The 144179-nt window shown below is 34.6% G+C and overlaps 1 protein-coding gene across 2 annotated transcripts; it reads left to right on the plus strand.

The window, feature by feature from the left end:
- The first annotated feature begins 15515 nt into the window (after positions 1-15515).
- GABRG1 (gamma-aminobutyric acid type A receptor gamma1 subunit) lies at positions 15516-119124 on the plus strand. Of its 2 annotated transcripts, XM_030919036.1 has the most exons (10): positions 15688-15791; positions 50515-50663; positions 61952-62019; positions 85091-85311; positions 86154-86236; positions 99152-99289; positions 99408-99560; positions 103949-104163; positions 118098-118180; positions 118240-118285. In XM_030919036.1, the coding sequence occupies exons 1-10, from the start codon at positions 15688-15690 to the stop codon at positions 118283-118285; spliced, it is 1260 nt and encodes a 419-aa protein (XP_030774896.1). The 2 variants fall into 2 exon arrangements, with proteins under 2 accessions (XP_030774895.1, XP_030774896.1); XM_030919035.1 differs by having other exon boundaries at positions 15516-15791; positions 118098-119124.
- The last annotated feature ends 25055 nt before the right edge of the window (positions 119125-144179 follow it).

The raw sequence follows: 144179 nt of genomic DNA on the forward strand, positions 1-144179 counted from the left end.
GCACATAAATGGCTATATAAATACCTATGGCATTAGTTTTTAACCTTTAAAGGAACCTTTTATATGTAGTCCAATATTTTCTGCATCAATAATGAGATGGAATCTAATCTCAGAAAAAAAGAATGCATAATATTTCTATAAAGAGGAGTTCAGAGACTATGAATCTCATCCATCACTTCATTAAAAGGTCATCAGCTCTAAGAGGTCGTAGCTCACCCATGTATGAAGGATAAATACGTAAATTCTAGGAAATATTTTAACATTCTTAGAAAATGATAAATTTTAAAAAAACATATAATTCATTTATATATTCACTGAAAAAATATATAGTGACTTCATCTTGCCACTGTGTTTGGTATCAGCAGTTTCAAATGCAGGTTTATATTTACATAATAATCTCTTGAGAAGCTTCTTTACCATACATATTTCAGGATTTCACCTATTGAAACTCTACATCAGATTGTACCAAGTGGAGGAATTTTATTTTTACAGGCTCCACTAGGTCCTTCTGTTAAACAGCCAAGTTTGGAGCAGCCAAGTTTTGGTTAAAGAGTAAATAATTATTGTGTCTACTTTTCATTGTTTATAAAGGTAATACATTATCTAACATGTTCTTTAATTTAACCTTATTTTTAATAAAATTCGTGATTATAAATTTATTCTTGAAGACTATGACAGATATTTTCATGTCTTTATAATCATTTCAACCATTTATATTGGGCAGTATAATTCATAGGCACTTTTAGTGGTAATTAAAGGGCTATTACTAAATGAACTACTGACTTCAAATAACTAATAGCATATTGCTAAAATAAAATTCAATTTTCAGAGAATAACAGAGCTGATCATTATGTGTATGATGTGTATGTGTATGATCACTGTGTATGATCACTGAAACGGACTCTAAAAATCTGTAGTATTAATCAAGTACTTGATTTTGGAGAAATATTTAAAATATTATGCATATATGTCATATAAATCTGTACAGGCTTACTCCTCTCCAGCTACTCTACTTGCAAAACATTTTAGTGTGAATTTTCCCCCATTTGTTTCTGTATTCCTTGTTTATGTGCCTCATAATATTTCAGAGATTAATTGGCATACTCTTGTTCTTTGTCACTACCCTAGATACCCAGACAAATGTATTCCTCTCTTTTACCCATGAGATATGACACAATTTCCCTGATTAACTTTCAAGTCTGGTTTTGTCCAACAATACTGCAAGATATCATAATTATGAACAACTCATTTGTAGTAAACCCTTGAAATATCTCAATTGCTAATGAGTGATTTCTTCTCATATTAACCCTTACATATTTCACCATTTGCACCCAAATCAATTGACACGTCTTTAATTTTTACTATGTTTTCATGACTTAAATTTTGTTATTTTGCAGATGATAGTCAAGTAGATAGTATATCAGACCATTCTTGTGTTGCTGTAAATAAATAATTGACTCTGGGTAATTAATAAAGAGAATAGTTTTAATTGGCTCATGGTCCTGCAGGCTGTACAGGAAGCATGGTGCCAGCATCTATTGAGGCCTTGGGCTTCTTACAATCACGATGAAGGCAAAGGGGGAAACAGTGTATCACATGACAGCAGGAGCAAGAGAGGGTTGGGAGAGGTGCTACACACTTTTAGACAACCAGATCCCATGACAACTCACTCACTATCATGAGGACATCACCAACCCATGAGGGATTTGCCCCCTGTACCCAAACACCTCCCACCAGGCCCCACTTCTAGCATTGGGGATTATAGTTCAATGTGAGATTTATAGGAAACATCAAAGCTGTATCAGACGGGTAAATAGAGATAAATAGATAATTGACAACAAATTTTCATTCTCTTTTTCTTTCAACTCCTTTTTTTCTTTTTCTTTTTCTTTTTTTTTTTTTTTTTTTTTTTTTTGATACAGAGTCTCACTCTGTCTCCCAGGCTGGACTGCAGTGGCCGGATCTCAGCTCACTGCAAGCTCTGCCTCCCGGGTTAATGCCATTCTCCTGCCTCAGCCTCCCGAGTAGCTGGGACTACAGGCGCCCGCCACCTCGCCTGGCTAGTTTTTTGTATTTTTTAGTAGAGACGGGGTTTCACCGTGTTAGCCAGGATGGTCTCAATCTCCTGACCTTGTGACCCACCGTGTTAGCCAGGATGGTCTCGATCTCCCGACCTTGTGACCCGCCCGTCTCAGCCTCCCAAAGTGCTGGGATTACAGGCTTGAGCCACCCCGCCTGGCCTCAACTCTTTTTCATACACAAGAATGTGCCTGTTGTTGCTAGGTACTAGGGACACAAAATTAAAAGAGCGAGTTCCTGGCTGGGCGCGGTGGCTCACGCCTGTAATCCCAGCACTTTGGGAGGCCGAGGCGGGTGGATCATGAGGTCAGGAAATCGAGACCATCCTGGCCAACATGATGAAACCCCATCTCTCCTACAAATATAAAAATTAGCTGGGTATGGTGGCGCTAACCTGTAGTCCCAGCTACTCGGGAGGCTGAGGCAGGAGAATCGCTTGAACACAGGAGGCAGGGCTTGCAGTAATCCGAGATTGGGCCACTGGACTCCAGCCTGGTGACAGAGTGAGACTCCATCTTAAATAAATAAATAAATAAATAAATAAATAAATAATTTAAAAAGAGAGAGAGAAGTGAGTTCCTGACACAGTCTTCTATTTAGTAAAATAAAATAAAATAAAATAAAATAAAAATAAAAATATCACCATAATAAAAATACAAATAGCTATAAATAGATCACATATACAGTGTAGTAGAAGTACAGAAAAACAGATGTTGATTTTTCAGTTCTAACCCTCCTCCCACCCTCCCACCTTAAGTAGGCCTTGGTGTGTATTGTTTCCTTCTTTGTGTTCATGTGTACTAAATGTTTAGCTCCCACTTATAAGTGAGAACATGTGGTATTTGGTCTTCTGTTCCTGTGTTAATCTGTTGAAGTTAATGACCTCCAGCTCTATCCATGTTGCTTCAGAGGACATGATTTTGTTCTTTTTTACGGCTACACAGAATTTTATGGTGTGTATGTACCAGATTTTCATTATCTAGTCCACCTTTGAGGAACATCTAGGTTGTTTGAATATATTTGCTATTTGAACAGTGGTACAGTGAACATACATATACTTGTGTCTTTATGGTAGAACAATTTACAGTCCTTTGGGTATATACCCAGTAATGAGATTTCTGGGTCATATAGTAGTTCTAAGTTCTTTGAAAATTCTCCAAACTTCTTTCTTCAGTGGCTAAAACTAATTTACATTCTCACCAACAGTGTATAAGTGTTCCCTTTTCTCTACAACCTCACCAACATCTGTTATTTTTAAACGTTTTAATGACAGCCATTCTGACTGGTATGAGATGGTATCTCATATAGGTTTTGATTTGCAATTCTCTGATGATGAGTGATGTGGAACATTTTTTTTCATATGCTTGTTGGCCACATGTATGTCTTTTTTTGAGACGCATCTGTTCATGTATTTTACCAAGTTTTAAGTTGGGTTGTTCATTTTCTGCTTGTTAATTTGTTTCAGTTCCTTATAGATCTTTGTCATATGCATAGTTTGCAAATATTTTCTCTCATTCTGCAGGTTGTCTGTTTACTCTGTTGATAGTTTCTTTTGCTGTGTAGAAGCTCTTTAGTTTAATTACATCCCACTTGTCAATTTTTGTTTTTGTTGCAATTGCTTTTGGTGTCTTCATCATGAAATCTTTGCAAGGGCCTCCGTCCTGAACTGTATTTCCAGGTATTCTTTTAGGGGTTTCATAGTTTTAGGTTTTATACTTAAGTATTTAATCCAGCTTCAATTGATTTTGCATATGGTGAAAAGATGGAGTCCAGTTTCAGTCTTCTACATATGGCTAGCTGGATTTATTGAATTTTTTGAATTTATTGAATAGGGAGTCTTTTCTCCATTGCTACCAAGTGACTGACTGATAGTCTTAGAGGATGTAACCATTACTGGGCTAAATATGAAGTTCTGCTATAGATAGACTGGACAGTCATCAAGTCAGACAATACCTGGTGAGTAAAATTCCATGTTGTTGAATCTATGTATAACCTTCATTCCTGCTGCCTTGTTTACTTTAAAAGCACATTCCATATGGACAGGGGTGGCTGGTGAATGGGAGTGACTGATATCCACACAACAGATGAGCTTGTCCACCTGGTTGTGAGTATCTTCCTCTGCTGAGCTAATCTAGTGAGAATTCACAGATGGAACAAAAAAAAAAAAAATCTTGACTTCCTGCCCATTTATAGAGATCTGTCCAAATTCTTCTCCCTTAGTCCTACTTTTTATCAACTTTAAACTGTGTCGCTTCCAAGTATCTGACCCTTGGCTATAGTCTAGGATTGATGTAGATCCTATCTCTGACTAGCTTTCATTTCAGGAAGAAAAAACCGCAAACAGGTATACTCTTTGAACTTACTGAAGATTTTTTTCCTTACCATTTTATTCAGAGGTACCCTGAAGTAGAATTGTACAGCTATGGTTTTCTTTTAGGGTGGTTCAAGTCAATCCTACAGAATCATTTGTAGACAAAGACTGATTTTTTTCTTTCCTCAGTTAAGCAGTGTTAGAAAACTCCTAGTTAGGTTTAAGGGTTAAGGTTAATATATGGTGAAATGAACCTAGAGTAAGGTCCATGGACATCTGGCTAACTTGCTCATGGGGCTTTTCTACATCTTCAGGCAACACTCAAGCCTTATATATGTATCATGTGCACTTTAGGATTGACTTCTGTCAATTTTTATTTTATTATTTGTTGATCAGACAATATTAGTTCATTATGAGAAACTCATGTTTTATGGCAACTCGGTGACATATAGTAAGTGTTCAATCTCTACTAGATACCAGTAGCAAGCCAGAAATTATTTCTTTAAAAGGGGATAATAATCTTAGGTTTAGCTTATAGTTTTGTTCTAAAAGTTTAAAAGTATATTTTGTGATTTATCAATAGGAATCTTCCCCAAAGGGGCATGCAGTAACCCTATCTGCTACAATCATGCCAAACATAATTGAATCTTCCATATCCTGTGGCCCAAGTGAGAGAGAAGCTTGTGCAGTAGTCTGAACTTATTGCAAGCTTTCTTTTTTCTGAGTCCTAATAAAAAGAATAAAAGTCTAATGAAAAACAGAGTTTAAGCATACTTGGAAATGGGTTGGAGTAATAAACCTAGATAAATTATATGCTGCCTCCAAAATTGAAAGAGATAAGCTTCTTCCTTAATGATAGAAAGAGCTTGATGCAGCAAATCGCCCTTCAACTTCACAGGTATATCTAGACATGTGCAGACCATTGAAACCCTAGAAATATCATGAGGTACCAGGCCCCTGATGTTTTTATGAGATTCTTTTTCTACCCTGTATGTATGTGTCTTATGAAAGTTCTAGAGTATATCATTCTTCATGTTCACCAGATCCAATCAGCATGGTGTCATCCCTGTAATGGAACAGCATGATGTTTTATAAAACAGAAAGCCAATGAACGTACCTTTAGTCTAGATTATGTCATGGGGCTGGATGTCTGATTTAGCACTGAGGCATGTCAGTTGACAGTGTATTGTTAGCTCTCTCAGCTGAAAGTAGACTTCTTCTAATGGGTGTTGTCACTAAATGGTTGCTACATACCAGGTGTCAGGGAATTGTTAATTAACTGCAGCAATAAAACCACATCTGGGTTAGCAGCTACAAGTGAAATCATTACCTAATTACATTTTTTATTAATCCACCATCATTTTCTTGTATCCATCTGCCTTCCATACAAAACAAATAAGAAAACTGAATGTACATTTGATGAGAAATACCACTCCTTCACCTTTCAAGTCCTAGATGAGGCAAACATGTGGTCTTATGTTTTCTTATTATGTTGGTAGGTGACAGTAGTTATTATGGTTTTCACTTGGTTTTGTCTCCACAGGTCAAAAAACCTTTTGTGTTCTGCCAGTTTCTATGTTTCTTACCACTGCACATTTTTAATTAGGATAAAGCCACAGGATAGGTGCAGAGAGACATAGGCCTCCTGTGGACCTAACCATAATCATAGTTATCACCTGATATTCATAGGCCCTTACTATGACAACTAGATCACAGTGGCATTTTGAGTACCCAGACATTTCTGTTAGCTTGTGCCAGGGCATTACAGTCCCTAAAAGACTGGTTATTCCCTTTCTAAAATATTTAGTCACTCTAATAAATAGTGGCAGAATTTCTTGGAGGAAGACTAGGAAGTGGATTTTCCGTACAATTCTTTGATTGTATAGACACATCATTACTTAAAGGAACCCACACCCTCCTTTATTAAGATACTCTGGGTCCATAAATTGATCCACGACTAAAATTGAATAGGAGGTTTGGACATCACGGTGGTACTTGATCTATTGCCTTTCTGCCTATACACATCAATAAGACTTTGTAGAACAATCACCTACTTCAGTTCTGAGGACAACATAATAAATTAGCTAACTCTCTTAGTTACATACTGCTATGATAGAATAACATACACTGAGCAGCTTAAACAAAAGTTTATTTCTCACAGTTCTGGAGCCTGGGAAGTCCAAGAATAAAGGGGCCAACATATCTGGTGTCTGGTGAGGGTACTCTTCCTGGTTTGCAGATGGTGATCTTCTAGTTGTATTCTCACGTCACCAAGAGAAAAATCACTTTCATGTTTCTTCTTGTAAGAACACTAATTCTATTCACAGGGGATCTATTTTTATGATATATTACCTACCAAATCCCCCACCTTCTTTTAACATCACATTGGGAGTTAGGATTTGCACACTAGGAATTTTGGAGGGATACAAACATTTGATCTATAACACTAACGCCAAGGATATTTTCACGTCAAACTTCACTGTCTACTGCTAGGGTTCTTCTGTCCAATACTGTAATATTAAATTTAGTGCTAACATTAACTCTTAAGATGATGCTCATTTTATTTCTTATTATTGTTGCCAATTGGCCCCTGACATTCTGGAATCTTATGCCCATTGAATACAGGGAATTCCCGAGATCCCACTGTTCCCATTGAATTTCAGGAATCCAGTTTGATCATACTATTTCCTACTATCATCCCTGGCCTTTATGTAATAGCCACCATAGAGTTCTTTAAATCTGCTGGAGTTTGCCTCATAAATGCATTAGTGGGGCCGACTAACAGGTCTTACATGACGAACCCACTCTAACCACCATTTTTTCCTAAAACTTTGGATAACTGCTTTGCAGATCTAAGGACATTTCAACTTCATTATTATAGATGACCTTTGAGTAAAGATTTAGTCAGCTAGTGAAGCAAAGTGTCAGAAACACTCTTTAGCTTCTTGATTTAATATATTGAATTCAGAATCTTTGCTTAGTGTACCAATAACTTTAACACATTTATAGTCTTTTCAATCTGATCCAACTGACTTAGAACTCATTCCCATATGGGCTCCACAGATTTCTATCAATAAACACTGGCAATTCTCTTGGTGTGCATGGTACCTCCTCATGGGGCTCTAAATAATTTGGCGGTTTTTATATGTAGTTGCTGAGTATTTTGGTGGACCGGAAGCTACAGTGAGACAAATGAGGGGGAAAATGTGCAAGTATAAGAAGATTCTCTTTTTCTCTGTACACTTACGACCATAGGAAATTATATTATTCTTTAGCTGCTAGCCAAAGCCACATAAATAGACACATCACAGGGTATAAATTGGATGATTAGGGAGTTAGGTAGTGGATGGGACCCATTCAAAGATGCCCTGGGGGCTATTACTTCAATGCCAGTTCTGCAAGCAAGGCATTTTTAAAATAAAATATATTAGGCTACATATGAGGTAAGTGAGTAATTGATATAATAAAGCTCCATCAAAACCTTTAGAGTTTTCATTAAATGTCAGGCTACAATAAATCTCCCAGTGCTGGACTTCTTTCCTGTAAGTGTCTCGTATCTTAAACAGGATTATATTCTCTTGAAACATGACTGCATGAGGACCATTCTTTAAAAACTCTTCACACTTTTGACATTTTTATGGCATGGCCCTTTAAAGTGAAATATGAAAGGTTTTCACAACAATGATACCCTGGTATGTAGTCACTGAAATAGCCAAGTTGGTTTATCTGAGGGGGAACAGGTGGCCTTGGCAGAAATATGAACAATTTATTTTAAAGCAGATATCATGGCTCATCTGCTGTTCAGTACACTTTCACGTAGTAGTTCGAAACCTGGGCTCTGAAACCTGACTCTCTAGGTCCAAATTTCAGCTTAATTATATAGTTGCTTTGTGACCTGGGAAGCTTACTAAACCTCTTCTCTTCAGTTTCCTTATTTACAACATAAAGGAAAACTACTGGTGACTGCCTGATAGGATTGTTGTAGGATTTAAGTAAGCAAAGTTATCCAAATCAATTAAGATATATGATATGTAGCAAACTACAAGGACTATGTAATTGTTAACTCTTGATATTTTTTGTTTCTTTATTATGCCTTCTCTGATTCCTGTCATTTTGTACTGATCATCAAAAAGTGATAGCAATAATATTAACAACTATATTTCTGCATCACAATAGTTTACAAGGAGTTGCATTAAAGTTATTTTATTTTATCTTCATACTCATCTGGAATGATAAAAATAATCATTAACTTCATTTTGTAATTGAGAAATTTAAAGGTCAGAGAGATAGGATTTGCCAAAGATCACAAAAATAATTAGTGTAAGCAGGATATAAATTTATGTTACTTGACTCTGCATTTATTATTTTTGCAAAGATAGCATAACCACATGATTCATGATGCTCCCAGGGGTTTACCCTCCTGACTCCACCTCCCTACCATTTATTGGGGACAGTTATTTGGTAGACAATTTTTTTAATTATATAATAATATTACCTCAATTTGGCACATTTCGTATTAATATCCTAGCTTTTTATAGGAAAGAAGCTTGAGTATACAGAAATGGAATATAATACCCAAATTATAGAGATAGTAATGTAGAAATGTTTCAGTTCATCCCTTTCTTCATTTATTCATTCAATAAATGGCTGTGATGGAGACTATTCTAGACTAGGGATAGTGTAAATAAAGAAAGAAACAATAATCACTGGCCGTCAATGAGTTATAGTTTAGAAAAGAGACAAAAATTAGACTGGTTGTAAAAATATTTTTAAGAATAAAACTAAAATTTATATCACAGAAATTTCAACAGAATGCAATAGAATTCTCTTTATGAGAGCATAAAAATCTGTCTGCTTTTTGCATTTATGGCATCCTTAGTACATAGAAGAGTGCTTGAAACCCAGGTGCTCAATGACTATCTCTTGAATTAAATGAATCAGTTAATTTTAAAATACATCAAATATCAGGAAGGAAAAGTGCTGAGTGCTATTAGATGTTATAATGGTGGAGTTAATTTAAATTGGAGAACTGAGATTTCTTTAAGGATGGGCTAGTTAAGCTGAGAATGGAAATAGGACAAAGAAATAGCTGAGGAAGGGTGAAAGGTGAGGTGAAGTAATTATGATATAGAAAAATCATCTACAAAACCATTGAGTGAAAATGAGGCATGGCAATTGAGAGTCTGAAGGGAAGTCATTCTGGCTGGAACACATTGAGAAGAGGAGAGAACTGTAAAGATGGAGTAGGAGAGAGTCGTAGGGGCCAGAAGCTTCAGCATCTCACAGGCCATGATAATAGTACTGCATTTTGTTCTAACTAGAATAGCAAGTAATTGAATGGTTTAAAATGGACAGAATTGTAGGTTTTCATCTTTTTTAAGGGCAATCTAGTAGTTATATAAATAATAAGTAAAAGGTAGACAAGATCAGAAATGGAAGGTGACTGCAGTGGTTTGATGGCCACTTAGATTAATTGGCAGTAGAGCTAGAAGGAAGTTGAATATTGATAATAGCAGTAGTAATACTTGCTAAGATTAACTGAACACTTACTATGTGCTAGGCCTTCTTTTACATGTTTTATATAAACTAACTAATGTAATTTTTACAGTAACCACATGAGAACTAAGGCATTGAAAAAATAAGCAAATAGAAGATCTTGGTTTTGAACCAACGCCACTTTACGTATGAACCTATGGTTACACAATCTATTTACACTGGATAGTTTGAAGATAAGATTTGGAAATGTTAAAAAAAAAACTTGTGATAATTAGATGACATATATGTCAAGGGAAAAGAAAAAACTGTAAGGTCTCTAGTTGGACTAGCTAGTTGGTGTTATTTAGTTTTATGTGTCTGAAGCCCAATAAAACTTCTTTGACTTGGAATATGATTTAAGGAGATATTTTTAAATTCTTTCAATAATATATAAATATTCGATAATAGATGAGATTGCCAATGATGATAGTGTGATGCAAAAAGAAAAGAGGTCAAACTAATATTTGAGGAACTCCAAAGTGTTGAGGCAAGGCAGAAAAAGCATGTTAAGAAGCCTAGAAAGAATTAGCAAAAGATGAATGGGAAAAAATAATATAATAACATCCAGGAATATTTTGAGAAAGAGGGAATGATTAAATGCAGATGAGAGATCACACAGGTGAGCATTGGAAACTTCTACTGGATTAACAACATGCAGGCATTAGTGTCACAGGGGCAAAAGCTAGATCAGAGAGTTTAGTGAGTGAGTGGTTGGTGAAAAGAGAAGGATGGCTTTAAAAAGGCATGGATGGCTGAGAAGGGAAAAGGAAAACATGGTGTATATGTGTACTTTAATATTAGACATGAGAGCACAGTTACATGTTTGTGGGAAAATCAAGTAAAAGGAAAACACAGAAGATATAAGAAAGAGTTGAGATAATCAGTAATGAAAGTTCAGATTCAGAAATTATAGTACAGAAACAAAAAAGCTAAAACAACATTGGTCTTTAAATTAGAAGCCAGAGATCCATTCCTATCTGACATCAAGGACTAACTTCTGAACTATATCTTGGCAGCACTCTGGAGGCCAGGTACAGGATTAAGGAGATTGAACAGGTTGGCAAAGAAAGACTGCAAGTTTTCAGTCTTTTAAAATATCTTTGTGCTGGTCATCACCTCTGTTTCATTATAAAAAGTAGTCTGATTATATAAACTGAAGTGGCAGGGTTTGTTGATACTGGTCTTGACAAGCAGTGGATCAGAAAAATAATTGCTCCTCATGGTCTTATGGGAAGGAATAAGTCAAGTATCAAAATCTGGAATTTGTCTACTTGGATCTGAACACTAGACACCACTACACAGGAACAGAGATCCCTTCATAGCTCATATATATATATATATATATATATATATATATATATATATGACATATATATATGACATATATATGACATATATGTTAAAGTTATTCATTTGCTTGTTTACTACATTATGCATTGAATCTATATTCATTCTACAAATATTTATTGACTGCCTGTTACCCTCTAGCCACTGCTTCGTATGAAAGGAATACACAGGTGATGAAAACAAATTAAGGCCCTACCTTCATAGAGCTACATTCTGTGGAGAGAGAGGTACTAATCAAATATGCACATATGCTGTTAAGCACATGACATAATACCAGATCTGATAAGCAGTATCAATCCTTACTATATAAAATTTTAAAACAGAACTGGAAGTTTAGGTAGAAATACAGACAGTTCCCAAAAATGTAATATATTCCATGATGCAGAAATAAAGCATTTACTTTAGGAGGACAGATAACAGTGTGCACCCATAACCTAGAACTGGTGAACATGCCTGAGAACACATAGCTAATGCTCAAAATTATTAAACATTATTATATATAGGACATCTCTGTAACGCAGACTAGTGAGCAATGAACAATCAGTAAAGGGTTATTTGAAAAAAAAGGCTCATAAAATTAATCAGAAAGAATGAAAAGGGTTTAAACAGATGATGAAGAGGGAAAGGTCTCCTAAGGAATAGCTTGTGACAAGACAAAAATGGATGATTTTGAGGGATAAGTTTAGGAACCTGAAACTGATGCATTGGTTGAAGTATAGAGTTTTGGTCATCTGAAGAAAAGTGTATCAGGAGAGGTAGAATACAACTCAAAATTTCTCCTTGTTCTGGAGAAAGCAAATATCAAGATAATGTTGAAGGTAGGGTGAGCACAACAGTGTCTCCTAATTATCTCATTTCTTTCTAATAGACTGTACATTTTACAAATTAACTCTTCTGTACCAGGTGCTGTACTAGAGACTGGAGTGAACAATTAGGTTTGAAACCGACCATCAGTGAGATAACAGTACTAAAATTTTGAGTAATTTTAATTATCCAGGCACTGTTTCAAGTGATATCTGTGTATTAATTCATTTAATCCTTTAAAAAACTTTATAAACTAAGCAGAATTATTATCCTCTTTTTTTTATAGACAAAGAAACCAAGGCAGTAAGACTTGTTCACCATTGTGTTTCTAATTCCGGGCCTAGTTCTTGACATAACAGTTTCTTAATAAATAGTTTTGAATTAATTAATTAACAATGGACAGAGGAATCATGCTGAACCCCTGCTTTACTAAGATCATGGTTGAACATATATGATCAGGTCTCTGTCTCACTGGTTATTTTGTGAGATGATGGTAGAACCTTTGTTCTCAAACGTGGACGCATAAAAAATCTCCAGAATTTCTTGCTAAAAACTATATTTAATGAAGAAGCCCATGAATCTGCATTTTAAAGAGGGACCCCAAACATTTTATTTTAAGATGATCTCTGAACAAATTTTGGGGAAAAATTGTTGTGCACTGTGTTGATAGTCATTATAACTAGATATAAGCCTAGTGGATAATGACTGTGATTCAAAGAAGGGGTAGGGAAATGGTGACTTCGATGACAACATAAGGAAATCTTCAGTTTCAGTAGACTCTGTTTACTATTCTGTTCACTCATAAGTCAGGGCTTCTCAGCCTTGGTGCTATTGTCTGTTTGAGCTCTGCAATTCTTTGGTGTGGGAGGGTCTTCTTTTGCATTTTAGTACATATAGCAGCAACACTAGCCTCTACCCACTCAATACTAGTAGCTACCTTTACCCCCAGATTGTGTTAACTGAAAATATCTCTAGACATTTACAAAAGTCCCATGGGGTCAAGTTGTTACCACTTGAAAACCACTATCATAATGGAAGAGAGAGAGCTTTCTTCACTTCCTTACTTATAGCAACTTCTAGTATTCTAACTTAGAATTCTGTAAGACACCTGATCTTATTTCTCCATGAGTTAATGAGTGTGCCCCTCTGAGACACTAGTTTGTTTGATGAGTATGATGGACCTTATTTGCTTTATTCAGAATTGACAGTATGTATCTTTCCCCACGTTCCTCCCCACCATACGTACAGCTGGTTTATCAAATCAAATGAGACAGACTGTCAGAGTCAACACATGGGTGGTATCTAACACTATCGTTCCTTTTTGCCAGGTTCTGCAGGATTCAAACTCCCTTTACATATAATAGTCCATACGAAATTATAATTAACTACAGCAGAATAGGATCCGTTTCCCATAACACATATTATAAAAATAGAAAATATATATCAAAGGAGGAAACATAGAAATAATTAAATAAAAGTACTTGAAATAAATGAATGAATCAAGTTGCAAGTTTCAGCATAAAACTTGCAGAAACCTGGATTTTGGAGAATACAGGAAATTCTCTCCAGTTTTTAAAAATCTTTTACAAAAATAAACAGGGAAATTCTTACTAGCCAAGGAGATATCCTTCACCATTCCTCATTAATTTCTTTTAACTGTTCTCAGTGTCTTTCAGTTGTATATGTAAAATTAAAGAGCAAAATCTTGTTAAAAATTATTGATGGAAGGATTACAGCTACTGCTGCATGCAATATTATAAAGTATCATATTCCCATCAATGTTTACAAACCTTACCCAATGTTAGCAAAATGCAAAGAGTAATCAGACAAGTATTTGTTATTCACGGCATACTTCTAATGAATTAATTCCTAGTTCTCTATCCAATCAGATCAGTGAATTAGTGTGTACATTCAATGAAACAGTTAAATAGCTATCCAAAGCACATTCTTAATTGAACCAGTAAAAGAAAAAAAACCCTCAAATTTATATTGCCATCACATTTTACGTAAATTTATTCACCCTAAAATCTATTATAATTAAACTTTGCTGTTTTATAAACTATTTGATGTGGGCTACCTTGACTAACATGCTTTGTGGAAGAGAAAAATACTGCCTAATTAATGTGTCGTGTGAGAAAAAAAACAAGGATGGTCAATGTGCATTTCCAGAGGAGACTAAACAGGTGGAGAATCAATCAAAGATGGGGAGAAATGCCTAGCAGTGCACCGTTTGTTATTTCGGGCGAGAACAAGAATCAGTAACCTCATTACCCCTATCCAGTTTCTTTAAGTGATTTCAGTAGATAGTGCAGCAACAGTTACCTTACGGCCGTGCACAAACCCTGTTGCTTCTGGCTTGAACCGTTTGAGGCAGACAAATATGCTCAGATAACTGGGTGGTAATTTGCAGTTCAAACCAGAATCTGGCTAATTCCAGGTAGTTGTGGGGTGGATTAACAGCTAAAGACTCCAACCCCAGGAGGCTTCCGTGGGAAGCAGGTTCTTGGGAAGGCATTTTAAGACAGAAGATGGCTGGGCAGAGAAAGCGCCTGCTTCCACCACCTCCGGCGTCTTCGCCTGTACAGTTGTTCCAGCTGCCAGAGGCTTTCTGGTTACCACGGCAACTGTCGGGCTCTGCTAGAAACTCAAAGCAGAGCCTCTGAAGTTAGGTACCAAACACTGGGGCTTAACAGATGCAAAAAGAGGATTGCCCATCTAATAGGTCTACAGCTCCTATGGCCAAGACAACCTTTATAAAATCAGACTTTTGTTTTTGTATTTGTGAGATGAGATAGTTCTTGCCTGGCATCATTCATCAGTGTCATCTTTCGGTGCCCGGCGGGAGAAGACTGCAAATCCTCTCTCACTACTAAGGCGGTGGAAGGGGGATGGAGCGAGCAAACGTGGTAACCAGGAATGCACGGAGCCTGCTCATTCATTCGTTCATTCATTCAATTATATATTCAACATCTCCTGAGTGCTCATTTGTGCCGGGCATCCTGCCAGGTGCTGGATCTGCAAAGAGAAAGGAGACACCGCCCCACCCACAAAATTAACAAGATGATTGACACAAATTAACAGAATCCTCACGAACCTGGGGTAAACCAATTAGGCACTGCCTGCTTCCCACGGGTCTCTCTTGGAAGACAGATTTAGAATTCGAACGCGGGAGAGGAAAGAGGCAGTGGCCCCGTAATAGTCAGACAAGAGGAAGAGCAGAAGGGAAGGAGAAAGCAGCCTCTTCCTAGGGAGGGATTCTGTCAAGGCCACTCAAACGTTTCTCCGCGGCTGCAAGGGAGAAAAGGTTTGTTTTTCTTTTAGAAAAACGGAGCCCTTTTCCCTACTGGGCTCAATTTCTAGTAGGAGAACCCCGCCTCCTTGGGCTACCGATTGGCTCAACTCTTTTTAAGATAATTTATGCCAGCATCTTCTCGGCCTGATTGGCTCGCTGGCTCAAATCTGATGGGAGTCGCATCCTACCTGGTCGGGAGGTGCACTGCCTTTCCACACTCTCCCTTCTTGTACTCAGCCAGCTGCTGTTGAGGTGGGAGGAAAAGTCCTGGCTGGGAGAATTGAGCTAGTGCAGCACACCCACAGAAAAGGCGATTCCGATGGGTCCTCTGAAAGCTTTTCTCTTCCCTCCTTTTCTTCTGCGGAGTCAAAGTAGAGGGGTGAGGTTGGTCTTCTTGTTACTGACCCTGCATTTGGGAAACTGGTGAGTAAATTCAGGGGCTTAAAACTATTTTTTGCTATCTACTCCTTTCCCCTTATTCCTCTTTCTTTTAAAAATTATTCTACGTTAAGTAATTTGCATTTCCTAACACATATTTGGTATTTACCATCGTTTTATTTTCTGATTAGATCTATTCATTCTCAGACAGAAGGAAAGTAACAGATTTTTGAAGCATGAGGTTGGTTCAGTTGTTTTTGACTTCAAGCAGAGTATAAACTAGTGAACTAGTGAAGGTTGACTTACTGGGAGGGAGTGAGGGGGAGTAGAAATGACTTTGCCAGTACATTTGCTGAATGAATGCCACCGATGAACTTTCTGGATGATTCTGCATTTTAAAAACAAAGTTATTTGAGAAACTTGTTGTTAAACAGCATGATATGTGTGATGCTTTTCTACCTACTGCTATTGCTTTACCCCTTTCCTGGTTTTTGGTAACTTTCTGGAACAAACCAGTGTTTTACATCAAGAAAGATTGTAAATCTGGCTAAAAACAAATCTATCAGCATTAAAAAATGTATAGTATCCAAGTAAAAAATAACCGTGTATATTTAATTTGAACCAGGTTTGAGTGTTTTCTTTTAATTGGTTGTCCATCAGTAATTAAAACTGTATGGCCACATGAATGCCTTGGCTGTGTGTGTGTGTGTGTGTGTGTGTGTGAGAGAGAGAGAGAGAGAGAGAGAGAGAGAGAGAGAGAGAGAGAGGAGAGAGAGAGAGGAGAGAGAGAGAAAGAGGAGAGTATCTCCAATAACAAATCTCAAATTTAACAGGAACAAAACTGGGTTGTAATACCTTTCAGTAAAATTTTTAAATCATTCTGGTAGAAAAATCAAATGCTCAGGTATCATTCATGGATTAAATGTAGGAGTAGTGGATGATTTGAGCTAAAATATGTTGATTAAGATATAGACACTTATAAAGGTCTGGGACATGGTACTCATACCATGCAGCTTGTTTCAAATAAATGTACTTTTAACATTACATTATTATAAATGTAATTCTGTATAGAATTCAAAAGTAAAATACAATCACTATGAAGATAGAAACATGCCTTTATAACTACTTGTATCACTGCTGAAATGAATTATTATTATAAACATATGTGTAAAGCTAGAGTGAATTATTTTTTGCCACACCAGCATATAGAACATGTATATTTTCTCCCAGAAAATAGAGATTGGATTAAAGTATGCTAAGTAACATTAATCTTATTAGAATTTTTTGACACTTAGTACTTTTTTAGGATTAAAGTTTTTTTTTCTCTCTCTCTCCCCCCCTTTTTTTTTTGTTTTTACCCTGTTCCCTTAGATTCTTAAATGTTTGACACAAACATAAACATACTACTGGATGAATTATTTCTTATATATGTTGTGTCACAATTGCTTATTCTTTGAATATATTATAGCCTTTTATAGAAGATATTTAAGTAGACAAGTACATCATAATATTACAGAAGTAAAAACAGATTTACCAGTAGTTTCCTGAAATAATCTTTTATCATTGTATACAAGTTTTCCTTTCAACTAAATAGGCAAGCTGCTTAGTAAAGAGCATGTTATCTATCCCAAGAGATGTTTTATTTTAAATAAACATGTTTTGTTTTGGAGAATATTTGCGATTATTGTAATTGGCTCCAGAACTCTCATCAAGCTCTCAGAGTTGAAGAGATGTGTGCTGTAGGGGAAGAGGGCAGGCTTAGAAGCCTGGAGACATGATCTCATGTGGCAAGGGGTCTTTAACCTCTCTGAACACAGTTTCATCTATGAAATGAAGGATAGTAGTAGACCACATGTGATTTATTTAGATTTTCACATTCAACACATCTAAGATTTCAACTGAAAAGTGAAATAAGTCAATGGTTGCTTCACTGTTTTATCTAAGTAGTTTTCAAGAGGGAAATTCTAAGTGTGAATGCTATGGACATTGTAACCATATGTATAAGTGAGAAAGGTATTGTACAGTTAACACATAATTTCTATTATCATAGTAATATAGATAACTGGGATTATTTTGTCCAGTGAACAAATATACATTAAAAGATAAATTTGTAAGCCGTTGTTCTAATTAGCCCATAAGGCCTCAGTTATGAGAGTTCATGATATACTTTTAAAAATACCCCCTAAATTCATAATTTTAAAAAATGAGATAGAAAGCTAGCAATAAAAGGCAAATGTGAGCGTGCTTTCCTTAAGATGCATCGTAAACTGTTTTCTTCAGTGAATGGAAAAAGTTTGACAAAGAAACACTTTTGTAGGCAAACCAGGAAAATGTTATTAGAGCAAGTTTCTTTCTCCATTGGATTCTATGAGACCAAGTTGGGAAATAGGACAATTAAAAGGAAATACAAGCATGCTTTTGCTAAAAAAACAATTTAAAAAATAATGCTGCAATGAACATTCTTTTAAAATAAGTAAAATAAAGTAGCTACTGTTCGGTGAACTTTTCATCCTTTTAATATTTAGTTGGCGATAACAGATGCTAACATGTATAAATCATATACTGTCATATTTTCCTCTCCTTTTCCCTTTCTTTTGGTTAGTTTTCCTTTCCAAAACTATCTATAAATAGTTCAGTTTGTAAGCATTTTAGTGTTTTATATGATTTCCAAAATGTATCTCGAAAGTCATCTATTTTGGGGACTCCCCAAATTGGAAGCATTTTTTTTTTATTTAATCAGTTGCAGTGCTTAGTTTCCTAATTAATTTCCATCAAGAATATGGAGGAGAGACACTATTTTATCCTTTATCGATGAACTATGAAAACCTATCCTATCATCATAACTAAAACTGTAGTCATGGTTCCTGCGTATCATTCTCTAGGAGATTCTTTGGCATCTTGACAAGTTCTGTAGAATCTCTTCAGCTTGATTTAACTTCTTTGTAATGTTGAAAAAAAAATCTAGTTATAATCGGTTTTTTAAAAAAGAGTTTATAAAGAGATTTTAGCTGTTACCAAAAGTAACCTACAATAAGCCTTGACTAAGAGTTATATATTGAAAGAGCTCAAGGAAAAAAATCACAGTTTTCTTTTTTCAAAACAATTTCCATGAGTCAATAATCATACTATGTGGCATTCAGTTGCCCAGTTGAAAATATTCAAATAAACTTGCTTTTTAAAATGTATTATTTTCAAGTAATTTCAGTAGTATCTTCTGTGTGGGTAGCAATGAAGGAATAATTTTTTAAGTGTCTAGATTTTTGGCTTAATTTTGTAATAAAATGCTGATGATAACCATCCAAACTTGAGAACCAAATGACTAAGTAAAGATATTCCATGGTAGTTAAATATGCAAAGGACTGAGAGGAAAAAGATTTTTGAAGCTAAAATGCAAACGTCATAATTGATAAACCCCTGTGTACAGAGTCTTTTACTTTATCCAAATGATCAGTATCTTTCTTCTATTCTATACTATGAATGACCCTTATGACTAAGGAATATGACAAAATGTTTGATATTTCTTCAAATATTAAATAGATCAATTGAATGTAAGAATATAATGATGAAGGTGGAGGCCCAAAGGAGGAGTGAAAAGAAAGAGTAAAAGAAACTGAAAAATGACTCTGGAGATACTGAGAAAGTGATTACTAAAATATCATAAATGATTGCCATGAAAGAAAAGGAAGAATGAGCTTCAAGAGAGTAATTCACATATGGGCAGGGTTTCAAGTGAGAATCCTGGCCTTTCCCAACAGATCTAAATTCCAGTTTCAGCTCCATCATTTCTCACTGGAGTGATTTCAGACAACTCTTTGAGGCAGAAAATCTCCATTAGTGTGGAGTTGTCATATGCATTTCCAGAAATGAAATTTCCAAGAAAGAAAATCTGTGCAAAGAAACCAGCACTTAAAATTTTATATGAAAAGAAAGTCATAAGAGATATTCTGTGGAAGTATAGTTATTCTAGCAAGATATAGCCTGGTTAAAGTGGTTTTAAGTGCAGTAGAGTGAAATATGTGGATCTTTGTGTGTTCTTAAATGTCTTCTAAATCTTAAATGTCTTTTAAATGGGGCTTATACTTATTCATTGTTAAAACCTAGATTTATGACACTAATTAAAGAAAAACATATATTTTAATCAAAATAAAAAATACACCTCTAGAACTCTAAAGATAAATGGAGAAGTCTAAATTTTTGAAGTTAGAAGTTGCTGAAAGAATGGATCATAATCAAGGGAAAAGAATTGAAGAGGCAAGAGATTTCTCATCAGCAATACCAGAAGACTATGGGGAAAATGTCTTCAAATCTGAAGTCAAGTACTCTGCCTAGAAGATTATACTTAGCCAAATTACCTAACGAGAAGAAGAAGAAGAATATAGCCTAGATATTGTTATTCTCTCAATTTTACGGATGGAAAAACAGGGGAACAGACATTTTTGTGAACTTATTAAAGGTCATCTTGTTGATAGGTGCTGAATCTAAGACTTAAATCCTTGTGTTCTATACCCCTCCTGCATTTTTAACTACCACATCTCTCAGATGATGAATGCAATATAAGTCAAAACAATGAACATTACTGTTGATAATTTTTTTTAAAAAAAGGAAATGGAGAAAAAAAGAGAAGAGAGATACTACAGTGAATTGTGAGTTCATTGATAAAATCACATTCAGTAGAAAAATCTACTTTGTACCTATCACATACATTCCTGAGTATTATGGGTAGTGCGAGATTATTTTAAAGAAAATTTTGATACATGAAGTACTTGATGTAGACAAGAAAAACTATAAGTTAAAAAGTTAAAAGCAAAAAATTTTAATTTACATAAGCTTTACTGAGGAACTGAATGGCTATCTTATTTTAAAGGATGCTATATATAATCATGTTTGAATTTATTATGTATAGATGTACTAGATAAACCATAACCAAGTAGTGAAAATTGCATGAAGGCAGATTTGCTCCCAATACAAAAGTTCTCTAACATGGTAATGGATACCTTATCACTAGATATGTTCAAGCAGAAGCTTGTTAGTGAGTTCTCATACTCTGTAGGAGGCAGATGAAATTTATAGTTTTTTTTTTTTTTTTGCATTTTCAAACATTTCATTATCTAAGTCTATCAGTACTAAAATAGTTTAGCCAACTGAAGTCCCATGTTTCAAGAAATAGCCCTAGCTATTAATTTATTCAGTAAATATTCATTGAGGATCACCGTTCATTCCACGAATATTTACTCAGTGCCCAATGTGTGTTAAACAGGGTTCTGGAAACTAGATAAAATGGTAATAATGGTAAACAAGACAAAGCCACTGCCGTATAGTGTTTAAGTAGCATAAATAGGACGTATATTATATGCTAGATGAACAGGATACAGAAATCAGAATTCCTGCTCAATGAACACAAACTCTGGTAGTTTACGTCGAGATAGCATATTAACATAAACAAGTAAACACAATAAAATGCTGTAATTGCTGCTCAGAATTCTAGAGGAGGTATAGTGGGGGCAATAAAGAAGTTGCCATTAGTTGCAACTCTGGGAAAATACTGTATGTTCTCAGCTGTCATAGGCATAAGTTCAGGTCCGTATGAGTGAAAGATACATATAGATAGATAGATAGATAGATAGATAGATAGATAGATAGATAGATAGATAGAGATAGATAGATAGATAGATAGATAGATAGATAGATAGATAGACAGATAGACAGATAGATAGATATCCTTACATATGAGGAAGGGGTAGGCTATATGTTCTGTTGGGGGGGTGAGGATAAGGGTAAGCCATATTATACTGTAGCTAGCTAGCTAGATGGATAGATAGATAGATAGATAGATAGATAGATAGATAGATAGACAGACAGACAGAGACAGAGAGAGAGAGAATAAGAGAGAGAGAGAGAGAGAGAGAGAGAGAGAGAGAGAGATGACATTATCATCTTGTGCCAAAGGTACATTCTCACAGTTTGGTAGAGTTTTTTGTATATAGATTTCCTATATCTTTTAGGTGAGCCTTTACTCTGGTTGTGTAAGATGTGGCATTGAAATAGAAACATCCTATTGAAGGCTATATAATTTAGTTTAATTTTGAAATCCTGAAATGTAGAAATTGTTTCCTCCCAGAAACAATGTATTCGGAGATTTGACATTTCTCCTTATTTGTTAGACAAACATTACATGACTAAGAAGTAATAGAGATTGTGCTATGCAATAGACATATAGAAGTAAACTTAATATAGACCCTGCTCTCCAACCTATAGCTACAATAGGCAGATCAGAAAGAATATTTTAATATTCATGTCAAGGTGTGATTTGTTTCCCTAGATAACTTTAAGACTGCTAAAATCAAGAGTTCTAGCCACTAGGCTAACCTTTGGGTAGATTTCTAGAACAATCACTAATGATTGTACAGTAGGTAATGGTAATGGTAATGGTAATAATGGTAAACAAGACAGTAGGTACAGTAGGCTTAAGTACAGGGATATCATTCACCTCTTGGTCATCCTAGATGGGTATAACTATAAAAATAATTTTCCAGCACGTGTAATAGAGTGTGTTGAGTAAAGAATACTTGTTACAGAAAAGAGCCATATTTACCAGCACTGAGTAGCCCTCTTGGCTGGATTGAACTGAAGTATTAATTCAGATGCCTGTATTTTATAAATTAATTTGTTACCCTGTGCAGGTGGCTTATGAATGTATATTTGTCTCTGGAATTTCTTAGTAACAATTCATTTTGAAAATCATCAGATTGTCATAACTAGAATAGACTGGACTGTTTTGCTTTTTCTATTCACTTACTTGTATTCTTTTAGTTTTTGAAGTGAATAGTCTAAGACAATCTTTTGTCAATTAAAATATTTGACACTCGTTTAAGATCACAAGGCTTAGAAAATATATATATGTTTCTGTCTTCAGAGGTATGAATTCCCATTTCTTTCTTCCACTTTTAAGGTCTTTTAGTATGTTTTATAATTTAATAAGCTCAATATAATGCCTCCATGTTTAAAAATGCTTAGCAGTCTTGAAGAATGTATCTGAAGCATAGATACCCCAGAGTCTTAGAAAGTGTGAATGTCACCAAGATTTGCATTTTTTTCCAAGTCTAACTTATGTTCTGTCAGGCACTATGAAAATGAACTTAACAATAGATAGAGAAATCACTTATAATTTCAATATATTGTCTCTTCGGTGTTCACTTTTTAAATAGACTATAATAAAAATTACATATTCTTTCTCTTACTCCAAAAAGCACTCACATAGAAATGGCCACAAAATAACATCTACAATTTTTGGGCATTCACCAGCCTTGTGAAGACTTAACTGGCTGGGTGGTTTGTAGTTTTCTAAACTCTGTTTTAAGGAACAAAGTTGGCCTGCTAAACAAAGCAAATAATCAACAAATACAAAAATCTAAAAGTTGGCAAGCTATACTGTTTTATTTGTAGTATTTATTCTTTTATTAAAAATCAATCAAAAAAATTCAAAAATTTCAAATTTATAACCAAAGACATTACAAAAAAAATCTGTTTTATAATTATCTGTTTTTATCCTATTTCTAAAACCATGCCACTATACCAATTAATTTTTTAAATGGATTCTGACATTACTTTTTTTAAAAAAATTAGCTATCTTATGTCTAATCTTATGTTGAATCTAAATAAATAAACTATGCTCTGATATGGTTGGGAATTTTCCAGACTCCTTTTTGAAAGTAACAGGGAAACCCTCTGTGCTAAAAGCAATTTAAATTGCTATTTGTTTCCTATTTTAGATGTAGTTTTGAAGAGTTCTATATCTTTAACCTTACCAAGGAAACCATATAAAATCGACCATAAATGAAGCCTCATTTTACTTCTTTCTCCTAAATCAATTTTCCACATCTCAAATTATAAAATCATTGATGTGTACTTTTTTTCATGCTCTGGTCTGCAGACAGAAAATTAATTTTATTTCACAGTTTGAGTTTTTTATTCAACCTTATTTTTCTTTACTTGCTTTTCAAAAATCATTTTCAAGTTGTTGCTGTTGTTGAAACGTGAAAAAAAATGGTTTTCCCTAATGTCATAATATTTTTGCTTGCATACTGTAAATGTTAAATTATCTTATTCCATTTCAGTCCTCAAAAAAAAACTTAGCCAAAAAAAAAAGTTATTTAGGCTATACATAAAATTAATAGTAATGTTTACCTCTAGATGGAGTACAAGAAAGTGTTCTTTTTTTTTTTTTTTTTCCTGAGACGGAGTCTCGCCCTGTTGCCCAGGTTGGAGTGCAGTGGCTTGATCTCAGCTCACTGCAAGCTCCGCCTCCTGGGTTCACGCCATTATCCTGCCTCAGCCTCCCAAGAAAGTTTTTGATTTCATGGATCAATGGATCAAAGGTAGGAAGGCAATGGGGACATTAGGTATTTAACTTCACATGTTTTTTACCTTGCTTTTACAAGAAAATATGATTAAATTTTATAATTTTAACAAGGACAAAGCTAAAATTAGAGAAAGTTTAATAATACAGTTTGGTACTGTCTACCAGAAAGATATTGGTAGGCTTTCTGCAGCTAGGAAGAACAAAAGAACAATGGTGAAAAGACAGAAGGAAATAACCCATCTTTTGCTTTGATAGTTCTCTTTTTTGTTTCTTTCCTCAGAAGGACCTAGAATAACATGTTTTCTTCCTGGCGTTGGTGAGTTGGTGTGGTCGTGAGGCAAGGGGAGAGTGTATTTGGTGGCACTACTCATTGATTTGGGAGAAAAAATAGAACCTGATTTATTGATTTAAAATAACTACTTAGGAACTTATAGCCTTTAATTCCAGATTTTTCCATAATTTAGGCAGATATATATGTATGCATGTATGTGTGTGTGTGTGGTGTGCATCCATACATGTATATTCTTAAAAACACAAATAAAATCTAACTAGTTTGTTATGTAACTAATATCAAAGATACCTTTCTAGGTCAGTATACTTATTCTACCTCTTTTTTGAATGACTATGTCATATTTTATATGATAGATAAATTTTAACATGAAATTATTCCTTAATATATTTTGTTATATTTTGTCATTAACATTATTTTTATGTACATATATCCATATATATGTGCCTTTAATTTCGATATTTTGATCAATATTGCCAAATTATTTACTGTAAAGCAAATTCCATTTTCTACTAATTGTTATAAAAATGCCATTTATTCATATTATCCTCAGTACTGGATATAACAGATCATTTAATATTTTGTCAATGTGATGATTAAAGATTGTTGTCACATTTTAAACTTATTTTCCCTTACTACCAAAAAATGTTAACATACATTCTTATATTTATTGGCCTTTTTCTTTCTTAAATTCTTGTATATCAATATTTTATACATATTTTTCTCTCAATTAATGTTTTGTCTCTAGACTTATGCAAAGTGTCCTATTCCAACCATAAGTTCTCTTTAAAGTTTTGTTTGTCAGTTAGTTATTCTTTTGCTGGTTTGGTTACGTATTGTCTAGGAACGCATTCTTATCCCAAGTGTCAAAAACATTTTAAATATATTTTAAATTTAATATATTTAAATAATATAATTTAATAATATTATTCTTTATTCAGTTTCTTTTTATGTTTAATACATAGCAATTTACTGTATAAGCTGGGAATCTAATTTTATTTTCTTCAAAAAGAGCTAATTAGTATTTCAACACAATTTACTGAATAATTCTTTTGTTTCTAAACTGATAATTCACTTTTATCATATATTATATTTCTATATATTTGGGATCTTATTTTGAAAGTTTAATTTTGTTTTCACTATTTATTGCTACAATAAGGGTTTGATTATGGAAACTTTATTTTGTTTTCTTTTTCTTCTTGCCAGAAAATTTCCATCTAAGAATTCCCTTTTTAAATAATATCTTATAAACTCTCATGTTGATTATTCTACTTAATTTTAGTGGCTTTAACCTGTTACACACAAAAGATGAGATTCTGATTAAACCTATATTAAATGCATCACAAATTTAGGAATCATATGTTAACAATATTTTTATAGGCAAAATATTTACTTTGTCTTTATTTTTTCTGTCCTTATGTTCCTTAATAAAGTCTTTAGTTTTCTTCACATAAGACATATACCTTCCCTGTTATAGTTCTGCTTAATCATTTCATATGTTGTGTTGTCACTGTCAAATGAGTAAGTTTTTTCTTCTGTTTTTATTTTTGATGATTTGGTATTGGAATCTGAAAGTTACTATGTTTTTTAGATTAGTTTTATGTTAGGTTATCTACCTAATTTTTAAATTAAGGACCATAGTTATAGTTTTAGTTATGTTCTTGATTCATGATAATTTTATCTGAAAATAACATGAAAAGCTCTAAATTTTTTTTCTGTTCATTTGCTTATTCATTGATTTTTATTAAATCGAGCGCAAACTATGTTTCAGATTTGGGAGTAGGTTCTGGGGGTATCACATTAAATACTTTAGGCTCTAATGTATTTAAATACCTAAATACATTCAAATTGCTTAAAGCTTAGAGAGGGTCATAAATAAATAAGTAATTAATTAAGATACAATGTGATTAACTGCATGGTAGAGTTAATCACAAGACAGATTGGAAGCATACAGGGACACACTTACCTAGTATTCTAGGCTTGATTCTCTTCTGCCATTTCAAGTTTTCAAAGCATCTCTCTATGTATGTTAAGTGATAGGTTCCATTGTATTTTTCTTTGTGCTCATAAAATAATCATAGAATTGAGTGGATTATCATTTCACCTCTTTAAAACACTGGAAGTTTAGTGCTTGCTTCAGCGGCACATATAATAAAATTCTGCAAGTTTAAATCTATAATGCTGTTATTTATCACTCTTTTACCTTTTTTGCTTTCCTACAGCTTTGTGTACAGTAAAAATTATTCAGAGCTACAACCCTAGAAAGGAACTTTTCTACAAAAGAATTTAGTAGCTCAAACATGAAGGCAAAAAAGAAAATTTATTTACTTTTTGATTTTAAGTCTAAAATCAGTGATTTTTCCCACCCTTTAAAAAGCTAGTTCTTATAGTTCTTGACATGAGAGTATCTTGTATCTTCTACTCAGAAAGATTAGAACCATACGTTTCTTTTCTGGACTTTTCCCTGAAATACTGTGTTTAGGAAAATGTGTTTGATGGTTGTAAATAAATACTACGTAACTTATCATGAACAACAGATCACAGATAGGGCCTGTGGAGACGACATATATTTATTTACTAACAAATATTTATTGAAACCCTGTGTGTGACAGATGCTGTTCTAGAAACTTTTGATATGTCCGTGAACTAGAGATAAAACACCTTCTACCACTTTGGATTTGGCATTCAGGAGGGAGAAATACACAGTAAACAATAAGCATAAATATATAAATTGGAACTTATAAAATTATCTTTTTGTCCAAATGGGCAAATATAATTTAATGGGTTAAAACTATTTCATCCTTTATCATTTATGTATAGGATTTTATAATTAAATTAGAGCTATGGTGATATGGTTAGGCTTCATATCCCCACCCAAATCTCATCTTGAATTGTAATCCCCATAATCCCCACTTGTCAAGAGAGAGACCAGGTGAATGTAATTGAATCATGGGGGCAATTACTCCTATGCTGTTCTCATGATAGTGAGTTCTCATGAGATCTGATGATTTTATGAGTGGCTCTTCCGCCTCCTTTCAGCAGTTTTCCTTCTTCTTGCCTTGTGAAGAAGGTACCTTGCTTCCCCTTTGGCTTCACCATGATTGTAAGTTTTCTGAAGCCTTCCCAGCTATACTAAACTGTGAGTTAGTTAAACCTATTTTCTTTATAAATTACCCAGTCTTGGGCAGTTCCTTGTAGCAGCATAAAAACGGACTAACACATACGGAAACAAATAAGCTGGGCAAGGAAGTGTGGAATTTGGATAGAAGAGTAAATAGTGATCAGACAGGCTTCAATGATTAAATAATATTTGAACAAACACTAGAAGTGAGTGAAGCTTTCAGTCATGCCAAGTGGGGGTTGGGGAGATAAGCATTTGAAGTGGGAGACCAAATGTGGGGGCCTTGTAATTGCTTGTAGTCCTTGTAGTTATTATTTTACATTCTCAACTTTTATTTTAAATTCAAGGGATGCATGTGCAGGTTTGTTACCTGCATATATTGCATGATGCTGAGCTTTGAAGTAGGAATAATCTCATCAGTCACATACGAATCATAGTACCCAATAGTTAGTATTTCCACCCTTATCCCATACCTCTTTGCCTTCACTAATAGTCCCCATTGTCTTTTGCTGTCATCTTTATATTCATGAGTACCCAATGTTAGGCTCACACTTACAAATGAGAACATGGGGCATTTACTTTTCTCTTCTGCAAAAAACACAATTTTGTTGTTTTTTTAATGACTTTTTTATGGCTGCGTAGTGTATATGTACCACATTTTCTTTATCCAATCCACCACTAATGTACACCTATCAGTTGATTCTATCACTTTGCTATTGTGAACAGTGCTACATGGAACATGTGAGTGCGTGTGTCTTTTTCGTAGAATAATTTGTTTTCTTTGGGATATATACCCAGTAATGGGATTGCTGGGTTGAATGATAGTTCTATTTTAAGTTTTTTGAGAAATCTCAAAACTTCTTTCCACATTGGCAGAACTAATTTGCATTGCCATCAACAGTATATAAGCATTTCCTTTTCTCCACAGCCTAATCTATGTCTGTTTATTTATTTTTCTTTTTAGTAATAGCCATTCTGATTGGCATGAGATATCTTGTTGTGGTTTTGATTTGCATTTCTCTGACAATGAGAGGTGTGGAAAATTTTTTGCTATGTTTGTTGGCCACCTCTATATCTTCTGAAAAATGTCTGCTCGTGTCTTTTGCCTATTTTTAATGGGGCTATTTATTTGTTGGATTTTCAATTGTTTAAGTTCCTTATGGATTCCAGATATTTGATCTTTGTCAGATGCATAGTTTGCAAGTATTTTCTCTCATTATGTAAGTTGTCTGTTTTGGCTGTGCAGAAGTTCTTTAGTTTAATAAGATCTCACATGTCCATTTTTGTTTTTGTTGAAATTTCTTTTAAGGACTTAGCTATAATTGCTTTCCTAAGGCTGATATCCAGAACAGTGTTTCCTAGGTTTTCTTCTAGGATTATTACAGTGTGAGGTTTTATATTTAAACTTTTAATCTATCTTGAGTCAATTTTTGTATGTGGTGCAAGGTAAGGGTCCAGTTTCAGTCTTCTTCGTATGACTAGCCAACTATTCCAGCACCATTTCTTGAATAGAGAGTCCTTTTCTCATTACTTATTTTTGTCAACTTTGTTGAAGATCATATGTCTTAGGTGTGCAGCTCTATTTCTGTGTTCTCTTCTGTTTCATTTGCTTGTGTGTCTGTTTTCATACCAGTACCATGCTGTTTTGGTTACTGTAGCCTTATCATAGAGTTTAAAATAAGATAATGTGATGATTCTGGCTTTGCTTTTTTTTCTTAGAGTTGCTTTGGCTATTTGGGCTCTTTTTTGTTCCATATGAGTTTTAGAATCGTTTTTCCTAGTTCTGTGTAAAACTATTTTGTTACCTTAATAGAAATAGCATTGAATGTGTAAATTGCTTTGCCCAATATGGCCATTTTAATAATATTGTTTATTCCAATCCATGAATGTGAAATGTTTTTGCATTTCTTTGAGTCACTTGTGAATTATTTTAGCAGTGTTTTGTAGTTCTGCTTGTAGAGATCTTTCACCTCCTTGGTTGCATGTTTTCCTAGGTATTATTTTTGTGGCTATTGTAAATGGGATTGCATTCTTGATTTGACTTGTAGCTTGAACATTATTTTTGTATAGAAATTCTACTGAATTTTATACATTTTTTTATCCTGAATTACACTGAAGTGTTTTATCAGTTCCAGGAGACTTTCAGTGGAGTACTTCAGGATTTTCTTTGTATAGAATCATAAACTCTCTAAAAAGAGATAGTTTAATTTCTTCTTTTTCTGTTTGATGCCTTTTATTTCTTCATCTTGCCTTATTGCTCTGGCTAGCACTTCTAGTCTTATGTTGAATAGGAGTGGTAGGAGTGGCCATCCTTGTCCTGTTTCGGTTATCAAGGGTGATGCTTCCACCTTTTGACCATTTAGTTTGATGTTGGCTGTAATTTGTCATAGATGGCTCTTATTATTTTGAGGTATATTCCTTCAAGTCCTAGTTTCTTGAGGGTTTTTATCATGAAAGGATGTGGGATTATATCTAAAGGTTTTTCCATGTCTATTGAGATGATTATGTGTTTTGTAAATTATGCTCATATGATGAATCACATTTATTGATTTGTGTATGGTGACCAACCTTATATCCCAGGAAAGAACTTATTTGATTGTGATGAATTAACTTTTTGATGTACTGTTGAGTTCAGTTTGCCAGTATTTATTTTGAGGGTTTTTTACATCTATGTTCATCAAATATATTTTCCTGTAGTTTTCTTTTTTCATTGTCTTTGGTAGGTTTTGGTATCAGGGTGGTGCTGGCTTTTTAGAATTAGTTAGAGATGAATTAAAAGGCACAGAGTGGCAGGTTGGATAAATTAACAAGACCCATCCATCTGCTCTCTTCAAGACACCTGTCTCAGAGGTAATAAGGTAATAATGTCTATGGGCTCAAAATAAAGTTTAGATAAAGTTTTACTGGACAAACAGAGAGCAAAAAGAGCAGGGTTCACTATGTTACGTCAGATAAAACAACGTTAAACCATCAACAGTAAAAATGGACAAAGGAGGTCATTGCATAATTATAAAGGGTGCAACTCAACAAGAAGACTCAGCTATCTTACATTTATATGCACCCAACATTGGAGCACCTACATTTACAGAAGTACATCTAGAACTACAAAAAAATTTAGACAGTCACCCAATCATAGTTGAGGATTTCAACACCCCACTGAAAGCATTAGCTAGATTAAAGTAGAATACTAACGAAGAAATTCTGTAATTAAATTTGATATTTGACCAACTGGAACTAGTAGACATCTGTAGAACACTCTACTCACCAACCACAGGATATACATTTTTCTCATCTGCACATGGAACCTACTCCAAGATCAACCACATACTCAGCCATAAAGACCATCTCAACAAATTCAAAAAGAACAAAATCATACCAACTACAGTATTGAACCACAGTGGAATAAAATTAGATATCAATACCAAGAAGATCTCTCAAAATAACACAGTTATGTGGAAATTAAACAACTTGCTCTGAATGCCTTTTGGGTAAACAATAAAATTAAAGGATAAATAAAAAATTCTTTCTTTGAAATAAATGAAGACAGAGATATATTAAAGTTTCTGTTATGCTGAAAAAGGAGTGTTTAGAGGAAAGTTTATATGCTAACCGTGTACCTGAAAAGATTAGAATAATCTCAATTTAATTATCTAACATTGTGCCTGGAGAAAATAGAAAAATAAGAACAAACCAACCACAAAACTAGCAGAAGAAAAGAAGTAACTAATATCAGAACAGAACTGAATGTAATTGAGACCCAAAAATCTATACAAAGAATCAATGAAACCTTCTCTAAAATGATAACAAGACTGATAGACTGAAAGCTAGATTAACGAAGAAAGAGAGACGATCCAAATAAGCACAATCAGAAATGGCTATGGTGACATTACAAGGAATCCCACAGAGATATAAAAGATCCTCAGAGACTATTATGGATACCTTTAGGCACACAAACTAGAAAATCTGGATGAAATGCATAAATTTCTGGAAACACACAATCTTCCAAGATTGAATTAGGAAGAAATTAAAACCCTGAACAGACAAACATTGAGTTTCAAAATTGAATCAGTATTAAAAAAAAAAAAAGAAAAAAAAAAAACAAGCTAAACAAACAAACTGCTGAAAAAAAAGAAAAAAAAAAAAAAAAAAAAAAAAAAGCCCTGGGCCAGATGATTCACAGCCAAATTCTACTAGTCATACAAAGAAAACCTGGTACAAATTCTACTGAAAATATTCTAAAAACTAGAGGAGACACTGTTTATCTTAAGAGATATGGAAAACCCTCCAACTAAGACCCAGGGTTTTGAGCATAGATACTATATGACATGATCTGTATATTAAAAACATCACTATGGGTCTTGTTTTGATAATAGACTATGTTATCAATGCAAGGGCAGAATTAGAGAGACCCAAAGGAGACTTTTTAAAATAATTTGAGTCTTCCTGAAGAATTTTACCTGTGATAAATTTTTCCTTTGCCACTTACTAATAGTAAGAACTTTGACAAGTTATTTAAAATTCTTAGAAACTGAGTGATCTTCACTTATAAAATTAGGGTAAAATGCTTACCTTATAAAATCTACGTTCATGTGACTGGTTCAAGTGACTGTGCAAAACACCACTTCTCACAGGGAGATTTAGTGACATATAAACTGTCTTGTTTCCTAGCTTAAGAAATGTGCATGAAAAAACTATTCATTCATGTACCCTTTTAGCCAAAAATTGCCCAATACTATATGTTTCTTAGAATTTTTTCATTCTGTACTTATTACCATCATTTATACAGAATATTTCCCAAGTATTTCCAATTTACTAACATAAGAATTTTTCTATACTTCTTTTTTTTTTTAATTATCTTTAAGTTCTAAGGTACATGTGCACAATGTGCAGGTTTGTTACATATGTATACATGTGCCATGTTGGTGTGCTGCACCCGTTAACTCATCATTTACATTAGGTATATCTCCCAGTGCTATCCCTCCCCCCTCCCCCCTCACCACAGTAGGACCTGGTGTGTGATGTTCCCCTTCCTGTGTCCAAGTGATCTCATTGTTCAATTCCCAGAACATGCGGCATTTGGTTTTCTGTTCTTGCGATAGTTTGCTGAGAATGATGGTTTCCAGCTGCATCCATGTCCCTACAAAGGACACAAATTCATCTTTTTTTATGGCTGCATAGTATTCCATGGTGTATATGTGCCACATTTTCTTAATCCCTTAATGTTCCTTCTGATAAATATTTAAAATGTGCAGAATGTGCTAGGAAACCTATTGATTTTCCTTCCCATTTTTTTGTCATACCTCCTCTAGAATAGATTTCTGTCTATCACATATACATAAACATTTTACCAAATACATAAGTAAATACTTATTCTATTATTGATTCCTCTTATTATAATCAAGTTACATCACCACTTGTAGAACAGTATACTGATAATCATCTAATTTTAAAAATAATTATAGGTATAAAGTATTTTAAATGTCCAAGCTTTCAGTAGAAGTATTGTTCGGTTGGAAAGTTTATAGAACATGAGACTTTTGTAGAGTAACAACAAGTTAACAGAATATTTGAAGAAAAGTAAATTAAAATAAGGTAGGATTTCTGATATCTCCAAAGACAATGTCAAGAGAATCATCATTTCTATTTAATGATTCAAAATTATATAATTTGGTATCACCATCATAATTCACATATGAGAAAAAAGAGAGGGAGATAGGAAGCAATAAGAAAAAGCAGGAGGTTGGGAAAGAAGGTGGGCGGAATGGTGAGAGGGAGGAAGAACAAGAGAAGGAAAGGAAACAAGAAAGGAAGGAACTGAACGACAATGAGAATGGTGTACATGTACATTTGTGTGTGTAGAATTTAGAATGATTGCATTAAAATATTAAATAGTAAGATTTATAATCATGTTCAAATTAAAATATTGTGTACATTATTATAAGGTGTTATCTTGGGAACATTTATATTAATCAATTTATACGATTTCATAAAGCTTTTGCTGATAAATGGCAAACTATAAGTTTCTAGTTAATGACAAGTGAAAAGAAAATAATATTCAACAGTAAAGATCAATAGACAATTGTAAAACCACATAATGGGTACAAAAATAAAATGAATTAATAAAACCTACTACTTGATAGCACAATAGGGTGACTGTAGTCAATATAACTTAATTGTATATTTTAAAATAACTTGAAGACTGTAATTGGATTATGTGTAATTCAAAGGATAAATGCTTGAGGGGATGAATACATCATTCTCCATGCTGTGCTTATTTCACATTGTATGCCTGTATCTAAACATCTCACATTCCCCTTAAATGTATACACCTACTTTGTACCCACAAGTTTTTTTAATTAAAAAAATGATGTAAATGTAGTTGCGTTTGGAGCTGGAAGGATGAATTAGGTGAGCGTGCATGCCAGATTCTTCCTCACTCATGTTTTTTTTTTTTTTTTTTTTTTTTATTATACTTTAAGTTCTACGGTACATGTGCATAACGTGCAGGTTTGTTACATATGTATACTTATGCCATGTTGGTGTACTGCACCCATCAACTCGTCAGCACCCATCAATTCATCATTTATATCATGTATAACTCCCATATGCAATCCCTCCCTCCTCCCCCCTCCCCCTCCCCATGATAGGCCCCAGTGTGTGATGTTCCCCTTCCCGAGTCCAAGTGATCTCATTGTTCAGTTCCCACCTATGAGTGAGAACATGCGGTGTTTGGTTTTCTGTTCTTGTGATAGTTTGCTAAGAATGATGGTTTCCAGCTGCATCCATGTCCCTACAAAGGACGCAAACTCATCCTTTTTATGGCTGCATAGTATTCCACGGTGTATATGTGCCACATTTTCTTAATCCAGTCTGTCACTGATGGACATTTGGGTTGATTCCAAGTCTTTGCTATTGTGAATAGTGCCGCAATAAACATACGTGTACATGTGTCTTTGTAGTAGACTAATTTATAATCCTTTGGGTATATACCCAGTAGTGGGATGGCTGGGTCATATGGTACATCTAGTTCTAGATCCTTGAGGAATTGCCATACTGTTTTCCATAATGGTTGAACTAGTTTACAATCCCACCAACAGTGTAAAGGTGTTCCTATTTCTCCACATCCTCTCCAACACCTGTTGTTTCCTGACTTCTTAATGATTGCCATTCTAACTGGTGTGAGATGGTATCTCATTGTGGTTTTGATTTGCATTTCCAGCTTAATGACCCAGCTGAAAAAATTTTTATAGTAAGCTCCACATGTTTTATTTCATTTACCAAAAAAAAAAAAAAAAAAAAGACTGAAAATGAACTGTTTCTAAGGTCAGCATAGGTCACAAGGAAAGGTGTTAGGTGAAAGGTGTTAGGTGAGAGAAGAGAAGTTCGTATACCTAATTATTGAACTTAACATATTTTCCATCCTGAGCTTAATTCAGTTGAGCACACTAGAACCAAGCATTTGTTGTGTTTAAGCTATGAGCGTTTATGTACATTTGAGTTATTAACAGTGCTCTTATATTATCAGGAAGTAAATCTCACTTTCTTCCAATGCAAAATAAAACAATGGGAAGAAGTTTTGCTTTTCTAACTCTTTGTCAAAGTCTTTTGTAGTATAAGATTCATTTCATTTTAAATTACAAAACTGCACTTAGACAAACCAAACAAACCAATGTAAATACATAAATGACTAATTATGGAGTATCACCTGGGACCCAGTGAAGGACTGATCAACCAAACATTAGGAAAGCTGGGGATGGGGCATTCTTGGTGGCAGAAAATCCTTCTTTCTCTAGTTATGCCTTTAAACGGGCTGCACTACAAATTAGCTATTGCTGCATTTGTTGGTTAAAATTCTCCACTGTCAGGAATGAAAAGCTGGCTAAATTCTGGGGGCTCAGGTGTCTACCCTGTTCTGAGAAAGGAACTGGGGGTATAAACAGACCTGCTTAAGGAGCCAGGCTGATTGTTTTAATACTATGTCAAAGTATAGTTCAATAGGTGGTCATACTCAAATGTGCCTATGAAACTAGTCATTTCAGAAAGAAGATTAAAGACCTACTGTAACCTGGAGAAGAAAACAATTCTAGCCATCTAATTAGTTGGAAAAGGACTTCCTCACTGGTTTTGCTTTTTGATGATAAAAAAAATCAATACAAAGGAAAGAGCATACAGAGATTAACTTGTAGAGAATATCTATCATCTATCTGTCTCTATCTATCTATCTATCTGGCTATCTATCTATCTATCTGGCTATCATCTGTCTATATAACTCTTACCTAGTTATCTAAACAGGTAAGGAATTTTAGAAAATTGGAAGATTATGTGTCTGGATAGTGTGATGTTGATCAAACCCATATTGGGCATTCAAATTAATTATGGCTGTATAAATATAGTTACAGTTTAATCATGTTTTATAGTATAATAATTTTTCTGAACTTAAAAATGTTCCCTCAAGTCAATAATTGTCTTTTTAAAACATCCCTTTTGTTTTGCATATATAGTAACTCAAAATAATTTCCACATTTTCTCCAAATCACCTAAATGTAAGGCAGCTAAGATAGGCAGTTATAGGGCTATTCAAAGTGCTTGGACTGTCTTCTACCACATTATGAAAAAACAGCAGTGTGTATATTTGACTGTATCATTCTTCCTTCAGCCTCAGCAAATTGACTTTTGCTTCATTTTCTTTTGTAAGGCAGTTTGGTTTCATTTTCTTTTTTTATTTTTCATTTTCATTTTCTTTTGCAAGCCAGTTTTAGAGATGACCTATATCTGCCAATGGCACATCTGTTTGTTGATCTTGTATCAACAATTTACCCTGGCCCTAATTAGAAATGATCATTCTGCCAGCTTCCTCAGATATCTATGGTCCTTCTCTTTGTTTGTGCTTTGGATTTCTGAAGTCTCCTTGTTTATAAAAAATGGAGTTTGGGAATTTGGTTTTCTATCTCCATACTACTTTTGGTTGATTTCTGAAAAAGGAAGGATAGCGTGCCCACTTTACCACTTTCAGGAGGAAGTTCTGAATTATCTTTTATAAATACAGTAATGTTTAATATATATATATTCATTACCTAAGGATTTATAGAAATATAAACCTTAAAAGTTTGATGAGGAAACTGTGCCTCAAAGATTTGTAATGATTTGTTCAAATCCCGCACTACCATTAAAAGATTAATACTAATACTTAAGCCTTCTATTTTCCGTGAGCTTTCCTCTGGGGGCTGCTTTTAGTCATCTTTGCACCCCCAGCATCCAGAAATGCTGGATGCTCAGCTCACAATAAGCACCTAATAGATATCTGTCAAATGAAGTTTAATAAAATACTTGTTATATTTGTTTAAAAAGTATTAAAATCCCAACTAGAATGTAGTTTACATAAGGCAAAATGCCCAATACATATAAATAGGTGTTCTATTTTATAATAACGACAGGAATGTAATGCAATGAAAATTAGATACTATTTCATATCCAACAGATTGGAAAAAAGGATTATGTGACTACACATAATAATATATTATGGCTATATGTAACTTTGTGTCATTCAGGGTTACATAGTTATATGGTAAAATGTAATAACTAACTAACATTCGTTAATGTAACATATTAGTTATTACATTTACTACAACAGGGCAATAAATTCATCATAACGTTCATAATCTCTGAGGATGGAGAAGAATGTAGAGCGTTTTGCTTCTTAAACTGTGCATTGGTTTCACAGACAGTTGATGATTACATCATTATCTACTTTTTAAGAGTTTCTAAAATACTTCGTAAATTCCTTTTACTACAACCTCTATGTATATTTTGAGTAGGAGTCATTTCTCTAAGTAACCGATATATAATGTGGTAAGTATGATCATTGATACATTTGAATCATTATAATCATTTTACATGTGAATATAATAGTTATATGAAATTTTTGGCACTAAGTAGCTGGGAGGCCTTAGTGAAGTCATTTATATGTTTAGAACTCCAGTTTCTTTATTTTTTAATGTAAGGAGTAGGACATGAGGATACCTAAACATGCTCTTACTTCAAACATTATATGCTGCTAGAAATGCTTGGTGTGGGTGCTGACAATTTAACATATATAGAACTTTGGTAGAGATTACATGTAACTAATCATAACTTCAATTTGGTTCCTGATTGCTATATAAATAAACATAAAATATCAGTTTTGAGAATGTACCTATACTTTTTGTTTCATTCTAACCACTTATGCTTTTTCTCAGCTATCTAAATGGGCACGAAAAGGGATAGCAAGACCACGCAGTCAATTGTGTTTATTAATATTAAAATAATAAGGCAAGATGGCCGAATAGGAACAGCTCCAGTCTCCAACTCCCAGCGCGAGAGACACAGAAGACCAGTGATTTCTGCATTTTCAACTGAGGTACTGGGGTCATCTCACTAGGGAGTGCCGGACAATCGGTGCTGGTCAGCTGCTGCAGCCTGACCAGCGAGAGCTGAAGCAGGGCGAGGCATCGCCTCACCTGGAAGCGCAAGGGGGAAGGGGATCCGTTTTCCTAGCCAGGGGAACTGAGACACACAACACCTGGAAAATCGGGTAACTCCCACCCCAATACTGCGCTGTAAGCATACAGGCACACCAGGAGAACATATCCCACTCCTGGCCGGGAGGGTCCCACGCCCACGAAGCCTCCCTCACTGCTAACACAGCAGTCTGCCGCGATCTATCCGCAAGGCAGCAGCGAGGCTGGGGGAGGGGCGCCCGCCATTGCTGAGGCTTAAGTAGGTAAACAAAGCCGCTGGGAAGCTCGAACTGGGTGGAGCTCACAGCAGCTCAAGGAAGCCTGCCTGTCTCTGTAGTCTCCACCTCTGGGGACAGCGCACAGCTGAAGACCAACAGGGGAAGTAGCGGGAGCCGGTGCAGACGCGAACGACTCTGTCTGACAGCTTTGGGGAGAGCCGTGGATCTCCCAACGCGGAGGTTGAGATCTGAGAACAGACAGACTGCCTGCTCAGGTGGGTCCCTGACCCCTGAGTAGCCTAGCTGGGAGAAATCCCCCACTAGGGGCAGTCTGACACCCCACACCTCACAGGGTGGAGTACATCCCTGAGAGGAAACTTCCAAAGGAAGAATCAGATAGGTACACTCGCTGTTCAGCAATATTCTATCTTCGGCAACCTCTGCTGCTGATACCCAGGCAAACAGGGTCTGGAGTGGACCTCAAGCAATCTCCAACAGACCAACAGACAGTCCTTCTGACTGTCAGAAGGAAAACTATGAAACAGGAAGGACACCTATACCAAAACCCCATCAGTACGTCACCACCATCAAAGACCAGAGACAGATAAAACCACAAAGATGGGGAAGAAGCAGGGCAGAAAAGCTGGAAATTCAAAAAATAAGAGCGCATCTCCCCCTGCAAAGGAGCGCAGCCCATCGCCAGCAACGGATCAAAGCTGGTCAGAGAATGACTTGGACGAGAGGAGAGAAGAAGGCTTCAGTCCATCAAACTTATCAGAGCTAAAGGAGGAATTACGTACCCAGCGCAAAGAAACTAAAAATCTTGAAAAAAGAGTGGAAGAATTGACAGCTAGACTAATTAATGCAGAGAAGATCATAAACGAAATGACAGAGATGAAAACCATGACACGAGAAATACATGACAAATGCACAAGCTTCAGTAACCGACTCGATCAACTGGAAGAAAGAGTATCAGCGATTGAAGATCAAATGAATGAAATGAAGCGAGAAGAGAAACCAAAAGAAAAAAGAAGAAAAAGAAATGAGCAAAGCCTGCAAGAATATGGGATTATGTAAAAAGACCAAATCTACGTCTGATTGGGGTGCCTGAAAGTGAGGGGGAAAATGGAATCAAGTTGGAAAACACTCTTCAGGATATCATCCAGGAGAACTTCCCCAACCTAGTAGGGCAGGCCAACATTCAAATTCAGGAAATACAGAGAACGCCACAAAGATACTCCTCCAGAAGAGCAACTCCAAGACACATAATTGCCAGATTCACCAAAGTTGAAATGAAGGAAAAAATCTGAAGGGCAGCCAGAGAGAAAGGTCGGGTTACCCACAAAGGGAAGCCCATCAGACTAACAGCAGATCTCTCGGCAGAAACTCTACAAGCCAGAAGAGAGTGGGGGCCAATATTCAACGTTCTTCAAGAAAAGAATTTTAAACCCAGAATTTCATATCCAGCCAAACTAAGTTTCATAAGTGAAGGAGAAATAAAATCCTTTACAGATAAGCAAATGCTTAGAGATTTTGTCACCACCAGGCCTGCCTTACAAGAGACCCTGAAGGAAGCCCTAAACATGGAAAGGAACAACCGGTACCAGCCATCGCAAAAACATGCCAAAATGTAAAGACCATCGAGGCTAGGAAGAAACTGCATCAACTAACGAGCAAAATCACCAGTTAATATCATAATGGCAGGATCAAGTTCACACATAACAATATTAACCTTAAATGTTAATGGACTAAATGCTCCAATTAAAAGACACAGACTGGCAAACTGGATAAAGAGTCAAGACCCATCAGTCTGCTGTATTCAGGAGACCCATCTCACATGCAGAGACATACATAGGCTCAAAATAAAGGGATGGAGGAAGATCTACCAAGCAAACGGAGAAGAAAAAAAAGCAGGGGTTGCAATCCTTGTCTCTGATAAAACAGACTTTAAACCATCAAAGATCAAAAGAGACAAAGAAGGCCATTACATAATGGTAAAGGGATCAATTCAACAGGAAGAGCTAACTCTCCTAAATATATATGCACCCAATACAGGAGCACCCAGATTCATAAAGCAAGTCCTTAGAGACTTACAAAGAGACTTAGACTCTCATACAATAATAATGGGAGACTTCAACACTCCGCTGTCAACATTAGACAGATCAACGAGACAGAAAGTTAACAAGGATATCCAGGAATTGAACTCATCTCTGTACCAAGCAGACCTAATAGACATCTATAGAACTCTCCACCCCAAATCAACAGAATATATATTCTTCTCAGCACCACATCGCACTTATTCCAAAATTGACCACATAATTGGAAGTAAAGTACTCCTCAGCAAATGTAAAAGAACAGAAATTATAACAAACTGTCTCTCAGACCACAGTGCAATCAAACTAGAACTCAGTACTAAGAAACTCAATCAAAACCGCTCAACTACATGGAAACTGAACAACCTGCTCCTGAATGACTACTGGGTACATAAGGAAATGAAAGTGGAAATAAAGATGTTCTTTGAAACCAATGAGAACAAAGATACAACATACCAGAATCTCTGGGACACATTTAAAGCAGTGTGTAGAGGGAAATTTATAGCACTAAATGCCCACAAGAGAAAGCAGGAAAGATCTAAAATTGACACTCTAACATCACAATTAAAAGAACTAGAGAGGCAAGAGCAAACACATTCAAAAGCTAGCAGAAGGCAAGAAATAACTAAGATCAGAGCCGAACTGAAGGAGATAGAGACACAAAAAACCCTCCAAAAAATCAATGAATCCAGGAGTTGGTTTTTTGAAAAGATCAACAAAATTGACAGACCGCTAGCAAGGCTAATAAAGAAGAAAAGAGAGAGGAATCAAATAGATGCAATAAAAAATGATAAAGGGGATATCACCACTGACCCCACAGAAATACAAACTACCATCAGAGAATACTATAAACGCCTCTACGCAAATCAACTAGAAAATCTAGAAGAAATGGATAATTTCCTGGACACTTACACTCTCCCAAGGCTAAACCAGGAAGAAGTTGAATCCCTGAATAGACCAATAGCAGGCTCTGAAATTGAGGCAACAATTAATAGCCTACCCACCAAAAAAAGTCCAGGACCAGATGGATTCACAGCTGAATTCTACCAGAGGTACAAGGAGGAGCTGGTACCATTCCTTCTGAAACTATTCCAATCAATAGAAAAAGAGGGAATCCTCCCGAACTCATTTTATGAGGCCAACATCATCCTGATACCAAAGCCTGGCAGAGACACAACAAAAAAAGAGAATTTTAGACCAATATCCCTGATGAACATTGATGCAAAAATTCTCAATAAAATACTGGCAAACCGGATTCAGCAGCACATCAAAAAGCTTATCCACCATGATCAAGTGGGCTTCATCCCTGGGATGCAAGGCTGGTTCAACATTCGCAAATCAATAAACGTAATCCAGCATATAAACAGAACCAAAGACAAGAACCACATGATTGTCTCAATAGATGCAGAAAAGGCTTTTGACAAAATTCAACAGCCCTTCATGCTAAAAACGCTCAATAAATTCGGTATTGATGGAACGTACCTCAAAATAATAAGAGCTATTTATGACAAACCCACAGCTAATATCCTACTGAATGGGCAAAAACTGGAAAAATTTCCTTTGAAAACTGGCACAAGACAGGGATGCCCTCTCTCACCACTCCTATTCAACATAGTGTTGGAAGTTCTGGCTAGGGCAATCAGGCAAAAGAAAGAAATCAAGGGTATCCAGTTAGGAAAAGAAGAAGTCAAATTGTCCCTGTTTGCAGATGACATGATTGTATATTTAGAAAACCCCATCGTCTCAGCCCAAAATCTCCTTAAGCTGATAAGCAACTTCAGCAAAGTCTCAGGATACAAAATTAATGTGCAAAAATCACAAGCATTCTTATACACCAGTAACAGACAAGCAGAGAGCCAAATCAGGAATGAACTTCCATTCACAATTGCTTCAAAGAGAATAAAATACCTAGGAATCCAGCTTACAAGGGATGTAAAGGACCTCTTCAAGGAGAACTACAAACCACTGCTCAGTGAAATCAAAGAGGACACAAACAAATGGAAGAACATACCATGCTCATGGATAGGAAGAATCAATATTGTGAAAATGGCCATACTCCCCAAGGTTATTTATAGATTCAATGCCATCCCCATCAAGCTACCAATGAGTTTCTTCACAGAATTGGAAAAAACTGCTTTAAAGTTCATATGGAACCAAAAAAGAGCCCGCATTGCCAAGACAATCCTAAGTCAAAAGGACAAAGCTGGAGGCGTCACGCTACCTGACTTCAAACTATACTACAAGGCTACAGTAACCAAAACAGCATGGTACTGGTACCAAAACAGAGATATAGACCAATGGAACAGAACAGAGTCCTCAGAAATAATACGGCACATCTACAGCCATCTGATCTTTGACAAACCTGAGAGAAACAAGAAATGGGGAAAGGATTCCCTATTTAATAAATGGTGCTGGGAAAATTGGCTAGCCATAAGTAGAAAGCTGAAACTGGATCCTTTCCTTACCCCTTATACGAAGATTAATTCAAGATGGATTAGAGACTTAAATGTTAGACCTAATACCATAAAAACCCTAGAAGAAAATCTAGGTAGTACCATTCAGGACATAGGCATGGGCAAGGACTTCATGTCTAAAACACCAAAAGCAACGGCAGCAAAAGCAAAAATTGACAAATGGGATCTAATTAAACTAAAGAGCTTTTGCACAGCAAAAGAAACTACCATCAGAGTGAACAGGCAACCTACAGAATGGGAGAAAATTTTTGCAACCTACTCATCTGACAAAGGGCTAATATCCAGAATCTACAAAGAACTCAAACAAATATACGAGAAAAAAACAAACAACCCCATCAAAAAGTGGGGAAAGGATATGAACAGACATTTCTCAAAAGAAGATATTCATACAGCCAACAGACACATGAAAAAATGCTCATCATCACTGGCCATCAGAGAAATGCAAATCAAAACCACAATGAGATACCATCTCACACCAGTTAGAATGGCAATCATTAAGAAGTCAGGAAACAACAGGTGTTGGAGAGGATGTGGAGAAATAGGAACACTTTTACACTGTTGGTGGGATTGTAAACTAGTTCAACCATTATGGAAAAGAGTATGGCAATTCCTCAAGGATCTAGAACTAGATGTACCATATGACCCAGCCATCCCACTACTGGGTATATACCCAAAGGATTATAAATTATTCTACTACAAAGACACATGTACACGTATGTTTATTGCGGCACTATTCACAATAGCAAAGACTTGGAATCAACCCAAATGTCCATCTGTGACAGACTGGATTAAGAAAATGTGGCACATATACACCATGGAATACTATGCAGCCATAAAAAAGGATGAGTTTGCGTCCTTTGTAGGGACATGGATGCAGCTGGAAACCATCATTCTTAGCAAACTATCACAAGAACAGAAAACCAAACACCGCATGTTCTCACTCATAGGTGGGAACTGAACAATGAGATCACTTGGACTCGGGAAGGGGAACATCACGCACTGGGGCCTATCATGGGGAGGGGGGAGGGGGGAGGAGGGAGGGATTGCATTGGGGAGTTATACATGATATAAATGATGAATTGATGGGTGCTGACGAGTTGATGGGTGCAGCACACCAACATGGCATAAGTATACATATGTAACAAACCTGCACTTTATGCACATGTACCCTAGAACTTAAAGTATAATAATAAAAAAAAATAATAAAAAAATAAATAAAATAATAAGAGTAGCAAAATGACCCTCAAAATTAAGTCTAGTCAATCACATTCAAATGATAAGAATAATAGTGGTAGTCATGATTTCTGAACATATTTATTTATTTTCTAACTATAAAAGGCAAAAATTTGGATTTCTTCATTGAACATATCTACCTATTATCTGGGTTTTATATTGATTCACTGATTAATTTGCTATTAAAATATTGTTAGCCCCACTTACTTTTAAAAAAGAGGGATATGATAACCTCAGATGGTAACAATATGAATAACTAAATTTTATAAGTATTTTAATAAACATGATGGAATTTTTCCCTGTGAGGAAACAATGACCAATTAACTAACCCAGAAGTGTTTACGAGGAAGTACCAGTGACAAAATATTTATTATATTTACTATCCAGTGTATTTTCCATTCATATACTCAGTACAAGTAGCAACTGTCATTTTTTTTCCAATGAAATATGTAAATGACCTCATCAATCAATTTCACTTGCAATTATAACTTTTTTTCACACTGTGGAGGAAAATAGTCTTATCACTATTCCTTCAGGGTTTACTCACATTCCTCAGGCACATTAGTAAGCTACTTTGAGTTTCATGTGTGGTTTCTTAACAGCTTAATAGAAGAAGCGCCCTCATGTATCAGAATCAGGACATTTGTAGTAACCTTTATATGAACGAAATATAGGGTGACTGTATAACCATCCAAAGTAGGCCATTTTGTGATGAGAAGCTGCTATTAAAAATAATTTCAGTACAACAAGTGTAAACCAAGATTTTCCTGGGCAAACCTCAATGAATGTTTACTTTAGGCATGAAAAATAGTTTATACTATTTGACTGACTTTCTGTAGGCATATTTTTTTTTCTCTAGCAATAAAGATGGATTTTCTTCATAATTTTATGGCAAAGCATGCCTTGTCGTTACTTAAATTAACTCTTTGTTATTAATTTGAAACTCTTGTTTGTTATATAGAAGAGTAATATAGTTATTAAAGGTTTTGTTTCACATACAGTAATTTCCTATGTCATCAAAGAAATCTGTATGATACATTAAAATAACTGAGTTTAGTAAGACAAAAGGAAATAATAATCATATACTAAGTGACTCAAAGATTTTCTTTAGTAAATAAGTATAGGTTGCAACTGAATGTGAGAAGAAGTCTTTGAGAAACAGATGTCAAGATGGCCTTAGACATGTAAAAGAGAAATGCTTGGGAAAGATAAATGAGAGGAGGAGGGAGTAGCAAGAGAGGCTTCAGGTAAAAAATGATGTTTGAAACATATGAAAGTAGGGCGGGGGGAGAAGTAGTTTGGATCAAAAGAATCTGAGTGCAGTACCCTCTAAGAAAGTTTTGTCCAGGCAAGTAGGAATACTCCAACACAAATTGTCCTTCAGAGGGGCTCCTAGTCTGGCAGGAATGGATCTGAATTAATATTCCTACTGTGTTCAGTTATTGACAGAAAGCAGCCTGAGACAGCTTGGGTCTGGCGTAGACTCGGGCCTCGTCCTGAGTATTGGCAGGCAGCTAATGTTCTCACAGCAGGAGAACCAAGTGGCAAATTTTCAGGACTGCCACAATAATTTTCTTAAGAGAGTATGATATTCTACCTCTCTCTCTAAAATACTTGATTTAGTCATTCATTTTATAATTAGAACTTTATTTCAGAGCACTATCTGGTATATAAGAAGAAATTCATTCTTAGGCATTCACGTCCAATTAACTCTTTTTCACATATTTATATTATACAATGTGTACATGAAGATTTCCAGATACTATCAACATACAAAAAGTTCTATGGTCTCACTAGTATAGAATATTGAGTGTATATATTATTCTATTTTTCCATCAAATCTTTTAAGCCACTTTATACATAGATGACAATTAAAACAAATTGTTTTCTGTTATTTTTCAAATAATATTAAATTATGAAAATAATTTGATATTTTTACAGACTCTCAACAAACAATAGATGTGCATTTTTTGTTAAAACATCATGATTTAAACATGCTCTTATTGTTTAAAAATTGTACAATCATAGATAATACCACGATAAGCATCTTAATGTCTGATGCTTTTCTGTGTCATTGTATGAAAATGTTTTCTCCTTTATTAGAAAATGAGACCACCTAGATCAAGATTATAATTTCATTTGTCTTTGTAATCCTAGCACTTGGCACATTTTTAGTACCTGGTATTATCTCTACAGATGGATAAAAACACTGGGTCAGAGATTGATATCACAGTGTTTTTTTTATCATACAGTGTGCAACTCCTTGAGTTTATTATTCTACCTTCTCAGGAGTCAAGAGCTGACACTAACTTAGCCACATACAATCCAAATGTGTCTGCTGATTATGTACTATAGGTTTTGTTGTGGTCTTGTGAATTAGGAAATTCAAAACTGAACCACCCTAGATTATTCAATAAAAGTATACATTGTGCCAGGAAAACTTTAAGGAAGCAGAAAATATGTCTTCAAATTAAATCAACATTATTTTAAATTATGAGTCTATTGTTTAATAGTTGTGTGTCCTGGAAATTCTATAATCTTATATTTTCTCATTTTAAGGTAGGTATATTAATTTTTAAGAAATTCTCAGAATTTTATGTTTTAAAAAATCATACCTGTTTCTTCCAAATAAATAGTTATCCAAAACGTGTAACTGCTGCAAAAATCTCCCAGCTTCCAAAAAAAATCAGGACATCAAACACACTGTAAGTACTATGTTTTTAAAATTATGATGTACTTTTCAATCACCAAAATAACACCAATGTAATATTGAAAGTAATTCATGAATATTCTGAACATAACTTAGATAGCTTAGAGAAAAGATGTAGATAAATTATCTATAATGAAATTTTTTTTATGTTATTGTCAAAACTGAGGAAAGATAACTTTGTAGTATTATTGAGGCCAATTTTCATATTACCTCTCTACTATCTGAGAAAAGGGCAATATAAATTACTATCAGCATGTGGATTTTAGATTACCAAAATATTGCTAGTATTAAAAAAATAACAGAAAAAGCTCTTGTTTTTTTTCTAAAATCTTTCACTTGATTCAATCATTATTCAAGGAAAGATCAACTGCTTATATGTGCAGTGGTCTGTCATACCTACCAGATATTTCATTCGATAAAACTGAAATTTGGAGGTGAATGAAAACCTAAAATTTACGTTGTCACCAATATCTCAATAAGTCTAATTAGGAAATCAAACATTCCAGAAGCTCACACCCACAGGGATTCTTAATACGTCAGTAGTTTTTTACTTTTATTTTAGGTTCAGGGGTACATGTAAAGGTTTGTTAGATAAACTTGTGTCATGGTGGCTTGTTTTACAGATTATTTCATCACCCAGGTATTAAGCCCAGGCCCCATGAGTTATTTTTCCTGATCTTCTCCCTCCTTCCACCCTCCCCACTCTGATATGCCACAGTGTGTGTTGTTCCTCTCCATTTGTCCGTGTGTTCTCATCATTTAGCTCCAACTTATAAGTGAGAATATGTGACAACTCAGTATTTTTAATTCCTCAGCTTATATGTACTTATTTACTTAGAGAAAATAATAGGAAATTATTTGAAGGAAATAATATAACAACATTTTTATACTGTACACAAATTTAGTACAGCAAAATAATTACTGTAATGATGTACCTAAGTAAAAATATGTTAACTGATCTGTTCTCCAGGAATCTATATAGGGTTATAAGTGAAACTTTATAATTACTTTATAATAATGCATCCTTAGAAGTACAAGCTCAAAGTATTTTTACTCATATATAAGTGTATCTCAAATTGAAAACAATATTATAGTGTTCCTATTGTGTAGTGTAGGTATCAGAGCCCCAGTTCCACCAGAGTAGCCCCAGTTCTACCAGGTATCAGAGCCCCAGTTCTGAATAGATACTGTAGAAAGCATTAGGTATGTACTGCTAGAGGGAAACATATCTTTGAATTATATGTGAATTACTGGAAAATTACAGAGTTTACTTGATTTTACCAAGTTAATCCACTTCTCACAGAGTTTTTCTTCATTTGCAAAGTAATGCAATATGATAATAGCAGAAGGACCATAGGTTTGGGGGTCTGAGAGCTGGTCTCTGACTACTAGAAAGCTCTCTTGAGGTTGCGTAAATAGCACATTCTATGTGCTTTAGTGATATATTTACTTGAGGGGGCCAGAATTGTTTTGGCAGAGATTTTGCTAAGATTGTTTAACTAAAGTGTTGGTGGTGGGAGAAACTGGTGAGATTTGGAATAGCAGAACTGAGGCATATGTTACTTAACATCTCTCAATTTGTATTCTCACAGCATTACAAATAAAATTGACCATCCGGAGGCTATCTGCCAAGACACATTAGGTTGTGCTGTGGTAACAAACTACTTCCAAATCCCAGTGGCTTCCAACCCTAAATGTTTATGTCTCACTCAGATTACATGTCCATTTTAGTTCAGCTGTGGCTCTGTCCATGTCACCTTCACTCTGAGTGTGAAGTAATGGAGTAGCCTCTGAGTATGACTGAGTATCACCTGGCAGAAGGACAAGAGATATGTAATTAACTTCACTGCTATTAAACCCACTGCTTAGTAGTGATGCATGTCAGTTATATACCATTAGGCCAAATCAATCACAGGGTCAGACCTGAGTTCAACAGGACAGGAATGTATAATCCTCCTACAGGAAGGATTATTACAGATTACAGGAAAGTTAAAAGTTAGTGGGGTGACAAGCATAATTATTTCACAAGAAGAGGAGAAATGTTGTTAATAGTATAGTTATTAATCTATGGAAGATAACTATTAATATAATTATTATAAAGATGAAATAATATAGTAAATTCTTTGAAAGTAAAATTTTAATTTATGCTGTTAAAATCTCATAAAAAGTTTTTATGTCGATATAAAGATTTTAACTTCACAAGCATCTGCATAAGCATCTTAACAAAAACATCTTCACAAAAACAAATAGAGGGCAATGTGAATCTGATGATACAATGAAGTCCCCCAACGCCCCAACCATCGCACAGATAGCTAACAAAGCAGAGGTGACACCCAGGTTGTTACAGCTGATATCTGGGAAATGGAACTGAGAATTCAGAATTTGTTTGGCCACTCCACTTTCTTTCACAAAATGAGAAGGCAAGCACTACAAAAATACCAAAGAGGTGGCAATCAAAAATAATAACACTTCTCTGAAGGCCAGGGTAGTCCAACATAAACATCTTGGACTGGCCTGTTCTCTTGTATTCTCATGCTTGATGTATTTCTTAGCAATTCAAATCGGCTTGATAGGTTAAGGATAAAATGAGTGGGGGCTACATTTGCTAAGATGTTTAGATTCAAAGCAAAAGAGTTCTGAATAGGTACTGCAGAAAGCATTAGGTATTTACTGCTAGAGGGAAACACATCTTTGAAATATATGTGAATAACCTGGAAAATTACAGATTTACTTGATTTTACCAATGTTAGTGTTTAGTTTTTTGGACCCCTTTTCACTGGAGAATGAGAGATTTCCTAAAACAGGTGTGTTGTTAAGTCTAGAATGACCTTACTCAAATGAAGATGGGGTTACCTATGGGCAATGAAGAGAAAAGTAATTTATTACTTTTGGTGAATTTCTTTATTACTGGATGTTTCTATCACAATTCAGAAGTCAGCTGAATCTTTTCACTTTTAAGCACACAGGTGTATAAGAAAGCAATCGTTGGAGAGGTAATGCTTGAGTCTCAGTTTTGCTGATAAACAGATTTGTGTTTTTGCTATTTTTCTGTGGTCTTTGGTTTCTCATTTATAAAAATAAGGAAGAGAGTTATTTGATCTCTCCAATATCACTTCTAGTAAAATGTGATAGTTATGCTTCCTCCAAAATATATGTGCAAGATGAGTCACCTATTGATAATTTGATGATCATAAAATCTTTGACAAAGTTCTTGGAAAAAGATGGCTGGGTTCTTCTGACTTAAAAGAAATGAGCAACAGTATGTACAACGATGCTTTCCTTTTTATTCAAACCTTTCTTTACTCAATTTTTCTTAATTCTTCTTTTCTACCCATCCATTTTCTATACATTTTACCAGACTAATTATTACATCTTTTCCTGTAACTCTTTACCTTTTAATTTTTATTTTGGTTGTGATGGTTTAAGGTCACCACATATGGGTGTACAGATCATACGCTATGCAAATTTAGGGGACACCAGTCATATTTTGGGGGAATAATTTTTATGAATGTTAATGACAGTTGTGGGAGTGCTCAAAATGTATTTTATTATTTTAATATTGTGTATTTCTTGCACAGAATTCTCATTTTTTGAGTATTATGTCAGGGCACTTTGTATGACAAATGTGTTGGTCTTACTAAATATAATGTTACTGTGTAATACCTTTTAATCTGCCACTATGACTTTCTTACTCATTTCTAATATCCTTAAACTATACTTTCATACATGATTTGATTGAACTTTCTACCATCCATTTTTTCTTTGAATTATTTAGTGTTGATAAGGCAGATGATGAAGATGATGAGGATTTAACAGTGAACAAAACCTGGGTCTTGGCTCCAAAAATTCATGAAGGAGATATCACACAAATTCTGAATTCATTGCTTCAAGGCTATGACAATAAACTTCGTCCAGATATAGGAGGTAAGTTTGAGTTACCATTCTAGGAATTTGGTTACTATTAAACATATCATTACTGGTACTATTTTAATCATTTATTTCTTATTCATTGAGTGTGTGATGTATGTCAGAAAATCTGCTGAATTTGAGGATTATTGGTTGGAATGGTCACTAATGTTTTGAGGAGTTCACAGTCTGAAATAAGAAAAAAGAAAAAAAAGTAATTATTTTCCAACTGCTACAACAGTATCTGACAGAGTTTTGATAAAACTGCCTCAGACTGAGAAATACTTCATAAAAGAGGTAATATTTGAAAGATAAGATACAGAATAATGACCATTTTTACAAATAATGAATATTTTACATTCTCATTTCCAAAATTATAATTTTTCATGCCATATTGCACTGGGTAAGACTAGAGTATAATGTTAAATAATCTCAAATTGTTCCTGATACCTGGTAAAGCAATCCCTATTTCACTGGTAGGTGTGATGTTTGCTTAAACGTCTTTTTTAAGGGCAGGTTTTTTTTTTTTTTTTTTTTTTTTTTTGGTTACATTCTCTTCTTATTTTGCTAGGGTTCTTTCTTTCCCTACACATGTACAAGTATGTGTGATGTGAAAACACAGTCTTCAAAACAGGTTTTTTTTCTGGGTATATAAAAATGTCAGAAAGCTAAAGAGAAATGTGTTTAAGAAACTGAACGGTGACAGGGAAAAGAAACAGAAGGGAGAATTTTGTGCTCAACCCTGGCGTCATATATTAGTAGTATTTGCTATGTACCTATATGAGCAGTGAATTTCTTGCATTTAATTAATGTTTGTTTTATTTTAGTATTTTGGAAGTTTCATGTTTTTGTTCTAGTTTTACCTTTAGTACTTTTAATAGCCTTAGTCTTTCATTTATTAGCTCTTTACTCAGGATTCTCAGTTGTTATTGATATTATTTAACTCCCACATACTGTCCATACAACAATTAATGATCTTGTTCTATTTTCTTCTTTTCCTTCTCCTTTGCTTTATTATTTTTAATTACATATTTTCTGCTTTGTCACAATATGTACTATTTGTAAATTTGTTTAACAGCATTTTCCCAATCTTTGTTTTAGTCTTTAGGCTCTATCAATGTATGCTAGAGGCTATAATCTTTAGGAAGATAACACAAGAACACAAAACCAAATACCACCCATTCTCACTTATAAGTGGGAGCTAAATGATGGGAATTCATGAACACTAAAAAGGGAATAGCAGACACTGGGTGGAGGGTGGGAAGGAGGGGAGGAGCAGAAAAGATAACTATTGGGTAATGGATTTCATACCTGCGTGATAAAATAATCTTTACAACAAACCACTGTGACATGAATTCATCTGCGTAACACACCTTCATGTGTAATCCCAAACCTAAAATCAAAGTTAAATAATAATAATAAAAAAGTTCTTATCATTGGTCTATTTTGCTAAAGTTATTTTAGTCATCTCTTTATTTAGTAGATTTTTCAGAAAGTTGTTATATGTAAAAATTATTTTTCTATTGATTTGAAACTTGAAGGACTTAGTGGCTAGATAGAAAATCCTCAATTGATGTTTTCTTCCACTGACTTTTCACTTTCATAGCCTAATCACACTGGTAACTTGCTTTGTGTGTTATTTTTGAAAAGTCTAATGCCAGTCTGTTACTCAGTCCTTGTAATTTACTTAATCTTTTTTTTTGCTCCCTCAAGCCTTTAGGATTTTTTAAGAAAGCTTTCAAATGAAGTATTTTCTTAGTATATATTTCAGAGTTGTTCAATTTGGGTAACCGTTTTTCTAGACACTGTTACATTTTTTCAAAATGTAATTTCAGGTTTTTTTTCAACCTTGGGAAAAGGCATTTACTTATGTATCTATGTATTTATTTAGGAATATAAAGTTGAATACTTGTTCTGTTACATTGTTTTGGTTTTATTCTTCATGAATTCCCACTGTAGGTGTGTTAGTCACACTTTGCCTGCCTTGTATCTGCATAATATTCTCTGTGACTTTCTGACTTCTCTTTATGTCATTTGTATTCTCTTCGTTTTTTTCCTGCCTATTATTAAGCTGTTTTAGTTGATTCATTGGTGACCATCATAATTTTGTCTTTTTCTTCTATTTTTTGAAGTTCAACCAATTCTTCATTTATTTTTTCCTTTTTGTGTATGTATGTGTGGGTGAGAAATGTATTTATCTTGCTTAGTTTCTGAATTATTTTATTCAAGGTGATTTTTTCTTAATCCTAAATTTTGGTTTGAATATACTTAACTGTGAGGAGTATTTTCTTACAGTTTCTTCTGCTTATTATTTTGTGTGGGAAATATGTATATTGCTTCTGTTTCCTGGTTATCAATTCTGACAATTACTTTCTTTTAAATAGAGTGGAAAATGTAGATATGTTTAAGCTAAAAATTGAATATTTTGTGTTAAATCTACAACCTTTCTATTGTTTTCTGTTTTGTTTATCTACTTAATTCGTTCTGTACTGCTTATATTTTTCTCTATTCTTCCCTTTTTTGAATTGATTAAATATTTGTAGTTTTATTTTATCCTTCTATCGTTGCATTGTATGCATATTCATTTATAAATTTTAGTCAGTAAAATATGCACTTTATTACATTTAATCAGAAATCAGTAATTATCATAATTCAAAGAAATTTCAAACCTTTTTCCATAAACTACAGAGTAATTTTGCTATTATGTCCATATATTTTATTCTATATTTGTCTGAAATACCAAAATAAATGACTATTATTGCTTTTAGGTGTTTAAAAGTAATTAACTTATACCAATAAATTATCCTTTCTGGTGTTAATTCCTTTCTTAAATACCCTATTTCCACTTATAAATATATTCTCTGCAGTATTTCTTTTGGTGCGAGTCTCTCGAAAGGGAATATTTCAGTTTTATATGAAAATTATTTTGTATTGCCTTCATTTTGAATATTTCCGATGGATATGGAAACCCTGTTATTTCCTTTCCAAACTTCATAAATATCACTCAATTTTCTCCTGACTTTTACTATTTCTATTGGGGAGTCACATTTCAACATTAATCTTGATATTTCGAAGATAAAATGTATTTTATCTCTGGATAACTTCAATATTTTCTTAGTCTTTGATTTTCTAACGTTTTATTTTAGTGTCGTTAGATTTGTTTTGTTTCATATTTATATTGAGGAGTTTACAGGGCCTCTTTATTCTGTGGGTTGAAACATGGCTGCTTTTGAAATTCTCAGCCTGTATTTCGTCAGACATTTTTCTTCTGTCTCAACTTCTCTGCAACTCCACTGTGGGTATGTTTGACCTCTGCCATGTCATTACATCTCATACGCTCTTCTATAGTTTTCTCTCTACTCTATTCGTGTTTCAATCTGCTCTTTATTACAGACCTCATTTCCCATTCAGTGTTTCTCATTTGTAGTATTTACACCCAATTTTTAAATCATTTTCAGGTATTCTATAATATTTGCAATCTTTTCATTTATTTTCTTATATATATATTAACTGAAGTTATTTTAAAATCTTTGATCATTACAATGTCTTGATAACTTGAGTAACTTTATAAAATTTTACTTTCCATTTTATCTCTCTGTTTAAGGTTATGTGGTTGTATTTCATGGAATGTGTCTTAATTTCATGTTGAATGCGAGTAGGGTATGTGAAAAATAATGGAGATTCTACATGATATTATTTTCTTCCAGAGAGGACTTAATGTTGTTTCAATAGTGAGATTGAGTAAAGAAAATCACTGTCATTTGGTCAGAACTAGCATAATTTCCTTGGTAAAACTTTTATTTTGCCTAAGACCCAACCATCTGAGATACATGGACTGACAGCCTGAGGTTTGTTCCAGGATCCTCTCTTCTTGGTTGGCTAGACATCCCTAAAATAGCTCAACTCTCATCATGTTGTTTTAGATGCTTAGGAGCTGCTTATATTTGGTTTGTCAACATCACATATATACAATTTAGGAAACAAAAAATGCCTTGAGGGGAAATCACATGTAGAATGTCCGATTAAATTCTGTGTGTGTGTGTGTGTGTGTGTGTGTGTGTGTGTGTGTGTATTCCAGGGAAGTCCTAGCTGTCTTGACAGTCCTTAATTTCAAGTTTTGTCTCTCCAGCCAAATAAAAGAGCTAAAAGTTCTAAGCTGCTCTGTTCTGTTCAGTCACTATTGCTGTGCTGTCAAACAGCAAATATATCAAGGGGAAAAAGTGGCCAAATAATAATGTAGAACTCACCTCATTTTCATTATTTTCGGGAAACTGTTACATCAAATTCTAGCTATCTGGTTTGCTCTGCTTTCTTCACTATCTGTGTGTTTTTATTAAAAAAATACATTTTATAGTTGTCTTTATGATGGTGGATATTTTGATATCAATTAAACAACAAAGGAAGCATCAGAAGTCTGTATTTCTGTTTTACTCCTTATACTCTACTATTATTATTTTGTATCTGTTTTCTCTAATGTAAGTTCCCTAAAACTGTAAATCACTGTATTCTTAATTGCTAAATCAATGCTTAAAATACAAACCAGGTTCTCTTAATATTTACCAAGTATTTGTAGAATAGAATCTATTGTATATAGTCTTTTTTAGTCCATGTGAGGTATTTTGATAGTTGCCCTGCTCCATGAGTTTTGCAGTTTAAGTACATTTATTTCAGATCAAGCTATAAATGTTCAAATTTTATATACACTTGGGATAGCATCACTGTGTTTAATACATTAGGTTAAATATGTCCTGGATACCTTGATAACTGTATCATGCATAGTGGCATTTTTTTCTGTGCATCTGACTGTATATACATCACAGGTGACTTAATGTTGAAATAATTTTTGTATGTATAGCTTTCTGTCCAAAATATGTTTTAGTACCCTTTGTCTTTGGTGTTGCTATGAAAACTTATATAACCCACTTATTGAGGTTTTCTGAACTTAATGGAGAATTAACATTAAAAGGTTTTATTCATCCAATTAAGCTTCTATTGCTTTATGATGAATATCATAAATGATGATGAATATCATATGATGAATATCATACAGTGGCGTGATCACAGCTGACTGCAGCTTCAACCACCTGGGGCTTAGCTTAGCTGATCCCCCCACCTCAGCCTGCAGAGTAACTGGGACTAGAAACATGCCACAGCCTGCACAGCTAATTTTTGTATTTTTTGTAGAGACGGGGTTTCACCATGTTGCCCAGACTGATATCAAACTCCTGAGCTCAAGCGATCTGTCTGCCCCAGCCTCCCAAAGTGCTGTGATTACTGGCGTAAGCCACCATGCCCAGCCTATTTTCCTACTTCTTAACAACTTTTCAGGTAGATTCTATGACTTTCCAAACAGTTTCAGTTATTTAAATAGTTCAACTTAATATAAAAATTTAATATCCAGATTAAAAGACATCCTCTCCTGAGACACAGGGAATATAAGCCCCGCTAGGGTGACACTGTGGGAATCAGAGGATGGTAAGAAAGGGAGTAGTGTGGCCTGTTGTTTTATTCCATCTCTTTATCTCTTCTGTGTTTCTAGTGATGGGGACATGGGGGAGATATAAAGAAGACTAGTCTATGTGTTTTAACTGGGCATAGTTGCAACCTTAGTCTTGTTACTTGTTACTTCTTTTTGGGATAACACCAATTGGCCTTAGGTGTAAGTTAAGGGCTAGATGTATAAATAATGACTTTTATGGTTAGGAAGTATAAATAATTTTTGTTGTTTTTCATAGGTATTTTATATGGCTCAATTCCCTGGCTTAGGAAATCTGGATGCTTATCTGTATCTTCCACCTGCCTTAACTCCTTTCAGCAGCAATCTAGTCGGAAGATATGTGCTGCTGATGCACAACTCTCTTGAGGTCAAAAAACCTGTGAGATGCTGCTAACCAAGTTATTTTCTTTTGGCGTGCTTTATACCCACAAGAAAACAAAATATCCTAAAAGTGCTGAAGAGTAGGTGTGCAGCTCTTCCTCTGCTTATTCTTCTTTAAGTCCTATCACTTCTAGTTTTCCTTTTCCCGGATCAGGTATGGGAGCAAGAGCAGGTTGCCAAGTCTGCTGCCTAAACATATATTTAAGTAGAGAATGAGAAACCAGTCTTCAATTTTCCTGAGAAGACATTCTAGGGAGTACACACACACACACACACACACACACACACACATATATATATACCATTTAAATATAGATATATGGGGTTTGTTTGTGTGTATTTTGTAGTGGGATATACACTGTATGACATCTGTATTGTAGGTGCAAAAAGTAATTTATAATGAAATATTTGACATTCTATATGAAAATGCTCAGGTTTAACTACACTGAAGGAAATTATGAAGCTGCCAGATGCTTGCATTTATACAAAGAATGACTGTATATTGGAAAGCCCACATAAATCAAGAGATATAAGTGTGTCTTATCAGTGACTCCAGTACTATGAGCAACGTTGTAGTTGGTGATATGGCTAGGTAAAATGGTGTACAACATTTTGTAAAATTCAGAACAAAATAAATACCATCTTCCTGTGTTTTATTTTTCAGGAATTCCTGGCAAACACAAAAATACTTTGTGGTTACATGTAAAAAAACTTATCTTCTAGGTTCGGACTATAAGGCATACTGTTTTATACTGTTTTACCTACAAGAATGCTAGACAGGATATTCAAAATCTTGTTAAATGTGGGACAATTTTTCATCGCATATGACTGTTTTATGAAGTTCTAGAACTTCATTCACTAAACACTATTACTAACAATCCGAATTTTTGTGACGAACACAAACAGCTGCCCAGAAATTTTCAAAATAATTTACAGGAGACATGGTGTTCTCATCGAGAACCACTGGTGAACATTGTTCAGTAAAACTTACTGAAATGATAGAAATGTTGTTCTGCATTGCCCATTTTTGTAATCTCTGACCACAAGTGGCTGTTCTGTACTTGAAATGTGATTAGTGTGCTTATGAAATATTTTTATTTCATTTAAATGCAATTAATTTCTATTTAAATTTAAACAGCCATATGTTTCTACTAGCTATAGTATTAGACAGCTCAGCCTTAAGAATCTACTTATCCCTATGCACCTTTTCATCCATATATATCTACATGTAACCTGGGAAGGTTGTCAAGTGGTGTTTGACATTTCCTTGTTAATTAAGGCCTCAGAAGTATCTAAACTCAAGCTTGGCATCTATCTTTGGGTCAAGGACCTCTGCTGTATAGTCTAGGGAAACTGGAATGTGTTAATCATACTTATTTCAAAGTCTATATGTGATATGGGCCTGGAGTTTTCCTTCTTGGGACATGTTTATAAGCTCTACCATTTAATAACTATAGCCTTTCTGTTAACTAGATCAAGATTTTATTTTTCTCAATTTTATAACCTGTAACATTATTTTCATTTTTATTTACTTTTGAAAAATTGATTTCCTACTGACTTTTTCCTGATTCATGGATTATTTTGTAATGTTACTTAGTATCTAAATATTTGGGGATTTTTAAAGATATATTTTTTGTTAATAACTTCTATTTTAACTTCGTTGTGGTCAGAGAATATACTTATATTATTTCAACCTTATATAAGCATGATACAATAATCAAAACCAGGAAGATAATACTGATATGTTACTACCAGTAAATACTTGGCCCCACTTCCCAATTATCTTAATAACATATTCACAGAAGGGTGATTCAGAAATAATATTACATTTTTGTTGCTTCACTAGTGAATTTCAAAAAATACAGAAGAAAGAACTACTATAAGTCTTACACAAATTCTTTCAAAGAAATAGAGAAAGGATACTCAACTCATTTTATTAAACCAGCAAAATCCTGATAACTAAACCAGACAGGGATATTACTAGAAGAAAAATTATACACTCATATATCTCATGAATGTATCAGTTGAAGGAAACAGTTGGTACATTTATGAGAAGCGATTATTTGCAGATAAAAACAGTTGACTCCCTGAATAAACTTTCAGAAAATCTTCATAGAGGCTGCTCTGCCTATGGAGTAGTCATTCTTTTTTCCTTTGTTTTCTTAAAAAAAAAAAAAAAAAAAAAAAAAAAAAAAACAAGAAAAAAAAAACACTAGCTTTCACAATAAAAGAAAATATTCATAGAAATTTGAGTAGTTGGATAAAAAGAAAACTGTATATGTGCAAGGACCAGAAGACAGTTCAAAAACAATCAGTTGTGTAAGAGTGGTGGTTGCTTTCTTTCTTGGAATTGTACCTATGTCATTTAAGAACAATAATATACTCGGTTGAATGAAATACTTAAATTTGAAGTAAAATTTATATGACATAAAATAAAGAAAAAAATTATGTATGATAGCTACAATATCTGAATAAGTGGGACTATTTCTCTTTTTTAAGGCCTATTCTGTGACAATAAGAAAGCCTAGGACATGGATGCAGCTGGAAACCATCATTCTTAGCAAACTATCACAAGAACAGAAAACCAAACACCGCATGTTCTCACTCATAGGTGGGAATTGAACAATGAGATCTCTTGGACTCGGCAAGGGGAATATCACACACTGGGGCCTATCATGGGGAGCGGGGAAGGCGGAGGGATTGAATTAGGAGATACACCTAATGTAAATGACAAGTTAACGGGTGCAGCACACCAACATGGCACAAGTATACATATGTAACAAACCTGCACGTTATGCACATGTACCCTAGAACTTAAAGTATAATAATAATAATAATAATAATAATAATAATAATAATAATAAAAAGAAAGCCTATAAAACTCTACAGGAATAGAGTTTTTAACTGACCTAAATTAGTTTTAATATACAAAAGTGACCGAAAATCTACATAATCTGCTAAAAGTATCTTAGTTAAATTAGAATAGTGTGTCCAAGAAAGCATGGTTAAAATCAATTATAAAGAAAATATTTTTAAAATCTATTGTGGTTTATCTTTTCTCGCTGATATACCAATTACCCACCTCTACATTTGGCTCTCCTAATTATTGCCTTTGCTACTTGGAATTTGAATGCAGAAACTTCATTGATCACACTGCGTTTTTCTTTTTAAAATTTTAAATTTTTCTACCTGTTTCTATTTTCTGGATGTTCTTTAAATTGCCCTGAACCTCTATTCTTTCTATATACTGACTCCCACTGGGAGAATATCTACTTATATCCTGTGGAGCAACTTAAAGCAAAATACTTAGAATAACAGCACAGAAAGAAATCTTGCAAATATAATCCAGTGCCATCTCTACCTGCCTTCACATACATATATATGTGTGTATGTGTGTTTGTGTGTGTGTGTGTGATTTGCCATGGCAGTACATGGTTTTCCCATGCATTGTTATGCTATTGCAAAAAAGAGATCTTTAATCTCCATGTGTATTGATGAATTAAACATAGTCTGTGCTTACTTTCAAGATGTTATTTAGAGTCTGGAATGACAATTCTCTGTTAGTTTTATTTTTCTAGTTTTAAATTAAAATATAATATTTTAGTTTTTGAACATCAATCATATCTTGCAATTGAATAAACTTTGGATTGAGAAAATGATAGTACTAAGAAAGATTACTTAGTCAATTTCCAAGAAGTGAATATTTTAAGTAATATTACTCATAAGTATTGTTCATAGTATGAATCAAAGCAACAATGAGTCATTATTAAGAAGCAATTACAGATTTCTGGGTTTTTTTTCTTAATTATATTTTAAAGCATGTCACCAGTCGTGATTTCAAAATTAATACGAAATATTTTAGTCTACTTTCCGGTTTATTCCTCTTTGTGGGTTGGTGCTGCAGATTCAAGGATCAGATCAAATAGCATGTCAGGTTTACAAAATGTTAAACAGAATAACTCAAAAAGATTAGTCACAGCTTTCAAATACATATTTAACAATTATTAACTAAGTATCATCTATATTAGTAGCAGTATTGAACTTACTGATGTGATCCTTCTTTTGTCTCATTCTGGGTGCATTTGCTCTATGCGCATCATAATACACTTCAGTGTCTCTCGTTCTGTGTAACTCATGCCAAAATGCCAAAGTTAATGTTTTTCTAACGTATATATTTATCTTATAATTGGCTAAGAAACGTTGATATCAGGAAACCAAGATGGTTAACTTATATCTATAACCTTCGACATCATAAATGTAGAAAACATTTATACTCTAAAGAAAATTGTCCCAGGAACAATTTTTCTTTCAATGTAGACAATGTTCAGCTTTGAGTATGTAAAATAAAAGTAGGCACTCGACATTTGCTGATTTATCAGTTTAACTGAAAAAAAAATCTTATTATATAAGAATGGTGTATTGTTTATATCAGTTATAATCACTTATAAGTGGTAATCAACAGACTTACAAATGGAACTAATGAATCTATTGTCTTGTTTTTAATTGACTTTCATAAAAATCATTCTGTTAATCTAACTATAATTAGCTTAATTTTATATTTATTGGCTATAATTCATAGCTAGTTAGAAACAAATTAGAAACAGTTAAAGCAACTCATCTCAGAAGTCATCAGTCTACGTTACATTGTAAAACCTTCTATAAACCATATGATCTACTTTTATTTAAGATATCTAAATGATGGCTAGCAAAGGAATTGCATTTTCAAGTATTGTGTAGATCTAGAAACATAGTTTTGTATACTAAAATTAAATCTGTGTTATTAAATATGTATGCCATATAATAAAATTTTTGCTTGAGGAAAAACAAACTATGTAAGTGTCGTGTGTTTTATTAAGTGTATTTTTAATTGCAAGGGGGTAAAAATATTATTCTAAAATTTGATAGACATTGTTTTGCAAAATGCTTCACGTTTTTCACTGAAGTTTGGTAGCTTGAGGGCTCTGTCAGATTGAAAAATGCCAAGGTCTGGAGACTGAGACTGAGTAGATATTCAGTCTGGCAGACTTGTGTATGTATTAAAAGAATAAGTACATCTTGCCTGGTCAATCACAGCGTTGCGATTATGAGTGAGAAGTACTCCGTGATATAGGAAACATGGATGAAGTTTGAAAAAGATAACTGAGCATGTATGACTAAAAACATGCCACAATAACAGAAACTTTCAGTCTACAAGGTCATTTTTCTGCATTATCTAATGTGCTTTATCTCTAGATAATTATCTGTGACTGATTTGCAAAACGTAAAGATTGTTTTTATAACGACTACATTTTCACATTTCATAATAAAATATGTTGTATGATTGAAATGGTAAGATGTAAGTAATTATTAAGATTTCTTTAAAACTAAGATTTATTTAAAACAATGTCTAATCATATCTTTGACCATTATTTTTGTTGATATTTTGCAGTGAGGCCCACAGTAATTGAAACTGATGTTTATGTAAACAGCATTGGACCAGTTGATCCAATTAATATGGTGAGTAAGAAATATTAAAAATAATTATCTGTCATTGAGATCTCTCAAGTGTATACCTCCAAAATAGAATTTGCATGTGAGTAATTTTTTATACTTAATTCTGAATGAATTCAGATCAACATGTACAATTACTTTGTGCCAGGTATTGGCAACTGGAGCTAAACTACACCTGTATCTAAGAATCTGTATCTTGTTATTCCAATGTGCTGTGTTTGGTAGAACTATGCAAGGGCATAACAGATTTTCATCTGATCCACCAAGAAGAGGTCCCTGAAGAAATCTGGAAAGAAAAAAATCAGAAAGCCTGAGGGGAAAGTAGTCAATCAGAGAGAGAAAACAAATGACTTACTGGCAGAGAAAGCAGTATGCACAAAGTCACAGAGGAATGAAACAGCCTGATAAGATCAGGGGAACTTCCAGCAATTTGATGTTACTGGAATACAAAGTGCAAAGTAAGGAACTGAGGCAACAGGGATATTGAAGGATCTTATTAAGGACAGTCTTGTAAGCCATCGTAATAGGAAGCTTGTAAATTGTATTATGTACAAATTATATCCCTTGTGATAAGAGAAATGACAGGAAACATTTTACCAGGGGAGTGTCAAAGGCAGATTTACATTGTTTAATACATTTCTCTTATATAAATATAGAAGATGGAGATAAGAGTCCAAGTTAGGGTTACAGAGACATATTACAGGTTATTGTATTAGTCTGGACAAGAGATCTTCAAGGGCTTACCTACTGGAGTTGCAATCAAACTGGAGATGACAATAATACATTAAAAAAATAGATAATTTTTTGAAAATTTGGTGACTTATTATGTGTAACCTGACTCCAAGGTGTAGAAATGAAGATACTTTGAAGATGGTAGAGTTATTATCAGACGTAGGAATACAGTGTAGGCCTATGTGCCCCAAATCCTCATGGTGCATTCAGGAGGAACTGTCCAGCAGCATTTTGCCTTATAGATCTGCTATCAGGGAAGATGTTAGCACAAAATATAGATGTAGATGAGAAAGAGAAAGAAGACAAGAAGAATATAATAAAGCTTAAGACATCAAGAATGTGTGAGATGATCTAAGAGAAGATTCAGATTAAGAAGATCACAGTTCTGAGGACCAGATGGTGTAATGAGATGAATGTATACGAAATATAGTTGCCAGAAAGAGAAGCACAGAAAGGGGACATATTCAGAAAAGTCAGAAGGGTAGGAGCAAAAATGAGAGAAGATGGTATTACAAAATCTGAGAGAGTAAAGACGTTAAAGAAAGAGGGAATCATAATGAATTACAAATGCACATGAGAATACAATAAAATGGATTAGATTGTGATAACTGGCATTGGCAAGTAGGTGGTGTTAATTATCTTTGTTAGGAGAAATTCAGTTGGAATGGTGAAGGCAGGAAAGGGATAACAGCTGGATTGTACATCCCTCCTTCATCTTCAAAAGTGGCCTCATGTCCAAACTTTTTGCCATGGAGCCCTGAGAATATATATGGTTCTTGCAGGGATAGTCATATAGTCATGTGCTGGTTTCTGAGAGCTAGGAAGTGAGTGGGAATGTAGATTTAATTTTATAAACTACTATTTTGAGAAACATGGCTTAGAAGATGAGATAAGAGTATGGGGGTAGAGAAGGTAGAGGAGAGAAGAAGAGAAATAAGGAAGGGAGAGAGAATATGAGAAAATATCAAGACAGAACAATTTAGAATAAAAAATGAGAATGTGTGATATTTATTCTTTACTTTATATACATAGAATAAATGGTGTTTTATTACTAATGAAGAGCAAAATTAACAATGCCAATATAAGCAGCAGGCATTATTTTAAAAAAGACTTTACAATATTCAGTTCCAAACGCTAATGATCCCATTTCTGTGAGTCAGACTACTGAGTCCCGTTGAATGTATTCAATAACGTCTTCTACTCCTCTCCTTCGCTTTTGCCTTTGGTATTAGTTCGCTAGGGTTGCCACAAAAAAATAGCACAGACTGGTGGCTTAAACAACAGCAATCTATTTCTTGCAGATATTGAGGCCAGAGGTCCAAGATCAAAGCCTTGGCTGGTTTGGTTTCTTTTTAGGTCTATCTCATTGGCTTGCAGACAGCTGCTTTCTCACCATGTCCTCACATGGTCTTTTATCTGTGCCTGTGCATCCCTGGTGTCTCTTTGTGTATCTAACTTTTCTCTTCTTATCACAAGTCATATTGTATTAGGGCCCACCCTAAAAGCTGCATGTTGACTTTAAAGGCCCTGCCTTTAAATGTAGTCACATTCTGAAGTTCTTGGGATTAAGTCTTCAGCATATGAATTTAGGGGGTTAAGGCCGTTCAGCCCGTAAGACGTCTAAAGATAGTTCTCAAATATTTTGCTGATTTTCTTTAGTTATTCAATATTACAACAGTCAAGTCTTCTCTTTATTACAGGTTTTACTGCTTTACAGCTGGGGAACCTTTCTGGTATGCCTAACGGCTGCCTATGTCTGCTCACTCCTCTGGTGTGACAGTCACACTCAGTTTTTCTCTTACTCGATGCAATCTTCACATGACTCTCATTAACTTTTACAGCTGTCTGCACTGATTATGTAGTGACGGCACTTTAGCCATGCCATAAGTGACATCTTTGTCACCTTAGTACAAGCAAGTATGAACTGGCTGTGGATAAAATTGAATTTGAGAGGATAAAGGAATGTTCCAAAAGATTGACCTAGAAGTTAGCCTTAAATTAGGGGCTAACATTCAGGGAAAAGTCGAGGCTGGGGCCAAATCTTTGTCAGGAATTTGCTAAACCTCTGTGAGACGGAGAAAACAGCCTTGAAGTGAAAAGAGAAGAACAAAGAAATAAATAGCAGACCTTAGGGAACGCATGTGTTTAAGGACCTGAAAGATGAAGCTGAGATAGTAAATGAAACATCAAGGTTGACAAAAAAGTGACAAAACAATGCTGTGGAAACTAAGGGAAGAGGCAGTTTCTTTTTCTTTTCTTTTTTTTTTTTTTTTTTTTTTTTGAGACGGAGTCTCTCTCTGTCCCCCTGGCTGGAGGGCAGTGGCGCGATCTCGGCTCACTGCAAACTCCGCCTCCCGGGTTCACACCATTCTCCCGCCTCAGCCTCCTGAGTAGCTGGGACTACAGGCGCCCGCCACCGCGCCCGGATAATTTTTTTGTATTTTTGGTAGAGACGGGGTTTCACCGTGGTCTCGATTTCCTGACCTTGTGATCCGCCCGCCTCGGCCTCCCAAAACGCTGGGATTACAGGCGTGAGCCGCCGTGCCCGGCCTGGAAGAGGCAGTTTCAACAAATCTTTTTAGTATTAGTTCTACCCAAAACAAATTACTATACAATCAGTTGATTTTTACAAACAGAAAACTTTTAACATATACGTGTAATATGTTGCATTTTTTAACAATATACAAATATCAGATTTCATAAAGTAATACATTGCTAAAATGTTATTATTATTATTATTATTTTTGGTGGAATATTGTAATGTTTAGTTTCTAAGTAACCAACGCCTAGAGAAAATAAGACTGTTTGAGCATATGGGAAAATCTGCATTTTCCTGAATTGTATATTTTTTGTTTGGGGATTATGTTTTCAATTTGCATGAATACATTAAATAAAAACATGGTCATTAAAGTAAAGAGAAACAAGATTCAAGGATGTATTAGTATTCTAGAAACACTTTGACAAGAACGACTATCAAAAGGCTTCTACAATGACCTTCCTATATAAAAGATTAATGTATTAATGATTTAGTTTCCCCAGTGGAGCAAATTACACACTTGTACCCTTCAACAGTGATCATTTAAAAAAATCCTAATTAAATAAAATTACTATTGAAACTAGTGATGCTAAAACAGGTGAAAATAAATAAATAAAAAGAACCCCACAGAACACTTGATAATGTTTATTAAAAAGAAAATCATTGTAATACTAGGGATGAATAAGAAATAGGTTATGTAGAAGACTATTTTAACTAAACAATGCAGGGAAATTAGAATTCACTTTTCATAAAATGAACAAAATTGTTTTGAATGTGAGTGTAATTGAGGAAGCAGATTTAAGCATAATTAAGAAAGCAAGAGGGTGTCACTGCCTTAAGTACTCATGTAATTTAACTTACTAGTAAGAAATAAAATTAATATATTAGTTTAATTTTTTAAGTTAGCCAAAATTTATTTTGCTGAAAAATGGGTGTTTCTTTTTAAACTTAGATACATAAAATGGCATTTCCATAGATTTCTGAATAATGCTTAAAACGACATTATTCTACAATGTAATATGCTTTTCTTTTTACAGTCAAAATGAGTAACAGATGCACTAATGAAGATGGAAAGAATAGAGTAACTTGGAAAGAAGCTGTTCAATTTTATATATGGTTTGATTAAAACTATCTTCAATATAAGCAGAACAAAAATATGCAATCAGAATTGAAGTGAAGAACATGTTACTAGAGATTATTAGACAAAATAGTTATAACCTCGTAACTTTTCAGATTTGGGGGAGATTATGTGTCTTGACTCTTCTGAGTAAATATCTCACGGTGTTGGCTGCCCTCTGACTAGCAAGTATAACACTCAAGGGCCATAGCAATTCTTTAAAGCCAAATCAAAATCAGTAAAAGCTCCAGGAAATTCAAGATGATATTATGGGTATCTAGCAGGAGGCTACAGCATAAGATTAGTAAGTACAAAAGTAGCTACAACTAAAAATTCCAGGTATAATTTGGACATGAATTTAATTGTAGGAACTGGTATACCCTTATCTAATCCAATATTAAGAGATGACTAATATGGACACTTTGAAAGTAAGGGACAAGGAAGAACTAATAAAAACTACTTAGATCCTAGTTCTCATCTGCAGAAGTTAATTTAAATATTTTCTAATTGCAAGAGTGATATGTCACACAGTCCTAGAATATACTTCTCAAACTGGATAGAATCTTCCTGCTGGGAATTGAAGCAGGACAGGATCTTCCTGCTGGAAATTCTGATTTGTCTTAGTAATGGAGACAGGGCTGAGGAACCAGGGCACCAGCTACGAAGATGACAATTTAAAAAGGAGCTGGGAAGTCACCTGGGCTGTGCTTCAAAATAACTGCCTGCTGGAGAGGACTACAAGGGGGTGAGCAGTAGGCAAAGAGGATCAGGCAAACTTGGCAAATGACAGAATGCTTTCTTTCTGGCCTGTGCAGAAATATGTAACAGGAATGTCCATTTTCAGAATTTTTTTAACAGAAAACGAAAATCTAATTGCTCTCTACACAAGGAAAAAAACCCTTTTTAAATAAAAATGTATGTAGAGCTACAGAAGTCACAATTATTATTTATTATAGAATGTAAATAAGGGATTTTTCTCAGTAATAATCGTTTTTCATTCATTTAAGTGAAATGGTCAAGTATCCAACCTTAATGTTAAATTGACCTTAGAATCTCTAAAAGTTATCAAAATAATTTTATTTCTTAATTCAAATACACATTATATATATATTTCATTGTTTTATTTGTCTGTCATATATTTATTTACCATTTATTATAGTGACAATTGGTTCATTGTTAAAAAAGATATCGGAAAAGATATGTCATCCTTTCTTCAGAAGAGCATAAAACCTAGCAGGGAAGATGACTAAAAATGCAAATTAGACCAAGACAGAAGGGAAAAGACAGGAAAAATGCTGTGTATGAATCTATACATATTTTAAATTGTAAATGGTGATCCTAATGCTATTTTCTTCTAAAAATGTTTTCCATAAAAAGAGTTTTTTATTATAAAAGTAATACATAATCTGGGAAAAGTAGAAATTTAACTTAGATAAAAGAAAAAATTTAAAATATACTGAAATATCTAGTGGTCACCATTGTTATGATCATAACTTTATGTACATAGTTTTACCTAATGCTTTTTTAACCTCACTATTTTATAATATTATGTTTTTCTATGTGTTATACTGTGTCATTACTTTTAAAAAATTAATTAAATGTTGCATATTATTTAGTAATGAATTATTTTACATGTGGAATATTTCCAATTTGCTGTAATTAAGAGTAATATTATTATTATTAAATATTTTAGCCACCATTATTATTTCTTCAGGCTATGTGTATACACACCCTAGACCTCTCATAGATTTTCGTCAAATATTGAAAGTGAAATTTTGAATTTTTAGAAAACAAATTCAAAAATTTTTTGAATTTTTTGACACTTCAAGATAGATACCTCAAGGTAGACAGTCTTGAATTGGTTACTATTTTTTTTTAGTTTTTTATGGGTTAGCAATCATAGGATGTTGTAGAATGTACTGCTTGGTAATTCTGTCCTCAAGGTAGGTTTGTGGCCAATGTTCTGATAGAATGAATGTCTAGTTTGCTTCAGCTCATGACTATCATAAATGTACTTAAAACCTGGTTTTTGACCTTTAACCGGCTGCTCCAAGTCACTATTCCAAATCTCAGATGTTACAGATGATTCAAACATACTCTTATGATTCCTAATTTTTTACACCTTTATTTACACATTTATTAATCAGAGAAGAGTGACTTTGCTAATAATATAAAAACACACATAATAATATAAAAACATATATATCTAAGAAAAAGTGCATGCATATCTAAGAAAAAGTACATACATATCTAAGAAAAAGTAATTTAGCATACACACACACACACACACACATATATTAATATGACCTAAGACAAATTTAGGCAGTTCATATTTTTTCATGTTAGGAAATTATATTGTAAAATTGTGTAGAGCTACATATATTAATTGCACGTTGAATTTTGAAAATGCTGGCTGGGCACAGTGGCTCACGCCTGTATTCCTAGCACTTCAGGAGGCCGAAGCAGGAGGATCACTTGCGCTCAGGAGTTCAAAACCAGCCTGGGCAACAGAGTGAACTCTTGCCTCTAATTTTTTAAAATAAAATTTTAAGTAAAATTTTAAAATAAAATGTTAAAAATAAAATTAGAAATTAAAAATTAATAAAAAGAATTGTGAAAGTGCTTATCAGAGAATTCTAGTCAACCAGGTTTGGAGGTTACTAGTCCAAGCCATTTTCACCTATAAATTTAATAGGGATTAGGCAGGATTAAAGGAAGGTAACAATGGTGCTTACAGACTGAAAGTATTTTTATGAGGAAAAGTCATTGAAAGAAACCATGTTCACCTCAGACTTTACCCCTCTTATAGCTAGGACTTTTTAAAAAATACATTAATTTCTAATATTTTATGTTTTCATGATCATAGAGTCTTAGAGCTGGGAAAGATAGTAATTATGATCTTGCCTTGTGCCCACATTTTGCCAGTAAGAGTGTATAAGTGACTTGGTCAGCACCCTACTCTAGTAAGCCCCAGAATTACGACAAAATTTTCCCATTCCATCCAGTCAGTGTTCTTTGTACTACACATTACTCTTACTATTATGCATACTTTGGATATATTTAGTATTTTTTATATTGATTATCTGGAAATTATTTAAAATTATGTATGTAATTAAAAGACAATACCTTATCCCTTATTCAATGTGCTATTTTTATATCTAGAACAGCAAAGGCTTAAAATAATGTAGTAAAGGTTTTAGTCTTAGATTGACAATGAATTTGAACTAATACCAGTTGCTCTTCAGTTTAATTAAAAAGTACAGTAGAGAAAACTTATGTAAATGTCTTGACTTTTGACGATTTGTTATAATAAAAATTGTAACAAATTACCATAATTGAAATTGTTAAAATTGTATGATAAGCCTTGGATTTCCTGGTAGAGGTACCTAGCTTTGTGATATGCGCAATAGGATTCAAACTCCTGAGGTAATCAGAAGAAGCAAGTGCAAATAATGCCCCACTAGCAGGATACAATGTTGGAAAGTTCTTCATTTTCTGCAGCTGGACTATGGACAACAGTAAGCATTTTATAAACTGGTAACAATATAAATAATTTAAAACATGAGTCATGTGGACTATTTCAGAATATATCATTTCCAAATATAGTGTTCTCTCTTGCTCAGATAGACAAGCTAATTCAGACATCAATAAAACCTTTGTAGTACAGGGCAGTCACAGATGTAGAAACACTTTTCCCACTCAGCTCATCCAGCAATTAATCTAGCTATTTAGCATTGAACCAATCTGTAACAAATGTTGCATATGTGGATAGAAAGCTTGTTTGCCTACTGGTGATGAAGCTTTTCTAGGAAGCAGAACCTTCATCTGAATATCAATCATTTATCACAGAGAACTTCTTACCATGCTGTTAGTTGGTGATAAACTGTAATGGGGAAGTATAGTTTGAGTGTGTTTATACACTAGTCCCTCCTTATCTGTGGTTTTGCTTTCTGTGGTTTCAGTTACCCATGGTGAACAATGATCCAAAAATAGGTGAGTACAGTACAATAAGTTATTATGAGAAGAAGGTAGAGATCACATTCATAGAACCTTCATTACAGTATTTTGTTATTAAAATTATATTGTATCATTCATTGTTGTCAATCTCTTACTGTGCCTAATTTAATAGTTGAACATTATCATAGGTACATATGTATAGGAAAAACATAGAGTATATAAGGTTCCCAACTATTCAGGGTTTCAGGTATTCAATGGAAATCTTAGAATGTATACCCATGAATAAAGGGGATCTCTTGTATATTTGTTATCATACTGTGCTTCATACCTAGGAAGCATGGTCCATGCAGGTTAGACTTATTCAGTCATTTATTCATCCAAATACCCCACAGTGATAACATAGATACAAATGCCATGAAAGTAAAAAGCAAGATGAAAGAAAGGTAAGTATGAAATAAAGTGACCAAAACTACTAATTGTCAACGTATAAATTTCATCTCTGTGGTTTAAAAATTTTTGCCTCATATGGATGACCTGAGTTATGGTAAAGAGGTTAAAATTGTGGAGTACATGATCAGAATCTCTTACACTTTGTATGATCTTGAAAAGGCTTCCTTCTATCTCAATTACAATCAGGGAAAAGCAGGAAAAAAAATGAGAAGATAGAGCTTGGCAGTATAGAATAGTCACTGGGCAAAAACAATTTGATGGAATCTGGAAAACATTAGCTTTCTCTGCTTAAATGAAAGGCTATCAAATATATATTTTAATTAAATTTAATAAAGGTTTATGAAAACATTTTTAATTTATCAAAAATATTAGGCTCGGTTATTTACATGTTTTTGGATAATTATTTTTGAAATTATTTTATGGCATATGACAACTCAACATAAACCAACTTCATGAAATACTTTACTCTTTTGCCAGATCGCTAGATTTTAAATAAAAATTATATTATCATAAATGTATCTAAAATCTGTCAAATATTAGTATTTTTACTAAGAATTGCTCCATTTCAAATCAGTATTGAATCTCAGCGGAGGCAAAGGGAGTTTAAAATAGGTTTAATACCTAATGTAAATGACGAGTTAACGGGTGCAGCACACCAACATGGCACATGCATAACAAAACTGCACGTTGTGCACATGTAGCCTAGAACTTAAAGTATAATAATAAAAAAAAAAAAACATTAAAGATGCACTTAAATGTCAGAAAATAAAAAAATAAAAACCAGGTAAACACACTTATATCTCATTTAATTAAAAAGTTCATTGCACATGCGAAGCTAGCTTCACAATGGTTTTTTTGTCCTTATTTTCTTGAAACGTCACTCAATACTCATGTTTTCAGTGTAGATCACTTCTTTCCAGATTTCATGGTCATTCAGATCAAGTTCAATGTGCAGAGAAATAAATAGAGACAACAACCTATACGTAATGGATTTTTAATATATTACATCCACTCAATTGAGAAATATGAAGCAAACTTCACTGACAGACCAAGAGATGGGACAAAATGAGGAGAACGCAGATTTTCATAGAGAACATGAGATGGAGGAATATATTCCTTCTTGCCGCAGTATAAATTGTCCCTTGTCTGGAAAAGAAACACATGGATAATTTTTGAAAAGTGCTCTGAATCCATGGGTGTCCATTCCTACTGTTAATAACTCTGTGATGGTTAATTTTACATGTCAACTTGGCCAGGCTATGGTCCCCAAATACAGTTATGTATCACTTAATGACAGAGATACATTATAAGAAATGCATCTTTAGTCAATTTCATCATTGTGGAAACATCATGGAATGTACTTACACAAACCTACATGGTATAGCCCACTACATACCGAGGCTGTATAATATAGCCTAATGCTTCTAGGACACAAACCTGTTAAGAATATTATTGAACTGAATGTTGTAGATAATTGTAACACAATAAGCATTTGCATATCTAAACATACCTAAACACAGAAAAATACAGTAAAAATATGGTACAAAGATAAAAATGATATACCTGTATAAGGGCCTTATTACTGAAGGCTTGCAGTCAGGGAAGTTCCTCTGGGTGAGTCAGTGAGTGAGTGGTAAGTGAATGTGAAGGCCTGGACATTACTGTGCACTACTATAGACCTTATAAAAACTGTGCACTTAGAATACACTAAATTAATTTTTAAAATTTCTTTCTTCATGACAAATTATTATTTGGTTACTGAATTTTTTTATTTTATAAATTTGTTATAAATTTGACATTTTCATAATAACAACTTAAAAATATTTTACAGCTGTACAAAGTATTTTCTTTGTGTCATTATTTTGTAAGCTTTTCTTTTTCCTTTTTTCTTTTTTTTAAGCTTTTTCAACATTTTGTTGAAAACTAAAAAACCTACACATTAGCCTACATGGTTAGAATCATTATCATTACTGCCTTCCACCTCCACATCTTGTCCCACAAGAAGATCTTCAGGGACAATAACATGCATAAAGCTGTCATCTGATCTGATAACAATGCATCATCTGGAAGACCTACTGAAGGACTTGCCTGAGACTGTTTTACAGTTAGCATATATAATGGTACATATACATATTGTATACAAATACATAAAATACATAAATATATAATATACATTACATTATAATATATTTATATATAATATATAATATATAATATATGTGTGTATTTTGGTTTATGTATTTATTATGCTATACTCTGTCATTTTATAATTAACATATATACGTGTTATGTATATATATAATACAGTTAACATATATATTTGGTTTGTGTGTGTGTGTATAAAGTAGAAAGAGTATAATCTGAAATAATGATAGAAATTATTGTATGGTAAACATATAAACCAGTAGTAAGTTAGTTATTACTAAAATATTATAATATTATAATATTACAAAATACGTACTGTGCATAATTGTATGTATTATACTTTCAAACAACTGGCAGCACAATAGGTTTGTTTACATCAGCATCACCAGAAAGATGTATGTAATCTGTTGTTCTAGGATGTTAGGATGGCCACAACATCACTAGGTGATAGGATTTTTTCAACTACATTGTAATTTTATGGGACCAACGTTGTACATGTGGTCCATCATTGACTGAAAACGTCATGCAGTGCATGACTGTATTTGGCCAAATTCCAGTCCAGATGTTGCTGTGAAGGCATTATTTAGATGTGATTCATATTTAAATCAGTAGATTTTGAATAAAGCAGATTACCCTCTATAATGTAGGTGGGCCTCAACCAATCAAATGAACACTTAAAAGATTGACTGAGGTCCCTCTAGGAAGAAGAGACTCAGGCTCCAGACTGCCTTTGGCTTCAAGACTGAAACGTGAACTCTTCCCTGGCTCCCTACCTACTAGTCTTCTCTGCACATTTTGTACTTACCAGCACCTACATATTATATGATTCGACTTTCTTTTCCCTTTCTCTCTCTCTCTCATCTATCCTTCTATCAGTCAGCATCTATATGTCTACCCATTTATCCTGTTGGCTGTGTTTTTGTGGAGTACCTTAACTAATACAAGCTCACAAGAATAGCTTTTTCCCACCCAGAATTCAAGTATGCAGGTACTATATCTATTCCAAGTTCTGGAAGCTGACCTTGTCCTCTCTATTTTATTGTAACTTCTTAAGAACCGGGAGTTCATTCATAGGGTTTATAAAACTCTACAGATTGTATTATTTCATCTTCTATTCTATAGAGTTTAACTGTTCTGTGAATATAATGCTTCATATTTTACTCTTTGAACTTGTAAACAGAATATTATATAATATATATTCTGGAAATATAGTTATATATTTCCAGTAGGAAATGTTGATTGAGCATGATGCAGAAAATTAACACATGAAGTACTAGGATTTTCAGTTCATTATTCTCAGTGCACTGTTCAGAGCTGTTTCTAGGCTGCAGAGTCAATCATTGGAAATTGGTAGTTTTAGATAATAGTTGCTAAAAAGCTCTTCCAGATGTAGGATAGCCTGTATATTTGAGGAATGCACATTCCCTGACATAAAGAAAATGTGCTACTTTTTCATTATATACAGCTTTCATTCTATATTTTCCATTCTGCCCTGCACTTTACTGCCTCTTTCTCCTCTACCTTCCCTCCACCATTTACTAATTGATGCATAAATCAAAATATTTCCAAATCTTACAGGTTTCAGGTTAAATGCAATTTCTGTCATAAAATCTTTCTTAATTTCCCCTAACTAAAAATAATCTCTACTATTTCTATTTCTCTTTATACTCCTTCTACATTTTATTACTTTCCAATTTTTTTAATTTAATTTAATTTTATTTTTTTTTATTATACTTTAAGTTCTAGGGTACATGTGCATAACTGTGCAGGTTTGTTACATATGTATACTTATGCCATGTTGGTGTGCTGCACCCACCAACTCGTCAGCACCTATCAATTCATCATTTATATCATGTATAACTCCCCAATGCAATCCCTCCCTGCTCCCCCCTCCCCATGATAGGCCCCAGTGTGTGATGATCCCCTTCCCGAGTCCAAGTGATCTCATTTTTCAGTTCCCACCTATGAGTGAGAATATGCGGTGTTTGGTTTTCTCTTCTTGTGATAGCTTCCTAAGAATGATGGTGTCCAGCTGTATCCATGTCCCTACAAAGGACGCAAACTCATCCTTTTTTATGGCTGCATAGTATGCCATGGTGTATATGTGCCACATTTTCTTAATCCAGTCTGTCACAGATGGACATTTGGGTTGATTCCAAGTCTTTGCTATTGTGAATAGTGCCGCAATAAACATACGTGTGCATGTGTCTTTGTAGTAGAATAATTTATAATCCTTTGGGTATATACCCAGTAGTGGGATGGCTGGGTCATATGGGACATCTAGTTCTAGATCCTTGAGGAATTGCCATACTGTTTTCCATAATGGTTGAACTAGTTTACAATCCCACCAACAGTGTAAAAGCGTTCCTATTTCTCCACATCCTCTCCAACACCTCTTGTTTCCTGACTTCTTAATGATTGCCATTCTAACTGGTGTGAGATGGTATCTCATTGTGGTTTTGATTTGCATTTCTCTGATGTCGAGTGATGATGAGCATTTTTTCATGTGTCTGTTGGCTGTATGAATGTCTTCTTTTGAGAAATGTCTGTTCATATCCTTTGCCCACTTTTTGATGGGGTTGTTTGCTTTTTTCTTGTATATTTGTATGAGTTCTTTGTAGATTCTGGATATTAGCCCTTTGTCAGATGAGTAGGTTGCAAAAATTTTCTCCCATTCTGTAGGTTGCCTGTTCACTCTGATGGTAGTTTCTTTGGCTGTGCAAAAGCTCTTTAGTTTAATTAGATCCCATTTGTCAATTTTGGCTTTTGCTGCTGTTGCTTTTGGTGCTTTAGACATGAAGTCTTTGCCCATGCCTATGTCCTGAATGGTATTACCTAGATTTTCTTCTAGGGTTTTTATGGTATTAGGTCTAACATTTAAGTCTCTAATCCATCTTGAATTAATCTTCGTATAAGGGGTAAGGAAAGGATTCAGTTTCAGCTTTCTACTTATGGCTAGCCAATTTTCCCAGCACCATTGATTAAATAGGGAATCCTTTCCCCATTTCTTGTTTCTCTCAGGTTTGTCAAAGATCAGATGGCTGTAGATGTGTGGTATTATTTCTGAGGACTCTGTTCTGTTCCATTGGTCTATAGCTCTGTTTTGGTACCAGTACCATGCTGTTTTGGTGACTGTAGCCTTGTAGTATAATTTGAAGTCAGGTAGCGTGATGCCTCCAGCTTTGTCCTTTTGACTTAGGATTGTCTTGGCAATGCGGGGTCTTTTTTGGTTCCATATGAACTTTAAAGCAGTTTTTTCCAATTCTGTGAAGAAACTCATTGGTAGCTTGATGGGGATGGCATTGAATCTATAAATACCCTTGGGCAGTATGGCCATTTTCACAATATTGATTCTTCCTATCCATGAGCATGGTATGTTCTTCCATTTGTTTGTGTCCCCTTTGATTTCACTGAGCAGTGGTTTGTAGTTCTCCTTGAAGAGGTCCTTTACATCCCTTGTAAGCTGGATTCCTAGGTATTTTATTCTCTTTGAAGCAATTGTGAATGGAAGTTCATTCCTGATTTGGCTCTCTGCTTGTCTGTTACTGGTGTATAAGAATGCTTGTGATTTTTGCACATTAATTTTGTATCTTGAGACTTTGCTGAAGTTGCTTATCAGCTTAAGGAGATTTTGGGCTGAGACAATGGGGTTTTCTAAATATACAATCATGTCATCTGCAAACAGGGACAATTTGACTTCTTCTTTTCCTAACTGGATACCCTTGATTTCTTTCTCTTGCCTGATTGCCCTAGCCAGAACTTCCAACACTATGTTGAATAGGAGTGGTGAGAGAGGGCATCCCTGTCTTGTGCCAGTTTTCAAAGGGAATTTTTCCAGTTTTTGCCCATTCAGAATGATATTAGCTGTGGGTTTGTCATAAATAGCTCTTATCATTTTGAGGTACGTTCCATCAATACCGAATTTATTGAGAGTTTTTAGCATGAAGGGCTGTTGAATTTTGTCAAAAGCCTTTTCTGCATCTATTGAGATAATCATGTGGTTCTTGTCTTTGGTTCTGTTTATATGCTGGATTATGTTTATTGATTTGCGAATGTTGAACCAGCCTTGCATCCCAGGGATGAAGCCCACTTGATCATGGTGGATAAGCTTTTTGATGTGCTGCTGAATCCGGTTTGCCAGTATTTTATTGAGAATTTTTGCATCGATGTTCATCAGGGATATTGGTCTAAAATTCTCTTTTTTATTGTGTCTCTGCCAGGCTTTGGTATCAGGATGATGTTGGCCTCATAAAATGTGTTAGGGAGGATTCCCTCTTTTTCTATTGATTGGAATAGCTTCAGAAGGAATGGTACCAGCTCCTCCTTGTACCTCGGGTAGAATTCAGCTGTGAATCCATCTGGTCCTGGACTTTTTTTGGTGGGTAGGGTATTAATTGTTGCCTCAATTTCAGAGCCTGCTATTGGTCTATTCAGGGATTCAACTTCTTCCTGGTTTAGTCTTGGGAGAGTGTAAGTGTTCAGGAAATTATCCATTTCTTCTAGATTTTCTAATTGATTTGCTTTGAGGCGTTTATAGTATTCTCTGATGGTTGTTTGTATTTCTGTGGGGTCAGTGGTGATATCCCCTTTATCATTTTTTATTGCATCTATTTGATTCCTCTCTCTTTTCTTCTTTATTAGTCTTGCTAGCGGTCTCTCAATTTTGTTGATCTTTTCAAAAAACCAACTCCTGGATTCATTGATTTTTTGGAGGGTTTTTTGTGTCTCTATCTGCTTCAGTTCTGCTCTGATCTTTGTTATTTCTTGCCTTCTGCTAGCTTTTGAATGTGTTTGCTCTTGCCTCTCTAGTTCTTTTAATTGTGATGTTAGAGTGTCAATTTTAGATCTTTCCTGCTGTCTCTTGTGGGCATTTAGTGCTATACATTTCCCTCTACACACTGCTTTAAATGTGTCCCAGAGATTCTGGTATGTTGTATCTTTGTTCTCATTGTTTTCAAAGAACATCTTTATTTCTGCCTTCATTTCATTATGTACTCAGTAGTCATTCAGGAGCAGGTTGTTCAGTTTCCATGTAGTTGAGCGGTTTTGAGTGAGTTTCTTAGTCCTGAGTTCTAGTTTGTTTGCACTGTGGTCTGAGAGACAGTTTGTTATAATTTCTGTTCTTTTACATTTGCTGAGGGGTGCTTTACTTCCAATTATGTGGTCAATTTTGGAATAAGTGCGATGTGGTGCTGAGAAAAATGTATATTCTGTTGATTTGGGGTGAAGAGTTCTATAGATGTCTATTAGGTCCGCTTGGTGCAGAGATGAGTTCAATTCCTGGATATCCTTGTTAACTTTCTGTCTCATTGATCTGTCTAATGTTGACAGTGGAGTGTTGAAGTCTCCCATTATTATTGTATGGGAGTCTAAGTCTCTTTGTAAGTCTCTAAGGACTTGCTTTATGAATCTGGGTGCTCCTGTATTGGGTGCATATATATTTAGGAGAGTTAGCTCTTCCTGTTGAATTGATCCCTTTACCATTATGTCATGGCCTTCTTTGTCTCTTTTGATCTTTGATGGTTTACAGTCTGTTTTATCAGAGACTAGGATTGCAACCCCTGCTTTTTTTTGTTCTCCATTTGCTTGGTAGATCTTCCTCCATCCCTTTATTTTGAGCCTATGTATGTCTCTGCATGTGAGATGGGTCTCCTGAATACAGCAGACTGATGGGTCTTGACTCTTTATCCAGTTTGCCAGTCTGTGTCTTTTAATTGGACCATTTAGTCCATTAACATTTAAGGTTAATATTGTTATGTGTGAACTTGTTCCTGTCATTATGATATTAACTGGTTATTTTGCTCGTTAGTTGATGCAGTTTCTTCCTAGCCTCGATGGTCTTTACATTTTGGCATGTTTTTGCAATGGCTGGTACCGGTTGTTCCTTTCCATGTTTAGGGCTTCCTTCAGGGTCTCTTGTAAGGCAGGCCTGGTGGTGACAAAATCTCTAAGCATTTGCTTATCTGTAAAGGATTTTATTTCTCCTTCACTTATGAAACTTAGTTTGGCTGGATATGAAATTCTGGGTTGAAAATTCTTTTCTTTAAGAATGTTGAATATTGGCCCCCACTCTCTTCTGGCTTGTAGAGTTTCTGCGGAGAGATCTGCTGTTAGTCTGATGGGCTTCCCTTTGTGGGTAACCTGACCTTTCTCTCTGGCTGCCCTTCAGATTTTTTCCTTCATTTCAACTTTGGTGAATCTGGCAATTATGTGTCTTGGAGTTGCTCTTCCGGAGGAGTATCTTTGTGGCGTTCTCTGTATTTCCTGAATTTGAATGTTGGCCTGCCCTACTAGCTTGGGGAAGTTCTCCTGGATGATATCCTTCAAGTGTTTTCCAACTTGGTTCCATTTTCCCCCTCACTTTCAGGCACCCCACTCAGACGTAGATTTGGTCTTTTTACTTAATCCCATACTTCTTGCAGGCTTTGCTCATTTCTTTTTCTTCTTTTTTCTTTTGGTTTCTCTTCTCGCTTCATTTCATTCATTTGATCCTCAATCGCTGATACTCTTTCTTCCAGTTGATCGAGTCGGTTACTGAAGCTTGTGCATTTGTCACGTATTTCTCATGTCATGGTTTTCATCTCTGTCATTTCGTTTATGATCTTCTCTGCATTAATTAGTCTAGCTGTCAATTCTTCCACTCTTTTTTCAAGATTTTTAGTTTCTTTGCGCTGGGTACGTAATTCCTCCTTTAGCTCTGAGAAGTTTGATGGACTGAAGCCTTCTTCTCTCATCTCGTCAAAGTCATTCTCTGACCAGCTTTGATCCGTTGCTGGCGATGGGCTGCGCTCCTTTGCAGGGGAAGATGCGCTCTTATTTTTTGAATTTCCAACTTTTCTGCCCTGCTTCTTCCCCATCTTTGTGGTTTTATCTGTCTCTGGTCTTTGATGATGGTGACGTACTGATGGGGTTTTGGTATAGGTGTCCTTCCTGTTTGATAGTTTTCCTTCTGACAGTCAGAAGGACTGTCTGTTAGTCTGTTGGAGACTGCTTGAGGTCCACTCCAGACCCTGTTTGCCTGGGTATCAGCAGCAGAGGTTGCCGAAGATAGAATATTGCTGAGCAGCGAGTGTACCTGTCTGATTCTTCCTTTGGAAGTTTCCTCTCAGGGGTGTACTCCACCCTGTGAGGTGTGGGGTGTCAGACTGCCCCTAGTGGGGGATTTCTCCCAGCTAGGCTACTCAGGGGTCAGGAACCCACCTGAGCAGGCAGTCTGTCTGTTCTCAGATCTCAACCTCCGCGTTGGGAGATCCACGGCTCTCCCCAAAACTGTCAGACAGAGTCTTTGGCATCTGCACCGGCCCCCGCTGCTTCCCCTGTTGGTCTTCAGCTGTGCGCTGTCCCCAGAGGTGGAGACTACAGAGACAGGCAGGCTTCCTTGAGCTGCTGTGAGCTCCACCCAGTTTGAGCTTCCCAGGGGCTTTGTTTACCTACTTAAGCCTCAGCGATGGCGGGCGCCCCTCCCCCAGCCTCACTGCTGCCTTGCGGATAGATCGCTGCAGACTGCTGTGTTAGCAGTGAGGGAGGCTCCGTGGGCGTGGGACCCTCCCGGCCAGGTGTGGGATATATTCTCCTGGTGTGCCTGTCTGCTTAAAGTGCAGTATTGGGGTGGGAGTTACCCAATTTTCCAGGTGTTGTGTGTCTCAGTTCCCCTGGCTAGGAAAACGGATTCCCTTCCCCCTTGCGCTTCCAGGTGAGGTGATGCCTCGCCCTGCTTCAGCTCTTGCTGGTCAGGCTGCAGCAGCTGACCAGCACCGATTGTCCGGCACTCCCTAGTGAGATGACCCCAGTACCTCAGTTGAAAATGCAGAAATCACCGGTCTTCTGTGTCGCTCGCGCTGGGAGTTGGAGACTCGAGCTGTTCCTATTCGGCCTACTTTCCAATTTTATTATGTATATGTTCATACCAAGAAGGCTCCATTTTCATCTTTGTGAATCCAGTACATTATAAAAGTAACAAGAACACTGAAAAAATATTTGCTAAAAATTAATTGATGAATGCACACGATATTATGTGCCTTTGGAAGTCTACATTCATAGACATAAATAGAGAGCCAAAGGGTTAGTAGGTAAATTTAGAACATGTGTCTGATTTTTGAATCACCCTCATGTATTGCTGATGATTTCAATGATTTAAGCAATTGGCATAACCTCTTTGCTCCCTATTTCTTTTTATATTTCAAACGTAGAATAACACCACATTTTTTATTTACTTTATCCTGCTAGAATTCAGAAGCTGGTGCTTTTCCAATAATTAAGCAAACTGGAGCTGATACTTGTAAAATTTTACCACTAAAGGTATTTCTTTGTCCTGTGGATTAGCTGTACTTGTACTTTTTCTCCACGTGCCTATAGCTCCATTACTGCTAAATTTATTAGGTCTACCATTCTGTTTTGGCCATGTGACTAGACAGTTTTGGAAGAGATTAATGCCAATATAGGAAGAGCAAATCAGGATCCATCAAATTTTATGATGAAATTATGCAACTAGGTTAATTGCTTTGGCAGGTCTTGAATTTTGTGTGAAGTTTCTCCCATTACTAGAAATACAGTGATATTGAATTTACTAGTAATTTGAAATGTGAGATACAGTGCTTAATTCCAAACTGACAACGTAGTAGTGAGACTGCACTACACCCTTATCAATTATGATTTGATTTTATTAGGTTAAGAATCAAAATGGCTCACTTCACATTTATTCATTAATGCTGTTTTGTCAGCTAACTTGCAAGGAGATACAGTACATTTTGTAAAATGCATTAGATGTCAAATTTTAAATGCACTGTTTCTTATCTCAAAATGTTTATCTTAGAAGCTATTGTATTTGTTGTTCTGAGTAAATAGAAGTTCCATTTTATGTTTTTCTTTTGCTTATTTCTTGTGTAGATATTATAACCTGTGAACAGGAACATGAAGTACGAGAGTAGTTTGGTCATTTTCTGGAAATTATAGTAATACAAATGGGCAAACAAAACTGGATTTTTTTATTATGTGTAACGTGGCATAGATTTTGGTCTTCTTATTTCAATGAGACATTTTTAACAATTAGCAATTTAAAAGGACTTGTAAGTATTAGCTTCTGCAAAGGGCTTTGGATGGATGGATTATCAAGACATATTCTCTGTGTCTTTCTCTTCCTGATATTGGGTTGAAGGAACAACTGTGAGTAGAAAACTTTTTCCATTTCTGATCCTTTGGAAATCATAAGCCTTCCAACAGTGATTAACACTTCCAGAATCAGGGATTTTAAAAAGGTCCTGCAGCTGCTAAGCAGTATTGACAGCTGCTTTGGAAATCTAAGCCTTAGACAAGTTGGTTCTCAAGTGCCACCTTTAAGGTCCTGTGAATTAGGAATACTGCAGCTAAGTATAACTGCCAAGTAGCAGTACATTCCCTCTATCAACTAGTGTTGAATATTTGCCTAGCCGCAATCCTTACTGGTATCTTAAGTAGTTTCTGCTGTTTGATCCCACGCAAAAGTACAACATAATTCTGGTGAATAAAGTTGACTAAATGCTCTTTCCAGGGCATTTAGTTCACCATAGAAGGATGATGAGACTTCTGTCTATTTGTATTTGCCATTAAAATTAGACACCATATCATTAGCATAGGTTACATGGTTGACTGAATAGTCATTTGTGTCAGGTGAAAAGGCTGCTTGGATAAATTATAATTGATTCCAAAGACAAGACATCTGACCTGAGATACAGGTGGGCAGAGTGGGGATCAATGATAACTTCAGTAAAGTGTTCAATATTTTTTTACAAGGTTTAAAGAATAAAGAATACACCAGTGATAACGTGTATGAGGTTCTCTAGGACTTCCTAAATGCTTGCACAATTTACATATTACCCCATTAATATTACTCAATAAGATGATTAAACATCTACAGCATAAATATGAATTATTATGTATTATAGGATGTGGTTTGCCTTATGACTCAGCCTGACCTAGAAACACAGTATATAAGCAAGGTTGTGGCTATCAGATTTATAAGGCTTACCCGGTTGCAAAAGTACTTTCAGTCTATATTCCACAGCAGTTTGATCCGTGCCATCCCATATTAAGTTGAAAAAAATAAAATTTTATTTATCTCCCTAACTTACTCTAGCACGGCAATCAAAATTATGTAAAGAGAAGGTGATGATGCAAGCATTTTTGTGCAGAAAAACTTCATATTTTAAATCCATTAAAAACAACAACTGACATAATATAGATGTTAAATAGGTAGATTATTGAATGATCACACATTACTTCATTATATAAATAAATTATTCAGAATTATAAGTGTATATACTTTAAGCACTTTATAAAACATACATTTCACACTCAATTACATAGTTTCTGGTCCCTACTGTATTTTAAATAATTATTATAATAGGCTTTTCCAGAATTGTAACATTGTTCATCCAACATAGATAAAATGAGGTACCCTCTCAATTTGTTTTTATATTCCAGTTAAGCAAATTGTAATTGTAAGTAGTCTGCCTGGAACCTAGGAATTGATCCAACTTCTCTATAAATAAGTTGAATCTAGTTTGTTTACTTATTAATATCTCATAATTTTTTTCCATTTTTCATTTATTCACCACATCCCCCCCAATTATACTTCTATTTCTTATATTAAATATTTTCCTTCAGGAAAGTTGGCCAGTTGCTAATATGACATCAAGTGCAGGTAATCAATCTCTCTCACCAGAAGTAACTTATATAATACTTCATATTTTTCAATTTACTTACTCTTTTAAATATCAAAAGTATATCCATACACATGCAAACATACATACACACACATATATACACACACACATATACGCACACACATATAGCTCATATATATTGTGTATATATTATATATGTATGTATATTTTATATATGTATATATATCATATATATGTATATTTACTTCCTTTCCTCCATGGCATTGATTACTGCTGCATTCTTGTTCATTTTGTTTGTTTTAAATGCCTATAATATGGCAGACATTTTGTCAGGATACAAAGGTAGATAACATCTGATTATCCACTCTTGAAGGTTCTCTGTTAAAAATGAAATTTCCTAATTACAGTTACTATGGACAGAGGTTTTGCTCCAAACTTGGAACCCATCAGACATCACTATAACCACCATTATATGCATTTGTTATGAGTGTGGACTTGGGATGTAGCCTGCAGTGGCTCAGTTTCCATATCAACTGCTTATTAGTTCTGTGATGTGAGAAGAATTATTTTATATTTCTATTAATACATGTTACTGAAAGATAATGATTATATTTCACAGAGTTGCAATAAGGATTTAGTGACATGACACATGCAAAGCTCTTAAATATGTTTGGCATCTTATAATAGCTCAGTAAGTTAGTTTGTGGTTGCTTTAAAACATTTGAAACTAGTAAATATAAATAATTGGAATCAACTTTTTAGACAAAAAACAATGTAAAGCCTCTTAAATAATTTGGTTGGTTTTTGCATCTATATTTTCTTTTGTTAATGATTTTTGTGACTTAAGCTCTGTATAAATTAATATAACTGTTAAGATAATTTGTTTTTAAGTTTAATAAGTACATCATACATACACAAAATCTTGAGTAAAATTCACACACAAAAAAATTAAAAAGAATAAAGTAACACTGGGCAACAATAACTCCTGGAAATCTTGGATTTTATTTTACACGATTCATGCAAACAAAAGGAAAGTTTAGGCTATGTGCGGTGGCTCACGCCTGTAATCCCAGCACTTTGGGAGGCAGGAGGATCACGAAGTAAGGAGATCAAGACCATCCTGGCTAACACGGTGAAACCCCGTCTCTACTAAAAATACAAAAATTAGCTGGGCGTGGTGGTGGGCGCCTGTAGTCCCAGCTACTCCGGAGACTGAGGCAGGAGAATGGCGTGAACCCGGGAGGCGGAGCCTGCAGTGAGCCGTGATCATGCTACTGCACTCCAGCCTGGGCGACAGAACGAGACTCCGTCTCAAGAAAAAAAAAAAAAAAAGTTTAAAATAATGGCATTTTTTTCCTCCAAAAAGACTGAGTTTAACTGTTACTTGCAGAAACTTCACAATATAAAAATTCAAACTTCTGAGAAAAACAACTAAAATAGTAGCTTTACTAATATGTTGTTACTCTTCTTACATTTTAGGAATACACAATAGATATAATTTTTGCCCAAACCTGGTTTGACAGTCGTTTAAAATTCAATAGTACCATGAAAGTGCTTATGCTTAACAGTAATATGGTTGGAAAAATTTGGATTCCTGACACTTTCTTCAGAAACTCAAGAAAATCTGATGCTCACTGGATAACAACTCCTAATCGTCTGCTTCGAATTTGGAATGATGGTCGAGTTCTATATACTCTAAGGTAATATTTGTTTAAAAATCTGTAGTTGCTCTCATTTATTTTCCATACTAATATTTAATCAATTCCAAATTTTGTATTTCTCAAAGTTGCAAAGTCAAAAGTATGAAGCTCCTTTCACACGCTAAAATATAATGTGAAATATTTTCGCGATACTTTTTTTAAGCTCAGTTATTATTATGTGAAAAGGACTAAAAGCAAATAGAAAAAATTATTTGATTTTCTTCCTTTGAAGCAGAAGAGGTTGCAGCATAAATATTATTGTTTTCTTAACCTGCCATGTAAATAATTGAGTAAGATTTCCTCTAGAAACCCACCCTGCTATAAAATTTTATAATACTCTAATTTTCAATGGTGTAGTAAAATATCCTTAAGAGAGGATTAAATGAAGGTTGAGGTATAAGATTCAAGTTTATTTAGCTCATTGCCTTGAACATATCTGCTTATTAAGAACTGTCCTTCATGGAAAGATATTCATAATAAATTAAGAGAAAAATTACTATATTTAACCATTTATAATCTGTTAATATGCTGTGTTTGCACATGTGTGTTTGTTGACATATTGAAGTATGAATTATTACGTGTAAACACAGAGATCATATTGAAATGTATACAGAAGTAACTTAGTTGAATGAAGAGGAAATTGTTAGAATTATCATACTCATATATAAACATTATAATATTATCACTATTTAAGACTTTGAGATTTTAGAATCATTATTATATTCTAATATATCACAATCTATTCTCATAAGACACATTCTTGTTTTAAAATTAGACAGGGAATTTTTAATGCTTCAAATTATTTATCTTTATTTAATACTTTGTTTTTTCCATCTAAATAGATTGACAATTAATGCAGAATGTTATCTTCAGCTTCATAACTTTCCTATGGATGAACATTCCTGTCCACTGGAATTTTCAAGCTGTACGTAACAAAACACTTGATAATTTCATAGAATTTTAACCTTAGAAGCTGTTTATTTAAAAATAAAATGAAAGAAAATAGAATATGATTTTCAAAAGTGTACACTATGTTCAATTCTTTTAGATAAAATAATTACAAATAATATATTTGCTTCTTGCTTTTAAACTAAAAGATTACAATAAATGTGTAGTGAATGCATATGTTTCATTAAAGCATTCTTTATAACTTTTAGCTTTATTCCAATGCTATTTGCTTATTTTTATTAAATAAAGGAGTATTGAAGATAGGTTTATATTCAAATGTTTTTATATAGCCACCAAAAAAAAAAAAGTGATTAAAATTATATTCATCTTCCTGGAGGCAAGATTTAACTTTATTACGTTAGATTTTGAAATGTGTTTCAAAAATTCATTGGGCAAATAGTATTTACTATATGAGGAGCAAATATTTGAGAGTACTTTCAGAATTCAGAAAAACCAAGGTAGAAATAAGTTGACTTAATTAAAAAAGATTGATTCATAGAGAAGTGGTTGGAGGTGAATAATTAGAGTATAAAAACCTGGTATTTTCTTTCTTTTTTTTATTTTTTATTATTATACTTTAAGTTCTAGGGTACATGTGCACAACGTACAGGTTTGTTACATATGTATACTTGTACCATGTTGGTGTGCTGCACCCATCAACTCGTCAGCACCCATCAACTCGTCATTTACATCAGGTATAACACCCAATGCCATCCCTCTCCCCTCCCCCCTTCCCATAATAGGCCCCCGTGTATGATGTTCCCCTTCCCCAGTCCAAGTGATCTCATTGTTCAGTTCCCACCTATGAGTGAGAACGTGTGGTGTTTGGTTTTCTGTTCTTGCGATAGTTTGCTGAGAATGATGGTTTTCAGCTGCATCCATGTCCATACAAAGGACACAAACTCATCCCTTTTTATGGCTGCATAGTATTCCATGTTGTATATGTGTCACATTTTCTTAATCCAGTCTGTCACTGATGGACATCTGGGTTGATTCCAAGTCTTTGCTATTGTGAATAGTGCCGCAATGAACATACTTGTGCATGTGTTTTTATAGCAGTATGATGATTTATAATCCTTTGGGTATATGCCCAGTAATGGGATGCCTGGGTCATATGGTATTTCTAGTTCTAGATCCTTGAGGAATCGCCATACTGTTTTCCACGATGGTTGATCTAGTTTACAATGTCACCAACAGTGTAAAAGTGTTTCTATTTCTCCACATCCTCTCCAGCACCTGTTGTTTCCTGATTTTTTAATGATTGCCATTCTAACTGGTGTGAGATGGTATCTCATTGTGGTTTTGATTTTCATTTCTCTGATGGCCAGTGATGATGAGCATTTTTTCATGTGTCTGTTGGCTGCATGCATGTCTTCTTTTGGGAAATATCTGTTCAAATCCTTTGCCCACTCTTTGATGGGGTTGTTTGTTTTTTTCTTGTAAATGTTTGAGTTCTTTGTAGGTTCTGGATATTAGCCCTTTGTCAGATGAGTAGATTGCAAAAATTTTCTCCCATTCAGTAGGTTGCCTGTTCACTCTGATGGTAGTTCCTTTTGTTGTGCAGAAACTCTTTAGTTTAATTAGATCCAATTTTTCAATTTTGGCTTTTGTTGCCATTGTTTTTGGTGTTTTAGACATGAAGTCCTATGTCCTGAATAGTATTACCTAGGTTTTCTTCTAGGGTTTTTATGGTATTACGTCTAACATTTAAGTCTCTAATCCATCTTGAATTAATTTTCGTGTAAGGAGGAAGGAAAGGATCTAGTTTCAGCTTTCTACTTATGGCTAGCCAATTTTCTCAACACCATTTATTAAATAGGGAATCCTTTCCCCATTTCTTGTTTTTGTCAGGTTTGTCAAAGATCTGATGGCTGTAGATGTGTGGTATTATTTCTGAGGACTCTGTTCCATTCCATTGGTCTATGTCTCTGTTTTGGTACCAGTACCATGTTGTTTTGGCTACTGTAGCCTTGTAGTAGAGTTTGAAGTCAGGTATCGTGATGCCTCCAGTTTTGTTCTTTTGACTTAGGATTGTCTTGGTAATGCGGGCTCTTTCTTGGTTCTGTATGAACTTTAAAGCAGTTTTTCCAATTCTGTGAAGAAACTCATTGGTAGCTTGATGGGGATGGCATTGAATCTATAAATTACCTTGGGCAGTATGGCCATTTTCACGATATTGATTCTTCCTATCCATGAGCATGGTATGTTCTTCCATTTGTTTGTATCCTCTTTTATTTCACTGAGCAGTGGTTTGTAGTTCTCCTTGAAGAGGTCCTTTACATCCCTTGTAAGTTGGATTCCTAGGTATTTTATTCTCTTTGAAGCAATTCTGAATGGAAGTTCATTCATGATCTGGCTCTCTGTTTTTCTGTTACTGGTGTGTAAGAATGCTTGCGATTTTTGCACATTAATTTTGTATCCTGAGACTTTGCTGAAGTTGCTTATCAGCTTAAGGAGATTTTGGGCTGAGATGATGGGGTTTTCTAAATATACAATCATTTCATCTGCAAACAGGGACAATTTGACTTCTTTTTTTCCTAACTGAATACCCTTAATTTCTTTCTCTTGCCTGATTGCCCTAGCCAGAACTTCCAACCTTATGTTGAATAGGAGTGGTGAGAGAGGGCATCTCTGTCTTGTGCCAGATTTCAAAGTGAATGCTTCCAGTTTTTGCCCATTCAGTATGATATTGGCTGTGGGTTTGTCATAAATAGCTCTTATTATTTTGAGATACATTCCATCAATACCGATTTTATTGGGAATTTTTAGCATGAAATGCTGTTGAATTTTGCCAAAGGCCTTTTCTGCATCTATTGAGTTAATCATGTGGTTTTTGTCTTTGGTTCTGTTTATGTGCTGGATCATGTTTATTGATTTGCATATGTTGAACCATCCTTGCATCCCAGGGATGAAGCCCACTTGATCATGGTGGATAAGCTTTTTGATGTGTTGCTGGATTTGGTTTGCCAGTATTTTATTAAGGATTTTTGCATCAATGTTCATCAGGGATATTGGCCTAAAATTCTCTTTTTTTGTTATATCTCTGCCAGGCTTTGGTATCAGGATGATGTTGGCCTCATAAAATGAGCTAGGGAGTATTCCCTCTTTTTCTATTGATTGGAATAGTTTCAGAAGGAATATACCAGCTCCTCCTTGTACCTCTGGTAGAATTCAGCTGTGAATCCGTCTGGTCCTGAATTTGTTTTGGTTGGTAGGCTATTAATTATTGCCTCAATTTCAGAGCCTGCTATTGGTCTCTTCAGGGATTCAACTTCTTCCTGGTTTAGTCTTGGGAGAATGCAAGTGTCCAGGAAATTGTCTATTTCTTCTAGGAAAAACCTGGCATTTTCTTTAAAGGAAATAATTGTAACCTTTCCATAGCTATATTAATTTTATTTTACATTTATTAACATATGTATCATCACAGGTATTTTTATAACAGTATTTTTCTAGATACACACAATTGTCTTAAAAAATATAATGGCTTATAAAAATGTGGTTGCCTTTACCCACAAATTGTCTAATGCTATTTTCTTTCTTTTGAAAGTAGTTGTTTTAACAGATGGCATTCTAGAATGCAGTAGAGTGTAATATGACAATTCATTCATAAATATAATCCTACTTCTTCACTTACTAAATTTCCACATATTTTTTGCCTTTTATTAATGAAGTTCTTGAATTTTCTTAATGATATATTCTCATTAAAGCATTATTTTATATTAATGATCCATCTCACTGCTTTGATTTTTTAATAGTAACTTCGTAATGAATTAAACAGCCAAATAGCAACAAATACTTGATTGATGGAATTCAAGGAACTCAAGAAAAAGTTCATATGCAAATAATTGATGTAGCAGTTGTTGTACTTCATTCTAGAAGCCATTCTTAAATTTTGGTGTGACAGCTCTCCGGTTTTGATTGTTGTTAATGGTAATTAACCATTTATCTTTGTGAGTTTAATTGGGTGTCAATAACAAACATATAATAACCATAGCTAATTTTTTTCAGGCACTCTACATGGGTCCAGTAGAGAATTAAGCTATCTGCATCTAATATTTCACAACAAATATGTGTGGGAGATTTCATTATAGTCCCAATTTTAAAAATTAATATCATGAGATTCAGAGTGGCAATTTAGCCAACATATTTATTTGTGCCCACACTACTATATACTATGCCTATACTCTATTAACTCTAAAACTTGTTAAAAGTAAAGATAGAAACTATGGAAATCAAAATGGCTACAACTGTAGAGAGCAAGTGAAAGAAGATGGAGAAAAAGGAAAGATTTAAATAGATCAGCAGAGATGATAACTGTTTCATTGCATGACTAATAGAGATCTTAGTGCAAAATACATGTTCTTTGGGAAATATTGGATATACTGTTTTTGAAATTTCAAGTTAGTGAATTCTCTTTCTGTAATGTGCTACCAATCTTTCTGTTAAAAGCAAAATTTTTATACCATTAAAATATTCTAAAACACATATGTGACCACACATAGAAAGAACTTTTTAGCTACAAACATCTACATGAAAACTATATACCAGAAAGGTAAATTTGCAGCCAATTTTGACCTGAGGACATTGACAAAACGTGGTAATTTCCTTCAAGTTCTGCTTTGATGGTATTGTAAGATGGCATAACATAATTTCCACATAAATTTGGGATACAAAAGCCTGAGCAGTTGAGAGCACATGAAGAATTACCTGCTACACACACACACACACACACACACACACAAGCACACACAAAACCACCAAAAGCTAAAAGGGAGGTTGCCTCTGAAATCAGCATACAGGGTGAAATGATTCTTCTTGAGAGAATCTGATTACATGTCTATCCTCAAATAGATTTTTAGCCCAAATTTCTTTCACTCGGTTGCTTCAAAGGGTCCTCAAATATATTCCTGACACAAGGCAGAAACAAAAATATTTTTCAGAAAGATGAAAGGATATACTTCCATTCTAGACAACTGCAAAGTAGACAAAAACATTTTCTTTTTCTTTCTTTTTTTTTTTTTTTTTGAGATTTCAGGGTTTATTTGTAATTGCAATACAATCTAGCCAATTCTGATTGATGCAGGAATTAAAATTTTTAGTAACTTAAAATATGGTCAATTTTTAAAATTTTTCATGGATATTTTAGGTGGAATTGTATTCTTTGATTGCACTTGTGTGTTTTTTTTTAATTATTATTACGCTTTAAGTTCTAGGGTACATGTGCATAACGTGCAGGTTTGTCACATACGTATACTTGTGCCATGTTGGTGTGCTGCACCCATCCACTCGTCAGCACCCATCAACTCGTCATTTGCATCAGGTATAACTCCCAATGCAACCCCTCCCCCCTCCCCACTCCCCATGATAGGCCCCGGTGTGTGATGTTCCCCTTCCCGAGTCCAAGTGATCTCATTGTTCAGTTCCCACCTATGAGTGAGAACATGCGGTGTTTGGTTTTCTGTTCTTGCGATAGCTTGCTGAGAATGATGGTTTCCAGCTCTATCCATGTCCCTACAAAGCACTCAAACTCATCCTTTTTTATGGCTGCATAGTATTCCATGGTATATATGTGCCACATTTTCTTAATCCAGTCTGTCACTGATGGACATTTGGGTTGATTCCAAGTCTTTGCTATAGTGAAGAGTGCCACAGTAAACATATGCGTGCATGTGTCTTTATAGCAGCATGATTTGTAATCCTTTGGGTATATACCCAGTAATGGGATGGCTGGGTCGTATGCTACTTCTAGTTCTAGATCCTTGAGGAATCGCCATACTGTTTTCTATAATGGTTGAACTAGTTTACAATCTCACCAACAGTGTAAAACTGTTCCTATTTCTCCGCATCCTCTCCAACACCTGTTGTTTCCTGACTTTTTAATAATTGCCATACTAACTGGTGTGAGATGGTATCTCATTGTGGTTTTGATTTGCATTTCTCTGATGGCCAGTGATGATGAGCATTTTTACATGTGTCTGTTGGCTGTATGAATGTCATCTTTTAAAAATGTCTGTTTATATCCTTTGCCCACTTTTTGATGGGGTTGTTTGTTTTTTTCTTATAAATTTGTTTGCGTTCTTTGTAGGTTCTGGATATTAGTCCTTTGTCAGATGAGTAGATTGCAAAAATTTTCTCCCATTCTGTAGGTTGCCTGTTTACCCTGATGGTAGTTTCTTTTGCTGTGCAGAAGCTCTTTAGTTTAATTAGATCCCATTTGTCAATTTTGGCTTTTGCTGCCATTGCTTTTGGTGTTTTAGACATGAAGTCCTTGCACATGCCTATGTCCTGAATGGTATTACCTAGGTTTTATTATAGAGTTTTTTATGGTATTAGGTCTAACATTTAAGTCTCTAATCCATCTTGAATTAATTTTCATATAAGGAGTAAGAAAAGGATCTAGTTTCAGCTTTCTACTTATGGCTAGCCAATTTTCCCAGCACCATTTATTAAATAGGGAATCCTTTCCCCATTTCTTGTTTCTCTCAGGTTTGTCAAAGACCAGATGGCTGTAGATGTGTGGTATTATTTCTGAGGACTCTGTTCTATTCCATTGGTCTATATCTCTGTTTTGGTACCAGTACCATGCTGTTTTGGTTACTGTAGCCTTGTAGTATAGTTTGAAGTCAGGTATCGTGATGCCTCCAGCTTTGTTCTTTTGACTTAGGATTGCCTTGGCAATGCAGGCTCTTTTTTGGTTCCATATGAACTTTAAAGCAGTTTTTTCCAATTCTGTGAAGAAACTCATTGGTAGCTTGATGGGGATGGCATTGAATCTATAAATTACCTTGGGCAGTATGGCCATTTTCACAATATTGATTCTTCCTATCCATGAGCATGGTATGTTCTTCCATTTGTTTGTATCCTCTTTTATTTCACTGTGCAGTGATTTGTAGTTCTCCTTGAAGAGGTCCTTTTCATCCCTTGTAAGTTGGATTCCTAGGTATTTTATTCTCTTTGAAGCAATTCTGAATGGAAGTTCATTCATGATTTGGCTTTCTCTTTTTCTGTTACTGGTGTATAAGAATGCTTGTGATTTTTGCACATTAATTGTGTATCCTGAGACTTTGCTGAAGTTTCTTATCAGCTTAAGGAGATTTTGGGCTGAGATGATGGGGTTTTCTAAATATACAATCATGTCATCTGCAAACAGGGACAATTTGACTTCTTCTTTTCCTAACTGAATACCCTTGATTTCTTTCTCTTGCCTGATTTTCCTAGCCAGAACTTCCAACATTATGTTGAATAGGAGTGGTGAGAGAGGGCAGCCCTGGCTTGTGCCAGATTTCAAAGGGAATGCTTCCAGTTTTTGCCCATTCAGTATGATATTGGCTGCCGGTTTGTCATAAATAGCTCTTATTATTTTGAGATATGTGCCATCAATACCGAATTTATTGAGCGTTTTTAGCATGAAAGGCTGTTGAATTTTGCCAAAGGCCTTTTCTGCATCTATTGAGATAATCATGTGGCTCTTGTCTTTGGTTCTGTTTATATGCTGGATTACATTGATTGATTTGCATATGTTGAACCAGCCTTGCATCCCAGGGATGAAGCCCACTTGATCATGGTGGATAAGCTTTTTGATGTGCTACTGAATCTGGTTTACCAGTATTTTATTGAGGATTTTTGCACCGATGTTCATCAGGGATATTGGTCTAAAATTCTCTTTTTTTGTTGTGTCTCTGCCAAGCTTTGGTATCAGGATGATGTTGGCCTCATAAAATGAGTTAGAGAGGATTCCCTCTTTTTCTATTGATTGGAATAGTTTCAGAAGGAATGGTACCAGCTCCTCCTTGTACCTCTGGTAGAATTCAGCTGTGAATCCATCTGGTCCTGGATTTTTTTTTTGGTTGCTAGGCTATTAATTATTGCCTCAATTTCAGAGCCTGCTATTAGTCTATTTAGGGACTCAGTTTCTTCCTGGTTTAGTCTTGAGAGAGTGTAAGTGTCCAGAAAATTATGCATTTCTTCTAGATTTTCTAGTTGATTTGCATAGAGGTGTTTATAGTATTCTCTGATGGTAGTTTGTATTTCTGTGGGGTTGGTGGTGATATCCATTTTATCATTTTTTACTGCATCTATTTGATTCTTCTCTCTTTTCTTCTTTATTAGTCTTGCTAGCGGTCTATCAATTTTGTTGATCTTTTCAAAAAACCAACTCCTGGATTCATTTATTTTTTGAAGGGTTTTTTGTATCTCTATCTCCTTCAGTTCTGCTCTGATCTTAGTTATTTCTTGCCTTCTGCTAGCTTTTGAATATGTTTGCTCTTGCTTCTCTAGTTATTTTAATTGTGATGTTAGAGTGTCCATTTCAGATCTTTCCAGCTTTCTCTTGTGGGCATTTAGTGCTATAAATTTCCCTCTACACACTGCTTTAAATGTGTCCCAGAGATTCTGGTATGTTGTATCTTTGTTCTCATTGTTTTCAAAGAACATCTTTATTTCTGCCTTCATTTCTTTATGTACACAGTAGTCATTCAGGAGCAGGTTATTCAGTTTCCATGTAGTTGAGTGGTTTTGATTGAGTTTCTTAGTCCTGAGTTCTAGTTTGATTGCACTGTGGTCTGAGAGACAGTTTGTTATAATTTCTGTTCTTTTACATTTGCTGAAGAGTGCTTTACTTCCAATTATGTGGTCAATTTTGGAATAAGTGCGATGTGGTGCTGAGAAGAATGTATATTCTGTTGATTTGTGTTGGAGAGGTCTGTAGATGTCTATTAGGTCTTCATGCTGCAGAGATGAGTTCAATTCCTGGATATCCTTGTTAACTTTCTCTCTTGTTGATCTGTCTAATGTTCACAGTGGGGTGTTGAAGTCTCCCATTATTATTGTATGGGAGTCTAAGTCTCTTTGTAAGTCTCTAAGGACTTGCTTTATGAATCTGGGTGCTCCTGTATTGGGTTCATACATATTTAGGATAGTTAGTTCTTCCTGTTGAATTGATCCCTTTAGCATTATGTAATGTCCTTCTTTGTCTCTTTCGATCTTTGATGGTTTAAAGCCTGTTTTATCAGAGACTAGGATTGCAGCCCCTGCTTTTTTTTGTTCTCCATTTGCTTGGCAGATCTTCCTCCATCCCTTTATTTTGAGCCTATGTATGTCTCTGCATGTGAGATGGGTCTCCTGAATACAGCAAACTGATAGGTCCTGTCTCTTTATCCAGTTTGCCAGTCTGTGTCTTTTAATTGGACCATTTAGTCCATTTACATTTAAGGTTAATATTGTTATATGTGAACTTGATCCTGCCATTATGATATTAACTGGTTATTTTATTCGTTAGTTGATGCAGTTTTTTCCTAGCCTCGATGATCTTTACATTTTGGCATGTTTTTGCAATGACTGGTACCGATTGTTCCTTTCCATATTTGGTGCTACCTTCAGGGTCTCTTGTAAGGCAGGCCTGGTGGTGACACAATCTCTAAGCATTTGCTTATCTGTAAAGGATTTTATTTCTCCTTCACTTATGAAACTTAGTTTGGCTGGATATGAAATTCTGGGTTGAAAATTCTTTTCTTTAAGAATGTTAAATATTGGCCCCCACTCTCTTCTGGCTTGTAGAGTTTCTGCCAAGACATCTGCTGTTAGTCTGATGGGCTTCCCTTTGTGTGTAACCCGACCTTTCTCTCTGGCTGCCCTTAAGATTTTTTCCTTCATTTCAACTTTGGTGAATCTGGCCATTATGTGTCTTGGAGTTGCTCTTCTCGTGGAGTATCTTTGTGGCGTTCTCTGTATTTCCTGAATTTGAATGTTGGCTTGCCCTACTAGGTTGGGGAAGTTCTCCTGGATGATATTCTGAAGAGTGTTTTCCAACTTGGTTCCATTTTCCCCCTCACTTTCAGGCACCCCACTCAGACGTAGATTTGGTCTTTTTACAGAATCTCATACTTCTTGCAGTCTTTGTTCATTTCTTTTTCTTCTTTTTTCTTTAGATTTCTCTTCTCACTTCATTTCATTCATTTGATCCTCAATCGCTGATACTCTTTCTTTCAGTTGATCAAGTCAGTTACTGAGGCTTGTGCATTTGTCACGTATTTCTCGTGTCATGGTTTTCATCTCTGTCAGTTCGTTTAAGGCCTTCTCTGCACTGATTATTCTAGTTATCAATTCTTCCACTCTTTTTTCAAGATTTTTAGTTTCTTTGTGCTGGGTACGTAATTCCTCCTTTAGCTCTGAGAAGTTTGATGGACTGAAGCCTTCTTCTCTCTTCTCGTCAAAGTCATTTTCCGTCCAGGTTTGATCCGTTCCTGGCGATGAGCTGTGTTCCTTTGGAGGGGGAGATGCGCTCTTATTTTTTGAATTTCCAGCTTTTCTGCCCTGCTTTTTCCCCATCTTTGTGGTTTTATCTGCCTCTGGTCTTTGATGATGGTGACATACTGATGGGGTTTTGGTGTGGGTATCCTTCCTGTTTGTTAGTTTTTCTTCTAACAGTCAGGACCCTTAGCTGTAGGTCTGTTGGAGATTGCTTGAGGTCCACTCCAGACTCTGTTTGCCTGGGTATCAGCAGCAGAGGCTGCAGAAGATAGAATATTGCTGAACAGCAAGTGTACCTGTCTGATTCTTGCTTTGGAAGCTTCCTCTCAGTGGTGTACTCCACCGTTTTGAGGTGTGGGGTGTCGGTCTGCCCCTAGTGGGGGATGTCTCCCAGTTGGGCTACTCAGAGGTCAGGGACCCACTTGAGCAGGCAGTCTGTCTATTCTCAGATCTCAGCCTTCATGTTGGCAGATCCACTGCTCTCTTCAAAGCTGTCAGAGTTGTTTGCATCTGCAGGGGTTTCTGCTGCTTTGTTGTTGTTGTTGTTGATTAGCTGTGCCCTGTCCCCAGAGGTAGAATCTACAGAGACAAGCATGGCTCCTTGAGCTGCTGTGAGCTCCACCCAGTTTGAGCTTCCCAGCAGCTTTGTTTACCTACTTAAGCCTCAGCAATGGCAGGCGCCCCTCCCCCAGCCTGGATGCTGCCTTGCAGTTAGATTGCAGACTGCTGTGCTAGCAATGATGGAGGCTCTGTGGGCAGGTGTGGGACTCTCCCGGCCAGGTGTGGGATATAATCTTCTGGTGTGCCCGTTTGCTAAGACCCTTGGTACAGCACAGTGTTGGGGTGGGAGTTACCCGATTTTCCAGGTGTTGTGTGTCTCAGTTCCCCTGGTTAGGAAAAGGGATTCCCTTCCCCCTTGCACTTCCCAGGTGAGGTGATGCCTCCCCCTGCTTCAGCTCTCGCTGGTCAGGCTGAAGTAGCTGACCAGCACCAGCACTCCCTAGTGAGATGAACCCAGTACCTCAGTTGAAAATGCAGAAATCACCTATCTTCTGTTTCCCTCGCACTGGGAGCTGGAGACTGGAGCTGTTCCTATTCGGCCATCTTGCTCTGCCCCTCCGACAAAAACATTTTCAACACAAATAACTAACAAAGGACTGGTATCTAGAGAAATTAAAAAATAAATAATGGGCAATTGAACAAGCATTTCATCAAAGAAGCCATCCAAGAGTCTAATAAGCATACTTTTTTATTTTTTTTTTGAGATGTAGTCTCGCTCTGTCACCCAGACTGGAGTGCAGTGGAGTGAGCTTCACTCACTGCAAGCTCTGCCTCTCGGGTTCACGCCATTCTCCTGCCTCAGCCTCCCGATAAGCACACTTTTAAAATGCTAGGTTTTATTATTAATCAGGAGAATGTGAAATAAAATACACTTCATGGACGAATAAAATTGAAGAAGACTGCATACATCAAAATTAATGAGAATATGCATTCGTGTGAACTTTCACACTCTGCCTGATAAGAGAATATGTTAGTGGTCAGGCATGTTGGCTCACGCCTATAATCTCAGCACTTTGAGAGACTGAAGGGAGCGGATCACCTTAGGTCAGTGGTCTGAGAATAGCCTGGCCAACATGGTAAAGCTCTATCTCTACTAAAAATACAAAAAAAAAAAAAAAAAAAAAAGGTAGTCATGTGTGTTGGTAAGCACCTGTAGTCTCAGCTACTCAGGAGACTGAGGCATGAGAATTGCTTGAACCTGGGTGGCAGACATTGGCAGTGAGCCAAGATCACACACTGCACTCCTGCCTGGACAATAGAGTGAGACACCGCGCCCCCCCCCCCCAAAAAAAAAAAAAAAGAGAGAGAGAATATGTTAGTATACTCTCCATGGACAAAAGTTTGGCACTACCTCATAAAGTTGATATTATGTGTAACCCATGACCTAACTACTCCATACCTAGATGTATATCCTAGAGTAACCCTTGCATATACACGTTTGGGGAGACATGTATAATAATATTACTAGTAGCAATGTTGGTTATAGCCAAAAGAAAATATCACAAATGTCTAAAACAATATAATGGATAAATTTTGGTATGTTTTTACAATGGAAGAAATTTAGCTACATACAACATTGATGACTATCACAATATATTAAAAAAAACATTCTTAGACAAGGTAGTATGAGGAAAAAGAAGAAAAAATAATATTCAAAAGAATGCCTTAAGTATGGCAATGATCAAATAAAGTTCAAAGTAACCCAAACTATCCTATACTTTTCAGAGGTGCATATGAAAAATCTACATTAAAAAGAAACAATCATCACAGAAATCAGGATAGTTATTACCTTTAGATTGTAGAGGGAGTACTATTTTGGGGTGGACTTATGGGGTTTTCTATATGTTAGCAAGTTTCTATTTCTTAATTTAAGTAGATTACGTGGGTTATCATTATTTGATCCATGTATGATTAGTCATTAAACTCTGCTCATTAATATTTATTGTGTTCAAATGTTCCATGTTTGGCATATCTTATAATAAAAAAAGGAGGAAAATGTTCCAAGAATTTATCTTTGGATAATGTTGGTATTGTAATGGTATCAAATTTGGATCTTGCTAATCTATGTATTTTTTTTTTATAGATGGATACCCTAAAAATGAAATTGAGTATAAATGGAAAAAGCCCTCCGTAGAAGTGGCTGATCCTAAATACTGGAGATTATATCAATTTGCATTTGTAGGGTTGAGAAACTCAACTGAAATCTCTCACACAATCTCTGGTAAAGAGAATACTCAAATAGTGAATGATACTACTATTAAATGACATTTTTTATTTTAAATATATGGATTGGGATTTATATTATATGGTCAAAATAAAACTTTTTTTTTTTCTTCCAGGGGATTATGTTATTATGACAATTTTTTTTGACCTGAGCAGAAGAATGGGATATTTCACTATTCAGACCTACATTCCATGCATTCTGACAGTTGTTCTTTCTTGGGTGTCTTTTTGGATCAATAAAGATGCAGTGCCTGCAAGAACATCATTGGGTATGACACATAATATTATGCTATAATATCATAGAACTTTAAAAAATTGTTTTGATGTGATAAGAGTTTATAGTCACATTTATTAAACATATTCTTCTAGAATACAGTCAGGAAAAAAATTGACAGAAACTAAAGGACAATACCTTTAATGTTGAAAGAGATATGTAAAAAAAGAAAAGTAGAAAATTGAATTGTAAAGAACTTGAAATTTCAGAAAATTCCTTCTTTTTTCTGCTAATGAAGACCAAAGGAAGCATAGATACATAACAAGAATTAATACCTTAAAATCATACATAATTCCTAAATCTTACTTTGGTTGAGTTTTTCTATCACTTTTCATCAAGATTTTATTTTATGTTATAACTGAGTCACTAATAACTATTGTTTTATTTGCTAGGGTGTGTGAATGGCTTTAAAATAACCTGTTTTATAACATTGCTAATGAAGTCAGTTGTTCCGAAGGGCAAGTAGCTGAAAGGAACAAGAAGCTCCCTGGCTTCTATGGCTTCTGTCGTGTATAAAGTGTGTACTTATTCTGTGAATGCTTGAGAGTTGCCTGTACAATAACATTGATTAACAGGGTAATTGTGATTAATACTGGACAAAATAGACTTTCACTCTTTTTCTGTAGAAATCTATTGCAATAATAAAATCATATAACAAAATAAGTGACTAATTATGATACAGTTATTTAAAAGAAAATGATAACCTGCAATCAGGTATTGATATATGAAGAAAACTTATTAATCAATTGACTCACCCACCAAATCAGTGAAAGACACATGAATCACACTGCTCATAATTGTGTCTTAAAAATATGTAAAGAAAGGTGAGATGGTTTCTGTTTTTAACCACAAAGAAGTTTTTATGTGGTTTCTATGATAACTCATAAATGATTCCATCTAATAAGTACAGTAAAATGCAGGTCACATAAAAGTGGCAACAGCAATGCTTGAGGCACATGGGTCTATACTTGAAAATGAAATTCTCTTGGGCATCTAAACAGGGGTATTGACATAGCTAGTGGACAAAATCCATTCATACCTTAATTTTCTTTCCTTTAATTGTTTATAATTATTTTATATTCTAAGTTGTATAAATTATTTTAGGTTATTTGTATGCTACTATAAGTATAACTTAAACAGGGTTTTTTTGTTTCTATTTCCATATTTTTCTGAGAATGTAAATTAGTATAATCACTATGCATAACAGTTTGGAAGTTTCTCAAAGAGAATTTGAATGGATTATTTATACCACTGGGTTTGTATAAAACTATATGCTAGAGTGTCATGAAGAGAAGAGCCAACTGTGAAGTCATTTTTGCATAAATTTATTTTTATTCAATATTAGCACATCAATTGTAAAGATAACCACAGCCAGATGTAACTTGACAAATATCTTTTGTAATTGTGGACCCTAAGATAGAGAATTACAATTGCTTTAAATATAAATACACACACATATCATTGAAGGACAATTTCCTGAACTCAATGAACTCAACCTTGCATTTTACTAAAATATATCAAATGCTTTCTGTAAAACAAGCAGTGTTTTTGGTGCTGAAGTGTTAACAGTGAATAACACTTTAAAAAGTTCATGTTTATGATGTTTACATTTTAGTAGAGAAAACAGGTAATGTTCAAATATAAAAGGCATACAATAAAATTTTAGTGAGTCATGAAGGCTGTGAAGAGATAGCAAAATCAATGTTTAGAAAATGACAGGGTGTGAGTGATGTGATATTTACTATTTTATATTGTGGAGTCTTGAAAGATACCTCTGATGATGTGGCATTTGAGCAGTGACCCAATGAAGTGTGGTGCTCGCCTGGTGGATATTGGGCAGAAAGATATTCCAGGCAGTGGGAACCGTATGGTTTTGAAGCCAGATCTTCCTGCTATGCCATGCTTTGGGGTTCAGAAAGATGACAAATATGGTTGGAGCTGAATGGATAGTCACAGAAAATGAATTTGGAGAAGTGGTCAATAGTTAGATCATGTAAATTTTTGTCGGCCGTTTTAAGGACTTTAAATTTTATTTCAAATGTGATGGGAGACTATTGTAGTATCTTGAGTAGGGGAAGCCATGGAGAAAATAACAATGATATCCAAAATGTTTTCTCAATATCCTGTTAATATCCTAAATGTTTTTTATTCTAATGGACTTAGAAATATTTTCATAGAAAATCCACCATGTTCTTCTCAAGGTAATGGCAGTGATAATAATTACTAAATTAAATAAATGTCTGAAAGCAAAGTTCTGCTTAGTTTTGTTTGCCTTATTAAAAAAGAATGTAACAAAAACTTAATAAAGTAAAATTTATTGCAGTCGTGGATAATAACATGAAACCACACTTTGGATTTAAGACTTTTTAGATAGGAGACATAATTGTGGAGGCATGGAACACTTTGGAAACCTATTTGGGCTGACGATGGTAACAATGTGATTTAATAAGCTTGTGTGGGAGCTGAGGGAAAGGAAGACTTGTATATGTTATTTTTTAAGCCTTTTCCATAACAAAGCCTTTAAAATATATATTTAGTTTCAAAATAATTGAAGTAAAAGCTGTAAGAATAGTGGGAAAAATAAGCAAATCTGCAATCATTAGTGTTTTCTCATTCATTGTTAGAATTACAAGAAAAAGTTAATTAGGATATAGAAACTTCAAAATTATCATAAATACATTACCTGATTGATATTTATAGCATACTACACCTAACTTCAGAGCACACAATATTTTCAAGTGCATATGGATCATTAAACAAGATATTACTAAAATTCAAAACACTAAGATTTTCAGAGTGTATTTTCTAGCTAAAAAGGAAGTAAATTAAAAATTAATAAAAATAACATAACTGATAATGGCTTTGTATATTTGGAAATTTAAAAAATAGACAAATAATGAAATTAAGTACCTTTTGTTTATATTTACTCCAAGTACAAAGCAAGATATTACTGTGTGTGTGTGTGTGTGTGTGTGTGTGTGTGTATTTTAATGAGAGGCACAAAGGAGTTGAAAAACTGTTAAGATCAGAGAGCTAATAGGTAGAAGAGTCAGAGATTAAACCTAAACTTGTCTCATAATTCCAAATTCATCAAACTGTATCGACTTTAATATTTTCTCCAGTCCTAAGAAATTATAAAAGTGAAATGACAGTTTTGTGAGTAGATTGTTAGGGTATGTTTCAGTGGAGACATGAGGGAAAGAGGTGGTTATTGCCTTCACAAAGAGACTGTTGCTGCAGCTGTTTTTGATTTACTTTTCATCATAGACATTGCCACTCTATAAATATTGGTCAAATTAAGAAGCATTTAGCATTATATTTAGTATTTTTAAGAGAGTAAACAATTCTGCTCATGGGGCCATATTTGCTGTGAAAAAGAATGAGGATTATGTAAGTTTAGGCTAAAAGAAATATAGCATGTACATCTGTAATTTAGGAGACCTAAGATTAATAGTGATAAGAACCACACGAAGACCGATGAGAAACAGATCCCTTCAAGGATACACATGCAGAATTGGGGTCCTGGGGGAAATCCCAATTATACATGCTGACTTCTCAAAAATAAAAGGATTTACTCTGTACTTTCAAAGCAGTATTCCCTTGATATAACTGTGCCAGTATTCCTCACTTAAACATTGAGATTAAAAAGTAGGTTTAACTCAAGTTATTATATAACAAAAAGCTATGTTAGTTTGGATTAATTTTGACTGTATATGTATGGTGGGAAATGCCAAGTCACTGTCACTTCAATTAGATAGAAGAATATCTGTTGCTTATGTGAAGTCTAAGGTTAGGTATTTCAAGGTGATACAATGCATTACAGTATGAGAAATTCAGGCTCCTTCTAGCTTTCCCCTGTATTGTGAGTCATTTTAATTCCCAATATTATCTACTGTTTTAAGATAGTGTGGTTGGTCTGGCGATTGTATTCCAGCAGAAGGCAATGAGAAGGAAAGAAGGACATTCCTTGTCTCTTTAATGCTGTCTTTAGGATATTGTGTGTTGCTTACATTCTTGACTTGGTTCCCTTTGGCTAGATCTCAGCCTGTGGCCACACTCAGCTGCAGAGAGATGGCAAATAAAGTTGTTTTTGGCAACCACATGCCAGCTAAATATTTGATATTCTATTACAATGAAGGAAGGGAAGAAAGGATATTAGGAGTCAACTTGTACTCCGCAGTAATTTAAATGATTAGAACTCACAGAAACACAAAGAGCACACTGGACGCAATGTAGCTATGGCTACCAATAATTATTTCTGTAAATTACTAGTAATCATATTTTTTCCATTGTTTAATTTCACTCACAAAATTGCCAAATCAGATGGAATAATAAATATGATCTATTATTTTTCATTTCCTATTTTGTTTCCTCTCTCCGTAGGTATCACTACAGTTCTGACTATGACAACCCTGAGTACAATTGCCAGGAAGTCTTTACCTAAGGTTTCTTATGTGACTGCGATGGATCTCTTTGTTTCTGTTTGTTTCATTTTTGTTTTTGCAGCCTTGATGGAATATGGAACCTTACATTATTTTACCAGCAACAAAAAAGGAAAGACTGCTACTAAAGACAGAAAGCTAAAAAATAAAGCCTCGGTATGTTAAAAAGAAAAATTTGTATTTTACAAACCTTGACTTACTTAGAGATGCTCTTTTGAATATTTATGTGTTTGTTTACAGAAATAGGGACACTTGAGACCCATAACCAAAGACAAATAAAGTTAAGATGAAACTGGAGTACCTAACATTGCTCACCAAGAAAAGTACATTTCCATTTTTTAAATATCTCCCATTGGATCCCCTGTGTAAAGAGTGAGTCATTATGGCCTAAATTTTCCCACAGTGGTAGATTCTTTGTACGGCAAACATTTGTGATTTACCTTTGATTCGATTTTTGTGTTAGGATTTGCATTTCTAACAAAATTATCTTACTTTTAGTGATGAAGATTCCTCTTTAATGGTAGTATCCAGCTGTGTTTAAAAGTCATTATCACAACGTTCTTGTTTTGTTTTTGTATATTTGTACTATTTTAGTCTCCCATCTCAATCAAATGATTATCTTAACTTATATCATATCAAGTTTAATATGTTAAAATGGATTCTACTGATTCTAATATACTAATGTATGGGATTATTGACTATGATTATGCTTTATATTATCAATTATAGCAACATGAAAGTAATATCTAACACATGTTGAATGTTCCAGACACTCTGCAGAGCATTTTACATGCATGATTTCATGTATGCTTAGAGCAACTCTCTAAGTAGAGGTTCAATGATTTGTACAAGAACAGCCTTAGTAAGCGAAAGATCCAAGACACAGACCTAGGTCATTTTTAGTGCCAGAGCTCAAGCTTATGACCCTTCCTTTATATATCCTGTTCTCATAGGGCTTAGAAAAGTAGACATTTATTTTTCTAAAATTAACAAGAAAATATTTAATTTCAGTAAATGCTTTCAAAGATTTGCTTCAAAATATTCAAATAAAGGAGAAATGGATCAATCAGCCAGACATTAGTGGCAAGCTTGTAAGCCTCCCTTAATATATATAATGAGTTTTCCCTATTATCCAGCTTTTTAAGTTCTAGGAGTCAATGCATTTTTCCCTAATCTTTTTTCATTGGGTTCTTTATAAAACTCTGCTATACTTTTAAGTTATGTTTTACTTTTCATGTTATATTCCAAGAGATAAACCCGGTGTATTTTTCTTTCAGAAACCCACAATATTCCAAGAAAGCAGAGTACATTGCTAGCAGTACAAATTTGATAACTTGCATTGTAGAATTAGCCCATGATTCCATCAACTTCATATCATTTTTGTTCATAGGATATACTTTGTCTCCCGAATGGACAAATCAGAAATCAACTGTAATATCTATTGTTAAATTTTCAGATAAAGAAAAATGAATGTTTTCTACTATTTTCCTTTCATGAAAGTTATGCATCTTCTCTGGATTTTCCATTTTATCATTTACTCATCTATATCTATGTTGGATTATTTCCTTGAAAGTTTTACTTCTGGAAATTTTGAATGGAAATGTTTAGAATAAAAATAACTAAAATAGAGTCCAGGCAATGTGCAATGTACAATCTCACATCCATTCTCTAATTTCATTCTAAGAATAAATCATTTAGGTACTACTATTATATTACTGAAGGACACAACCAAAACATGGCTACTCTAGGACAGTAGCTAATCAGTTTGACTACAGATCATGTACACTCAGCCACAGTTCCAATGGCACACGTACTCAAGAGAGCTGGATTATTCTAGTGTAGACTTTAAACTTATGATGCTATTCAGTCATTCATCAACTATTCATTAAGGACTTCCATAATCTAGTCATTGCTCTAGAATAGTTATTTTTTTTAATCCATATGTTAAGTCTTTCAAATTTAGCATCAAGCCCAGGTTGCAAACTACTAATTATGGAAAGCTAAAGAACAAAAATCAAATGATAATATTGAAGTACTAAATGGCAAATAGCAACAGTTAAATTGACATAATTGACTACTTGAGTACCAAAAATATTTGATTTACTGCCATTCATAATGAAGTTTGATAGTCTCTTTTCTTTGATCAATTATGTGCTTTATGAGCTCTTTAAGTCCTAAATGATATTTTGAGTGAAAAACCAGGATCAGTAATCAAATCTGACTCCTTGCATAGTTCAGTGTACAGCCATATGGTCTTGCTAATCAGGTAAATCAGAATGTACTTTTAGAAGGAATAGGCAATTCTGTTTGCTGTTGACTCAAATTCTCTATTTAAGAGCTTCTGGAATCCACATTTTTCTTTGGTTGCAAGATGTTGTAGCATCTTACCATTAAGCCTGTGTTAAATGTTTGTGACTTCACCCCCTCCTTCCCCACTTTCTCTCTCTCTTCCTCTTTGTCTTTTCTTTAATGTCCTCATTTTCTTTATTGAAATTCAGAGTATGATGTTCCCCTTCCAGAGTCCAAGTGATCTCATTGTTCAGTTCCCACCTATGAGTGAGAACATGCGATGTTTGGTTTTCTGTTCTTGCGATAGTTTGCTGAGAATGATGGTTTCCAACTGGATCCATGTCCCTACAAAGGATATCACACACTGGACCCTATTATGGGGAGGGGGAAGGTGGGAGGGATGACATTGGGAGTTATACCTGATGTAAATGACGAGTTGATGGGTGCTGACGAGTTGATGGGTGCAGCACACCAACATGGCACAAGTATACATATGTAACAAACCTGCACGTTGTGCACATGTACCCTAGAACTTAAAGTATAATAAAAAAATAAAATAAAAAAATAAAAGCTACAGTTTATGCCACAAGAAAATAAAATTCAGAGTAGTTTAAAATCCAGCATTTTCTCTTTTTTAAAAAAAATTGTTTAGGGCTATAGTCAGGCTAGGATACAATACTTTGGCCAGAGAGTTGCTGAAAGGTCAACATGTCTGTTATGAAGCAAAATTAAAATCCTTTTCCTGACATCTTGTTGACTGCTTAACGGAGAATCTCAGAATGTTCAGATTTTTTTCTTTGGAAGAGATAATACTTGAACAAAATAGATTTTTAGCTTCAATGAACACCCTAAAATATAAATTGATAAACACCCTTTTAAACTTACTCTCCATATTAAATATTGGACCAGCTTGCTTGCTCTCTCTTGCTCTCTCTCTCTCATTCTTTCTTTCATTTTTCTGTTATGCTCGCTTTCTATTTTTCCTTCCTTGCCTTTCCTTTCTTCCTTCCCTTTTCTTCCCTTCTTTCCTACCTTCTTGTCTTCCTTCCTTCCTTCTTTCCTTCCTTCCTTCCTTCCTTCCTTCCTTCCTTCCTTCCTTCCTTCCTTCCTTCCTTCCTTCCTTCCTTCCTTCCTTCCTTCCTCTTTATTCTGTTATCATATTTTTCTTCCTTCTATTTTATTGTACATATCAATGACATTTTGGATTGTTTCATATGGCCATCCAATATATATTTTTACTACTAATTGGTAAGTATGTAATTCAGGTGTATTTGTGTCAACATTTATTTTCAAGAAAATCTAAAAAGTTAACTTAAATATGTTGAACTATGGAATCAAGACATTTTATGCAACAGATAAAGGCCACAGAAAGGCACTAGTAATAAACCAGCCATTGCCGATTGAAGAGTAGTTTATGTTGAAGCTTGAATATTCAGCCCATAGGCTATCAGAAATCTCAGAAAACCATGTTGCACCTACTTCACGGTTCTGCTATAGCGATTTGAGGATTGAACTTACTTATTTTTAGTTTCCTGATTTTATTAAGATGTGAAATTATAGAAATGTATTTCTCCAGCTAAGACACTATGGAGACAAAAAAGAGAATGTGTTCTTTGCTTTCAGGGATGATTACATCCAGTTGTGAAAGAATACATTGCAAATACAAATATAATAAGATATAATATAAATAACAGTCCAAGATAAAAATCAAAATTAAACAAAGACTCTGTGAGGGAATTAGCAATTACATGAATAATGTCTCATACTTTTACAGAAGCAGGGTATTTTTACAACAAATATATATATATGCATATATGATGTTTTATTATTTTTAAATAACAATATATTTTTTTATTTTTTATAAAAACATAAAATGTATTTTGAAAGCAACTGTTCTTGTGGAAACAGACAAGTATCACAAAGCCAGATCTATGTGGCCTGTGCCTAGCATCCCAGGCAGTCTTCAGACTTCATGTAATATGGCCTGTGAAACATTGAACAGGCACACAGTGTTGAAAAGAATCATGTGGAGAGGAGAGGATTCCTTTCATTTCATGTGTAAATAATTCATTTATAAAGCATGTAAGCTAGTGGAAGTTTGGCAAGGAAAATTCCAGAGAAAGTATGGCTTCACTGAAGTAATTTTTTGAAGAATAGTTGCAAGTTTTTAAGATGACAAATTAGGAAGAACATTTAAGATAGAGGGAACTATGTCAGCTGGGCTGAGCCTTACATGTGAGAACAAAAAAGTACACTAGTATACGTCCCAAGCTATGTTGTCCAATATAATAGCCAGTAACCGCATATAGATAGGTTGAGTTAAATTAATTAAATTAAACAAAATACAATATTCAGTATCTTAGTAACGCTAGTCACATTTCAAGTGCTCGGTAGCCACATGTGACTTATGGCTATCATATTGAAGAGTGTAGATGTAGAACATTGTCATCACAGAAAGTGCTATTGGATAATTTTTGTCTTGAAAATACGAATCTTAGGAAAGAAAATAACCTATCTTGAGGATAAGAGTGGTTTACGGCCAGGTTCTACAAAATCTTTAAAGCCATGCTAAGAATTTACGTTTTGTCTTGTTAGCACTGGCAAATTATACACATTTTTAAGCAGGATGGTATATTTCTATGTATGTTTTCAGAGGATAGTTAGAAGTAGTATACAGTATATACTTGGATGGCAAAAGAGGCAGGGAGATAAATTTGAAGACTATTGCAATTGTTCCAGAAGTAATATAATACTAAAAGCTGAAATCAAGATATTAGGATGAAAAAAATGCATAGCAAGTGTTTGGGTCCCCCCTGGCCCTGCCCCACACCACAGTCCTCACTCACAGCACCTTTTCAGCAGAGAAGATTTTCTTTTTTTTTTTCTTTAATTATACTTTAAGATCTAGGGTACATGTGCATAACGTGCAGGTTTGTTACATATGTATACTTGTGCCATGTTGGTGTGCTGTACCCATCCACTCGTCAGCACCCAACAACTCGTCATTTACATCAGGTGTAACTCCCAATGCAATCCCTCCCCGCTCCCCACTCCCCGTGATAGGCCCTGGGTGTGTGATGTTCCCCTTCCCGAGTCCAAGTGATCTCATTTTTCAGTTCCTACCTATGAGTGAGAACATGCGGTGTTTGGTTTTCTGTTCTTGTGATAGTTTGCTAAGAATGATGGTTTTCAGCTGCATCCATGTCCCTACAAAGGACAGCAAACTCATCCTTTTTTATGGCTGCATAGTATTCCATGGTGTATATGTGCCACATTTTCTTAATCCAGTCTGTCACAGATGGACATTTGGGTTGATTCCAAGTCTTTGCTATTGTGAAGAGTGCCACAATAAACATATGTGTGCATGTGTCTTTATAGCAGCATGATTTGTAATCCTTTGGGTATATACCCAGTAATGGGATGGCTGGGTCATATGGTACTTCTAGGTCTAGATCCTTGAGGAATCGCCATACTGTTTCCCATAACGGTTGAACTAGTTTACAATTCCACCAACAGTGTAAAAGTGTTCCTATTTCTCCACATCCTCTCCAGCACCTGTTGTTTCCTGACTTTTTAATAATTGCCATTCTAACTGGTGTGAGATGGTATCTCATTGTGGTTTTGATTTGCATTTCTCTGATGGCCAGTGATGATGAGCATTTTTTCATGTGTCTGTTGGCTGCATGCATGTCTTCTTTTGGGAAATATCTGTTCAAATCCTTTGCCCACTCTTTGATGGGGTTGTTTGTTTTTTTCTTGTAAATTTGTTTGAGTTCTTTGTAGATTCTGGATATTAGCCCTTTGTCAGATGAGTAGATTGCAAAAATTTTCTCCCATTCAGTAGGTTGCCTGTTCACTCTGATGGTAGTTCCTTTTACTGTGCAGAAGCTCTTTAGTTTAATTAGAACCCATTTTTCAATTTTGGCTTTTGTTGCCATTGCTTTTGGTGTTTTAGACATGAAGTCCTTGCCCATGCCTATGTCCTGAATGGTATTACCTAGGTTTTCTTCTAGGGTTTTTATGGTATTAGGTCTAACATTTAAGTCTCTAATCCATCTTGAATTAATTTTCGTATAAGGAGTAAGAAAGGGATCCAGTTTCAACTTTCTACTTATGGCTAGCCAATTTGCCCAGCGCCATTTATTAAATAGGGAATCCTTTCCCCATTTCTTGTTTCTCTCAGATTTGTCAAAGATCAGATGGCTGTAGATGTGTGGTGTTATTTCTGAGGACTCTGTTCTGTTCCAATGGTCTATATCTCTGTTTTGATACTGGTACCATGCTGTTTTGGTTACTGTAGCCTTGTAGTATAGTTTGAAGTCAGGTAGCGTGATGCCTCCAGCTTTGTTGTTTTGACTTAGGATTGTCTTGGCAATGCGGGCTCTTTTTTGGTTCCATATGAACATTAAAGCAGTTTCTTCCAATTCTGTGAAGAAACTCGTTGGTAGCTTGATGGGGATGGCATTGAATCTATAAATTACCTTGGGCAGTATGGCCATTTTCAAGATATTGATTCTTCCTGTCCATGAGCATGTTATGTTCTTCCATTTGTTTGTGTCCTCTTTTATTTCACTGAGCAGTGGTTTGTAGTTCTCCTTGAAGAGGTCTTTTACATCCCTTGTAAGTTCGATTCCTAGGTATTTTATTTTCTTTGAAGCAGTTGTGAATGGAAGTTCATTCCTGATTTGGCTCTCTGTTTGTCTGTTACTGGTGTATAAGAATGCTTGTGATTTTTGCACATTAATTTTGTATCCTGAGACTTTGCTGAATTTTTTTATCAGCTTAAGTAGATTTTTGGCTGAGACAATGGGGTTTTCTAAATATACAATCATGTCATCTGCAAACAGGGACAATTTGACTTCTTCTTTTCCTAACTGAATACCCTTGATTTCTTTCTCTTGCCTGATTGCCCTAGCCAGAACTTCCACCACTATGTTGAATAGGAATGGTGAGAGAGGGCACCCCTGTCTTGTGCCAGTTTTCAAAGAGAATTTTTCCAGTTTTTGCCCATTCAGTATGATATTGGCTGTGGGTTTGTCATAAATAGCTCTTAGTATTTTGAGATATGTGCCATCAATACCGAATTTATTGAGCGTTTTTAGCATGAAGGGCTGTTGACTTTTGTCAAAGGCCTTTTCTGTATCTATTGAGATAATCGTGTGGTTTTTGTCTTTGGTTCTGTTTATATGCTGGATTATGTTTATTGATTTGCATGTGTTGAACCAGCCTTGCATCCCAGGGATGACGCACAATTGATTATGGTGGATAAGCTTTTTGATGTGCTGCTGAATCCGGTTTGCCAGTATTTTATTGAGGATTTTTGCATCGATGTTCATCAGGGATATTGGTCTAAAATTCTCTTTTTTTTTTTGTTGTGTCTCTGCCAGGCTTTGGTATCAAGATGATGTTGGCCTCATAAAATGAGTTAGGGAGGATTCCTTCTTTTTCTATGGATTGGAATAGTTTCAGAAGGAATGGTACCAGCTCCTCCTTATAACACTGGTAGAATTCAGCTGTGAATCCATCTGGTCCTGTAATTTTTTTGGTTGGTAGGCTATTAATTATTGCCTCAATTTCAGAGCCTGCTATTGGTCTATTCAGGGATTCACTTCTTCCTGGTTTAGTCTTGGGAGAGTGTAAGTGTCCAGGAAATTATCCATTTCTTCTAGATTTTCTAGTTTATTTGCGTAGAGGTGTTTATAGTATTCTCTCAGCAGAGAAGATTTTCATTTCAGTCAGTGCATGCCTATTGAATAAACATTTATCTACCTCTCAGGGTACTAAAATAATGAAAAGCTGTATCAATCCACAGTTTCACAACTTATAAAGACTCTTTCTTATAATAATATTTGGCAAAGCTCCCAGGAAGGATTATGTCATATTGGTGAAATGTGAAATACAGCAAGAAGGTTACTTAGACAATTGTAAAGAGTCGGTGCATAGTGGGATGTGTTCAATAGATAGAATAATCATTTAGTACTAGTTGTCACAATGGCCACATGATGCTTCCCTGAAGTGTATAGATACCACCAACAACAGCTCTTTTTTTCTACCTTGGCTTCCAAAGAACACTCATTAATATTTATATTTATATTTAAAACATCATAGATTATTACAGCCAAAAAGAACCAGATTAATCATTGAGTAAAATTCCCATTTTTTTAAAAAAATAAGTTTAACAGTAATAGTGGAGCATGATTGAAACTAATAAACAAATAGAACAATTCATCAATGTACAAATAAAGAAAATACTCTACCTAGAACATTTTGTACCAAATCTCAGAAGCAACTATATTGTAACCATTTCTGTTTTCACATTCTTGTGATGATTATCTTCTCAGTATTTTAACTTACTATTAATAGTTACTGACATGGCACAGGTGGCTCATTCCTGTAATCCCAGCACTTTGGGAGGCCAAGGTGGGCAGACCACGAGATCAGGAGATTGAGTCCATCCTGGCCAACATGGTGAAACCTATCTCTACAGAAATACAAAAAATTAGTTGGGCACTTGATTAATTTTAAAACTTTAATTAATATATTTAAATCTCTACTTCTGAATTCATTGTTGTGATTAATTGTAGTGCCCATTTTATTATTCTTTACAGATAAATTTTTTTTCTTTTCTTACCTGAAAATTTTCTTCATCGTGTTTTTTACAGTGTACAAAAATTCTTAAGGATTCATACATTTTCTGTGTTTTGACCTCTTTCGTTTCCTCATTACTTAATATTCTTATGTTTTATTTTTGAGAATTATCGATTCTTTGTTCCAATTTAATTCTATTTTCTCCTTGGAAACTACTGGTAGTTAGATTTTAGACTCCCTAGGTTCAGCATATATTCCACATTTTCTTTTTATCATATCTTAAACCATTTTTCCATACTATGAGCAGTTTTTTTTCAAGATTTCATTTTAAAATATTTAGCTTATTAAAAATTTACAATAACCTTATGAATTTCAGAGAGGTCTTATTTTTAACTGCTTTTTGTTCATTTTTCCTTAAGTGGATGTATTACTTCCTCAAGTATTTCTGAGTGGACTAACTAGATATATATTCTCATATTTATTAAAATATTAGAATCAGTAATTCCGGCTGTTCATTTTCACTTTTTTTCTTTGTATTGTTCACTTACCTCAAAAGGTCTTCATGATTGCTCCTCAAATAGGCCCAGTAAGTTTGATATGTAACTGTCAAGTTTGCAGCCATTGGATTTTACTTTCATACATGTGTTTGTGGGGCATGACATCCGATTCCTTCCAAATATACACATATACATTCTAAATGATAAGATGATGGCACAATACTAGGACATTCCAGTTCCAACATCAAGAGCCCTAACCTTTCTCCTGGGATAGTGGAAGGCTCTTCTCATTTTTAGAAGTTGCAGAGTTTAGACTGAGTGAACGCCAACCATTGTCATCTTTATTCTCTACATGCACAGTAGGTGAGCTATAGTTCGAAGGAGTGCAGCTGATCTGGAGGTGGACATTTAGCTAATACCATGTTTTCCATCCTATTCATTACTCCCATTCTTCCTTATATTATATTAAGTGTCTATTATATTATATTATATTATATTATATTATATTATATTATATTATAGTAAGTGTCTCTGACATTTTGATGGGAAGAGTAGATTTCACAGTTATGTTTTCATTTACTGAGCCTTTGTGAGATGTGTCTTCTTTTGGTCTGCTTTATCCGTTGGCCTATTTCTGTCTGCTTTTTGTTCTTTGGAAATTTATCAGAAATTCTAAATGCTGATTGGCAGCTCCTCATCACCAAGTTTCACCTCTTGGAATTTTTTTCTTTTTTTTAAGACAAAGTTTCACTCCATCACCCAGGCTGGAATGCAGCGGTGCAATCACAGCTCACTGCAGCCTCATCCTCTTGCGATCAAGCCATCCTCCCACCTCAGCCTCCCACATAGCTGGGATTGCAAATACATGCAACTACACCCAGCTAAATTTCTTTTGTTTCCTCTTTTTGTAGATACAGGGTTTTGCCATGTTGCCCAGGCTGGTCTCAAACTCCTGGGTTCAAGAAATCTGTCCGCCTCAGCCTCCCAGAGTGCTGGGATTACAGATGTGAGCCAACACACCCAGCCTTCTCCTGTTGATTTTTTAATGTTGATGGTACAATCTATAATTTTTGAACATCCAACTTAAACAGGATTTTGTGAAGGAGGAATAAACAGTGCTTAGTTTGGCATTTTCACATGCAATATTTTAAATGGGAAGTTAGTAATATTATATAGTCAGTCTTTCATAATAATATAATCAAATAATATTTACTATTCATATTACTAATATTTAGTAATTTTAGCAGATGGTATAATAATTAGCAGATAGCATAAGTAATAATTGTATGTAAATACTGATTTATTTATCACTTCGCATTTATTTGATATTAGTATATTTTGGTGCTTAAAAATAGATTTTATTAATATATAACTAGACAAAGATACATCCTTAATAGTGGAAATGGGATGAATTTCTCAAAATAGCAAGCTAAGCTATATTCTTAGTAATTTTTGAAATTTTTTAAAAGTATATTTTATTTTATTTTTTATTTTTTATTTTTTTCTGGGAAAATATTTAATTTTTAAGATAATCCCAGGATAAAAGTACTATCATTATCTCCTTCTTACAGCAGTGGATACAGGCACAGGAAGGTTAAGGAACTTACCAAAGAGCCCAGAGCTGCCATGAGGTGGTCCAGAATGATACTGAGGCCTGTTGGGCTCCATCCCCTTTCACGTTCACCAAGTCATGCTGTTTTCTTTTCTCCTCTCTTCTGTCCTCCCATCCCAGATCCTTCCCCTGCAATGCACTTGGTTGATTTACATCTTATAGCACTTGAAGATTTTACCCTTGTGGAGGGTGATAGGCATAGCATGTTTTGTTCTATGTTCACTACATTGCACAAGATACTCTAACTTGTCTTCAATAAACAGAGACAACCACATTTCCACTGCCCATGCCTTAGCCCTGACTGAATGCCTTTCCTGCTTCTGTAGTCCAAATGAGGCCCACAATTACTTCCCCTTTTTGCCAAACTCCCTGGTCTCAGCTGAGAAGCCAAAGATAATTAAATTTAAAATTAAAAAATAATTAAACACTAAAAAATAATAAATCAGTTAAAGCAATTTAAAAAGTAACAACATAATTGAATAGAATATTCTACTTCAAATAAAAGTTTTTAAAATATACTTTCTGGTTTTCTGGCTTTCTGGCCAAAAGTATATTTTAAAAACTTTTATTTGAAGTAGAATATTCTATTCAATTATGTTGTTACTTTTTAAATTGCTTTAACTGATTTATTATTTTTTAGTGTTTAATTATTTTTTAATTTTAAATTTAATTATCTTTTAATATTTATAATTTTTTTAATGTTTTTTGGGGAAAGCAGGTCTATACTTGAGAAATTAAAAGATGGGTGGCATAGTTGCATTTCAGATAAATAAGACTTGGAATGTATATATTTTTCTGTTTAATTTCTCAGTGGTTTAAAGGTCAGAAATCTGGGTTTCATCAATATTTTGTTTTATTGATATTGTGTTAGATTTTTGGCTATTTTTTTCAGCATTTATATGTCCATTTCTGTTTACTTTCATCGTTCATTGATGTGTAGTTTATTTCAATTCATGAACTTGAATTTCGAGGGGATGGGGGTGGAGGCGGCAAAAATCTAGAAAACTGCCAATTTAAAATGTATTTGCAATAGAACTCTCCATGATACTGCTCACCAGAGATTAGTTCCTTTTTTAAACAAACCACTTGCAGTTTTTCTTCATTTTAGTGCATTTAAAAATGTCATAATTTCTCTCATGAAAAACTAATATCCTCTGAAAAACACACCATATTTCCATTTATGATAATACTGTTTCATATATGGAATGTGTTTTCTACCACATAATCTTAAAATTGCCTCCTAATAATTTTTTTAAATTAATTTTCATTCTGATTAGCATAAGGGCATATGCTATTCAAGTATCAAGTGACAAGGAAATAGATACCAATTCATCTCCCCCCCCCCCTTTTTTTTTTTACATGATTTTAGTGCTCCATTAAAACTTAGGGATGTAGTCAACTATCCCCAAGTTCCATCCTCAAAAGATCTGTCATTAACATTTAATAAGATACTGCTTCTGCTCTTTATGATATAGCTAAGCAAGTTTAATCATGAACTTATTTGTGTTTAGGGAATTTCTCTTTATCCTCAAGGTGCACATTTGTCTCTAATGTGAATATTGTGACCTGCATGATGTTTTAATCTTTTAAAAATATCACTAGATGTGAATATTTGCTTCCTTTTGTATCTACTGGATTTTTAATATTTGGTGACTTGGATTCTATGTTTCTTTTTAGAAATAAAACGGACATGAATATAGGTTCACATTGTAAGAAATTTTAAACTTTTGTATATAATTGTAAAAATGCTTTTCAGAAAATATTTAATTTTGTTGACCTGACTATTTTAAAATTTAGGATGAGAGCATGTAATGAACATTTGCATGAGAAAAGATGTAAGATCCAGTTAAAACAATTTTTATAAAATCGGCACTGTATTTAGTGTTTAGATAGTGAAATTGCTGAAAAGAGTAAGTTATAAAATTCATATCTTAAGATAATCCTCAAAATATGTTGAGTTCTGAAAAATGAAGAATTACTAAAGCTGAAATATTCATATATTACTTGCCAGCTTATTAAAGGAGTCATTAATTTTTTCCCAATAACATTTTTATGTGGTCTAGGACTTTGTTGTTGTTGTTGCTGTTATTATTGTTTGTATGTTTATCTTAGCATGAATTTTATAATTAATTGTGATATAGCCTCATCAGGAATAAACAGTAACAACTACAACAGTAATGTTGTTACCTACTGGCAGGTGATTACTTGCTATGTTTCAAGTATTTTACTTAGTGTTTTATGTCCATCATCCAATTTAATAATCAAGCAAACCTACAATATTTTTAATGCCACTTTTGTACAGAAGAAGACATAGAAGTCAAAGAATAATACTTTCACCTTTTAATTGTTTAAGTATTATTCAAAATCAAGTGTTATAAAAATTTAACATGTTCTAAATAAAGCTGTTAATAATAGTAACTGTTATTACTGAGCATGATGGAGCATTGATCATTTTACATAAGCCATGAAATTTACTTATCATAACTGTCACAGAAATTAGGTGCAAATATAATTCCAGCTGTGAAGGCAGCTACATTGGTAGAATGAGCAGAATTTGAACTCCAATTGTTCCCAAGTCTGAGCTTTTAATTACTATACATCCACTTTCCCAAATATGGTGCCTTGTGCTTACCCATCACAAACCCCATAACGTTTTTCTTGTCCGTTCATATCTTCGCAAACCTTTTGCATTATCAAAATGTTTTCTTTGCTATTTATTCTCATTTTTATTCAAGAAGACAAAAATATATAATAGCAAAAAACAAGACGTGTATAGCAGTGTTAATGTTTTAATGTAAACTAGAATATACGGTTCATTTTTATTTTAGAATCAGATCCAAGGTAAATGATATTTTGGTGGGTCAACTTTCTAAAGGTATAAAAATATATTTTATTTTTCAGGGGTGTTTCATTTCTGCATACTAGAATGTAGCAAATGTTCTGTTACAAAGCAAATTATAATATAAAACTTGTTATAATTGAAAATACCGGATTTTTTGAAATCAAGATTATTTTCATTACCTATGAGTCTCCCAGAGTTTGCAAATTGAGCTTTCCTTATGCTACTTTTTTGGTGTCAAACATTCATTTATTATTTTGATCAGATGACTCCCGGTCTCCATCCTGGATCCACTCTGATTCCAATGAACAGTATTTCTGCGCCGCAAGAAGATGATTATGGTTATCAGTGTTTGGAGGGCAAAGATTGTGCCAGCTTCTTCTGTTGCTTTGAAGACTGCAGAACAGGATCTTGGAGGGAAGGAAGGATACATATACGCATTGCCAAAATTGACTCTTATTCCAGAATATTTTTCCCAACAGCTTTTGCCTTGTTCAACTTGGTTTATTGGGTTGGCTATCTTTACTTATAAAATCTACTTCATAAGCAAAAGTCAAAAGAAGTTTGATTAAATTCTATAGGATCTTTTATCCTTCAGTAACCTGAAGTTTAAATTTAAAATGCAGACAAAACAATGGTTAAAATGTGAGTAGTATTGTAACTATTTTAAGGCCTTCAAAAGTAAATAAAGTAGCAGGTTTCAGGCTAATTTATGTGAAACTGATTAGTTGCAAAATGCAGTAGATTAAAATACTCTCCTATTTTTATTTACATTTTCTTTAATTTACTTCTATGTTGTTATAATTTTGAATGTTTAAGTTCTATGATTCATGTTTTAAAGATGGAATTATTTTAATACATATTTTGTTTAAATATAATCTATAATTGTTTTGTAATGTGAGACTAATGACTAATATTTATGTAGCAACCTTTTGCCAGAAAAAAGATTGTTAATTTGTTTTTTCTTGCTTTTCCTTTGCTTGCCCTGCTTGAAATACAGTTAGTTGATAACATAAAGCCATAGTTTTCTTGGATTTGCTTCCAAGATATTGCATTCCCAAGAAGAAATTGATTTATTGTTAACCTATCAATTACAGAAGACTTATGAAAAGGTAAAATTTTACCTGTCTTTTAGTCCTGTCCATTTTCTGGCACAATATTAAACAGAACTCCAGTTACATTTACTTTGGTGATTTGCAAACTTGGAAGGAAGCCACCAGTCATTTTTTAAGAATGCAAGATGAAAAATATCAGGTAAAATCTAACCATTTTATTCTCCGCTTCATAGCATTTATAATGTATAACGAGGTTAACAATGAAATATTAAAATCTGCAAATGCAAATTAATGCAAATTAAATGCAGAGAGAAATTTTTTTTTCTTTATGTTTTATGAAAGTGTTGCAGTCCCTAAAATAAAAATATTGAGGAATTGTGCTTGTATTTACTCATGTGGTTAAAAAATTATTACCCGGAAAACTGAGTGGAAGGTCATATTGAGGACAAAATCTTAAATATGTGCTATTAGCATTGTTTTTAGACTAGTAATATTCAGAAAACAGTTTTAGGCCTGCATTACATATTGCTTCTTCCAGCTCCAAAGTTTTGGACCCTGTCAGTTTTGCAACTACGTTATACGTTATTATAATATTCTTTTTTTCTAGAAACTGGGGGCAGCCTCAAAATCATCTTAAAGAGGGAGTTTTGTTAGAGGCATCTTTATGAACATGAGTGTGAGAGCTCTCTAAATTCTTAGCGTCTCACTGGATGTAAAATCTATCAGTTAATAGTTTTAAAAATGCCTCTTTTGTTAAACAGAGAGTTAAATTTAGGCTTCAATCATTATAATCCTGTAAGTAGCTTGACATATCAATTGTTTGTAAGATTCATCACATACATTTCTGGAGAACAAAAAGGTGTTGCTTGGAAATGACCTTTAAATACTGTTTCTGTTGCCAAGACCAATGATCATGATGAAGAGTTTTATGATCACGGCCTATCTTACTTAAGGTTTGAGAGGGAACCTGTCACCTCTGCAATTGTCACTCTAGTTTTTAATGTTATAATTCTGCTACATGGTTAGTGAATATCTGGCATGATTATTCACATGTATTGGAAATATACAGTTTTTAAATTTTTTATTTATTTCTTTATACTTTACTGTGTGTTCCCAGCTAACTCTAATTTTTTTCACTTGCTCATAAAGTTCTGAAAAAAAAAATAAGCATGAATCAAATGGTAATGCCCAATATCCACCGATACTGCTTTTTCTTGAATGAACAGCCAAATTAAACTTTGGCCATCTATATATTCATTTACAGATAATCCATACATTCATTTTAATAACATTGAGTACTGATGGATGTTTTTAAAGTGAGCATTCATTTAAGGATAAATAAAAAATAAAGTACTCACAAAGAATAAAGTACTTTACTAAAATACTGTGTGGCTATTTTCATGTTTGAAGCTATAGCTTACTCATTATCATGAGACAGTTTTGATTTTGGGACTCTTTCAAGTGTATCTGAGCATGACTATATTTTAAAATACTTAAAAGTGCTTGATATAAATAGTTTTGCCTTCAGAACCGCAATTCTATGTAAAAGAAAAAAAAATAGCTTTGATTTTCTCATTGGTGTTTCATTAACTTGGTTTTAAATGTTGACAATATTTACAAGTGGAAATAAAATTTGTAAATATATGAAAGATGACTTTCCTTGTATATACCATCAAGAAAGCACTTTATTTTCAAAGCAAGTGGTACTTTGATCTGTTTCATTTAAATGTGTGATCAGAAAGAATGGTGTACAAATGTTATTATTTCTAAAAATAAGAATAAAAAGGTAAAACTACATTTAAACTTCTTTTTCAAGAAATCAAATACAGCTTTTTTTTTTTTTCAAAGCTGATTCAGTTCATTTCCTGTTCCTCTCTTCCAAGTATAAGTTTCACCACCTTGAGAAATAATTTTTTAAAAATCTTTCTCTTTTCTCTGGGGAGTTATATAATAATTTCTTGAACTAATTGGAACTTGAATTTCCTGGATGCTTTAAATGTTTTTACTTTTAGACCCCAAAAGTAAATATAAATAATTGGGAATGATTTTTGGAGCACAAGGAATAGGATCATTTGTAAAAATGTTTGTTCATGTAAACCTATCCTCTAAATATGTGACCAGGATCTAGAAATTCTGAGAGGGGAAAATGTGATTGGCATAGTTTGATTCTTTTGGATTTATGATGACAGGGTAACATTTTATTTATCTTTGAATTCCACAGACAAAATTAGGCTTATTTGAAATTAATTTTTGTAAACCAAGTAAGTTCTAAAAAAAAAGTAAAAAGTACATAAAATACTTGAGAATTTAGCAGGGTCAGGGGAAAATTTCCCTGTAAGTCTAAAGTTTTGATATAAGTGAGAATTAGACAATTCATTGGAGGCATTTTAAGTTAAAAACAGATTTCATTAATAAGTTTTTAAAATTGATCAACTTTAAATTAAAGCACAATAAATGTGTATAAATATGAAGGCAATCATAAGGATTTTTTTTCATTTGGGTTTCCATATTCTGGCATTACTATATCATCATAAAATAGACAACGTTTTTGTCTCAAGAACAAGAATAAAATTGAAATCTGCATTCATGCCAATTCAGCATCAAAAATAATGGGCTACAGTTCTCTCGGACCAAGGGCCCCATAGTTGTAAATGTGAAATTATGTTCCAGGTTAAAATTTGTGAAAAATACACAAAACACTTTGATTTTACAAGACAAGAGCTTTAAATGAGATGATTTTAGTAGATTGAAATAAACAACCAGTATTTAAGTAAATGCATAACAAAATGAATAAATACATGCATAATATTTTCAAAGTTCTATACCAGTGCCTATTTTTACTCTTGCAAAATTTCCTATAACAAAACACTACATTTGAAATTATTTCGCTGGTTTTAACACTGGGATTTAAGTTACCCAGTAGACTCTTAAGGCTTTACTGCTTGTCTCATTAGAAACATTTATTTCTGACCTACCTAGTTTTCTTCACATCATCAAATTTATTCAGCTTCTCCGTGCTATACCGTATGATAGCCAGACATACTTGGTATTGCCATTTCTGTTGGTCATTCTTTATTGCTTTTTACTGCTAGGGAGATCTTGCCAGGCTTCTATACAGTTACAAAAACATCACCAAATCTTTATCAAGGACTTTCCAAATGGATTTTTCTAACACTATTGACCACATTGCTCTAGCTAATGTAAGGTCAGCTCTGACTTTTTGTGTTTGCATTTCGGAAGTCAGGTAACGTCATTCAAATATTTATACAGCACTTTCTGTGTACAAAGTCCTGTTCTAAATACAAAAGAGAATATAAAGATGAACTTTCAAGGAACATATAATGTAATCGGAAAGATGAGAGGATTAGTTGTACAATTTAAGGAAGGGAGGATAACTCTGGGAAGGTTTTGTGGAAGATATGTGTTCAGAGATGGGAGTTGTGGATTTAATTAATAGGCGAGAGGGAGAGAGATCACAATTTCCAATTGGGTAAACAGCTTGAAAAAAGAAACAGAAGCATAGGCACAAATGAAAATCCCATTGTAATTGGAAGTTAAGTTTCACATAGAGACAATGAAAGGTTAGGTTACAACAGTAAACTGAGAAGTACGAATGTGGACTTCAGAAGACTAGGGGAAATTATGAAGTCATAAAAAGTTCACAGAGATGCTTGAGTACAAAAGAGACGGTATTAACATTTCTGCAGAAGTTTCATCTTATTTGTGTGTGATCGTTTGGAATATAACAAGCCAGTTAAGAATATAGTCTTATAGTGGCTAATATGAGGATGAAATCAGTTCTCTTATGACAGAATTCTTCAGAGGAGACGGGGGATGACAGCCCCAAATAGAAAGAAAAGTGGCAGATATTAAGCTTTGACATAACTGAGAGACATGGTGTGTTGGGTGGAAGGGATCCAGTAGTAGACACTTGTTTGCATGGAGATGGGCGCAAAGACACCACAAGGAAATTCTGGACACAATACAATCTTGTTTCCTGTTCCATTTTGATCAAAGGCTATTTTTCCTATTGATTTATCTTTTCCACACAAAAAAGATGAAGAAAAATAATCTGAAATGTAAATCATAAGTGATCTGTCTAGATTATTTTTTAAAAATATTCCTCACTAAAAGGGTTTTCTATTCAAATAACCTTTTCCAGTTTTCTAACTGAGAAATATATATATATATTTATTATACATATATAATATATAAACATTATATATATATATATATATATATTTGGACAAAGAGAACAGGAGAATTGTGGGTAGAAATAGTCTGTTGTGTGTAGACAAATCCAGAAATTTGATTTCTCATCCTCAAACAATTTCTGAAATATTTCTGTCAGAATAAATAAAAGAATTGTTATTGTTGGACAATGAAACATACCTGGACCCTTTGAGTGTGTGAATAGTAAAGGCTGTGATAACTGAAATGCAGTTAAGCAAAAAGGGCTAATTAGTGGACTTTTAAGACATGATTTACCTAAATGGAAATAGTTTGGTTTTCAATCCTTCACTGTAATAACACTTATTTGCATCTATTAAGTGCGTGTAGTCACTTCGTATAATAAAGTTTTATGGCTTGTGATTATAATGGCTTCTGTTATTCTGCTACTGCCTCATTGTTTTGAGGAACATTTGTAATTTTGTGGCAAAGGTGTCTCAATTTTTCAGTGTTCTTTACTCTCATGATCCATAGTACAAAAACATAACAGTAACTTGTTATAAATAAAGAGTCACATTCTCTTAAATTGTGTCTTTCTTGGTAGTTTTCATACAGATATATCCCTTCACTGTTTCAGAGTATGTGATCATAGCTTTAGTATTGAAGTTCATTTCTGATCCATGTAATTTCACATTTGTTTTTCAATTAAGAGCCTTAAAAAGTTTCTTCTTGACTGAGAGTTTTGAAAAGGAATTTAACTTGAAAAACTTAGGTAAAGATAATTGAAGCTTATGCATGAATTTCACTGCTCTATGAATGTCTGGATTATTCTAGCTATTTGTGATTTTACCCTGATTTGAACGACCAGGTATTCTTCAGTAGGTGTGCCAGTGAGAACAATATATATTAGTTAGGATGAATATCTAGATCATTCCAACTATCCCATGTTATGAAAAACTTTATTCCACTTGAAGGAACAGTTACTGAAGGAAAATTAAAAGTCAGAAAATTAAGAGATAAGATATTTTCTGCTTCATCCTCCTAGTTCTCCCTTCCCTGTTGCCACAGTACAATATTTTTTAAAAAGTTTGTGATTCTTTCTCAGGTCTAAAATAACAGATATGCTATTTTCATAACACTGAAGAAGGCAGGGGATGACTACTGTTTCTTTAGTACCTGCTGTACGTCTGGAACTACAAATGCATTATATATTAATAACTTAGTTTTCAAAGGAGAGAACACTATTTAACAGGTGAAAAGACCAAGACTCAGTATAGTAGACACATTCTCGAAGCTCATATACCTGTAATCTAAAATTAGATTTAGGTATCTGTAGCTGTAAAGACCTTCTCTTTCATTTACATGGAAGGACTCTGATGGTAGAGTGACTGCACTTATTCCAACACTAGAACATCTTTCCTTCATGAAAGAGAAGCAAAGACCTGAAAAACAGCCCACTCCATTTGCCTAAAGCATAAAACACTATATTATTCAGTAACAGCATAGTAGCATGCTCTTTTCATCCTTTATTTCTAAAGTGGATTTCATTTCAGCTGAAACATTTTCAACATATACTAGATCTGTTCTTAAAAACTGCTCCTGATATTCACTCAAAATATAGAGAACTCACTTTTAAAGAAAGATATTGGCAAACTATGGCCATAGCAGTGACTAATGGGACACAATCACCTTGTTCGTTCACTATTGTCTATGGCTGCTTTTTTGTTATCGCAACAGAGCTGAGTAGTTTCAACAGAAATTAAATGGCCCATAAAGCCTAAATATTTACACATGGTCACTTTGCAGAAAAAAGTTTGCCAACTATTGTTTTAGAAAACTTTTGCTACCCTAATTAACAAGCACCACGTATTTAAAGTGCATTTTTAATTTTTTAAATTTTTAACTTTAAAAGGAAAAGATCATCATTGAAGGTGTGAAATAATGCAATTAATTGCTCTCCACTGTACTCTTAACTTCTCTCAAAGAGACATTAATTAAAGCTATGCCCTCTTTTTAAAGATCTGTAAAAAATTATTATAAATCTGTTTCATTAATGAAAATATATGCTTCTTCATAGTTATTTCAATATTATTTGAAGTAGATAAAGTAGGTTAATCTAGAGAGAAGGTTGTTGTCACCACTAAAATTGACACGATACTTTAAGTAAAAGAAAAGTGAGAAATGCAAATATTAAAGTAATTTTAATGTTTTCCCTCTTGAGGCAGCATGAGGTATGTTTTCCCATTAAAGTTGTTTGTGTCAATATGAAATCTTGCCTTTAACAATACTTTTATGCAGCACTAAAACCCAAGCAGCCCTTTATGAATAATTTCATCAGAATAAATATTTAATTCACTTTGTACATTACTCATAGTCTTTCCTTTTGCATTTCAGCATGTGCATTTCAACTATTAAAATGTATATTTAAAATAGTCATAAAGAGTAGTTTGTTAAAAAAATTGTATACTCTGAATAAAATAGGAGAGCCTCTTCAAGTCAACACCATAAATTAGGGAAGTTTAGTCATGCTATACTGAATGTTTACCTTAAATAAAATATCTGAATGTTGATTCAAGTCACTACTAAAATTTTCTTACATTCATACTGAGAATTTGATTTTTAGTATTTAATTCTCTTTACTTTTTGCCTTCAAATACTTTAGCTAAAATCTCAATTATTACCTAGTCTATCATTTTTTCAAATTACTATCATAATAAAAAAGATTTGAAACTGAAGATCTCTCTTTGCATTAACATTGATAACTAATATTAGCATATTGTTTTACTGTACAAACATTTTCATATTAGTGATATCAGTTGGCCACTATCAAAGTCTATGGAATATGAGGTACCAATATTAAGCCCTCCATCTCACAAAGAAGAAACTAATGAGCCACGGAGCTTGGGTGACCTACACCATATTACGCATAGCAAACCCAAGACTTTTGTTTATATATTCTGTGTTTACAAGGCAAACCCCAGGTTTTACGGCATATTATAAAAGAATTCAAATGATTTATACCACATACATAATATCTCTCATCTTCCTTGACTTCGTCTTTTAAGGATGAGTAAGGAAGGTATGAAAATTTGTTTTCATCCCAAGATGTTTATGTGTTTTTTAGTAACGATCCCAGAAGAATCAGACGGGCAAATCATGTAATTAGAGGAGGGTTTAATGAAAGGACACTTAACAAAAGTATAGGAAAGAGTTAGAGTTGGGATATCCCCCTAGGCTCTTCCAGAATCCTGAAACAAATTACGAAAGGAGGAGGTAGAGGTAAAGGACCAAGGGAAGGGAGTAGTTGTAAAAAGCTATTAAAACGCTGTGTGGCCAACATGGTGAAAATCCGTTTCTACAAAATACACACACACACACACACACACACACACACACACACACACACACACAAATTAGCCGAGGGCGTAGTGGTGCACACCTGTGGTCCCAGCTACTCTGGAGGCTGACTTAGGAGAATCGCTTGAGCCCAGGAGGCAGAGGTTTCAGTGACCCGAGATCGCGCGCCACTGCACTCTAGCCATTTAGCCAGGGTCAGGGAGAGTTAAGTCTCAGGAAAACAAAACAAAACAAAACAAAAAAACTCTGTGTACAAAATAACATCTGACAGGAAGTATGGCCTTCATCAGTTAAGGATATAGGCAGCTCCAACAAGGCTGCTGGAGGGAACCTGTGGAACAAATATTACAGTGGCATGACTTCCTTCCCTCCCTCTGCTCTTCTGCTAGTCCTTCCCACTGGAACACCCTAAGAAGAGGCCATATGGCAAGGGGACCATTGATCTAAGCCATACATCTCTTTTCTGGAGCACAGTACAGAGGGCAGAAGGGTGGAGAGAAGATTTGGAGGGGAAAATGGAAATACTTAGAGTATGTCAGGATATTATTAGGATTCAGAACAGATTAAAGCTAGTGCACTTTATGGTCACATATATACTTTCTTCCTACGTGAAAAACAAGAGCTAGAGGCACCCCTAGCAAATCTCAATTCTCAGCTTCATGTTACAGGGTTCAATAGCCATGGCTTAGCCAGGATGAGTTGGCAAGCTTGACCGGTGCATCAAAGAAGACTGTTCTTTTTCCCTCTGGCTCTGTATTTTCGGATACTGGCAAATAAAATTTTTGGCACATTGATGTAGTAAATTTTGAGACATATGTTTGTTGTAAGAGCCAAAAACTAATTTACTAGATTTCTTAAGTTTACATGTGTTGCCAAAGGTTCTGCTAGCCAAGAATATATATTTTGGTCTACATTACATACCTTCTTGGACAATTTGTAGGAAAGAAAAAAAAAAAAAAAAAAAAAAAAAAAAAAAAACCTGGACCACCACAAGGTCGTGGTCTTCCTGGCTGTTCCTTTCTTGCTAGGAGTATAACAATAACAATGGCGTAGTTTCTGGCTAAATAATTTAGAATTAAAAAAACAAAAACAAAAACAAATAATAACCAGAATACTATGAACAAGCTGATATGAGGTATGCAGAGGAACTTAATTGAAGCCCAAATAGGTGAAAAAAATCCAGGCTTAACTAATCAGAAGCTAACCTGAGATGTAAAAGATTATTAGGAGTAAGCCATTTAAGTGATGGTATGGCGGGAAGCAAGAGAATATTCTAGAGTATAAAAAGTGATAATTTTAATTTTAATGCTTCTTTATCCTCTTTCGTCAGTCTCAAAGGCAGTATTTCTTATTTTTAAATGTGTAATTGGGCATTCTGTACTATTTCATACAAAAAAAACTCCTTTAAAATTGTATTCTCCCTAGAACGCTATGTGAGTTCCTTATTGTCTTCAGTTCTTGACAGTATCTATCGCCCATGATTACTACCCACCCTCCCAGACTTTCTAAACACCTCTTAGCCAATATTTCACCAAGGAGTGCTTGGCAGACTACCCACATTATATTTAGGCACTAATTTAAATGAATATGAATTTATTGCCACACTCTGCATTTCCCCTCTATATAAAAGGAAGTCTTATTGGAAGCAACCAATTTCACTTGAAATTGTAACAACTGTTTTAAATTGTATTGCTTATCTTGCAGCCGGTTTTATGTGTATAGATACTGGATCGAACTCTGTAGGCAGATCATTTCTTGAAAGGTTGGCTTTCGTTAGCCCCAGTAATTTTATTTTGATGAATAGTCTTATGATGTATCATAGGACTAAATACAATAGAATCTTTTTAAATTGTTTCTTGTGTCTTGACACTAAAATAGAAACTTTGATGTATTTCATAAAACAGTTTATGGAAAGTTCTAGAATTACTAAGATGACCATGTACTTCAGTATAATTGTAACACAACTCATTTCTCACTTTGGTGCATAGTTATTCAATTTTTCCTATGGAGGCATGTGCACACAGACACTCAAGTGAGAGAAAAATCATTAATTTTTATAGAGTAAAATATTATGTACTGAGTTTTTGCTATATGCACAAAATTATTTAGAAAAACATAATTGGGCATGTACCAAAGTATGCTGATATTATCGATTGGCCCTGCAATTGAACATTTACCCACCACATATTCGCATCCTAGTTTAAATCTAATTTGACCACTTTTAACAAACAACTGTAATACATGAAATTGAAATGGGAATAGAAGACATGTTAGATATGTTTTTCTATGAGGACTCATGAGAGGGAATGGCTTTTGGGAATAAAGAATGGGAACATAAAAAATTAATATGACAATAAGAAAACATAATCATAGCCAGTGCTGAATAAAAACGTGACAGTGCCCTAAGGGCTGTATTTATATTAACCAGTTTTATTCTTACAACATTCCTAAGAAATAGCTACCATTATTATTTTCACAGGAGAAATCTGGGCCACAGAGTGGTTGACATGCCTACCCAAGAACACAGAGATAGTGATGTAGTGGTTGACATGCCTACTAAGGACACAGAGACAGTGATTGTAGTGGTACAACTGGGTTTAAACCCAGGCATGCCAGACTGAGCCTATTCTCATAAGCACTCTACCAAATTGCCTCTCTATGAATCCAGGTTCCACATACCCAGACTAAGACCTAAAACATTATTATGAACATATTTTGTTGTGGTCACTAACATTGGAGTGCAGAGTCAGCAGCATACACATGTCCAGTATAAGACTGAAAAGAGAATATTTAATTAAGGTTCTGAAAAATTGGATGAACAACATTATTTACTTTAATCCATATAACTGAATAATCAAAGGCCACATGTTAAATGCCCAAGCGTAAGATTGCAGGGATGAATTAGAGACAAAGAGGCAACCACTAAACTGGGTCTACAGATTAATTAATTAATTAATTAATTAATCCATAAGTTATTGGGTGCAGGTGGTATTTGGTTACATGGGTATGTTCTTTAGTGGTGATTTGTGAGATTTTGATGCACCCATCATCTGAGCAGTATACACTGCACCATATTTGTAGTCTTTTATCCCTCACTCACCTCCTGCTTTTACCCTCAAGTCCCCAAAGTCCATTGTACCATTCTTATGCCTTTGCATCCTCATAGCTTAGCCTCCGTATATCAGTGAGAACATACAATGTTTGGTTTTCTATTCCTGGGTTACTCCACATAGAATAATAGTCTCCACTCCAGTCTTCTCATTCAGGTCACTGCAAATGCTGTTAATGAATTCCTCTTTATGGCTTAGTAGTCCATCATATATATATATATATATGTGTGTGTGTGTGTGTGTGTGTGTGTGTGTGTGTGTGTGTGTGTGTCTCACAGGCTTTTTACCACTTGTTGATTGATGGGCATTTGGGTTTGTTTCACAATTTTGCAATTGTGAATTGTGCTACTATAATCGTGCATGTGCAAGTATCCTTTTCAAATAATTACTTCTTTTCCTCTGGGTAGATAACCAGTAGTGGAATTGCTGGATCAAATGGCAGTTCTACTTTTAGTTATTTAAGAAATCTCCACACTGTTTTCTGTAGTGGCTGTACTAGTTTACAATCCTACCAGCAGTGTAGAAGTGTTCCCTGTTCACCACATCCATGCCAACATCTACTGTTTTGTGATTTTTTTATTATGGCCATTCTTGCTGGAGTCAAATGGTATTGCATTGTGGTTTTGATTTGCACTTTTCTGACCATTAGTGATGGTGAGTATTTTTTCATATGTTTTTTGGTCATTTGTTTATCTTATTTTGAGAATTGTCTATATTCATGTCATTAGCCCACTTGTTTTTGGAATTGTTTTATTTTTTTCTTACTGACTTGATTGAGTTTGTTTTAAATTCTGCATATTAGTCCTTTGTGAGATGTATAGATTGTGAAGACTTTCACCTACTCTGTGGATTGTCTGTTTACTTTGCTGACTGCCCCTTTTATCATGCAAAAGTTCTTTAGTTTAATTAGTTCCCAGTTATTTATCTTTGTTTTTATTTCATTTGCTTTTGGGTTCTTGGTAATGAAATCCTTGCCTAAGCCAATGTCTAGAAGGGTTTTTTTCCAATGTTATCTTCTAGAATTTGTATAGATTCAGGTCTTAGATTTAAGTCCTTCATTCATCTTGAGTTAATTTTTGTTTACAGTGAGAGTTAAGGATCCAGTTTCATTCTCCTACATGTGGATAGCCAATAATCCCAGTACCATTTGTTGAAAAGGGTGTTCTTTCCGAACTTTATGTTTTTGCTTGCTTTGTTGAAGATCAATTGGCTGTAAGTATTTGGGCTTATTTCTAGGTTCTCTATTCTGTTCCCTTGGTCTATGTGCCTATTTTTATACCAGTACAGTGCTGTTTTGGTGACTATGGCCTTATAGTATAGTTTGAAATCAGGTAGTGTAATGCCACCTTTGCTTAGTCTTGCTTTGGATATGTGGGCTCATTTTTGGTTCCATGTGAATTTTAGAATTGTTTGTTCTAATTCTGTGAAGACTGTTAGTAGTACTTTGATGGGGATTGCATTGAATTTGTAGATTGCTTTTGGTAGTATGATCATTTTCACAATATTGGTTCTACCCATCCATGAGCATGGGTTGTGTTTCCATTTGTTTGTGTCATCTGTGTCTTTCAACAGTGTTTGTAGTTTTTCTTGCAGAGATCTTTTGACTCCTTGGTTAGGTATATTCGTAAGTATTTTTATTTTTTTGCAGCTCTTATCAAAGGGGTTAAGGTCTTGATTTGATTCTCCACTTGGTCGCTGTTGATTTATAGAAGAGCTACTGATTTGTGTACATTAATCTCTGGAAACTTTGCTGAATTATTTAATCAGTTCTAGGAGATTTCTGGAGGAATCTTTAGAGTTTTCAATAGGCCTTCCAATACTATGTTGAAGGTCAGTGGTGCACGTGGGCATCTGTCTTGTTCCAGTTTTCAGAGGGAAAGCTTTCAACTTTTCCCCATTCAGTGTTATGTTGGCTGTTGCTTTGCTATAGATGGTTTTTATTACATTAGGGTATGTCCCTTGTATGCTTATTTTGCTGAGAATTTTAATCATAAAGGATGCTTGATTTTCTCTAATGCTTTTTCTTTATCTATCGAGATGATTATGTGATTTTTGTTTTAAATTCTGTTTATGTGGCATATCGCATTTACTGATTTGTGTGTGTTAAACCCTCCCTGCATCCCTGGTATGAAACCCACTTGATCGTGGTGGGTTATCTTTTTGATATGTTGTTGGATTTGGTTGGTTAACTAGTATTTTGTTAAGGATGTTAGCATCTATGTTCATCAAGGATATTGATTAGTCTGTAATTTTCTTTCTTTCTTTCTTTCTTTCTTTCTTTCTTTCTTTCTTTCTTTCTTTCTTTCTTTCTTTCTTTCTTTCTTTCTTTCCTTCTTTCTTTCTTTTTTTTTTTTTTTTTTTTTCTGTTATGTGCTTCCCTGGTTTTAGTAATAAAGTGATGCTGGCTTCATAGAATAAATTAGTGAGGGTTCCTTCTTTCTCTGTCTTGTGGAATAGTGTCAAAAGGATTGGTACCAACTCTTCTTTGAAAGTCTGGTAACATTCTGCTGTGAATCCGTATAGTCCTGGACTTTTTCTGTTGGTAATTTTTAAATTACCATTTCGATCTTGCTGTTTGCTATTGGTCCGTTTAGGGTATCTAACTCTTCCTGATTTAAGCTAGGAGGGTTGTATTTTCCCAAAAATTTATCCATCTCTTCTAGGTTTTCTAGTCTATGTGCATAAAGGTGTTCATACGAGCCTTAAATGATGTTTTGTATTTCAGTGGTGTCAGTGTAATATCTCCTGTTTTGTTTCTTAGTGAGGTTATTTGCATTTTCTCTCTTTTCTTGGGTAATCTTGTTAATGGTCTATCAATTTTATTTCTCTTTTCAAAGAACCGGCTTTTTGTTTCATTTATCTTGTGTAAATTTTTTTTTGTTTCAATTTCATTTAGTTCTGCTTGGATCTTGGTTATTTCCTTTCTTCTGCTTTGTTTGGGCTTGGTTTGTTCTTGTTTCTCTAGTTCCTTGAGGTGTGACCTTAGAATGTCAGTTTGTGCTCTTTCAGTCTTTGTTATATAGGTGTGTAGGGCTAAGAACTTTCCTCTTAGCACTAGCTTTGCTGTATCCCAGAAGTTTTTGTTGTTGTTTGTTTGTTTGTTTGTTTGTTTGTTTTTATTTATTTTCTTGAGAAGAAGTCTCACTCTGTTGTGTCCAGGCTGGAGTGCAATGGTATGATCTTGGCTCACTGCAACCTCCACCTCCCGGATTCAAGCGATTCTCCTGCCTCAGCCTCCCAAGTAGCCGGGATTACAGGTGTCTGCCACCATACCAGGCTACTTTTTTGTATTTTTAGTAGAGACTGGTTTTCACCATATTGGCCAGGCTGGTCTCGAATGCTCAGCTTCAGGTTGTCCACCTGCCTCGGCCTCCAAAGGGCTGGAATTACAGGTGTGAGCCACTGTACCTGGCCTCAGAAGTTTCAGTAGGTTGTGTCATTATTGTTATTCAGTTTGAAGAACTTTTGAATTTCCTTCTCAAGTTCATTTTTCACCCAATGCCATTCAGAAGCAAGTTATTTAATTTCCAGGTCTTTGCATGGTTTTAAAGTTTCCTTTTGGAGTTGATTTCCAGTTTTATTCCACTGTGGTCTGAGAGAGCGCTTGATGTAATTTTGATTTTCATAAAATTTTTGAGGCTCATTTTGTGAGCTATCATATAGCCTACCTTGGAGAAAGTTCCATGCACTGTTGAATAGAATGTGTACTCTGCGGTTGTTGGATGAAATGTCTTGTATATATCTGTTAAGTCCATTTGTTCCAAGGTATACTATAAATTCATTGTTTCTTTGTTGAGTTCCTGTCTTGATGAACTGTCTTGTACTGCCAATGGAGTACTGAAGACACCCTCTATTATTGTGTTGCTATCTCATTTCTTAGGTCTATTAGTAATTGGTTTATAAATTTGGGAGTGCCAGGGTTAGGTACATATACGTTTAGAATTGTGATATTTTCCTGTTGGCCAAGACATTTTACCATTGCATAATGTCACTCTTCGTCTCTTTTAACTGCTGTTGCCTTAAAGTTTGTTTTGTCTGAAATAAGGATACCTGCTCCTGTTCTCTTTTGGTATCCATTTGCATGAAATGCACTTTTCAACCCTTTTTCTTGTAATGATGACTTTTGGACCCACAATAGTAATAACAACCAATACTGTGTACCCAATGAAAATGTGAGTCTAAATTCACAAGCCCAGTTTCTAGTCCAGCTCCATTAGTAAGTGACAATATAGCTCTGGGAAAACTACTTAAGCTCTCCAAGCCACACTCTTCTCAACTGTAAAATGTGGATAAAAATAAAAGCCCTGATCATAGAGGATGTGCAGCAGACACTGCGAGGTGCTAACATATACACAGTCCCTAGCTTTTCTCTACTATAGAGGCAAAGGAAGAAAAAGTATTATACCAAACATTTGTATATAGTCTAAAAGTGATCATATGACCCAGGTCTAATGAACAAGATATTAGAAAGTGTCTGAGTGGTCTTTCTGTTAACGACAGACCACTTCTTTTTTCTTACTTCTTAAGGAATATACTAGGCTGGTGTGTAGCATCAATCCTTGGAATTTCAGGTTTGGTCTTCCCCTTCTCTGTTATTCAGAAACAAATCTTGGAGATGCAAAAGTGAATGTACAGAAAGGTTATTTATCTACCTCTAAATTTCCATATGTGCTTCAGGCTGTGTATTCCAGAATTTCTTGTCTTCATGAATAGAGTAAAACACACACACACACACATACACACACACACACACACACAAAAAAAAAAAAAAAAAAAAAAAAAAAAAAAAAAAAAAAAAAACTCCGTTTATTTAAGATACTGTATAGGCTTACCGCGAACATTAAAGGAAGTAAATGGAGATAAGCACTTAGTAAGGTGACTTGCCTGCAGCAAAGTATTATTAACTGACAGCCATGGCTAGTTTAATGTGCTTCTTATAACCTTTCTCTTCCATATTCTATTACACTGGGTGTATGTTAGAAGAAGAATGTACTGGTATCAATATACATGTGGGTCATAATTCAATACTTTTAGCATTCTCTTAACCTTTGCCAGTAAATATCATGAAAAGCCAATTGTACTACAGGTTTTCTCACTTTTTCTTGAGCTAAATCCAATATATTCTAATTGATAAGCTGAAAAGTTAGGAAAGCAAACATTCAAGAATGGATGTGAATATATTTTAAGAACTTCCATAGGGTTAAAAATCATTTCTGGTATGGATTTTACAGTTGCAATAAAAAAAAATAGACATGCATCTGGTTTGGACTGTTTTGATGAGGCTTAAAATATCTTGGGGAGAGTAGGGTATATTTACCATATGCTCAAGCCTTAGTTCATTGATTGGTTTATTGAGCCATGCTGACTTCCTAGTGTAAAGCTGATTCATTATGTGATTCATCATAGGAAAAGCTAATAAGAAACTGAAATGCTTTCTCTACTTTTCTGCAAAGTGTATGTTTCTTAATGGTCTTTAAATGATGTAGTTTTCAACCATGACCTGCATTCCTTAAACTGTCAAGATGAAAATTAAAGTAACATTTAAACTAAAATGATATATTCAATGAAGTAAAGATGTTTCTGGCTTTTTGAAAGGTAGGTATAGTCTATCATACATCCAGAGTTCCATTATTTACTAAAACTACATGCATGGTAAGTTGTATTTTCCAGAAATGGTTCCAAAAATATTCCCCAATGCATGCGTTCTTGTGATGCAACTTTGACCTAACTTCCATTAAGAGGTCAGACCTGTTATTTCTTTATAATCCTGGTAGACTTGGGACTCTGGTAGAAGTAATGTTATGAGTATTGCAGTGTTAGATCACAAAAGATAACACATTTGCTTGATTCTCTTGAGGTACCTGGTTCAGCAAACAAGCCAGCATACTGTGAGGGAGCCCAAAATAGCCCATACTCAGAGATCACATGAGAGAGGTAGTGCATAGGTTTTCTAGCCATTAGGCCATCAAAGGTCTCAGTTGACAACCAGAATCAACTACTCCACATGTGAGTAAAGATGACCCCAGAAAACTCCTGCCATCAGGTACTGAATCACCTCTAGATTTCAAATCTTCCCTGCTGATGCCCCAGGCAAGGTATAGTCAGGATAAACCATCCCACCTCCCCCACTGTGCTATATCTAAATTCTTGATCTACAAAAACTGAGTCTGTTAATGTTATTGCTTCATGCCGTAAGTTATGGTGTACTTTGTTAAACAGTAATAGTAACTGCTACAACTTCTTTTCATTAGAAGTTAAGAAACTCCAAGTGATGGAGCCAGGATTCCTTAGTAATATTAATGCTGTAACCTATATATTTATATATATTATCCCTCCAATTATGCTGAATGAATGTAAGCTTCATGAATGCGTGAATATATATATTCATCTCCTTAAATGGCTTCTAACCCAAATAGGTTACCTAAATGTTTAATTTCTAAATCAGCCTATTTGAGGCTGGTAGACTGGTAAATATGGTAGCAAACTGAAAGGAATATGCATTTCTAACTAGTGTCATTTATCCTAACTAATGGCATTGACATGAAAATTTCTTTCAAGATTCTGGGAAAAAACATACACATATACTATATATCTGTTGTTTCTACCTCCATAATTCATTTTCCTCTAGCTGTACTGCTCCAAAATAGGGAACACCATTTTCATTACTTCTCCTGAATTACTAAATTGGCTCAATATTCTGGTTTTTCTACTTCCACTCTTGTTCATTGCAATCAATTTTCCACAGAGCAGCTTGAGCCATTTTCTGTTTTTGTTTTTCATATAAATTAAATCAGGCACTTATTTCCTAGAAGGCTCTGCAATATCTGACCTTGCCAACATCTACAAGTTTCTCTAGTGCCATTTTAAAGACCCTAAGGTGTTCATAGCTAAGAAGCTGTTATTTCAGCCTAGACTGTTCTTTCCCTATGATTTCTAGGCCCTAAGGTGTTCACACCCCTAAGGTGTTTTAGCCTAGACTATTCTTTCCCTTATGATTTCTAGGTCCCTTCTTATCTTTTCAATCTAAGCCTAATTGTACTCCAATGGAAGCATCTTTTGTGTACCTCATAAATGTGGGAACCCCCTCACATTGAGCCCCATTTATTCACATTAGAGCACTTATTATAGGCAGTAACTTTTATAAATAAACACACATTTATATATTTCACATATATATACATGCCTGTCCTCCATATTGACTTCATAAATAAAACCAAGGTTCAAATAGCTACCACATAAGAAGTAATTAATAATTATTATATAAAAGTGTCATTGAAATAAAGATTCCAGAGAAAACTAAAAGTCATAATTATACTGGTTAAATATCATGTACATATACACAGAGACATATATATGTAACAAATGTTAGAAAAATTATTTTTAAAATAATGGAACGAAAGGTGTATTTCATCATGCAAATGAACAATATTTAATACTATCATTATCAACTAGAAAGAAAGAACATGGATTGAATAATAATTCAATAAAATAATAAAATGAACATAAACAATGGAAAATAGAAAAATAATACAGATAAAGACAGAATATTTTATATTTATAAACAAAATATGAGTTAATTTGACAAATACAAGCAATAAATAATAAATATAAATATTAGATCTCTCCCCAGAGTCCTTAGAACATAACTTCTACAACCTTTGCATTTCTTGAAAGTTAGGGGTTCCAGGAGAATCTTTTGTTCTAATATTTGATATCTGAACTGGTTCTTGACACAGAGCTCCTAAGACCTTTATAATTTCCTGAATGATAGAAGAATCTGATGCAGAGCTCTTAACTCACTTGGAATTTCCTCGGTGATAGGAGCATCTTTTTATCTAATGGGGCGACTCTTGGTGTGCTCCTGGATGAGTGCTCATTCCTAGAAAGACCAAGCCATGATTATAAACTTAGAGCTTTTATTGTTCATCTGTATCGTTTATTAATAAATCAGTAAATGTAAGTAAATGTTACTGAGTTCTGTGAGCCACTCTAGCAAATTGATCAAATCCAAGAAAAGGGCAATGGGATCTCAGATTATGGCTGGTAGGTCAGAAGCATAGGTGATATCCTACTATTTTTTGTGACTGGTGTCAAACATTGGGGGCAGTCTTGTGGGACTGAGCCCTTAACTTGTCGGATCTTACTCTATCTATAGGCAGTTAACGTTAGAATTGAATCAAATTAGAGACACCCAGCTGATGTCTGCTGGAAAATTGTCTGGTATGTGGAAAAATACTGCCACACATCTGGTGTCAGAAATGTAGTGCTGAAGGACTATATAAGAGAATAGGAGAAACACTGTTTTTTTCTCTCTGTTCGCAGGTAAGCAATTTTAAAAGTAAAATAGAAAACAAAAACACAAACAAGAAACACTGGCAAATGAAGTGAAAATAAAGAACAACACTCATGTAACAAAAGTTGGAAAGGTAGGGAAGATAAAACATCAGCTAGAGAACTACTTGAAGCATCTGGGAATACTTTGTACAATTACACGATGGTAACGAGGCAGTATGGAATATCTGAGATTGACATGAAAGTATTAGCTACAAAACAAGAGCAATGTGAATTAAGGGAAAAAGGCACTGAAGCCGGAGAAATTAAACAGTGAATAATTTCAATATTTCAATGGACACAATTGAAATATAGTTTAAAACTATTCATCTTTCACAGAAAATTTATTTTAAATTATGAAAATAAATAGTACTAAGAAAACTGTAACTCTGTTGCATTCGTGTGTAGAAGCAACACATTCTTACAGACAACTCAATCAAACAAAATTCAGTAAACATAATTCCATGGCTGACAGAGAATACTACAGAGACATGTTACTAGAATCTTCTGAAATGGCAATTCAAGAGTGTGATTGGCAATACCTCACAGAGATCACGAAGATATAGCTTCAGAGAGCATTTTCCTGATGCTAGATTTTCATTTCTGCAGGTTGAATATTTAGTATGATATCTCATACAGTGACAATTTAAGTTAGCTCAAGACTTCGAAAAAATATCATGGTAATAAATGTGTTCATATACAAATCTATTTCTAATATTTCAAGGAAAAAAGTTCAAAAAGAATAATTTATTAATTATTTATTTCAGGCAAATTTACCAATATTGAAGACATTTCAAATCAAGTAATATATTGAAAAAACATGTACTAAAGGTTTTCAATAAATATTAGTTTTTACAATTCATAAAAATTTATTCCAATTTGAATATGTAAGCTTATACAATCTTTCTCTTTAATTTTCTTTCCCACAAGAAAGTTTCATGCAGTATATGTTTTTTCACGGCCATCTGGAAAAGCATATGAACTGTTTTTATTGAATTCTATTATTTGAAAAATTCCAGGCTGGAGATGAAGGTGAAGGTAGGAAATAGAACCAGGTCAAAGAGAAAATTCATTGTCAACATGGGATTAAATAATGACAATGCTTGATACATGATTTCATTAAATTCCAGTAGTACTGAAGGTCTTAATACTAGAGTTGTGTGTTTCAGGTCATATTGCTGGTAAATGGTAGAGTGAGATTTGAATTTAGATGAGGCTGGTGGCAAAAACAATACCCATGGTCTTTGCTCCAAATCACGTATTTTTTCATTTTACATTCACCTCAAATTAAATAGTGTGTGTGTGCATGCACATGTATGAATGATAAACTGTATGTGTGTAGACGTCCTTCTTTTATGGTTTGATGTGGAGAATAGTAAGAGAAATGTGGTTACTTCCATTAAAACAAAACAAAACAAAAAAACAAGAAGCAATTTACAGAAATAGTACGAACTGTGACTGTGTATTTGAGATATAATAAACATAATGGAATCATTTTCTAAGTGATATTGTTTTAGAATAATATTTTATTTCCAAATTACTGAAATGCCATAAACATACTATTATCTCAAAATACATTAGCAAAGTAATATATTGAAGCCAAATTGCCCTCAGCATTAATGAGAACAGCTATTAATGAACTAATGCTTTAAACAGTCATAAAAATCAAGAGCAATTTTAACAAACTTCAAATTTTCTAATAAATTGAAAAATGGAAATAATTAACATTTTTAGGATAATCACAAAGTACTTGAGGAATCTGGCTACTGTTTTTGTTCCTATTCAAATATGTTGAAATCTAAGTATGATTTCTTTGGCATTGATTTTAGTGGTCAGAAGCCACCAAAATCAAAGAAACATGTGAAAACTTTGGACTCAGATTTTTTTCTTTTGCCTCCCTGGATTATTCTATTATTACTTTTAACTTTCAACGCTTGTAAATAACTATGAAACATCTTCACTGAATGTTCAACATTGAATTTCAATGGAAATTTACACAAGGGTAGTTTAACTAATTTCAAGTTATAAAATGCTTTTTGTTTTCCTTATTTGGTTTGTGAAACTCTGAACTGTGCTTCTATTAATAGTGTTCATTGTATATATATTACACTTAGTATTCTTATAAAAACCATGAAAAAATGTTTGGTTAGAGCCAAACAGAGCACCATTCATTTACTCTATTCAATCACATTAAATCTAAGACTCCAGTTCTCGATTCCCAGTTCTCTCACATTTGGATGCAGTCCAAGTATTTTGAATCTCATTTTGAAAATCTGAATCAAAAGTCCTTCCAATACCATCTGCTATTTATTACATTTTCAGTAACTTTTTTCAGACACAGCATGACATCTTCCAGACCTAACAATTAGAGTAGAAACACTTGGACTCTTAAGATCCAACTTTCAAAACTAAGAGCCACCAAAGCATTTAAAATACAGTTGATATTATTGAGAATAACTAGATGATCTCATCTCACCAGATAATCAATATATTTTTTATTTATATTACTGGGTTCCAAACAATAGGTATGTTTTAGTAATCTTTTTTATGTGTCTTCTTTGAAGTAAATACAAGAAGCTCATCTTGTAAAGGAATTCCTTCCTTCCTTGGTGCATATGTAGCAGTGAAGTACAGGGAAATATGTATCTTATGATAGTTGGTTTCTTCAAGAAGATGAATCCAACGTGAAAAGAGATATGTGAGAGATTCATTAGGAGGAATGCCAGAGAAGGATGAAAGAAACAGCCAGAGAAGAAAGGAAGAGCCTCAGACTGTGATGCATGTCTAACACCTGTGAGGGAAATAAAGAAAGAATTGGGTGGGAGGATTCTGTGACTACAGCACAGCTCCAAGAAACATTTGGTCAGGCCATGGAGGAGTCCTCAAGCCAATTCACCTGTGAGAGGAGTACTTGGTCTCCTAGAAATGTCTTGGAATTGTGATGTTCATCATGCTCATTCACTGGCTGGGTACAACTTGAAAGAAAAGTATCCTCAGTACAAATACTGTAGTAGATTCAGAGGGGCAGCAGCGTGGGTTACTGGTCAACTATGCTTTCCATGGCGGGAGATGTGAGTTGTGCATTATTATGGTTTTCGCATATAAAATTCAGTAAGATTCCCAAACTAAAGGTTTAGCAAAAATATAGATTATTACTTAGATTCTAAATTCCAGTGCTATTTTTTTCCGTTTCCTCACATTCAATGATAGAACACTCAAGTCGCCTTTTTGTCTATAGATCATGTAGATACCACTGATAGTTTATTAGTGAAAGCAGTGCTTCTCTGCATTCCCAAGCAGGCTGAATAAGAATGTCTTGGAACATATTTCCCTATTATCTAGTGGGTTAATATAATTCAGAAATTCCCTACACCATCTACATTAGAGATGTCAATCATGGCACCTGCTGTCCCTTGGACTTGTTTAAATACAGTTGATTGCAAATCATAAATGACCTCCTGATCCAAGGGGAGCTATTCTTTTGAATATCCTATAATCTAAAATGATATTTTCTGGGTGTTAAAAAATAATCTTGGCAGTCTAATCCTCACTTTCAAGACTCTAAATTGGGAAACAGACAGAAAATTATACATTCAGCAATGGGTACTGAAAATACAAGATCATGGTTCAGGAAAAAACCCATCCCTTGTGTAGCACATTTCAAATACTTAAATCTGCTTTGATTGATAACAGAATACAAAACTATGTCATGTAATTATCCTTTATGTTTCTCCTGATATTCCACCTTCATCTCCCTCTGCTGGTCTCCAGGTCAACTGGCTTTCTTTAACTCCTTTAAATGTTCCCAGTTCTTTCCCACTCTGGAATTTTAAATATTCTGCTTCTTTAACAGTTTATCTGGTGGACCAACGTCTCTTGAGGCTAACTTCATTTACTTGAGGCCACTCATTCTAGTCCTAGAGTCAAGAAATAATTGTGTGCAGATCTGGAATTCCTTCAAGATGACAGTTTCTCAACTCAACGCTGTAACTTCCATCATGTGCTTTCTGCTCTGGTACAATGGTGAGAGAAACAGTCAGATGGCAGCCTGATCAGCATGCACAAAGTTGCTACCTGGAAGTGCCGGTAGTTAAAAATGTCTGAGTAAACTCTCAACCAATGAGGAAAGGGAAGTGATGAATCTACGGTTCTTTCTGTGGTATCTCTCAGGTGGAAAATTATGGGCAGTATCCTATATATTTATCTGAAGGTTTGGGAAAGACTAAGCCTCAATTGCTCATGGCTGAGACCAATTCCTCCTTCTTTTATGATTTTCTCTGCTCTTTGAGTTACCTGGAAGATGTTTATGGCATAGAAAACAGGCTGCTGAGCAAGATAACTTTAGTTGGAAAAAAGATATAGTTACCATTTATTGAAAACCTGTGATACAAGATGGGTTCAATGGTTCATGCCTGTAATTCCAGCACTTTGGGGGGTTGAGGTGAGAGAATGCTTTTGCATGTAAGAGATGATCTTGAAAATCTTAAACCCAGGAGTTTGAGACCAACCAGGGCAAATTTTGGAGATAACATGATGAGACTTGTTGAGTTTATTTTAATTTTTGGAGTACTGATATATTTATATAGAGGTTTCCCAAACCCAGTAGAAAATGTAGAAAAGGAATCGGAACTGAAGAAGCACCTGCCAATGTAGTAATCATATTACATAAGATTATGTACACAAGATGTACATAGTATACATCAAATGAAATAATTGTTAATAAATATCTCAAAATAAAACTTTTGCATTTTAAATATTACTTAGTGTGTTCAGGTGTTAAATATGTGGGGCTAAAAGGCAAAAGCATTATTCATTTTATAATACCTGGTGTTTCTAGACATTCACAGCAAGAAACAACCTATTGTGGCATATCATTCATTAAATGCTCTTGATAAACAGTGCTGTCATTAGAAAAATCATTCATAAAGTCTTACTTTCCTAAATAGTGCATCACAGAAAATATTTAAATTGCATAGTGAGAAAAATTAATGATACGAATTGTTCAAATTAGTCAAAATCAAATACATTTCAGCACCTTGGACACAGGCACCCATGTTACTGCCTTAAAATAACTATGTTACCATACAGAGTGTTTTGGCTGTAAAAATATGTTTTCCAGCTAGAAATCTGTCAAATACTAGTGCTTATCTCATAACAAGTTTTTAAGAATTTATGGTACACATTCAATTAATGTTATCTAATGTGGTTTCTTATTGTTTTCTTTGTTCCCCAAATATTCCTGTTATGAATATATTTTCTTAGAAATCTTCTCATGGCAAACAATCCCTTTATCTTTAAAGTATTACCTATACTATACAATAATTCTATTTTAGAATATATAAAGCATTCCCATATACATTGTATCAATTCTGAATCCTGTCAAAACATAGGTTTCCCAAGGGCAAGAACTTTTGTTCATTCATATGAGTTACCTGTCATTATGTAAGTTACTTATCATTGTTTTCCACAGAAGAGTTTCTGGAACATGGTAGTCCTTACTACTGCATGAATTCATGAATTTGGATCTTACAAAAATGGAACTCAACTGGCTACTGTTTACTAGTTTCATTTCACAGAATAAATAGTTACTTTGTCTTCCAGTCTGTTTTTCCTTTTTCTTATCCTAGCTTGTCCCTCCTAAGGCTTTTCTGGGCAATGTCCTTACCCTTGTCAAGCACTTTCTCTAAGATCTCTTCTGAGGAGGGGCATTAACTCAGTCATCAGAGATCAACTGAGGTTGGCCTCCAAGTTTCAATCACACTGTGAGAGCTAGCATCATAGCAAATAGAGATTGGTCTTAAAATTAAATGTATCTAGGGTTGTAGCCAATGTCTATTACATAAAAGCTGCATAAACTTTAATGAGTAATATATTTGATCTGGAACTCACTATTTTCATTTGTAAAATTGCATTGTGCTATTAAGGATAGACAGACTATGCAGTGCCAACAATCGACTCCAAAATTTGAGCAAGAACTGTTTATTAATCACTTCCATTGCCTATGAACCCTGTTCATTGTCACTACTAGGAAGATACACTGGCAGAGTAGCAACCATTCAAATGTTGCTTGTCACTATATCAACTGTGGAAAAATGAACTCTCAATAACTGGAAATATGTTGTAAACTAAATTAGTGACCACTATTTCCATCTATACCTTGCATAGCTTTTAAAATCAAAGTTGGAGATAATCAATTTTTCTCTCTCTCTCTCTCTCTCCCTTTTTTAAGAGGTGAAGTGTCACTGTGTTGCCCAGGTTAGTCTCAAACTCCTGGGTTTAAGATTTTCAAGATTATCTTTTATATGCAAAAATATTCCCCCACCT

The sequence above is a fragment of the Rhinopithecus roxellana genome, chromosome 2 (genome assembly GCF_007565055.1).
Source record: "Rhinopithecus roxellana isolate Shanxi Qingling chromosome 2, ASM756505v1, whole genome shotgun sequence".
Classification (NCBI taxonomy): domain Eukaryota; kingdom Metazoa; phylum Chordata; class Mammalia; order Primates; family Cercopithecidae; genus Rhinopithecus; species Rhinopithecus roxellana.

Coding starts and splice junctions, on each gene's coding strand:
- GABRG1 (XM_030919035.1), top strand. CDS start 15,688: ATGGGTCCTCTGAAAGCTTTTCTCTTCCCTCCTTTTCTTCTGCGGAGT. Junction 50,664..61,951: donor ACTTCGTCCAGATATAGGAG/GTAAGTTTGAGT, acceptor GATATTTTGCAG/TGAGGCCCACAGTAATTGAA. Junction 85,312..86,153: donor CGAGTTCTATATACTCTAAG/GTAATATTTGTT, acceptor CCATCTAAATAG/ATTGACAATTAATGCAGAAT.